The sequence below is a fragment of the Mustela lutreola genome, chromosome 2 (assembly GCF_030435805.1).
Source record: "Mustela lutreola isolate mMusLut2 chromosome 2, mMusLut2.pri, whole genome shotgun sequence".
Classification (NCBI taxonomy): Eukaryota; Metazoa; Chordata; class Mammalia; order Carnivora; family Mustelidae; genus Mustela; species Mustela lutreola.
The window spans coordinates 108,607,194-108,751,372 of NC_081291.1; the positions used below are offsets into that span (position 1 = coordinate 108,607,194).

The following is a 144,179-nucleotide window of genomic DNA, read 5'->3' on the forward strand; positions in this document are numbered from 1 at the left end:
ATACACGTTTCTATTAATACTCATTTCCATGGATCATTTGTTACTGAAGCTTACATTTTAATGGGACTTCACTGATACAATTGTTATAGTGAAAACTTTGGGTTCAGTTACAGTCTTGATATGATTTTTCTACTTGTCTTATTGGCCCAGAACACAATTTCAGAACAAGCTTGACCCTGGGGACTATAGTCTCACCCCATTCAAACAGGTAGGGTATCATAGAGCAGGGGTCAGACAACTTCAGACAACTTTTTTTGTGTGTGTGTGTGAAGGGCCAGATAATAAATATTTTGGGATTTTCAGGTCACATGGGCTTTGTGAGGACTCTCCTGTTGTATCACAAAAGTAACCACGGATAATATGTAAGTGAATGAGCATGGTTATGTTCCAATAAAACTACTTATAAAAACAGGCTGGCTTTGACATGGGGTTGTAGAAGATAAAAGCATAGACTCTGGAGCAGATTTCAATCCCACCTCTATTACTTGCTAGTTGTGTGACCTTAGAGAATTTAAATAATCTGTACTTTGGTCTTTTCAGCTCTAAATTCATCATAGTATTTACCTCACAGTATTATTATTTTTTTAAGTTTTTTTGTTTGTTTGCTTTTGACAGAGAACGCAAGTAGGCAGAGAGGCAGACAGAGAGAGAGGGGAAAGCAGGCTCCCCGCCGAGCAGAGAGACTGATGCGGGGCTCGATCCCAGGACCCTGAGATCATGACCAAAGCCTAAGGCAGAGGCTTAGGCTTTAAACCACCGAGCCACGCAGGCGCCTCACCCCACAGTATTATTATAAAGATTAAATGAGTATGTTTAAAGTACTAAACGGTGTCTCGGGGATAGTAAATTCTGTGTAAGTGTTCGTTAGATAATCAACCACCCTGTGAGGTGGGTAATATCATTCCATTAACATTGAAATTCCAAGAAATAAACACATTACTTCTAAGAAAGCTGAGACTTGAGCACAGTTTTCCCATCTCCAGTACAATTGCTCTTTTGTCATCAGAGATGAAATCTTTACATCCAAACACAGGGAAATTCCCTGTAACAGCAGATGGGGCAGGTCTTGTCCCTAAAGGGCTATTTGTATTTTTCCTCTCTCCCCATCACATGAGCAGTTCCTCTAAGCAGCAATGTGCTAGAACTGGTTTGTGTTGGCTCATTAGAGCAGGTTGCTAAATTTTCAGGAATTTTGTGAGCAGCTTAAACTGTTGGTAGCCTGAAATCGGCTATAGTGGGAGTATTTACACCAGGAAACTGGTAGGTGCTACAAATTTGGGTTTTTTCCCTCTTGGAGGATTGGTTTGCTAGCACATGACTGGTTCTATGCCCTCAGTGAGCCCTCTCCAGCAAGGGCCCTATGACTCAAACAGCAAGTTAGTAACTAATATTCAGTGTCATGTGACCACTAGATCCTAGTGCACCGGGGCCAGAGAAGAATGTGGGGCCCCTGGCTTTTGCTTTGTGGCAGAGGCAAAAAAGAATATATACTTTGATTTGCAACAGAAACAAGTCAGTAGGGGTATCTGGGTGGCTTAGTGGGTTAAGCATCTGCCTTTGGCTCAGGTCATGATCCCAGGGGCCTGGGATGGGTGGGGTCCCACCCACACTGGGCTCCCTGCTCAGTGGGGGACCTGCTTCTCTCTCTGCCTGCCACTCCCCCTGCTTGTGCCCCTCCAACTTTGACAAATAAATAAATAAAATCTTGAAAAAGAAAAACAAGTCAGTGATAGCCCCTGGACTTTGATTTCCAGACAACTGACTCACAGCTCTGTTCCCTGTTCCTGTTCCAACACACACACACACACACACACACACACACACACACAGGCCTGCATAGTTCCAGCTAAATGGGCACAGAATAGCTTAGGTAGAGCTAAAGGAAAGAAAGCTTGTTAGGCAAACATCATAATCAAATAACTTTTTTTTTCCTTTTTAAGTGGGCACCGTGCCCAGCATGGAGCCCAATCCCAAAGCCTGAACACAGGACCCTAAGATTAAGACCTGAGCTAAGATCCAGAGATAGATGCTCAATTGACTGGGCCACCCAGTGCCCACTGAAGAACTTTTAATGGCCACTTTCTCTAGGAAAAGGCAATGAGTGCTGTAGTATTTTTTTTCTTTTTCAGTCTTTCTGAAGGCAAAGTCTTCCTAAGCTAAACATGTGTCCTCTAACCTTTTAGGAAAGCATCAGAGAAGATATAAAAGAGAGCTGGAGTCAGTCAGAAAAACAATTAGAGGGCGCCTGGGTGGCTCAGTGGGTTAAAACCTCTGCCTTTGGCTCAGGTCATGGTCCCAGGGTTCTGGGATTAGGCCCTGCATCAGGGTCTCTGCTCGGCTGGGAGCCTGCTTTCCTCCTCCCCACCGCCAGCCTCTCTGCCTACCTATGATCTCTCTCAAATAAATAAAATCTTAAAAAAAAAAAAAAAAAAGAAAGACAATTAGACAAGTCACTTCCCCTTGTGAAATTGTGAAGTTGAATTTTCATCTCTATCAAATGGGAATCATAACAATTCCCCGGCTAGTCTGACAGAGCACTATGAAAGTCAAGGATTCTCTGTGGTCCATAACCTAGAATATTTGTTACTGAATGCCATCAGTTACTGGGTCCTTGGCTAAGGGCTGAGGATCTAGAGATGGGTTAGTTAGGTTCTTGCTTAGAAAGAAGTCAGAGGGGTGCCTGGGTGGCTCAGTGGGTTAAGCCTCTGCTTTCAGCTCAGGTCATGATCCCAGGGTCCTGGGATAAAGCCCCACATTGGGCTCTCAGCTCAGTGGGGAGCCTGAGTCCTCCTCTCCCTCTCTCTGCCTGCCTCTCTGCCTCCTTATTATCTCTGTCTGTCAAATACAAAAATAATATCTTAGGGACGCCTGGGTGGCTCAGTTGGTTAAGCAGCTGCCTTCGGCTCAGGTCATGATCCCAGCGTCCTGGGATCGAGTCCCACATCGGGCTCCTTGCTCCGCAGGGAGCCTGCTTCTCCGTCTGACTCTGCCTGCCACTCTGTCTGCCTGTGCTCGCTCTCACTCTCTCTCTTACAAATAAATAAATAAAAAAAAATTAAAAAAAAAATAATATCTTAAAAAAATAAAATAAAATGTTTAAAAAAGAAAGAAATCAGAGTCTGGGTTCTTAATCAGATAATCCAAAGTGTTTGGATCCTAGAGGAGGAATCCCTATGGCATCATTTGATCATATTGGTGAAGAGTTTGGCTCGTATCGAGAGCCAAGTTCTCTGGGTTGAATCCTGGCTATGCTATTGTTTCCTAGCTCTGTGAACCCGAGTGAGTTATTTCACACCTGCTATTCTGTAAAATGGGATTTTAAGCTTTCCTCAATTTCACTTGTAACCATGCAGATGATAATAGTACCTACTTTCTGGGATTGCTCTAAAGATTAAATGAGATAATCCATGTAAAATTTCCCCAGTTCCTTCACCTATAAAAAATTACAGATAATGGGGGTGCCTGGGTGGCTCAGTAGGTTAAGCCTCTGCCTTCGGCTCAGGTCAGGGTTTCAGGGTCCTGCGATCCAGCCCCGCATCAGTCTCTCTGCTCAGCAGGGAGCCTGCTTTCCCGCCCCTCCCCACCCTGCGTCTCTCTGCCTACTTGTGATTTCTGTCTGTCAAATGAATAGATAAAATCTTTAAAAAGAAAGAAAATACAGATAATGGTACCTACGACTTTCAGTATTGACAATGTTGTTATGATCATATAACAAAAGAAAATATTAAAAGTATAAAAACAAAGATATGAATATACAACATAAACATATAGAAGATAGAAACACCGAACAGATACTTATTTAAGGTTGTAAATGTGATTAAAAAAAAGAAAAAGATGCACAGAAGAGAGATTCTTAGCCTGGGATTCAGGGAAGGCATTTCAGAGAGATGATTTTTGAGATTATGAATTCATCTACTCATTCATTCACTCATTCATTCATCTGACTATAAAATTTGACGTTCTACCATATGCCAGCCTTCATCTACCTTGGAGTATATACTGATAAATGAAATCAACTCAGTCTCTGCCAGGAGAAACACCAACGGATGGCTTGGGAGGGGTATTTTATGTGTCTCTTTTCTATGATTCCCAATGTCCCCTCCCCCTTTTACAAAAATAGACAACTAACACTTTGTCACTCTTAATTAAGTGCCACTCAGTCTTGGGACAAACCCTCATTTCCTCTTCCAAAAAGACTGCCACTTTAAAGCTCCTTTTAGAAAACTTCTGGAGCTACAGCTGGTCCTCACCTTCACAGAACCTGAAGTCTGGTGAGAGAAACAGGTATTAAATACGTACATAAACTCACATGTAATTACATTGTGTAATTAACACAATTAGTTAACATTGCGATAATGGTTGTAAAGAAAATAAATGGAGGTCATCAAAAAATAAAGAATGAGTGGCTAGGGAAGGGCTCTTTCAAGAACTGATGTATACTCATCTAAGCTGAGAGCTGAATTGGTTAGAAGCTAGCCAGGTGAGGGGAAAAAGGGAGGAGACAGAAAAAATAGGTTTTGCAAAGGTCCTGAGGCAGGAGGGAGTTTGGTATGTTTGGGGAACTAAAAGAAGGTGTATTTAGATATGGATGAGATAAGGTGGGGAAACAGATGTGGGGTAAGAAGAGGGTGATGGTGGAGGAGTGCCAGCAAGGGGGGAGTAATGGGCAGGCCCAACACTGGACCTTGTAGGTCAAGGAAATTCACATTTTATTCTCTGTGAAATGGGAAGCAATTGGAAGCCTTCATCAAGACCTGTACTCTGAGTCATACACAGTAATAAACTCTGGCTGCTGTGTGAGAAAGGACTGGAAAGGGGTGAAGGTTGAAAGCAAGGAAATTCTTTGGGGGCTAAGGCGGTATCCCAGGTGAGAGAAGGAGGTGGCTTGGGTATTTCTAAGAGTAGTAGCAATGAAGAGATGTGAAAGGATTTGAAATGGGCTACATATTTGATTGGAAAGAATGACTCCTAGGTTTCTGGTTTCTGGTTTGAGCATTGGGTGGGTAACTATCTTTTCTTTTCTTTTCTTTTTTAAAGATTTTATTTATTTATTTGATATTAGCTGCAGCCATGATGGACAGGTCATGAGGGGAGGTTGCATTTGGCTCAGTGTTCTTTTCCTTTTTTTGGGAAGCCAGACACCTTGAAGAAGCTGATGAAAGCTATACTTCTTCCTTTAAAAGTTTTTGCATTGCAGCTTAAGAAATTTATAGACCCCTTGAAGCCCATCCACAACTCCTGTGAAGTTGGTAGATGTGAAATTAAACAAAGAGATGATAAAACTTGTGTAGAGAAGGACATGTACCCGGACTGAGCCCTGGGGACCAGCACCATTTAGAAGGAGGCTAGAGGAAGTACCCACCCACTAGCAGTTGAGAGAGTAATGAAAAGGGAGGAGCGATTCCAGAAAGAAGTTATAGAAACTAAGAGAAAAGTGTTTCAAGGATAGGAGGTAAATCCTGAAGACAAGGTCTGAATAACGTCAGCTAGAATTGGCAACAGTGTGATCTTGGGAAGGCCCAGGACCATACCTGTGAAGAGTGAGCTCTCTTGGGAGCAGGCACTGAACCCTCTGCTGACTAGCGTGAAGGACAGCCACTGGGTGCAGTTAATGTGTGGGTGTTTCCTCTTGGTGGGGTCTGAATGACAAGGTAATGGTGAATAGGTGAGGCAAGCACGACTGGGGTCTTGAGGGTGGAGGAGATGCCACATGGTCCTTGTGGAAGGTGAAGTCAGACCTTTGTCTGGGGAGGACTGTTGTCTATTTGGGGGAGGACTGTTGTCTATTTGGTCCTTTGATCCTGAGCTGGGTCTTAAGAGAGAGCAGGATCAGAGGAGGGAGGGGCTCGGCCCTGTGTGAGCAGCTGCAAGGCCCAGAATCATCATGGGTGTAGAGTCAGCAAGCCTCCCAGAACTTCTCAGGACTTGCTCCACTCTTTTTCTACCCTTCTTGGCCCTCTCCTCCTTTCCTGGCTCTGTCTTTTCCCTGAGCCTAGAGAAACAAGCTCAGACCTTTCCTAGTGACTCAGCATCTCCTCCTGTCAGTGTCCAAATTCTCTTCTTTTGTCCCCAGGACATCTGTAGCAGAGAATTTCTTGAAATGTTCAATTGCTTTTTTTCTTCCTACAGTTTTCCCTTGGCCCGCTGGGTGTTGCCTTGCCCTGGGGATTTTTGCTGCTTCTTGAAGCCAGGGGCTCTTCTGGGGCTTTGAAAAGCCTCAATGCATTGACAGGTTCATGCTGGATGCCTTGGAGGGCACCCAGGCAGCTGTAGAAGTCAGGGGGAACTTGTGCAGCATTTTCAATGAGAGCACATTTCAGGTAGTTCACTCTGGAGGCTGAGTGGAGGGTGAGTTTGCCTGAAGGCCACTGTCAGGCGGCTGCCACCAAGGATGGCACGAACCGCACCAGTGGGAATGAATGGAGGTAGGGATTCGAGGCTTATTAAGGAGGTGAAATAGATAGGACTGGGTTACTTGATACGGCAAAGGGCTGAATCAAGGTTTCTAGCTTTCCCGTTCTGAGGATAGCAGGTGCTTCTGGGGACCACTGAGAGAGAGCCCACATGGAGCTAGTGGATGGGTTCAGTCTCTCCAGCATGCTGAGTTTGTGTGTGTGTGTGTGTGTGTGTGTGTGTGAGACGTATCCAGATAGAGCTGCCAGGCAAGAAGGCAGGCAGGCAGTTGGAGAGTTGGGTCTAATTTTTGTGAAAGAGGTCCGGGCTGGAGAGGGCTGACCCATTAGTTGAAACCATGAGGATGGAGGCAATCCTAGGAGAGTGGAGTGAGAGGAGCTGTGGGGCTTACAGGGAATCTGGCACATAAGGGGCAGACCCACAGCTGGTATCACTTACGGATGTCACCAGAGGAGGCAGGGGCCTTATTTACTGAGACATGAGAATTGGGAGTGGGCACTCCTTTGGAATCCAAGATAGTATTGAGATTCCAGAAGGTGGGAGCCATCTGGAGGTGTCAAAAGGATCAGAGAGATCCAGAGAGATAGGTCTGAGAAGTAACTAACTACCCACTTTGGGAAAATGAAGGTCAGAGTTACTCCTGCCCTAGCAGGGTTAGGGAAGGGGGGGTGTGAGTGGGGAGAAGCCAGACTGCCGAGTGTTGAGAACTGAGGACATGGTGGGGAAAGGGACGACAGGACAGGAGGGCACACACACGCACTGTTTAAGAGGCCACCAGCCTGTGAGAGGGAGAGAAGCACTTGATATCTAACTGGAGAGGGCAGTCGGACTGGAGGACTGGCACCAGAGTTTGGTTTTTTTTTTTTTTTTTTTTTTTAAAGATTTTATTTATTTATTTGACAGAGAGAAATTACAAGTAAGCAGAGAGGCAGGCAGAGAGAGGAGGAAGCAGGCTCCCTGCTGAGCAGAGAGCCCGATGCGGGACTCGATCCCAGGACCCTGAGATCATGACCTGAGCCGAAGGCAGCGGCTTAACCCACTGAGCCACCCAGGCGCCCAGAGTTTGGTTTTTAGACGTGAGACCTGAACGTGTTAAAAGGCTGAGGGGAGGGGCGCCTGGGTGGCTCAGTGGGTTAAAGCCTCTGCCTTCTCAGCTCAGGTCATGATCCCAGGGTCCTAGGATGGAGCCCCGCCTTGGGCTCTCTGCTCACTTGTGATATCTGTCTGTCAAATAAGTAAGAATCTTAAAAAAAAAAAAAAAAAGGAAAAAGAAAAAAGAAAAAAGGCTAAGGGGAAACAGCCTGGAGCCAAAAAGCCAGGAGAGGTGGGGGAGGAGGCTTTGAGGGCTCAATCGCACCGAGTTAGCTTCTTAGAATTTGCCACGCTTCCACACCCCCTATCTTCTGTCATCATTTGAACACTGTGAGGCTTCAAACAAAGGTGAGACTGTGCCCAGGGGCTGTGAAGAGAGATGCACACCTACTAGATGCAGTGTGCTGTCTCCGCCACGTGAGGAAATGTGCATGGAAACTGTCCAGCTCCACACAGCTTACAAGGCCAGAAGCGGCATGTTCCTGGCTCCCTGCGCCGTGGACTGGGGGCAGTTGCTATCCCAGATGAGGTGTCAGCATATGTCACGGAGCCCGGGTAGTAACCCCAAAGAAGTGTCACCATGTGCTACCAACCAGAGCCCGAGTGTTTCTCCGCTTCCTGCGAGGTGCCTCTTAAGTGCGGTGAACCAGGGGTCGGGCAGGCGCGCTACCTTCTCTTACTCACGTTCAAGCAGCTAAGAGTTCTGTTAGCCGCAAGGTATAATAAATAATAATAGTAATAATAATAATAACAACAACAACAACAACAACAACAACAATACCGATGGCGGAGTTTCAAGGGAGCAGGTGCGGCAGGCTGGGGCCAGAATGCCAGAGCACGAGTCTGCAGGTGGCGGGGCGCGCCCCCTGTGCGCGTCGCCGAAGGGACGCCGCGAAAACCAAACGCGCGATTTGTATATCCGGCCGGGGCCCTGCGCGGAGATAAAGCTCCTGCGGAGGAAAGTATTTAATTTGCCTCCCGCGCCATCGGAAGAAACTCCTTTACGCCGGAGGCAGTGGGGTGGGCGCGTGGGAGCTTTCTCCTGCATAGGCTTCCCAGTCCTCCGCGGGAGGCCGGTGCGCTGAGCTCGCTGTCGAAGGCGAATTACAGTTTTTTGTTTGTTTTTGGATGGGGGGTGGTGGCGCTCTTAAGGAATGAAGGAGACCTGGAGTAGAACCAGGGTCTGGTTTTCTCTCCGTTGTAGCACAAGTTTCCACCTTGACCTTGACTCTGGGCAAGTCTATTCTAGGTCCCTCGCTGGTCCTCAGTTTCCCTGTTCATTAAATGGGGATCTGTACCATGATCTTGTTTTTGCACGGCCAGGGTGGCAATTTCCACCTCCTCCAGGCCAAAAAATCCCGTCCTCCGCTGGTAACTTCGCCTCCTCAGGACGCAGCTCTTTTGAAAGGTCCTCTTCGCCCCTTTCTTCCCTTCGCGGGTCTAGGGGGCCTAAAGGCGAGGTGGGCAGGGCCTACCCAATGACCCCGCCCATCTCCTCTGGCTCCGCCCCACTACGTCCCCTCTGCGCCCCTCCGCGCCCGGCGCTGGGATGAGGCAACCACGTGACCTCACATCCGGGCGCGGGAGTCCCGAGCTTGCCGCGCGCTCCCCCGCCCGCCGGCTCTCCCCGCAGCGTGATCTGGCCGCCACGGCGGAGGGGAGGGGGGTTCGCTTCGTCGCTGGCGGCTGGAGGCCGTTTCGGAGTGCAGACCGCCCCCCTCCCCTGCCCGCCTACCCCCGTCACCGTCCCTTGTTCTCGCTCTGTCCGGCTTCAAGCCGCCGCCGCCGCGGGCGCCGAGGAGGAGAGCGCGGACACCCCTGTGCCGGGCTCAGCCAGGGCCTGGCCGCGGCGCCTCCCTCCCCTCACCCCGAGCTGCAGCGCGCGGCTGCGGCGGCGGCGGCGGCGGCGGCGGCAGCGGCGCCTCGAATCCGAGCGACCCGCGGCCGCCGGCGCCCGCCGAGGGCGATGGGGCTGGGCTGAGGCGAGGCGACGGCGGCGATAGCTGCGGGCCCGGGCCCCGGCCCCCCGCGGTCCCTCGGCTGCTCTGGCCCAGAGGCCGCCGAGGAGACGGTGCAGCGGCGGCGGGTGAGTGGTCGGGCTTTCCCGGGACGCCGGGGGCAGGGTGAGCGGGTCGCGGAGTAGGTGGGTGGTGGTGGTGGTGGTGATGGCGGGGGGCTGAAGGAGAAGAAGGGTGTTGTCGGATACCAGGTGAGCTTCTGCTGGGCTCCTTGGCCCAGAATCCCGCATCACTTCCCGGGGGAGATGAGTGGGATGGGGAGGGGAGCGCTGAGACCGCGGAATGTCTGCCTGGGACAGGTGAGGCGAGAAAAAGGGATACACGTTGTGGGTGTGAAGGCCTGGTTCGGACACGCTGCTTGCGTTGGGACTGGGGAGTAAGGATGGTGGTCCAGCCCTTTTAGAAAGTCTGGCAGATGGGTGGTCGAAGGGCAGGACGCTTGATGTGTTCCGCGGGTGCTGCCTGAGGCATCTTGGGTTCGTCCTTAACGTCGGAGTAGTAACAGCTTCTTGCCATCACCGCATTTTATGGATGACTAAGTGAGGCCCAGAGAGGAAAAGTGACTTCTTAATTGGTTAAGGCCTCTCACTTTGACTCTGTAAGTGAAGACTAGAAAAACCCCGGGGTTCTCTCCATTACTTGCGTGGCCACCCTCTTTATGGCCTTTAATTCTCCCCATTGCCTTCACAGAGTTAGGTTTGGCAGTGTATCTTTAGCAGGGTTGTGGCTGGGGGAATGGATTGGAGATTGACAATAACTCCATTCGGGGCTTCCCAGTTTGGAAAGATTTTGTGACAGGTGTTTATCATTTCCTCTTCCCATAGATCTGACAGAATCATCCTTGGATCTTGGTGTCTGGACATAGGAGGTATGAGTCACTCACGTAATTCACTCCTTTTAATTGTCAGTGTCTTAAAGCTATATTTAGTGGTTATATTAGTCCAAAATGAATGGGTATGGAGTTGTAAACCTAGAAACAGAAACCTATGTTTCCTACTTATGATTCTGAACTGTAGGAGTAGAACATTTGTGTATGTAATAACTATTTTAGGTCTATGAGTCAAGAAGTTAGAATTTTTTTAAAATCCAAGAAATGCAGGAACGTTAAAGATTATTGCAAAGTGAATACTGTGTTCTAAAGGCTTTGTCGCTAAAGTGAAGGTGTTTTGATTTCCTTATCTTTTAAGGGGTGATTTCATAGTTGAAAGTGCTCTGCCTTTCGTTAGATCTCAGCCTCCTTACCAAGGTACATATATTTTATGGCATTCTTTTCTCCGGAGGATTGTTGCTTTGCCGAATAGGCTACAGATGCCAAAATAAATCTCTTTGGGTATTCCATTCTGGTTTAGCAACCCTTTTTAAAATGCAGATCAGTTCCTGGAAGTTCCAAATAGTAAGTCTATTATTAATTGTGACGCAACTTTACTTTTGCTACTATCCATTTGCATTATCCCGTACCAGATCAGGGGAGCCTGAGACTGTTCAGTGAGATTTTTGAACTTTGTTAGAACAACAAAGCTTGTTTTTGCTCAGGGCATTGGGTAGGAAAAGTGATGACACTGGTTGTCTCAATTTATAAGTAGTATAGCTATAAATGAAAATATGAAGTTACAATTTATTTTGAAAATACAGTTGACAGGCTTCATTTTGATGCAGTGTTCAAATTATGTAGTGAGAGGGCTGATTTCTTTGTCTAGGTCAACGAGAATACTTTACTTGGGGTATGCTTGGTTATTAAAATTTTAATTTGGTTTGATTTGAGATAAATATAATAAATTCTGGGCGCCTGGGTGGCTCAGTGGGTTAAAGCCTCTGCCTTTGGCTCAGGTCATGATCCCAGGGTCCTGGATTGAGCCCCACATCGGACTCTCTGCTCGGCAGGGAGCCTGCCACTCCTCTGGAGCCTGCCTCTCCTCTCTCTGTGCCCGCTTCTCTGCCTACTTGTGATTTCTGTCTGTCAAATAAATAAATAAAATCTCTAAAAAAAATAATAAATTCCTATATAGGTAGGGAAATAGTTTTATAGTATTTAGAGCAAAGCTTTGTTAAGCCTGAATGTCTGAACATTATCTTCTGATGAGTTCTGTGTGGTTTTGCTTATTAGTTATTAGAGCTAAAATATTTCTGTTGGTTTAGTTAGCCCTTAAAGTTGTCTCATTTAGGTACATGAGTTTTTCACATGTGCCGTATTCCAAATAAGGATTTTGGATAATAATTATATGTTGGTAGCTACAACATAATGTAATATAGAAAAAGCATGGACTTGTGAAATCAGACTGGAGTTTGATTTTTGACTTTCCATAACTAGCTCTTTGACTAAGCTTTGAATTAAACACTTAACATGGATTATCTCATTTAAACTGTATTTTACAGATGAGGAAACGAGGTTCAGAGATGTTAAGTTACCCAGAGTCATAGACAGCTAACATGGTAAACCTAGAAACAGAAACAGCTTGTCATATACAATAACAGAGCTAGATTCGTGCTGTTTTCAGAGGCCCTTTCATTGTAAGTTGCTTAACTTCCCTGATTATCATCATCTTCTAATTCTTTTTTTAAATTAAAAAAAATTTTTTATTAACATATAATGTATTATTAGCCTCAGGGGTATAGGTCTGTGAATCACCAGGTTTCTAATTTATTTTTATTGAAAACAAATATTAATACTTACCTCAGAATTTTGAGGATTAGCTGAGAACTTACGTTCTCCCTTTCCCCTTTTTATTCCCTATACTAAAGTAAGCTCTGCTTATATAACATGGTGGTCTTGTAAGCACTGTGAATATGAGGTTTTAAAAATGTGAGTACACATTATTCCTAAGATTAATAGCAGTCCTAGGAGATGGGCCATGATCAGTGATATGGGGGCATCCTGTGAAACTTTGTCTTTATTCTGTATTATTTTTTCCCCAATGGTCCAGGTAATGGTGAAAGTAAGAACTTTATACTTGAATGACAGCATAATGGTTGTAATTACTAAAAATCTGGGAAGACAGAAATAGAATTTTAAAATAATCTTGATTACTTGGTTTGTCTAATGCTGGATTCTCTCCACTGGTATATTTGGTAACCTAAATTAACTATATATGTAGTAAGTGGAAGACATTGTGAATGGAACAGAAGTTGAATAGGAGTTAGCAGCTCATCATTTATTAAAGATAACACTCTTAAACCAGTTCATAGTGGTATGGTAAAGGAAGATAGTCTAGTGCTTGACATCTAACATCAGCAGAAGGTTTGTTCCAGTGATGAAATGCATTCTGAATGTGCTGTATAGCTCATCTAGTTAAATCTGCATCCCAGAGATAGCTGATGGGATTTAATCTTTGGTTTTGGGAGATATTTTGTATGAAATGAAGCTAACTGGATTATAGAGAGAATGAATCCGTAGTCGCTAAAACCATGTTCTAATTATTAACCCATCTAACTAGTCCAGGAAACATGAGAGAGGCAAGGAAATAATTGTTAGAGAGCCTTACTTGAATTTTGTTGACTTCATTTTTTGAGATAGAGAAAGAAAAGAGCATTGGAATTAAAGCACATCTTTTAAGATTTATGTAAAAAAGTAAAAGTTCTGGGTTTATTTAATTGGGGAAAAGTAGGTGGTATCTGTAGGGTAGAATGTCCTAGACTTAATGGTAACTAGTGATTATATAAGCCATGAGTTAAAAAAATTTGTTGGTGGTGGGGTTATGGACATTGGGGAGGATATGTGATATGGTGAGTGCTGTGAAGTGTGTAAACCTGGCGACTGACAGACTTGTACCCCTGGGGCTAATAATACACTATATGTTTATTAAAAAATAAAAAAATTAAAAAAAAACATTAGTTATTAGTGGAGTGCCTGGGTGGCTCAGTTTGTTAGGTGTCCGACTCTTGATTTTGGTCAGGTTGTCATCTCAGGGTAATGAGATTGAGCCCTGTGTTGGGCCCTCTCTCTAATTAAAAAACAAAACAACCCACCAAAGATTTATATTAGTAAGATTAAAACTAGAGATGATGAAAAAAAGTAGAGATGATGTGAAATGTCATGAATGAATGGTAATAAAAAATCACTACTTTTGTAATCATTAGTTAAAAAACAGTAGTCAGGGGGCGCCTGGGTGGCTCAGTGGGTTAAGCCGCTGCCTTCGGCTCAGGTCATGATTTCAGGGTCCTGGAATCGAGCCCCACGTCGGGCTCTCTGCTCAGCAGGGAGCCTGCTTCCCTCTCTCTCTCTCTCTGCCTGCCTCTCTGCCTACTTGTGATCTCTGTCTACCACAGGGCATCTCCCCAGTGGAAGAGGCCATATAGATCTTTGGAAACAGAGCTCCATAGAGACCTGTTTCTTTGAGGGTATAGATGAAGATGCATGTTTTACTTCTTCCTGTCACCCAAGACCACTAATACTAGTATGAACTGAGAATCCAATAAGAAGTACTCCCCTGTCTATTTGTGTATGTGTATGAATTAAGTGAGTTGTAATCAATCTCTTAATTGAAATTCCTCTCTTTGCTGACCCTCATGCTTTTAAATGATCTATTGATACTCAGGTAAGAAAATGAATTTCTGAGAAAAGTGAGTTAACTATGTAGAATTTACTGATTACATGATGTGGAACTTGATGATGTATGTAGATTTTCTCAGAAGCTTTAAATAAAAATATTAGAGGATGCCTGTGTGGCTCAGTTGGTGGTGCATGCAACTTTTGATTTTGGGGTTCTAAGTTTGAGCTCCACGTTGGGTGTAGAGATTACTTAAAATCTCGAAAAAAATAAAAATATTTGTATCTGTTTTGAGGTGGGTGGTATGAAAGTTCTACCTCTGATAGCAAGCTAGATTAATTGACTCCTCTATTTTATTTGGTTTTTACCTGTTTTCTTCACAAGGAATTTGTGAGTTGGATATTGAAATAATGAAGTGTGAGATTGAAAAACAAATATGGTAAATGGTCACAGATAGGTGATAGACTAGTCTCTTCTTTTCACAGAAAAGGAAACGTGTGGAGAATAAGTGATAGCGTGCCAGTAAAGGACCTGGGGTTAGACAGTGTTTGTCGGTAGGTTATTCTTTCCACTCTTGGCTTGGTTTTGTACTCTGGTAATGGCTTATCTCACTACTCACTGTTTTGTTTTGTTTTCCCCTATTGAGAACCAGTGTTAAGGACTGCTTTTGATTACGTGGCAGCCTTTTTTTTTTTTTTTTTTTAAGATTTTATTTATTAGAGAGCACGAACAGGGGGAGGGACAGAGGGAGAGAGAGAAGCAGCAGGGATCCTGATTTGGAGCTCTGTGCCAGGACCCAAAATCATGACATGAGCCGAAGGCAGACACTTAACTGACTGAGCCACCCAGGTGTCCCACATGACAGACTTTTACTACATTTTTATTTTATTTTAAAATAAATCATGGAATAGTTCCCACATGTATCTAGTGTGCCTTCTTCTTCTTTTTAAAAAGATTTTATTTATTAATTTGAGAGAGAGAGTGATTGGGAGAGCGAGCTTGAAGGCAGGGGTGGGGAGAAGCAGACTCCTTGCCAAGCAGGGAGCCCGATGTGAGGCTCGATCCTTGGACTATGGAACCATGACTGGAGCCAAAGGCATATGTTAATCAACTGAGCCATCTCTGTGCCCCAAGCATGCCTTCTAACAGCGTCCCTGTTGCTCTGCTTTTTCCCATTTGTGAAATAGGATGAATAATGGATTAATTATTAACTTACTTTGATATACAAGACACATGTTTGGGTTCTTAATTCTTTGTAATTTAAAGAGCTGGATAAAGTGAAATCATACCTTATATGTGGGGGCTATAGGCCTAAATTCTCATTTAAAGTAGAAATCCTGTATAGGCAAAATTACTGTTGAAAAGGTCTTTTAGGAAGGTATGTTAGAAAACTGGTTCTTAACTGACATACTGTTTTTCAATTCCAACAGCCTGTTTCTCCTCCAGTTTTTAAAATAGGTTACCTTTTTGGTGAGGGGGATCATAATTAGCTATGCAAGATACCTTTTGACAAGTGAATGGGACTTAGACTGGCTGAGGAACAGCAAATTTATAGTCTTCATTGCATGTTCACTCTGGGACAAGGATGTAAATGCAGGCATCCTGCCATCTTTAAAGTATTCTCTTGCTTTTTTTTTTTTTCGTGTAGCACGGATAATTGAATGGGAGTAGTTAAATGCATATATGGTAAGAGTCCACAATATGAATAATGGAGAAAGAAATTAGGTATCTGTGAAAATCTATTATCTCCCCAGGGTTATTCTGGGTATTTTACACCATACAAAGAACCTAGCATAATTAAAAGGCTAGGTAATAATTGGGGAGTATTGGGGGACCATTTGTACTTTGTGTAATTCTGGATTGATACTCAGCTATATTCAGTGTTAATATCTTCCTTACTGCTAGTAAAATCTGCATTATTTTAAAAGAAGTATAGGAACACTTGGCTGGCTCAGTTGCTAGAGCATGAGACTTGATGTTGGGGTTGTGAGTTTGAGCCCCACCGTGGGTGCAGAGTTTACTTGAAAGTAAATGATAGATAGAACTGTATAAGTTGTTGATGTTTTTCATGAAATTTAAAGTACCTGAATCTTAACATTATTTTTGGAAAAGCATAGTAAAAAACACCAGTTAAAAAAAAATAAATGTAGGGGCACCTGGGTGGCTCAGTTGGTTAAGCCTCTGCTTTTGGCTCAGGTCCTGATCTCAGAGTCCTGGGATCGAGACCCGCATCAGGCTCTCTGCTCAGCAAGGAGCCTGCTTCCCCCTCTCTCTCTGCTTACTTGTGATCTCTCTCTGTGTGTCAATTAAATAAATAAAAATCTTTAAAAGATTAAAAATAAATGTAATAGTGGCTAAAGATGTCTGGGGAATTGGCATGGTATAGTGGTTAAAATGTGGGCTTCAGAGCCATATACAAGTGACTTGAGTTCCAGACTCATCACTAGCTCTGTAGTTGGGTTCCAGTTACTTAACCTTTTTTAGTTTCTTCATTTGACAAATGGAGGGAATGAAAGCTACCTTAGAGAATTGTGAGGATAAGAGGCTCAGTAAATGGTCATGTACTATTATTGGTTTAATAACATTTAATGTATTCAGAACAAGTATTGTGTGTGTGTGTGAGAGAGAGAGAGAGAGAGAGATATGAGAATGTGTGGGGGTGGGATTGAAAATTGCTGCCTGTTTTATTTTAACTAGAGCAGCAGGCAGTAATGACATAGTGTTGTACTCAGGCTTTTCATGTAAAGATACCATGATTTTGCATCTTTGGGAACAGCATCCTAAAAGGCTCAAGCTGTTAACCTCATATATCTCTAATGTACATTTTATGTGTGTTTTTGTCTTCCCCTTTCTGTCTCTGGGTGTATCATTTCCCCCCATCCTCTGTGTTACTGTTACTGATTCTGTCTCTTCCTGGTCACATTATAAAATGTAAAAATATGTTAAATTAGGTTTATTTAATAGACTTTCATGTGCCTTATTTAAAAATAATGGTTAATAAAAATAAATAAAAATAAAACAATAGAAAATACTTGTTAGTGAAATGTGTCTACATCTTTTCTTTAAAAGGAATATTTGAAATTTTATTTTACTTCTCTGGCCTTTGGATTGATTGCTTTAAATGTGGGTCACCGGTTCTTCAAAAAGACCAAAGATGTTTCGTCCAGCTTTAGATTATGCCTTAACTTCTTCTTCTTTTTTTTTTTTTTTTAAGATTTTATTTACTTGAGAGAGTGAGAGAGAGAGTGCGTGCATACGCATGAGTGAGTGTGCATACAAAGGGAGAGGGAGAAGCAGACTCCTTGCTGAGCAGAGAGCCTGATTGGACTAATGTGGGGCTCCATCCTGTAACTCTGGGATCATGACCTGGGCCTGAGGCAGAGTCTTAGCTTAACTGAGCCCATGTGCCCCAGCGCCTTAACTTCTTAAGCCATTGGTTTTCTAAGCTCATTTGTAATTTAGTTTTGGCTTTGATTTCCTCAAGTTTCTCTTAAATTTTTTTGCCCTACTGTTTCACCAAGCATAAGAGATGAAATCCTTATTTAATGCCAGTTGTAATAATGTGATTCAGTTTGCTAAGTTAAATGTAAGGTACTGCAGGCAAGTAGCCTAATTTTGTCTGGAGCACTTAAATATTTGGAAGAATAGGGGCACCTGGGTGGCTCATTCGGTTAAGCGTCTGCCTTCAGCTCAGGTCATGTTCCCAGGGTCCTGGGATCGAACCCTGCATCGGATTCGCTGCTCATCGAGGATTCTGCTTCTCCCTCTGCCCTACCCGCACTGTCCCCCCACCCAGCTCGTGTGCACGCAAAAATAAATAAAATCTTTTAACCCAACAAATTCTGTTAAAATGGATTTTTATTTCATGGATCTTTTTGATATGAAAATAGGTTTTTTAGAGTTACTACCACTGCCTTAGAGTTCATTGATGAGTAAGTTTTAACTAACCCACAGTTGTTTTCTGTTCAGTTTTTGGTGAGAACAACAAAGTGCTTAATTTAGTTAGGTTTAGAAGCATCTTAATGTGTTCCACCCCCACACCCCAAATCCTTTCTTACCTCCAATGCAGCCTATGGTGAAGGGCCTTTCTTCATGTTCCCTTAAAACTTGTGGCAATTATCAATTATTGTGGTACATAAGAATTGTGATTTTTATAGGCAGGCAGGAAGGAAGGAAGCAAGCCTGGTTAGGGCCTCTTGGTTATGCCTTCAGGATTGCGTTGGCAAATTTAACTATTCAGTATTTTTTTTTAGTTCCTGTATGTGCCAAGCACAGGGCTAGATGTTGGCTATATGTTGATGAATGAGTTCTGGCATCTTGAAGGTAAACAGTCTAGCAGGTGAACACAGTGCTGCTGCACTGTACAAGTCCCGAAGACACCATTCATATTGTATTTGGAATATGGCCCCATTGGTATGGACTTTGGTCTTTTTCAGTTGAAAAAAATTCAGAATCTCCATCACATGCAAGTTAATCCATATCTTTATCATATCTTTATTATATCAGGCAATCTGATCCTGTCCCATGTTTTTAGCTCCATTTCTAGCTGTTTGCTAGAGACTACCCTGTGTTCTAGCGGGTTTAACTTGTATTCATGACGTTTTCTAGGATTTCTCACCTTAGTACTTTTTTTTTTTTTTTTAAGTTTTTATTTTAATTCCAGTTAAGGAGCGCTTGGGTGGCTCAGTAGGTTCAGGCTCTGCCTTAGGCTCAGGTCATGATCTCAGGATCTTGGGATCAAGCCCTGCGTCGGGCTCCCTGCTCCCCTCTCTCTTTGTGTGCCTTTCTGCCTACTTGTGATCTCTCTCTCTGTCAAATAAATAAAAATCTTGAAAAAAAAATTTCAGCTGTATGGTACAGTGATTCAATGAATCCATATATCATTTGGTGTTCCTCATGGCAGGTATACTCCTTCATGCCCATCAGCTGTTAAACTCATCCCCCTGCCCCCACCCCTCACCTCACTGCTTCTGCCTGTGGTAATTCCTCTGCTTGGATTCCATGCCTCTGTTATTTCCCCTCTTTTTAGTGCCTCTTTGTCTGATGAATTTCCCACCTTTCAGGTCTTAGGTCAAGGGATATAGGTCAAGGGATATAATCTCCAGCATTTAGCATAGTATTTGGCACATGTAGATAGTTTTTTTTTTTTTTTTTTTTAAGGTTTTATTTATTTAAGAGAGTGTAGGCATATGTGCACAAAAACTGGGGGGAGGGGTAGAGGGAGAGGGAGAAGCAGGCTCCCCGCTGAGCAGGGAACCCAACATGGGGCTCGATCTCAGGGCCCTGAAATCATGACCTGAGCCAAAGGCAGGTGCTTAACAGAGTGAGCCACTCAGGCTCCCCAGAGAGTGACTTCGTACAACATGGCTTTCTATGAAATCAGAAACAGTGATAAGCCATAATAATTTTTGCTAAATGCTAGCTTAGTATTTATAGTTCTATTCTGAATTGTTCGGATATTTGGGCAACATTGGCTTTTTTCCTAAGTCAAGTAATGGTGTAGGTTTATTTCAAGATACTGTTTGGCTAGGATAAAGGCACTGTTTTAAGTTCATTGGAGAACATGTTAGTGAGACTTCTCTGTCCAGTAATGAGAAGTTGGTCATATATGGTCTCTCAGATGAACAAAGCTTTTCATTCCAAGAATGGGTGGCCCAGAGGATGGCAGTAGCACTCGTTCTAGCTCTGTTTTCTGCCTGTAGTGCCCATCGCTGCTGCTGTGCAGGAGTGGATGTAGTGGAGAGTGAGAACACTGAGGGAAGCCCAGTCAGGAATACTCCGAGACTTTTATATGGAAGGATGGTAGAACTATGATGCCCACTCTCCGCACCTCCTCCCTAGTTCTTTTGTTTTGTTATTTGGAGATTTATCTTCTGTTTCTCAGCTTTGAGAAGTTATAACTTATTTATGTATTAATTTCTGAGCAGAATGACTGTTGAAGAAGGAGTTGATACTGAAGAACATAGCGTTGTAGATGGAGGTTTTGTGTCCGGCTACATGAAGTCACCAAGGAACCTAGGAGAGGGTATTGGGAGAGTTGGAAAAGGGCATTGGGATGAGTGTGGAGCATGCCAAAGACAATATGTACTTGTGAAATTTAACCCAGAAAGCCAACTATTTTTTCTTCACACCCCTTGTCTTGCTCTGTTTCTTCATTCATTCTTCATTGCTTGGTACTGGTTTGGTTTTCAGCCTTTAAGGTTTTTAGTCTGTAAGTCCAGCATTGTGAGACAAATGTTCTGATTCTTACAAGAAAAGACAAAGATGGGAGCTATCCTCTGCTGGAAGGTAGAAAGGACAGTCAAAGCATGGTGGAGAACAAACTTGACCAGGGTATGGAAGGACTTATAAGAGCTTTGCAGCCACACTGTTAGGGAAGGGCATTCTTGACAGAAGGAACAATGTTTGTAAAGGAATGGAGTCAGGAAACAGTAGCCCTTAGAGGTATTACAAATGTGTTGTATATAGATGGAATGCAAGGTTTGTAAGAGGAGAATGATAAACATTGGTGAAAGGCAGGTGGTGGTGACAACAAGGCAGGGCCACATTCTGGAGAGTATTACATGTCTGTTTAGTTGTAACTTTGTCCTTGTAGCGTAGTTGGGCCTCTCTCTCTTACTCTCCTACTTTACTTCTCTGTGGTAGGGAAGCACATAGTATTGTGCATTGTCAGAATTTACAGTGGTTTTTTTTTTTTTTTAAGATTTTATTTATTTATTTGAGGGGGGGGGTGGGAGAAAGAGCATGAGCAGGGGAGAGAAGTGGAGGGAGAGGGCGAAGCAGACTCCCTACTGAGCAGAAAGCCCCAACTGGAACTCAATCCCAGGATCTGGAAATCAAGATCTGAGCTGAAGTCAGATGCTCAACTGACTGAGCCATGCAGGTGCCCTAGACTTTTAAGTGTCTTGCTAGTAAGAGGATTGTTCAGGTTTGCAAAATCCCGTATATTTCTTCAATTTATATGAGCCAGGGATGTTTTTTCAAATTTTTATTTTGGAGGGACTCTTGCCAGTTTGGGAAATGCTGCTGTAGACAATGGGAAGCTACTGAAATTTCAAGCAGAGAAATGATCATGTCTGGATTATATGTTGATATGAATGAGGGAGACTAGAGAGGGCATCAGGACCTGAGTTGGGGCAGTGCCAGTGGAGCCAGGCATGGGGAGGTGGGTGTGAGAAAGGTAGATACGATGGCAAGTACCTCCTTGTGGGGTAGGAAGGAGTCTGGGATGACTTCCAAAATCCTGGCATGGAATTTTAGCAAATCATATTATTCATTGAAGGAGTAGAGGGAATGGTTTGTGGTGGGGGGTGGGTTTGGAAGAAAGATAAAATGAATCTGTTGAATTTTAGTTGTAACCATGTAAACATGTTCGGTTGATGTTTATATCTGTGGGTCTGGACCTCGAGAGATTAGTGCTGAAAACACTGATTGTCAGCTCTGGGCAGTTTTCACTGTAGATGGGTCAATGGAGCCCCTCTTGGCCCTTTTTGTTGTTATAGAGAGAGAAGGCCAGAGAATATTAATAATTAAGTACTGGGCAGAGGATTTGGAGGCTTGGAGAATATTAATAATAAAGATGTGGGCAGAGGAAGTAGAGACTTGGTTACCTGGCTGCCTGCCTTATGATCCAGGCTATTGTAGTATGAAGTATAATTTAGCAGAATTGTGGGAGGTGAAAGGTCATTTGTGGGTCATCTTGGGAACCTAGTCAGTATTTCAACTACATTTGACTATCAAATGAATTTTTGAAAAATAGACCCTTGAAAGATGGTGCTGTCTGCATGTTAATTCCTTAATTTGTTGGTAGGGCATTTTGATATAAAGTCACCTCGTGCTTGACTTTGTGGGAAAGTCAAAAATGCTAATTTTGATTAAATGAAGATTTCTTCCCTATTTTTAAAAGAGGATATTGATTGAAAACTGGTAAGTAGGGGCGCCTGGGTGGCTCAGTGGGTTAGGCTGCTGCCTTCGGCTCGGGTCGTGATCTCAGGGTCCTGGGATCGAGTCCCGCATGGGGCTCTCTGCTCAGCGGGGAGCCTGCTTCCCTCTCTCTCTCTCTGCCTGCCTCTCCGTCTACTTGTGGTTTCTCTCTGTCAAATAAATAAATAAAATCTTTAAAAAAAAAAAAAAAAGAAAGAAAACTGGTAAGTAAAGTAGAAAAGCCCTGTAAAAGTGTTTTGTAAACTAAAAACCGCTGTATGAATGTCAGTTACTTTTGTTACGTTTGGTATAATACCCAAATGCATTGATTTTTTTTTTTTTTTTTTAAATCCTGGATAGTTGATTACAGAAGGACCATAGGAAGTGAGAGAGAAAGTTCAGATTTCTGTGATGATTGTACCATGAGTAGGGCCATTATTCTCTTCAACAGTGATTTAAAGTGTGTTTTTGAAATATTTGTTGAATGCAGAGGTTAAGGGCTTTGCACTGCCTTTATAAGCTGAGTCAGCGTGCGTAGGTTTCAACTGAGGAAAAGGAATAGAGTGGAAAAAGATAAATTCACATAATTTTAAAAAGGTGATTGAAGTGCCTGTCAATTATAATTGTAAATTAGCAGGATTTTACTTTTTGTACAGAATAACTTCCTAGTGATTTTGTGCTTCCTTTGTGGTCAGGTTCAGGCCTTCATCATGTCTGGAAAAATAAAATGTGAACCACAGTGTAGTACAGATGAGAAGTAAAACTAATTTTGCTTTCTTTCCAACACAATACAGTAATCCTGAAGTGAATCTTGCTGAGTCAATAAAGAAAAAATATTTTGGGTTTTGCTGTTAATAAGAAAAATGAAAATCTCTGGATTCTGGGTGTACCTTCTTAACATACTTCTTAGGACTTAGAATATAATTTTCTATAGGGTTTTCTTCCCGCTTTTTTGCCCCCCCCCCTTGACTCTTCCCTAACCACCCCCACCCCTTCTCCTCCAAGCCGTTCCTCTGCACTTTGCTGCTCTGATTGGGTACCTATTTGTGTACACTATTATTTTTGTTTCAGAATGCAGCTGCAGTGTAATCTTTTTCAGTACCTTTAATCAACAATTTCAGCTCAGCACTGTACTACCAACAATGTACTTTGCTCAGCTGAAATGACACAGTACTGTGAAAAGTTGAGACTAACTTGAAGCAGTGCATGCAGTGACCACTGCATAATGATGGTCATCTGCCAATAGCAACTATAAGGTTTTATATAAACTATATCCTGGCTTCTGTGCAACCATGTGGATAATATGAGTCTTAGAATTGATGAATGTTGAAATTTTATTTATTATTGTTTTTTAAAGTGAGCTCTACCACCCAGTGTGGGGCTTGAACAGAAGACTCCAAGATCAAGAGCTGCATACTCTAGGCATGCTCTGTCGACTGAGCCAGCCAGGTACCTGCCCCTAAATGTTTGAATTTTAATTTTACTACTATTATTATTTTTTAATTTAAATTCATTTTAGGCAATACATCATTAGTTTTTGGTGTAGTGTTTAGTGATTCATTAGTTGGGTATAATACCCAGTGTTATATTATATGACCTTTTGTCACATTATGTGCCCTCCTTAATGCCTATCAACCGGTTATCTCATCTCCCCCAGATTTTAATTTTAAATTGCTGATTGAAATGTCCAACAAGTTATTAGGGATTTAGATTAACAGTATTACATTTTAGGGATGCCTGGGTGGCTCAGTTGGTTGGGCTGCTGCCTTCGGCTAAGGTTGTGATCCCAGAGTCCTGGGATCGAGTCCCACATCAGGCTCCTTACCCAGCAGGGAGCCTGCTTCCCTCTCTGCTTCTGCCTGCCACTCTGCCTGCTTGTGCTCTCTCTTGCTTACTCTCTCTGACAAATAAATAAACAAATAAATAAAATCTTCAAAAAAGGTAAAAAAACAGTATTACATTTTAGAAGAAGTAATCACTAATTGGCATTACAGTGGAAGAAACATTAATTAATACATTGCTTAACAGAAATGCTTATCTTCTAAATTTAAAAGTGTAGCTTTTATTTGGGCAGTTAAGCTCACTTACCAATTTAGGTTGTTTATACAGGCTGTTATTAGAACTCTAGATTTGTCAATTCCTTACTGTATTAAGTGCCAAACACTTTCTTTAGTGCTTGCTTTAAAACTTGTTTCAGTTAGGTGTTTCTGCATGTAAGTACCCCTCTTACCCTCAAAGCACAAAACTCATGTACTCTATTTCATGAGTTTGAAGAAACAGTTAATGAATGGTAACATGTTTATATATGTACATGTGACATGGATTTTTAATTGGGATTGTTGGATCAAAGTGTTGGAGTATTAAATTCTAATATACTGTTGGTTTTCCAAAAATGTAGAACAGATTCACTTCTTCTTTTTTTTTTCCCTTTCCTTTTCTTACGGAGGGAGCAGTAGGGGAGAGGGAGAGAATCTTAATGAGCAGGCTCCACACCCATCACAGAGTTTAACATAGGGTTCAGTATCACGACTCTGAGATTATAACTTGAGCCTAACTCGAGAGTTGGACACTTAACCAACTAAACCACCCATATGCCCCCAGATTCACTTGTAACAGTGAATAAGGGTGCTCCTCTCCACCCCCAGTTTAATGAGCAAGTAGTAATTTTACCACATAATTTTATACTTCACCTCATCTTGTTCTCAGATAGGTTCATGTGCTCTTTGTTACTGTTCTCCCTCCCTTGCTTCACAACATTCTAAAATCCCTAAATTCTAGTTTTAGACAACTGTGAACTTGGGAGTAATCTTTGTAAAGGCAATAATAACATACCTGCCTTCTCTTCTCTCTACCACCGTTATCATTTGTTTTGTGTTTGTGTCTTATTTTTCCATTGGGACACATGAAACAGAGGCTGTATTATTTAGCCAACCGCTGCTTTCCCAGATTAGTATCTCCAGTCATACTAAACAACAACAAATCTTGCAACTTCTCATAATCACTTTTGATCCACAGCTTTTCTGTTAAGGTTACTGAAAACTGTCAGCCCTTTTCCATACCAATGTTGGAACATCACCTAGTGGTGAAAGAGTGTAACAACAAGATGCATACAGAACCAATACTTACTGTAGGTCAAAACTTTCATAGTTGGAATGAATCATACAGCCTATTACAACTGCCTCATTTCAGTGGAGAAGAAATTGAAACCATGACAGGTGAAGGAACTTGCAAAATAGTTCATGTTGAATTGTCTTAAAAACAAGTTAAACCTTGACTCTTGAGTTGTGTGCTCTTTCTCCCCCCTCCCCTTTTTTTTTTTGTATTTTGGGGTAAAATTGTTTATTTCCTACAGTTCCTAATATAATAACGAACATGGCATATATATACTTACTTAACGCTTGTAGGTGGATTAATTTTTTAGATGGATTAATTTGATTAAATAATTTAGGGTTTGCTGCGATTTTATGGTGTGTGAGTGGCTGCTACTTTTCCCTAGTGGAGCCAAAATTTGGAGGGGTTGTATAAAAATAAATATAATCACACTGTCACTTACTAGAAATGTACTTGTTAAGGGGGACTTCAAAATCACCACTTTATCTTGCCTGGGGTAAAGAGACCTAATTGAGAGAGATCCAAAGAATTTGGAATGGTTTGATAGAGCACTATGAAGTGTTTTGCAGGTTCCTACAAGTTTCACACCCAAGGTTGGCCAAGCACAGTAGAATTAGAAGTTATACATATGCTCAGCCTTTCTTTAACTATTTTAAAATATTAATATGTGTAGATGGTAAAAACATTAAAAAAAGCACTAAAGTCTCTCCCTTATTCTCACTCTGCAATACTGTCACCACTACTGGCCACTGTTTCCAATTTTTTTTTGTTTTTGATTATCTAGGGGGTTAGAAGCCAGTTTTCTTTCTAGGTCTTCTCCCTGTTTTGAATATTCAGTCTGTAGGACTGGTCTTATCACAGTGATGTTATCTACTATTTCCTAATGCCTGGTACAGCACTTTTCATAATAGATGGTAAGATTTTGAAATCATTTTAACAGTTATAATACTTTTGTAACTCTCAGTCCTTGAATATGAAGTTTTGAAAAGTTATATACATGAAGAGGATTTAAGAGGAAATTTAGAAGTTTTATGATCACACTAGCTTCAATAAATGAGAATCTCTCATGTAAGTAGACATTTAAAACATGCAGTTATGTTGTATATAAAAGAATTTTTACACATTTCCATTTTTACAAAGCAAAAGTTAAAACACAGATACTAGTCATTAGTCCAAAGCTACTTTTTCCCATTTTTACTAATTAAATACTTTTGCAGTTAACTAATACTCAAAGCCACTGTTTCACCTAAGATGACACTCTGACCACACATGGAGTTTTCTCTGAATAAAAGGGTTGATTTGTTAAATAGGGTATTTAATAAAAGTGATAAAGATGTATATAAGTGTGTTGTAGTGTGGGCTAAGTTGTAACTCTTAATGTTTCTAATATTGATCCTAAGGCAGATAATTACATTATTTTTCCTAGTTATAACTTATTTTGTTTTAGCTATGGCATTGTTTTGTAACATACAAAAAAGCATAATTATACAAAGACTGCACTTCACAAATGTAAATAGTCTTGGTTTGGTGTATATTTGGTACAATGGTCTTCCTTAAGCCTAAACACAGAAACAAAAGCATGCATTATAAGAGAAAGTTCAAGATGGGAAGTGATAAAATGGGTATTCACTAGAGCTTTGTTAAAATTTAGCTGGTATCCTTGTAAAATTTCCATGTATTCATTAAATTATATTATGTCATTCTTATTGTTAGGAGCTGACTTGAAGTGTTAAGTTTTGCCCTCATAAAGAGTTGTGACAATTTGATTTCTATAGTTAGGGGATTGAGTTTTTTAAAAGATTCTTCTATACAAATATTTGTATAGCTTTTTAAAATTGAGGTGGTTCAGTGAGTAGATTAAGGATATTATATGTTTTAGGGTACTTTTTATTTCAGAGGGAGAACTGGTTTTGAATTACAGAAGGTTATCTTAGTTGCTGTGGATGCTACAGATTTGACAGTGAAATAATATTCAGAGTGCTGGCTGGATTGTTTATACTTCAGGATCTTTAAAAAATCTTCTGCTGAATGGTCCTTAAAGATGGGTTTGTCAAATTTCTGTTTAACATGGCTAGGCATGTTTAAGTCTCGGAAAAAATCTAGAACTACAGAGCCAAGTAGGATGTTCATTCTGTCTTTCAACAATGCAGGGTGGCCCACAAAGTCCTTTTTTTTTTTTTTTTTTTTTTTAAGATTATTTATTTCAGAGAGAGAAGAAAGTTCACACATGTGTGAGTGAGCAGAGGAGAGGGGCTGGCGTAGAAAGTCTTAGCAGACTCTGCTGAGTGAACTGGGCATGGGGCTCAATCCCATGACCTTGAAATCAGGACCTGAGCTGAAACCAAGAGTCAGACGCTTAACCAACGGTGGCACCCGTGCACCACAAAGTGTCCCCCAAATCTTAATGTAGTTTTAATTTCTAAAACTGCAGAGTATATGTTACAAACTATAAAAAAAGATTTTTTAAGAATTTTTCAGAATAACTTAGTTTTGTGAATTTTGAGTAATACATTCTAAATTTTAGTTTTTTTTTTTTTTTTTTTTACTTATTTCTCTCTGAGCTGGGCAAATACTCAAGTAAAAAACTAATAATGTGTGTTATTCAAAATAACTACTTGAAATTTTACTTGAGTTATAGATAACACTCTAAATCACCTTGTGAAATTACCAACTTCGTAATTCTGGGTAGGTACGTGGAATATCCTTAAAGAAAACCTTCTATACGCAGACTACTATAAAACTGTTGTTCCAGCTAATAAGAAACTCTGGTCTGATGCAAAGATGGCTTAGAGGTTTGGGGATTTCTGTGCCTGTTGAGGCCAGCTCCTCTTGTTTTAGAAAATGAGATATGACTCTTATCCTAGAACACTACAGATGGTTCTTAGTAATTATATAATGTGAAAAAAATAAGTAAATGTCCAAGAATTCGCATTTGATATAGTGAGATATATTCCTGATAGCTTCACTTTGTCCTCTGCTGCTGTTTTTTACTCACACAAAAAATCATGTTCATTGTAAATGCAAGGAAGGGTTTGGTTAAGCACAATGGCCTATGAGCTCCTTGCTGTTTAGATAAGATCAAGGCTGAGGCATGCACTGTGGAATTGGGACTTCAGTGTGCTGGCTAGATGGGACTTATTCAATAGTAGCTCTACCAGTGGCACAGGGTATATCTTCTGAAAACCCATTTAAAGTCAGTGAATTTAAAAATCCTAAATTTTAATATCTTAATCATTTTGAAAGCAGTTCACAAAGAATCAAACAATATTTGGCAGAAAATTCTCATCCAAATGGATTTTTATGCTTAGTTTTATTTTTATTATTAATAGCCAGCTTTTGAAAGTGCTGCTGATACAGCAGTTGGGAAGAATGACGATATAGTGCTTTTGGTAAGAAAAATTTCTTTGTTTCCTATGATCTAGAAATTGACTTGATTAAAAAACATAGACTCCTGCAAGCTACAATAGTTTTATTCAGAAAGTTAAATGGATTTCAGAAGTTCTATATTAATACTTCAAATGTTCTAAATAGATACATGGTAGAATAGCTTAATATGTGTTTTTTTCATCTTAATAGGAAATATCATTTAAAATATATAGGTTTTTATCTTTAGCCAGAAATATCAGAGGCTTTCTGTTATGTACATGTTTTTTAGAATTTAAATATATATTTATATGTTAAACATAAGCTGTTGCAATTATTTTCTTACTGGATTTTTATTAAAAGTTTATGTGAAAGTCTAGGTGAAGTCTTGATAATTTTCTATGTGGTATAGTGTGCTCAAAGAGAATAATAACCGATAGTTTTTAGAGCAACTTTTTATTAAATTATTTTTAATGCCTCTAGTTTGGTAAAATTTGGTAAGATTTAATAGTTTTGCCTTAAAAAGTAAGTTAAATTTTAGAGCAATAACACTTATAAAAAGAGTAATGAGATAAAATGGTCAAGAATTGAATTTAGAAGAACATTACAAATAGATTGTTTAAAAAATTACTGCAGTATTTTTTTGCTGTGGTCACTTTTTAACTCTGGAGGATGGGTTGATAATACAGCTGTGTTAGACTGAGGTGAGCTCTGTCGAGATCTGTTTGGCAAAAAGGTTTAAAATAGTTGTAAGTACATGAAGTTAATGAACACATTGAATATTAATGGTAATTCTTTTTCTAAAATTATAAACACATGCTTATTCATCTAATACATTCTTCATTGGAAAATTAGGATTTACAAACGTGTAGAAGTACATCTCTATTTCTAGGCAGAGGAGAAAAGAAAAAAGTGAAGAAGAATGAGTCAAAACTCAGCAATAAGAGACTGTGCATAATACCTGGTATATGATCAGTTAGGTCAGTGGTTTTGAGATTTATAGAGTAAGAGTTCTTAAGATTAATGGCCTTTGGTGCCAGAAATGAGTATCTTCTGAAAATGTTTTTCTGTCTAAAAGTTTCAGATGGGTGACTTTTATTTATTTAAAAACACCTTCTATTACAATTTTTACATGTTAAAAAACAAGAAGATTATAGTATAATGAACTCTCATATACCGTTTACATTCAGCTTTTAACTTAGCTGTAGCAATTACTAACCTGGGGCACTCCCATGACAGATAGAGAGGTTTTAAAATTTTAAAATTTAAAATTTTAAAATTTTAAAAAATTTTTTATTTGGAAGTAGGTTCAGACCTGCAGAAAAGTTCATGTATTGGTGTAAAGTGTTCCTTACATTCCTTGATTATACTTGCGATATCTGCAGAATCTGTAGTAATGTCTTCTCTCGTCTTCCTGATATTGGTAATTTGTGCTGCCTTCCTCCCCTTTTTGAGTCTTACTAGAAAAGATCACTTTTGTCAATCTCAAAAGAAAAAGCCTTTGGTTTCATTGATTTTACTCCATTTTACTGTTTTTTATTTCATTGATTTCGACGGTGAATTTTATCAGTTTCTCTTTGGTGCTTGCTGTGGGTGTAATTTGCTGTTCTTTTTCTACTTCCTTAGGACCAATGCTGAGGTCACGATTTTAGGCATTTCTTCTTTCAGATTTTGGAATTTAGTGCTATAGATGATTTCTAAATACTGTTTTAGCTGCATCCCACAAATTTTGATATGTCCTCAGTGTTACTCAGTTCAGAATACTTTGTAATTTCCCTATTGATTTCGGACACATGGATTTTTTACGAGTGTATTTTGTTTCTAGGTATTAAGGGTTTTCTACCTATCTTTTTGTTACTGGTTTCTAAGTTAATTTCATTGTTTTTAGAACTTTGTATGACTTGAAACTGTTTTATTTCCCGAAATGTGGTCTTTCTTGGTGAATGTTCTGTGCATATGTAAAAAGAATGTATATTTTTCTGCATTGAGTAGAGTGTTCTGTAAATATCAGTTGGGACCAATTTGACTGACAATGTTGTTCAGATCTTCTGTGTCCTTTGTGTATTTCGAAGATCTGTTAAATGTATACATGTTTAGGATTATGGCTTTATGTCCCTCTATTAACCCCTTTGTCATTATGAAATGACTACGTCCCTGGTAATATATTTTTTTAAATCTCTGATAATATTCTTTGCTTTGAAGTCTCCTTTGGCTGATATTAATACAGTTATTGAAGCTTTAATTTGAATAGTACTTGCACAGTATATTTTGTTTTAACTTTTAGCCTACTGTGCCTTTATTTTAGGTTGCATTTCTTATAGGTAACATATATTTGTAGCCTTGCTCTTTTTTTTTTTTTTTAAAGATTTTATTTATTTTAGAGAGAAAGCAGAGAGAGGGGCAAAGGGAGAGTGAGAGAGAGAGAGAGAGAATGAGAATATCAAGCAGATTCCCTGCTGAGCATGGAGCCCAAAGCAGGTGGATCTCATAACCCAGAGATCATGACCTGAGTTGAAATCAAGACTCAGACACTTAACCAACTGAGCCACCGAGGTGCCTCTGCAGCCTTGCTTTTGAAAAATAAAACCACAATCCTGCCTTTTAATTACTGTTCATATTTAATGTGATTATTGATATTGTTAGGTTTAAATCAGCCATCTGGCTATTTGCTTTCTATTTGTTTCATCTCTAGTTTCCATCCCCCCCCCCTTTTTTTGCCTTTTAGATCAATTTAGTAATTTTTATGGTTCCATTTAATCACCTTTGTTGATTTTTTTAGTTGTGACTCTTTTATTTGAATGGTTACTTTAGAGTTCATAGTGTATATCTCTAACTTACTAAAATTTATCTCCAACTAATACTACATTCATTCACATATACTGTAAGAACCTTACAAGAGTATACTTCCATTTCTTTGTGCTGTTTGTTCTATTGTTATATATATTTATTTATGTATGTACCATGTCTGATGCTTTTCCTTCTTCCGTGGAGATCCATGTTTCCATTTCCATTTTTCTACCTGAGGACTTCCTCTCACACTCTTTTTTTAATGATGTAGGTTTGTTCATGATGATTTTTTTCAGGTTTTGTGTTTAAAAACATATTTCACCTTTGATTTTTGGAGGATATTTTTGCTGAATATAGAATTCTGTTTCTCGTTGCTTCAAAGATGTTGCTCAGCTGTTCTCACCTGCATTATTTTTAGCAAGAAATCTGATGTTATTCTTAACCTATCTTCCTTTGTATTTGTAACAATCTTTTTCCTCTGGCTCCTTTTAAGATATTTTTCCTCACTGCTTTTGAGCAATTTGATAATGACATGCCTTGGTGTAATTTTTCATTGTTTATTTGCTTAATAGGACTTTCTGGATCTATATAGGCTTATAGTTTTTCACCTAATTTGGAAAAGTTTTGGCCATTATATCATCACATATTTTTGGTCCCTCCTATCTTACATGTATATTAGGGTGCTTGAAGTTGTCTGATGGTTTATTGATGTTATGGGCTTTTCTCCCCCTTCTCTTTGTTTCTGCTCATTTTTCATTTTGGATATTTCTATTATTTTGTCTTCAGGTTCATTGATTTTTCATCTGCCATATTTAATATGCTGTTAATTTCATCTAGTAATTTTTTGTCTCAGATACTGTACTTTTTATCTTTTAGTCAAGTTGGTTCTTTTTTATATCTTTCATGTCTGTAGTTAATGTGTTTAGTCTTTCCTCTTGCTTTTTGAACATATGGACTACAGTTAACCACACCTACCAGTTCTATTATTTGTGTCAGTTCTTGGTCTTTTTCTACTAATTGATTTATCTCATTATGGGTTTTCTTTGCATACCTGTTAAGGTTTAATTGGACGTCAGATATTGTTACTTAATTGGGACTAGATATTTTGCATTCCTATAAATTCTTGACTCAGTGCCATCTTGGAAATGAAGTCTTAAAGATACTTGGTCCAGCATCTCCAAAATAAGCCACATTATCGTACAAAATAATTTAGTAAAAATTGCTTCTCAGTCTAGGGTGGTATTACAGCTATGAAGCATATTACTGGAGTCATTCTAACATGGTAAGCCTGATTCACCAAATCAGTCTGGCTTGAAGTGGCAGTTGCTCTCAAGGGCCATGACTTACTGCTTGTAGAGTACTGGAGAATGAGCAAGCCCAACTTCTTCCCCTGCACGAAGACCAGCTATTGTTGACTGAATGTGAAAGGCATAGCCCAATCCTACAGGGAACCCAGAGGGGGCCCAAGAGTCTCCCTGATTTGGGGAGATGAAGCTAAGAGTCTTGGGAGACATCAGAGTAGGCAGGTTTTCAGGGCAAATTATCAGTAAAGGGATCCTTACAGAGAAAAACACTGAAAATATCCAAAATAGTTCCCCTCAAGTCTTCCCCTCAAGCTGAGTACAAATCAGCGCATGTGTGAGGAAACTCCTGAAGCTCAGGAAAAGCACCAACCAAAAGGATTAAGAGAAAAACTTATCAGGGCTTACACAGAGCTGAGAAGAATGCCTGTTCCTACCAACCCACAGTGGAAAACCTCATTGGGCACAAGGATTCAGGAAGAGCATTTCAGAAGGGTGTTGCTTCAGTAGCGGGATCAAATTAGCGCTCAACTAAAAACTACTCTGGTCCTACCTAACAAAACTCTTTAAGACATGAAGTAATAGGGGTGCCTGGGTGACTCAGTTGGTTAAGCAGCTGCCTTAGGCTCAGGTCATGATCCCAGTGTCCTGGAATCCAGTCTCATGTCGGGCTCCTTGCTCCATGGAGGGGGGTGTCTGCCTCTTCCCCTTTTGCCCTTCCCCTGAATGTGTGCTCTCTCTCTCTCAAATCTTTTTATTTATTTATTTTTAACATTTTATTCTTTTGCCAGGGGTAGGGGAGAAGCACAGCCAGAGGAGTGGGAGGCAGAAGGAGAAGCAGACTCCCTGCTGAGCAGGGAGCCTGATGCCAGGCTCCGTCCCAGTACTCTGGGATCATGACTTGAGATGAAAGCAGACGCTTAGCCAACTGAGCCACTTAGGCGCCCTTCCAGTATCCTTTTTTAATACAAGAAAAAAATTTGTCAGTGAGCTCAATGAATTTTCTCCTAGGCAAGCATCCTGGGTAGTCAAACAATTGGAAGATTGCTTAGTGTACTTGGAATCAGAATGGGGGAGTGATCTCCAGTAGGGGTACACCTGCTTTAGGAATTGACTCTTGGCCAAGCATTACCATTCATGTAAAAGGTGCTCAGTAAATATTTGTTAGATGATTAATTTAATAATCATGGAGAGGTTTTGGGGTTGCTTTCATTGCTGGTGCTTTACCTTTATACTTCAAGCAACAAATTGAGTTGTGTGAAGCATTTTTAGCTCAAGATGGTTAAACTAGATTTGTTCTCTGAGTTGGGAAATGAAAAGTGAAGATTCTACATTAGTTTCTCACAGAGCTTAAATTGTTTTGTATCAAGGCTATTGTTAGTATAAGTTAATTGATGAAATATGTCAGGTTTTGTGATAGTATGTGTCAGAAGAACTAGCAAACTTATTGAAAATGTCATTAAAACCAGCCAGCACTTTAGTGAGTACTTAAATATCAGTTAAACTTCGATACATAATTACAACAAAGTCTTAACAGTATGAAGTATATAGTCTATGAAGATATAGCAGAATTCCCTAATATTTGTTGTTCTTTCCCCTCAGTAGTCTTCAACTGTTCTGAAGCACAGGACCTTTCAGACCACTGTAGATATGGACAAAGAAGAAAGGAAGACTATCAACCAGGGTCAAGAAGATGAAATGGTAACTGGATTTTATAATTTATTTGTCAAGTGTGAAGAATTATCTTTGTAATTTATTATTCTAGGAAAGTAGAAAAGTTCATAAAAACAAAAAAGCATGAAATCAATGTGCTTTTCTCATCCCCACTGCCTTTTTGAATTGGGATTATGTAACATCTCTATTTGTTGATTTTAGTAAAATTCCTGTTTGACTGTGAGCTCTAATACTTAAAGTATTTTTAAAAATTTTTATGTATTTTTTATTTTATTTTATATTTCTTTTATTTTTATATTTTTTTATTTGATAATTTAAGAAGTTACATTAGCTAATGTTTTAAGTGTAATCCCAAATGTAAGATTTCTAATTTTGATTTATAAAAAATGTTTGAAATAAAAATAGCTTTTCAGCTCTTTGTGTGTAGAAGTGAGAAGATAAGGTTGTCAGGTGTCATATAAGACACCCCATTAAATGTGAATTTCAGATAATCAAGGAATAAATTTTTTATAAGCATGTCCTAAACATAGCATAGGGCAAACAAAATTAATTTTTAATTGAAATTTATGTTTTAACTAGGCCCTCTACATTTTCATTTGCTAAATTTGGCAGCTATTGTTGGGTTATGGTGGGAGTGGTAGTAAACTGAAACAATGAAATAATTTGTGTCAGGAGGTCAAATTGATCAGTCATAGTGGTATTGTGACAATTAGCTAATCATTTGGGAGAAAAATAAAGTTAAAACTTACTTCATTTAAATGCAGTGTGATATTATGGCTTATATCCTGGAACAGAAATAAGACAGTGAAAAAACTAGTGAAATTGTAATAGAGACTAGGTTTAGTTAATAGTAATGTACTAGTGTCAGTCTCTTCAATTAGACAAATGTACCAAGTTAACAGGGTAAACCAGAGGAAGGCATACAGGACCTCTTAATGTTTTTGTAACTTTTCTGCAAATCTAAAACCATTCCAAAAATAAAAGTTTATTAAAAAAAAAGTCAGCCTTTTATATGACAAGACTTAATACTTACCAGGAAAATAAAGAACTTTGGCAGTTATCGCCTATCATTTGATATTCAGTTGTGTGATCACTGTGTCCATGCAGGAGATTTATGGCTATAATTTGTGTCGCTGGAAGCTTGCCATAGTTTCTCTAGGAGTGGTTTGCACTGGTGGCTTTCTTCTCCTCCTCCTCTACTGGATGCCTGAATGGCGGGTGAAGGCAACCTGTATTAGAGCTGCGGTTAGAGACTGTGAAGTGGTGCTGCTGAGGACTACTGTAAGTCTGTGTATTTATTGGGAGCTGATTATTCGAAGCATTATATAATGCTTTTGGGTGTACTTGGTTCAAAATAACACATCACTGCTAGGATATAATTGGGAATACTAATCCTAAAAGCATTTGTGTTCTAAGTGATAATGATTAGAATAGAAAGGAATCTTTAAATGATTGTATCAGCCCCTTCCTTTTATAATTCTTGATGCAGTGAGAAATTAGATGCTTGTCTATCAAGGTCACCAGCCAGTTTAAGGACTATATCAGATCTGTTATTCACTAGACCAGCTGCCTTTCTACTCTGTGATGCTGCTGCTTCTCTGGTTGTTGTTGTTTTTTTAAATCTTAATTGGAAGCGTTTTATCAGAGCCTTTAATTTTTTTTTCCTTTTCTTTTAATTAAAGAAATTTTTATTGAAGTATAATTGGCATAGGACATTATATTAATTTCAGGCATACAGCATAATTATTCATTATTTGTGTAGATTTTTAAATAATCACAATAACGGCAGTTAACATCTGTTACCATACAAAGTTACAGAAATTTTTTTTTCATGTGATGAGAACTTTTAAGGTCTGTTCTTCTAGCAACTTTCAAATATGCCCTACAGTACTGTTAACTGTAGTCATCATGCCGAATGTTAGATCCCTGGGAAGTTTTCACCTTTTGACAACTTTTACCCATTTCACCCCCACTCACCCCGTACCTTTGGTAACCACTTAATCTGTTGTCTGTGAGTTCGTTTTTTGTTGTTGTTGTTGTTGTTGTTACGTGTATTTTTTAATTGAAGTAGAGTTGACATACAATATTAGTTTCAAGTAGACAGTATGACTTGACGTTTATGTACATCAAGAAATACCACAGTAAGTGTACTGACCATCTGTCACCATTCGAAGTTATTATATTACTGACTATATTCCCTGTGCTGTACTTTTCATTCCCATAACCTAATTCTTTTATGCTGAAAGTTTGTACCTTTTTTTCTCTTTCATCTATTTCACCCATTCCTCCTTCCCCCTCCCTTTTGACAACATCAGTTTGTTTTCTGTATTTTTGAGTTTGTTTCTGTTTCTGTTTGTTTTGTTTTTGGTATTTGTTTTGATTTTTGTTGTAGTATCTGTTTTTTTCTGTTTGATTTATTTCATAATAAGCATAGCATAATACCATCTAGGTCCATCCAGTTTGTCCCAATGACAAGATTTTATTCTTTTTTATGAATGAGTGCTATTTCATTATAAATATATATACCACTTCTTCTTAATCCATGTATCACTGGGCACTTAGCTTGCTTCCATGTCTTGGCCCTTGTAAGTAATGTTGCAGTAAACATAAGGGTGCATATATCTTCCTGAATTTGTGTTTTTGCTTTCTTCGGGTGAATACCTGCGCATGGATTACTGGGTCTCATAGTATTTCTATTTTTAATTTTTTTTTTAAGATTTTATTTATTTTTTTGGCAGACAGAGATCACAAGTAGGCAGAGAGGCAGGCAGAGAGAGAGGAAGGGAAAAGCAGGCTCCCCGATGAGCAGAGAGCCTGACGAGAGCCTGAGCCACCCAGGTGCCCCCAATTTTTAATTTTTTGAGGAGCCTCCATATTGTTTTCCTTAGTAGTTGTACCAGTTTGCATTCCCACCAACGGTGCACCAGGTTTCTCTTTTCTACACATCTTCACCAACACTAGTTTTTCTTGTCTTTTTTGATACTAGCCATTCTGACTGATGTGATTATCTCACTATGGTTTTGATTTGCATTTCCCTGATGATTGATGGTATTGAGCATCTTTTGTCACTTGGTCATCTTTATGTCTTCTTTGGAAACAGGTTTATTCCATCCTCTGCCCATTTTTTAATTGGGTTTTTGTTTGTTGAGTTATATGAATTGTTTGTATGTTCTAGAGATTAGCCTCTTACCAGATCTATCTTTTGCTTGTATCTTCTCTCATTCAGTAGGTTGCCTTTTCATTTTGTTGATGGTTTCCTCAGAGGCCTTAATTTCTAGCCTCAGTATGTTGATAGTTAAATTAAGAATTACTCATAATTTGGGGCACCTGGGTGGCTCAGTGGGTTAAGCCGCTGCCTTCGGCTCAGGTCATGACCAGGGTCCTGGGATCGAGTCCCGCGTTGGGTTCTCTGCTCAGCAGGGAGCCTGCTTCCTCCTCTCTCTCTCTCTCTCTCTGCCTGCCTCTCTGCCTACTTGTGATCTCTGTCTGTCAAATAAATAAATAAATAATCTTAAAAAAAAAAAGAATTACTCATAATTTTGCATGAGATATTGTATTAGTGAAGTATGTCATAAAATGAACACTGGAAAGCTTTTATACATCTTCATGTATGGAATTTATACATTTTGGGTGCGCCTGGGTGGCTCAGTTAGTTAAACCTCTGCCTTAGCTCAGGTCATGATCACAGGGTCTTGGGATAGAGCCCCGCACCGGGCTCCTTGCTCAGTGGGGAGTCTGCTTCTCCCTCTCCTTTTGCCCCTCCCCCTGCTTGTTTGCGAACGTGCACGTGTTCTCTCTCTGTCAGATAAATAGATAAAATGTTTTAAAAAAGATGAAAAAAAATTTTGAGCAGCGTTTAAAAAAATTTATACATCTTGAAATGGTGTAACATTTAGTGCGGAGGAAGTGATGCTTTTTCAGGGACAAATCAATAATCTGTAAAGAATGGGAATTAAAAAATATGTAGGTAGTTCTGTAATATACCTGATTGACTTTTTATCCCTTTCTCTCTTGTAAGGATGAATTCAGAATGTGGTTTTGTGCAAAAATTCGCTTTCTTTCTCTGGAAACTCACCCATTTTTGAACCCCAAATCTATGACTAATAAAGTTGCAAATGGCCATGCTGTTCATCTAACTGAAAATTTGGCTGAAGAGAATAGGCATGAGATGAATAAATATTCACAGACTCAACCACAGCAGGTATAATGATTTAGTGTCAAAGTTTCTTTGAAAACTGGAATTGTTCAATATTTTATGCTGTCATAACCTATAATTTTGTACATGCAGTTATTTTTGTTTGGGATAAATTAATATCCATATAAAATATTTATTACTATACATGGCACAGTTTAGGTACTAGTAAAAGAAGCAGATTGCATTTGTATGTGATCATTTTAATTTTAATAGATAATAGATTTGTGTTAGTAAACTTCATCATAAACAAGTGATGGTAATGTAATGCCTTTTGATGTAACATTTATACGTGTTCTTCAGGTCCGTTATTTCACCCACCACAGTGTAAAATACTTCTGGAATGATACTCTTCACAATTTTGATTTTTTAAAGTAAGTATGCTTCCTTTGTTTGGATTATATTATGAGTATCTTGAAAATGTTCTAGATAAAAAAAGAATTCATTTTAGTGTTACATAAAATCGAAGAGGAGTTTATTGCATAACTTTTATTCACTTAATAAAAACTCCCTGGTGTTACTTGAATACTGACTAACCATTTTAGGGTAAAGCCTACTTTTAACTTTTACCTTGGCAAAATTTACATAAAAGTTTGAAACAGTATGATTCTCCAAATCTACTCTGAGTTGGAGTTCTTTTCTTTTTGTGGATTCATTTCAGAGTGAATTTTGAGTACACTCCACAGCCTGTCAGAATACCTGAATTCTCATTTCCCAACTTGCCAAATTTATCCTGAGGGATGGAGTCATAGACCAACAGAAGTTTAACTTTACTATGTGGATAAAGATTTAGACATTGTCAAATGTGTTAAGCCTCAAGTAGGAAAAATTGGAGGAATCCCTTAAACTGTATTTATTGTGAAGGCTTCGAATTATACAAGCACTAGGATATTTAGGATTCTATTTTTATTTCTGTTGTAAAAGTGATTATTGTAAACAGTCATTAAGTATCACTACTTGAGTGCTGAAGGAATTTTTAACATTAGTAATATAAAGAGAATCACCTTATGAACATTTAATATTCATGCCTGGATTTTTTTCCTCAGACACTAAAGAATTGGAATACTCTGGAATAGCCCTGGGCATTTCCACTTGCTTAGTTCTGAAGACCATTCCTAATTAAGAACTATTGCCTTATAGAATACTGCCAGTGAGCTGCCATTTTGTTTTTTAAAAAAAGACTTGGAGCTGATCTTTGCTGCTTTTGAGAAGTTACCAGCTAAAGTTGAAAAAAAATTTCAAACCTATTTGCCATGTGGTATTTGCCAACTGTAGAAACTTGCAGAATTTAAACTTTTCCCAAGGATAGCTGTTAATTATGGAGCTTAGTTTTTCTACCTGAAAAAAGTAGAAAAGGATTGGAGTTAAATGATGTACAAAACTCTCCTTAGAGTGCTGTGACCAGTATCTTAGTTAAAATAAGCATAATTAAGACATTTTTGGGGAAAAGTAGATCTGTTGGTTGAATCCAGTTAGAACTGTTAACAGATTTTAGGCAATGCCTGTGACTTATATAAATTTTGTACTTCTCTTCTAGGTTTGTATTAAAACAGGGACAGATTTGGATTGATGCTTTTATTGAAAGAAAAATCATTGAATAGGATTTTTTAGCGTGAAGCTTAAAAAATTGAAGAGAGAAAATTACATAGATAAAAAGTAAAAAAAGATTTTACTTTGGAATTCTCACGTTAGTCATACTTTACCTTTAGTTTTATTAGTTTAATTATTAGCTCCTATAGCTTTGGTACAACCTTAAAGGATAATAATAATATTACATAAACTTGAGTATTTAGAGCCATTTTATCGTGTGATAGATACATTGGATAACTTAGAATTTGGCACATTTGAGAATTAGAACTTTCATTATTGTTTATCTTAGGAATTTGAGATTTAAAAATTCTCATTATCTCAGTTTTTGTTAAGGGTTTCTATTTGTAAGGAGGTCACACTTTAAAATCAGGAATATAGAAAAATGAGGCATTAAGACATTTGGATATTTTAAACTTTGTTTAAAGTAAAAACTTTGGATTTATTTAGGGGACTGGATGAAGGTGTTTCTTGTACGTCAATTTATGAAAAGCATAGTGCAGGACTGACAAAGGGGATGCATGCCTACAGGTAATTTTTATCCAACTAAAGTTAGACCTGTTATCAAAGTTCCTAAATAAAGTAGTATATGTAGTCCATCCTTTTACCGTATAGTTGTACATATTAACAGGTATTTATAGAGATAGTAGTTGACAGCTTATATTTTATTTGGGTAAGACTGTCTGTTTAAGAATTATGAAAATGTTGAAGCTGGAATTTTGAAGTTGATATCCCTGAAAATATACCATATTTCATCAATTCTAAGCTGCACATTTTTCCACATTTTAACCTAATTTAAAGGAGGGATGTATCATGTTGGGTGGAGTGTTATCCTTGAGAGCATTTTTGTCTTGATGGTATGTAAACTAATGAGTATGTCTTATAATTGATGGCATCTTAGATTTTCTGAATTGTATTGGAAATTGTAAGCATGCTAAAAATTTACCACAATGAATATTTTAAAGTGGGATGCATAGTCTTTTTAAATCATGTTATTCTTTGCTACAGTATAAAAATATACCGGCATATTGTATATTTTGAGGATAATTATCATTTTCAAATTGAATTGGCAGGTTTTTATACTCCTGGTATTTTTCAGTGGGTTAGGATATTAAAAATTTAATTCATTCAGACTTATTCAGAATTACTCATTACTCTTTCATATGGAAAGTACTACTAGGAGTTTAAGTTGGAAGGATTTAATAAAGTTTTGAAAACTTTTTAAAGTCAAATGTATAGTTTTTGAAATAAATATTTTTAGTATAATATTCTCATTAGAAAAATAGTACAGGACCCCTCAAATATATTTTAGTCTCTTGCAAAAATTAATCGCAATTCAAAATTTTGATTCCTGCTGTGTTCAAGGATGAAAAAGAAAGCGTTTGCAGACATGGTTATTATAGACTAGTGGGAAAGATACTCGTCACACAGAGATAATGAGGCAGAATGAAACAACAGTATAGTTACCCAGTATTCACTACTTTGCTTTAAATACTGTAGGTAGAGAATTGAATTGTGGAAGACAAGTATGTAGAAACATGAATGTTTAAGTTCCATATTTAAGAGCAATCTGTGGTTTGAACCTTACCTAATGAAATGCCATCCCTAAGTTCTACTGTTATTATATAATATAATGTAACACTATTATTATCTTTTCCCATTATAGAAAATTGCTTTATGGAGTAAATGAAATTACTGTGAAAGTGCCTTCTGTTTTTAAGCTTCTAATTAAGGAGGTAAGATGACATTTGTGATCAGAGGGTTGTCAATTTGGAAAGAGCCATGATTTTTAAGTAATATAATATTCTTGGTTTTGTCTTAGTTTCCCCCTCACTCTTTTTTTTAAACTTGAAATGTAAAAGTAGTAACTGTGGTAGAGAAATAATTTGGGGGCATAAATTACCTTTTTATTAGTTACCTTATTTTTTGTTTTGCTCTGTTTGCCTGTACAATTTTGTTTTTTACTCTCAGTATGTTGTACATGTAAATCTTATCTTATATGTATGTATGCAGCTGACTTATCATGTTTATTTTTCATGTGGTGTTTTGTAGTGCATTTTTGGGAACTAGGCATTGTGCCATAGGTTTAGAATACAAAACATGACCTGATGATTGACATTGATGAACTTGAACTTTATCCTGGGAGGGAAACGGGTCAGTAGTTACTGCAGTGAGAGCTCAGTGAGGTGCCATTGAAGGGCTGCGAATAAAGTTACATGGGTAAAGGAAGGAGGTATAGGATTTTGCTTGGCAGAGTTAGGCTCTCTAGTCTTCCTTTCGATTTTTGGCTAAAGATCAAGAGTTGGGTGAATACCTTCAGTAGATGTTACAGATTGTTTTCTCTCAGTTCCTGAGAGTGGCCATATAATGTTGTTGTACAACATAGCAGATTGTAGTGATTAGGAATTAGAAAGTCTGGTTTGTAATATAATCCCATCAGTAACTAGCTTTGACCATCAGAAAACCTTTCTGCTGCTCCTTTATAAAATTGGCCGAAGTCCTTTAAACTTAACCTTGTTTAATTTTGAAGTAAAATGGGACTATGTATGTGAAAGTGCTTTGAAAAGTGTATAGGCATCAATTTTAAGACATTTGGCGGAAGTTATTAATAAAATTGATAGGATACTGTTAAATTTGGCTAAACAAAGTCCATTGCCAGGATTCCCTTATCTCTTTTTTCTCATTTAGGTTTTAATCCTTATTTCCTTAGAGAATGCAAAGCAGTGTAACTTATTATCTCATATTTGTCTTCCTGTAGACTCCAGTGAACCTTTGACTTATAGGAAAATTGGTATTTGGAGTTCATAATAAGTAAACATTTGTTCAATTTAATTAAGAATTTTATATCCTTTAGTAGCCTGGTAATTATTGGAAGCAAATGTACTTTATTGCTGAAGCAGAATGAAGAATAGCTAAATACACACATGTTAACTATTTCTAGCTTAGTCTTTATTGGGTTTGGTATGTATCTAAATGGATACAAATAATTTAAATTAAGCTTGTTTAGCCAAGTCCTAGTAGGTTAGTGGAAAAAAAGTACTTTGCTAACATCTTGCCCTACTCTTTTAGTAGTACATTTTGCCGTAGGGCACTACAGAGCTTATCCTCTAAATATCTTGTTGTTTATTTCTTAATGAAAAGGTGGAACATCTGTTTGGTTATAAGTTTGACTTAAAAATCTTGTTTTTTAGGTTCTCAACCCATTTTACATTTTCCAGCTGTTCAGTGTTATACTGTGGAGCACTGATGAATACTATTATTATGCTCTAGCCATTGTGATTATGTCTATAGTGTCAATTGTAAGCTCTCTGTATTCCATTAGAAAGGTAAGTCCAATTTATTATGGCTTTCACAACTGTGTATTTTGTTGTAATATGTAAAGTTGTAGAACAGTACTTCGTACAAAGTATTACTCAGTATAGTTATTCTTTTAATTATATGAGTATGTATTTCTTCCCTTTCTTTCTTTCTTTCTTTCTTTTTTTTTTTTTTTTAAAGGTTTTATTTATTTATTTGACAGAGATCACAAGTAGACAGAGAGAGACGGAGAAGCAGGCTCTCTGCTCAGCAGAGAACCCAATGCGGGACTTGATTCCGGGACTCCGGGATCATGACCCGAGCCGAAGGCAGAGGCTTTAACCCACTGAGCCACCCAGGCGCCCCAGCCCTCTCTTTCTGAGGTGGGGGGAGGTGGATGCTTTTTTGAGTTAAACTACCACTTGACTGCTTAGAGGCCATAGGGATCTATAGGTACTTACAACAGACTGGAATGCTGGAGGGCTTATTCTGTTGTTTGCAGGACTGTCTCATTAAAGTGCATCTTTTTTTTTGTCTTGAGCTCATCATTCAGTAATCTTTGAATCTTTTAGTCTTGACATTTTTAATGGCAGAGTAATATGTATTTGCCATATTAACTTACCTTATTTTATGGCACCCTTGCTTTTTAATATATATTGAAGAGTGGATTTATGTTAGCTAGTTTTTACATTTTTTCCCTTTTTCAGCAATATATTATGTTGCACGACATGGTGGCGGCTCACAGTACTGTGAGAGTTTCAGTTTGCAGAGTGAATGAAGGTAAGTACTTAAGGTAATTTTTGGAAAAATAAACCAAATAGGATACCCATTGAGCACTAATAACTAAAGCAAGACTAATATATTATACATATACATATACATTCTTTTTTTTTTTTTTTGTAAGATTTTATTTGAGAGAGATTGTGTGTGCGTGCGTGTGTGCCTGCATGTGTGCGTGCACGAGTGCAGGGAGGGGCTGAAGAAAAGGGAAAGAGACTTGCTGAGTGGGCAGCTCCATGCGGGGCAGGATCCCAGGATCCTGAGATAACGACTGGAGCCAAAGTCAGACAAAAATTCAAACACTTAACTCTGAGCCACCCAGCACCCCTGAGCCTCTATACGTTCATTTTTTAAGAAGTAAAAAAAGTGTTTGGATTTGTGTTGCTCTCTGAGGGTGTATCAGATTTATTCCTGTAAAATGGCATTTTTCTTTTTCTTACTGTGTGACAGGTACTGAGATGTAATCGAGATGTAATCAGTGATCACTGAGATGCAGTGATTACAAGATGGACACTGCTTGTTGTCATTGAATGCCAGTCTAGTTGAAAAGGCATAGTAACAAAGTGTGACAGACGTCATAATTAGAGGTCGGGGAATTTAGATACTAGAGCTTGCTTACTGTAGGTGTCAGAGACGGCTTCTTGGAGAAAGTATCTTTAAGTGGTTGAATTAGTCGGATAAGAGGTAGGTGAGGGGGCTGGTGAGAGAGGGAGAGAAGAGGGTTTTAAGTGCCCAGTCTTCTGGAAGTGGGAGGGAGCTTGGTCACTGTAATAACTGAAAGAAATTCAGCGTGCCAGGTGCAGCAGCTGGATGATGGACAGCCATCTAAGGCATGTTAAGGAATTTGAGCTCATTTCAAAAGGCAGTGGAAAGCCAGTGAAGGGTTTTTAAGCAGAGGAGTGATTTGATGTTTTCCTTTTTGCAAAAATCATTCTGTCTGTTGTGTTCAGATGGGTTTAGAGGAGAGTAATGTTGAAGGCATGAAATGGATCAAGGTGAAGGTTGTGGAGATGGAGAAAAATGAGGTGGGACTGAAAGACCCCTAAATGTGGGCATTGAACTGTATTTAATAATTCATTGGATGTGAGGTAATAGAGGTAATAGAGCAGTGTCAGTGTCGGATGGACATCAGTGTCATTTAACTAAAAGAGGAACACTGGAGGAGAAGCAGTATTGTAGGAAAGGATAATGTTTTGGACACATTAGTTGGTCTGGTGTGTGATATTGAAGTGTTAAAGGACATAAAGGAGAGACAACACAGCAGCATGGGCCTTGGAAGCACTGGCCATTTTGATTGATTGAGAATACCAAATCAGTCTCCATTCTCTTGGCTCAGTACACTACGTCCAAGCACAAACACAGCTTGGCCTGGTAGGTGCTTCCTTCCCTGTGCTTCCTGGTTACTTGCTGCTTTTTTAGTTGGGAGTATCTCTCTTTGTTGGTGCTTGCTCGTCCTCTTACTGTTTTGCTGCTGCTGAAGGCACTGGCGATGCCAGGACTTTGCAATCAACTCGTGTTTTCCTTACCCCTCTGTAAAGGCGAATGAGTCATTGGTATTTTGTTTCCTGATATACCTGAGAGGTGTAGACTTTCACAAGTGGCATTAAAGTTTTAAAAAAGTCATGTTTATTTAAAAATGAAAAGTATGATGCCTAGTATGTGCTTTTACTATCATTAGAATTCTTTAGACGTTGTTTCCTCATAGTTTAGTTGAAGGGAAAGAAAGGCAAAGAGTTTTTGCCCAAAGACTAACATCACAAATAATAGTTTTCTCTTTACATACAAACGAGCAGAACTCCTTCCTGAGGATGGTATTAAGCCTAAGGGAGGGAAAGAATGAGAGAAAGAGTCTAAATGTAAGACAGTCTTAAAGAAAAACCTCCTTTTACTTGGGAAGCTGTTCTTAAAAAGTGTTTGGCTAAATTGAATATAATACAGATTTCCGAGGAAATGAACTAGATAAAATAATGCAGTGTTATAAATTTATTTAAAATAGACCTAAAATATTAGGACTATTTAGGAATATTGAGAAGGTATTGAAATGTTATAAGCTATAAATAGTGGCAGTGAGAAAAAGGTGTTTAAAAAATTGCTGTTAAAAAGAAAATACACTGGGGTGCCTGGGTGGCTCATTTGGTTAAGCATCTGCCTTTGGCTCAGATCACGATCTTGGGGTCCTGAGATCGTGCCCTATGTTGGGCTCCCTACTCAATAAGGAGCCTGCTTCTCCCTTTCCCTGTCCCCCTCCCCCCATCACTCATGCTCTCTTTCTCAAATAAAATTTTTTAAAAATACACTAAAATTGTCAATGCTTTCTGTTGTTTCCAAGGAGTTTTAGAAATCTAAGCTTATTTACCTATTGGGATCTCATAGTTGGACTCTGTTTTCTAAGACGGCTGTTGTACTGAGTATTGCTGTCCAGCTGCCTGTTTGGTCAGAGGGGACTTGGCATCACCTGTGTGCAGTTGGCATCCTGTCAGGGGACAAACTGTCTGACATACTTAAATACCATGCTTTGTTACCCTAAGGCATAATAATCTTGTTTTATTTTCGTGTATTGAGATTGTCCTATTTAACTTCATTATATTTTTAACTTAGCATTGAGGTCAGTTGACCTTCAGGCAGATCTTTTATTTACTCTGTTTTTATTTCAAGTTAAAGAATATTCATATTTCTCTTTTTCTTTCTTTAAATCCAGAAATAGAAGAGATCTTCTCTACAGACCTTGTGCCAGGAGATGTTATGGTCATTCCATTGAATGGGACAGTCATGCCTTGTGATGCAGTTCTTATTAATGGTACTTGCATTGTAAATGAAAGCATGTTAACAGGTAAACTAAATGAGTAAAAATCAGATCAGTTGTTTATAATGATAAGATTTAAGTAGTTTCTGATTAAACTATTTAAAAACTATTTTGTATCTATAACTAAAACTGTATTATTTATATTTACTCATGAATGTGAAGATTTTTTTTATTTTGAAGAGAGCAAATTCTGCGTTATACTCAGTTGTGGTACTAAATCATTATGCTGGTGTTCACTACATTTTTGGGCATACTTCTTTTGACATGAGGAAATACTTTATAGTAAGGGAAGAGGAATTAGAAATATGTCCTTTGCTTGCAGAGAGTGTCAGCATATTTACTTCCCTATTTGATGTGTAGAAAGTGGGAATAAAGATTTTATGTTTTCCTTAAACTGGGAAAGTAGACTTTGAAATGACTTCTGTTTGGAAATTCATAATCTGAAGGTAGAATTTGATACCTTTTTATGTTTTCTTTATTTTTTGTCAGAGTCAATCTGGAAAGAAGTGATTGCTATGTTTTAAAATTGTTAAGAGTTTTCTCTTAAAACACAATCAACAAATATCCCCACATACTTGTCACCTTTGAAACAAGAAATGTGAATGCTACAGAGAAATAAATTTAATGTTGAAAAGAATTTGGCAATTTGTTGTTGAGAGAACTACCATACTACGTATTTTCTCTGCTCCCTTTCCTAGATGCCTTTTCTCTTCTCTCTCTCTCTCTCTGTGTGTGTGTGTGTGTGTGTGTGTGTGTGTGAGATGGGGGGTAGGAGTAGGTCTTCACATCTGGGTGTGCTTGAGGCTGTAGCATGCTTCTCAGGTCAGTTTTGGGGGATCAGTGAACAGATGCTAGGGCCGTGGCAGCTGCCTGGTCTTTTTATCTGAAACTTGACAAAATCATTTCCAGATTATTACTTTGACTCACAGCTCACTTTCAGGAATTATTGTGAGAGATAAGACTTGATATTTTTGGTTAAGGAAATTGGTAGACAGAAAGCTAATTGAGTAAGTTTTGTTATCCTCATATGAGAACTCCTAGTAACTATTGAAATAGTATAATAACATTTAGGTTATTTTACAATTGAAGATTTGTGCATTTGGTACTGATTTCTGTGCTTTATAATTTTTTTTTTTTTTAAAGGAGAGAGTGTTCCAGTGACAAAGACTAATTTGCCAAATCCTTCAGTGGACATAAAAGGAATGGGAGATGAATTCTATAGTCCAGAAATACATAAACGACACACTTTGTTTTGTGGGACTACTGTAATTCAAACTCGTTTCTACACTGGAGAACTTGTCAAAGCTGTAGTAGTTAGAACAGGTAGAAAACATGACATCTCTTCTTACATGGTTTAATGTATTTGATGCCTACTGAATGTTTAAAAAGAGCTTCTGTTTGGGGAGATAATTCTCATTTTCTTATAAAAATATACTAATTTTCTTCTTTAATTTTTTTTTTAAAGGTTTTAGTACTTCCAAAGGACAACTTGTTCGTTCTATATTATATCCCAAACCAACCGATTTTAAACTCTACAGAGATGCCTACTTGTTTCTGCTGTGTCTTGTGGCAGTGGCTGGTATTGGATTTATCTACACTATCATCAATAGCATTTTAAATGAGGTATGTAAATGGTAAACTTTAAATAGGGTTTGATTCTTAATGATTGCATGTGGCTGCTGAAGGTTTGAAATGTGGCTAATGAGAATAAAGAACTGTACTTTTGATTTAATTTAAATTAACCAAATGAAACTAGTAGCTGTTATTTTGGAATGTGCGGATATAGAACGTTTTCGTCATAGCAGGAAGTTCTTTGGGACAGTTGTGGTTTAGGTGGTCTTTTTCTTGTTCTCTTGTGACTTTTTAGAGAGGGAGGGGTGATCACATACTCACCAAAGGGTTATTTTTTTCTCTCTCTCTTTTTAACTTCTGGGATATACAGCATTAAAGTTATTTGCGATTACTTAATTGAAGGTACTTCTAAGAGACCTCGTCAAATTTCCCTTTTCCATTCCAGCATAGTACGATGCTGTTATTAAGAGTCTTTGTCTGATAGATGTGTATTGAACTTTGAAGTGTGTAGTGTGTGACGCCTGTAGAGCTCTTAAAATGAAAACTTTCCTTAAAAATAGCTTTCATTCCACAGCCCATTGACAATTCACTGAGCTTCCTATTTTACAGCCTCTAAAGGGAAGAGGAATTGTAAATGGTTGATGAATGTAACTCTATACACCTTTATATGTAAAATTGAAAATGGTTTATGGATTCTTCACATTAGATTAGTAAATATTTGATATGGGGGGAGGTCCTGACATTGATTTTTGTGTTAATTGTAGGTAGAAATTGGGGTAATAATTATCGAGTCTCTGGATATCATTACCATTACTGTGCCACCTGCGCTTCCTGCTGCAATGACAGCTGGCATTGTGTATGCCCAAAGAAGACTGAAAAAAATTGGTATTTTCTGTATCAGTCCCCAAAGGATAAATATTTGTGGACAGCTGAATCTTGTTTGCTTTGACAAGGTTGGTTCAGTTTCATAATCATTCTCAAAGGTTGCTTTCATGGCTTTAAAATACTTAGATTAAGGTTTTCTGTATGTATTCTCTATCAACCAATTTATACTGATTGTTTAATGTTCTCCTAATAGTCCTCTTTTTCAACTTTCTTAGCACATGAATGATTTTTGTATATTTCTTCTCACTGCTTTTTTTTTTTATCAATTTTAAATATTTTGAATATTGCTTATTTGCCAAAATCTACAATTATCTAATCATTCATATGCAGAATTATGCCATATAGTAGTAGTAAAAATTACATGATCTTTTGTTTTTAACAGAGTAAGCTCCACACAGATATATTTACTGGAATCTTATTGGTGTTATGTATATATGTTAAGTTAAAGTTTGCTCTGATATTTTATTGAATATGTTTCAAAATTATGAAGGTCACTGATCTTATGTGAAAGTGGCAAATTACGTACCTGTATGAAATATTCCTTGCCTCTTAATAAAGAATTTTTTTTCCTCTGCTGAAATTAGTTTTCTTAAAAGTTTTATTTTGAGAATTAAATATTAACCAAGAAACCTCCCATCAAGCTCTTCTTGGTAACTGATACGATAGGTATATGATTTTTTGCATGTTCACTGTTGAAGGGAAAAAATGTGAGACATTTGTTTTTTAAAAAAATAAAATCCTGGAGCACCTGGTTGGCTCAGTTGGCTGAGTGTGCGACTCTTTGATCTCCGGGTTTGAGTTCGAGCCCCATGTTGGGCATACAGATTATTCAAAAAAAAAAAAAAAATCATATCCTATGACTGCATTTCATATTTATCTGTTCGAAAAATTTCACTTATGCCTTTTTGGGCAACATTACTATTAAAATTTTTAAATGGTCAACAGAAGTGGAGAAGATACAAGTATAAAAAGCCTTCATTTATCCATTGCCCAGCTTTAACAGTTAATCAGCATTTTGTCAGTCTTACTTCATCTGTACTCGCATTTTGAAGGTGGTACCATCAGACATTCTTTCACCAGTATACTTCAGTTTTATCTCTAGAAGATATTGCCCCCCCAAAATTTATTGTAATACCATTATATTACTCCACTTAACAAAATTAATAATTCTTGGTTTATCTAATATTCAGTTCTCATTCAGATTTCCTTGTCTTTCACAAAAAGTGCCTCAAATTTTACAATTTGTCTTTTCTATCAGAATCCAAATAATGATTGCATTGATTATAATTAATCTGTAACAGTTGCTTTTCTTGCCCCTTGACCTAAATCATCTTATTAAAGAAACCAGGTCGTTTACATTCTGGATTTAGCCAGTTGCTTCCTCTTGGTGTCATTTAACTTGTTCTCTTCCCTTTTTGGCTCCCTCTGTCCTCCTGTCTCCTTCCTGTGTAGGCCTTTATTGAATGATAGGTTTATTGGTACATTGTTCTGTTTTTTTTTTTTTGTAATACAAGCATATGAACGTATGGTTCAACACCTGTGCTCCCCCACCTGTCCAGAGGAACAGTACTGTAAGGAATGTTCTGCACATTTCCCCTAACTTTAGTTATTTCCTGGAAGTTAATCTTTATAACATATAGAGATCTTACTAGTTTCCTTCGTTGACAACTATATTCTATTTTACTATGTATATGTAGCGTAACTTTTTGTGGTTTCTGTTCTTGGAGGAATTACTCATAATTTGTACATGTGTGCTTTTTTTCTTTTTAAAGACTGGAACTCTTACTGAAGATGGTTTAGATCTTTGGGGGATTCAACGAGTGGAAAATACACGGTAAATATTAGCTAGATTTGATCATTTATTAGTTACTTCTTAATAAGTATCTTAAATATGAAATGTTCAAACGAAGTAATATGACAGCTGTGTACCCAGTACAAAGATTAAACAGTTAAGGGCGCCTGGGTGGCTCAGTCAGTTAAGCCTCTGCCTTCGGCCAGGGCATGATATCAGGGTCCTGGGATCAAGTCCTGCATCAGGCACTCTGCTCCTACCCATGTGCTGCCTTCCCCTCCCCCCGGTCAGATAACATAGATAGATCTCTCTCTGTCAAATAAATAAATAAAATCTTAAAAAAAAAAAAAAGATTAAAAGTTAACATTTTGTCATATTGGCTTCAGATCTCTTTCAAAAAGATATAAAATATTATAGATATTGCAAAAGTTTTAATCTATTCCTGCAATCATTCTGAAGTTGTGTTCTCTTACTATCTTTGCATTTTTTATATTTTCTCTACATTCCCATCTGTCTCTAAACAAGACCTGTCTGTTAATAAACATACATGACTGATATACTGTACATCTTTTCACTTTCTTTGCCTCTTTAACACTGTTTTCAAGGTTTGTCCAGGTTGGTATGTATAGATATAATATATTAATCTTAACTATTGTTTAATATTCCATGATAGGAATGAACCATAGTATCTATTCTACGATGGGGCAGTTTCATTGTTTTCTCCCTTTCCCCTTTCACAGCTAGTGAGTGCTGCAATTGCAGTTCTTCTATACAACTCCTGGTGAGCATGTGGTTGAGTTTCAGTAAACTAGCTTCATAAAGATATGGGTGCTGGGTGATAGGGCACCTGCATGGCTTCACGTTTAGTAGAGACTGCCTAGTTACTCCCTAAGTGATGCTGCTCACACTCTCTCCCTTCATACATGTAAGATCCTATTGCTCCAGTCCTTGGCGAACTTGGTATTGTCAGACTTCTCATTATTGCCACATGGATAGATTCAAAATGGTCTTTCATTGTGGCTCCTTGCAGTTTCCTCAGTACTTAATAAGCCAATCTTATTTTCACCTTTTTGGAAGGATGGTCTTTTAGCATTTTTCCGTGTATTGTCAGTTTGTATCTTGGCACAGTTTTTCTGCTGTGTTCCTAGTCTTATATCTTATTTATTAGAAGTCCTTTGCATTTTTGGGTGGTAGTCTTTTTCAGTACTATGCATTGCAAAAATATTCCAACAGTCTTTCTGGTCTTTTTACTTCTGTTTTTGTAGTCTTTTGATGGCTTAGTGTTTTATATCACTTTTCCCCCTCAGAAGTCTGTGGGATTTAGGTTTAGGGTTGAGGAGAATATTGTTTGGTTTATGTAATTTGAGAGTTGTTATATCTTCTTGATTAGTAGTGTGTCACATTGTGACATTGTGACCTTATTTCTCCCTAATGCGTTCTGCCTTAATTCCATTTCATTTTAAATTTCTGCAGTTATACATCCCGGCCTTCTTTGGTCTAAGGTTTGCCCAGTGTGTCGTCTTTTCCATCGCTTTGCTTTTTAATCTTCCTGTGCTGTTGTGTTCCCATTTGTAATTTCAGATATATTGGGACTTATTTCTGTAATTCCTCGCCCCAGTTCAAACACACATTTTCTCAAATTTCTCTTTCATATTTGCGTACATTTTCTCAGAATTTATACATTTTAATCTTTTACTGCTTGTCCTTAAACTATTAATGGTCGTCTTTAGTATCTTAAGTTCTTGGGTGTCTTTATTGGGTTTCTCTAACCCCCAGGAAACCCACGGACTGTAGAGTACTTTTTTGATTATTCCCCTCCCTTATTTATATGTATTTGTTGCACAGTATTTTATGATTAGGACTTGGGTTTTATACTCTGCATGCTGAGATTTCCCTCAGTTCAGGACTGTCTTTGCCATCCACTGCTGCTTCAGTCCCGCTCCCCTGGACTGCATTGTCCTCTTCTGCAGCTGCATTTATTGGTGATGCTTTCGTTTTCACTTCTGAAGGATGGCGTAGCTGCGAGGCTTTCCAGGGTGTCAGCGGTTCTTCAAGCACTTTGACGGTGTGATTCCATTTTTCCCGACTCCTTTTCTTTTTTTTTTTTTTAAAGATTTTATTTATTGGGGCGCCTGGGTGGCTCAGTGGGTTAAGCCGCTGCCTTCGGCTCGGGTCATGATCTCAGGGTCCTGGGATCGAGTCCCGCATCGGGCTCTCTGCTTGGCAGGGAGCCTGCTTCCTCCTCTCTCTCTCTCTGCCTGCCTCTCCATTTACTTGTGATTTCTCTCTGTCAAATAAATAAATAAAATCTTAAAAAAAAAAAAAAAGATTTTATTTATTTATTTGACAGAACGAGATCACAAGTAGACAGAGAGGCAGGCAGAGGAAAGCAGGCTCCCTGCTGAGCAGAGAGCCCAATGCAGGACTCGATCCTAGGACCCTGAGATCATGACCCGAGCTGAAGGCAGCCGCTTAACCCACTGAGCCACCCAGGCGCCCCCGACTCCTTTTCTTACTCTTGTTTTAAGAATACTTCTTTATCCTTGATTTTTGCAGTCTCTTTTTATTTGTGTAGGACTCATTTGCTTCTTGATTCCAAAGATTCATGCTTTTCTTAAATTCTGGAAAAATTGCAGCTTTTTTCCCTATTCTCTTATGACCTTCCCCCCATTCTTTGTTTTCTCCATCTGGGAATCCTAACCATAGGTTAAATAAGAAACTGCATTTGGTTCTTTGTAAATCTGATTTTCCTCCTTTCCCCCTCACCGTGGGGTTCTTTTTCTGTCTTTAATTTAAAAGTGCCCCCCTTTTTTGCATTCTTTCAGATTGCCATTCTATTATCTCAAATTTATGGGATTCTAATTCTGTCTTTGTTGTGTCTGTTGAGCCATGGGAATGTTTCCCAGTGCGTTTTTTAATTATGGACTTGGACTTAGAAGAATTTGTCTGTGCGATTTCTTTGTGGCTGTGTTGTGGGAGCTCCTCTTTAGAGAATATTGACTGTGCTTGGCTGAGAGTGGTATCAGTGGTGCTAGATGAGCTTTAATGCTGCTTTCATAACCTGAGGATTTCTGGACCTGCAGTAGCTGTGTTCAAACCCAGATCCTCTCCTGAACGGTGTAGTGGTTCAGAGTTGAGGTCCTAAAGCCAGACCTCCTGTGTTTGAATCCTTGCTCTGCCACTTAACATACTTTGTAATCTTGGAAACTTACTTCACCTTGTTTCAATTTCTCCATCTGTAAGGTGGGGACAATAAAACCTGTTCCTCTGGTGTGAGGAGAACATGAATCAGATATGTTTAAAAAAGTTAGTAGAATGGTGTCTAGCGCATAGTAAATATTATACAGATATTAACTATTTTCTTGAACTTTGTGGGGGGGAAGAAATTAAGCTTATTCTTAGTTATGCCTTTGGTTGTGTAGTCCAAGATGCTCCATTTTTTTAAGTTAATACATCCTTTTTCCAAGGATGTTTTTCAAGAGCACTGGCTATTTTTGGTGAAAAAGATCCTCTCAGTTTGAACTCCCCACTTTGTACTTGGCCAGGACTTTGTCTTCTGTTTCTGTGTAGGTATTAAAGCCCAGGGCCTTAGGGTGCTGAGCTGGCTCCCTTCCCTTCCTCCTCCCTCGCAGAACTCAGGTTCATACTCCTCTGTTTTTCTTTCCTTTCATTTTTGGCACTTGAAAATTTCCTTTTCATGGTTACGAGCTTGGTTTCCCATTGAAAAGATCATGTTACACATTCATTTTGTATTTTTGCAGAAGAGATTTTATGTATTCTGATCTATCATATGCCATAGGCAGGAATTTTAATTATTTGGTATCTGGTATTTTCTCTCTTGGTTTGTCTGGCATTATTATTTAGAATCTTTGGTAATATGGTATTTTAGTTAAGAATAATTTACATGGAAGAAAATGTTTTTGAATGTCAGAAACTATAGTGAAAATACATGCAGAAATGCAAAATTTTAGTTTTATATGCAGAAATGCATATTTTAATTTTATAAAACAGTATGTATAGAATATTTATTGTCTTGGGACTTATGAATCTAATTCAGTACATTTTTTGTTTAGTTTCCTTTTGCCAGAAGAAAATGTTTGCAATGAGATATTGGTAAAGTCTCAGTTTGTTGCTTGTATGGCTACTTGTCATTCACTAACAAAGATTGAAGGAGTGCTTTCTGGTGATCCACTTGATTTGAAAATGTTTGAAGCCATTGGATGGGTAAGTTCAATATTTTAAAGCACAAGTAACTTTAAGAAAAATAATAGTAAAAACTACCTTGCAGAAGGAGATTGTTTCTGTTAGTTGTTTTGATGATACCATTAAAGGAACTAGATAATTTCCAAAGATACATCCTTACAAAAAGATTCATAATTCTGTAAAAAAAAAAAAAGTGTCTGTTATAGGTAAATTAACTCACTTAAACACCTTTAATAGAGGATGACCTGCTCAGGTGCCTGCTTTATGTTTATAGCAGAAGTCAGCTCTCACCAACTTGGGGTAGTAGGCTCTAGTCGGTAAGATGATCTTCAGCAGCAACAGTTGTTGACCACGGTGGAAAGTACGGCCAGCCAGGTGTCTTCAGTGTTTTTTTGTCGCTATTTTCTACGTCCAGTGTTTAGAGACACACACATACACACACATACATGTTTATTTGTTTATAGCTTTCTGTTTGTTGTTGGTGATCATTTTAATTTGAGTGCTTGCTGTGTTTTCTGGTTATCACTTCACAGCATTGAGTTCTTTTACAGATGCAATAATGAGCTTGGTTTTGAAGTTCCCTTATGACTTCTGAATTAATTATTTTCTCTGCGTCAGTTTTCTTTTCTCCCTCCCTATACTTGGTTTTTTCCTTCATGCTTTTGGTTTTCATTATACATCTAGATGGTACTTCCATGTTTAAGAATGAAGGTTTGATTTGATAATTTTGCGTAGTTAGGATTTTATTCTTGCCTGTAGTGTGTTAGCCTGTTTTCTTGAGATGTGTCTTCCCTGAGGGGGAAGACTGACCAAGGGGAGTCCTGAGGGTGAGGGCTCCAGTGGGCGTGCCTCTGTCCAGAGGTGCAGAGTTACTTTACTAGCCTTTTAGGTTGCTCTCCTCACCTGCTCTCACTATACTTGCCCTGGCAGAGCTGTGTTCTGGAGTGCCGATGCTCCCATTAGCAGCCCTTCTTCCTCCCAGGTATGTAATGTAGTTCATATCTCTAGGTGGTGACCCTGGTTTTCTTTTTTTTTTTTTTTTTTGGCTTAGCTCCACTCTGGCTGTTCACAAATGTACTTTTCCTATATGTCCACTTGTATTTACTCTGGGCTACTACTGTTTCTTTCATTGGTATATCCATTAGTATGTTTCAGTTTGCCTTTTATATTTATATTTGAAATCCTTTTCCTTTTTTTTTTTTTTAACTTTCTGTTTATTTCTGTAGGTTTATTTATTTGGTTATTTATTTATTGGTATTTTAGTTAATGTTTTGATAGGGAGGGAGATGAATGGCTGGCCATCTTCTGATAGCCCAAAAGAAATGCTTACCAAATTTAATTCCCAAAAGGCTTACAGAGAAAAATTTAAGAGTAAGGCCGAATAAGACTGATCAATTTTGATGTTCTCTAAAACTTCTCTCCAGCTGAACAGATTTTCAGTAGATTGAGTGTTCTGTTTGTAGGTCTTAAAAAACAACTGGTTTTATAGTTAAGTTTATACAATTGTATGTTTTGTTTATTCAGAGATGCTCGATGTTTGAGCTTACCACGGAGTATCAATGGAATGTTTTCACATAACCAGACACTGCTGTTATGTGATGTGATCGATGCCATATAAGATAAATTTCAATTTCAGACATGTTAAAACATGTCTTGCTATCCACTTGGTTAATTAGACACAGTTCCCTTCCCAGTCATTTTCCCATTGATTGATTCCTTCATTTTTAAGTCAAATTAGTTTATTGCTTCGTGTATATATGTATTTAATACACATTTTGTTGGAATTATTTCACCAAAAATAAGTGTTTTAAAATTAATTTTCAGGCAGTTAGGGTAGTAGTATCTTAATCAGAAATGTTCAGTCTGAAACACTAAACTCCTGTCTTTGTGCCTCAGTATGTGCTTGATCCAGTGTTTCTGCTAACCATATCTGAGTTCCATATTTTTAAATTTAAATCCAATTTAGTTAACATATAGTATATTCTTAGTTTCAGGGGTAGAATTTAGTGATTCATCAGTTGCATATAACGCTGAGTGCTGACTTATTTCCATCCATGTCATTGCAAATAGCAAGGTTTCATTCTTTTTGATGGCTGAGTAATATTCTGGTGTGTGTGTTTGTGTGTGTGTGTGTGTGTGTGTGTGTGCCACACATACCACATTTTCTTGATATATTCATCTGTCGATGGGCAGCTGGGCTCTTTCCATATTTTGGTTATTGTGGACATTGCTGCTATAAACATGGGGTGCATGTGCCCCTTGATTCACTGTTGTTTTGTCCTTTGAATAAATACCTAGTAGTGCAATTGCTAGGTTGTAGGGTAGCTGTATTTTTAATTTTTTGAGGAACCTCCATACTGTTTTCCAGAGTAGTTGCACCAGCTTGCATTCCCACCAACAGTGTAGGAGGGCTCCCCTTCCTTGGCATCCTTGCTAACATCTGTTTCCAGAGTTGTTACTTTTAGGCATTCTGACTGGTGTGAGGTGGCATCTCATTGTGGTTTTGATTTGTATTTTGCTGATGGCCAGTGATGTCAAGCATTTTTTCATGTGTCTGTTAGCTGTTTGTATGTCTTTGGAGAAATGTCTATTCATGTCTTCTGCCCATTTTCTTGATTGGATTTTTGTTTTTTTAGGTGAGTATTGTGAGTTCATTATAGATTTTAGGTACTAGCCCTTTATCTGATAAAACCTTTTTGAGTATCTTCTCATAGGCTGCCTTTTAGTTTGTTGCTTGTTTCCTTTGCTGTGCAAAAGCTTTTTATCTTGATGAAGTCCCAATAGTTCATTTTTGATTGCCTCTGGAGACATGTCTAGCAAGAAGTTGCTACAACTGAGGTCAGAGAGGTTGCTGCCTGTGTTCTCTAGGATTTTGATGGATTCCTGTCATATTTAGGTCTTTATCCATTTTGAATTTATTTTTGTGTATGGTGTAAAAAAGTGGTCCAGTTTCATTTTCCTGCACGTGGCTGTCCAATTTTCCCAATGCCATTTGTTGAAGAGACCGTCTTTTTTCCACTGGATTTTCTCTCCTGCTTTGTTGAGGATTAGTTGACCACAGAGCTGAGTTTCTCTATTCTGTTTCTCTGTTCTGTTCCATTGATTGTGTATCTGTTTTTGTGCCGGAACCATACTGGGGTTTTTCTGATTCCATACAAATTCTAGGATTGTTTGTTCCAGCTCTGTGAAAAATGCTTGTGGCATTTTGATAGAGATTGCAGTGAATGTGGGGATTGCTTTGGGTAGTATAGGCTTATACTTAAGCCTATGTTAAAATGTTAAAATATTTTAATATTAATGTTAAATATTAATGTTAAATATTTAATGTTTAATGTTAAAATGTTTTAATGTCTAATGTTAAAATACTTTAACAATATTTGTTCTTCAATCCATGAACATGGAATGTTTTTCCATTTCTTTGTGTCTCCCTCAATTTCTTTTAGAAGTGTTCTTTAGTTTTCAGAGAAAAAAATCTTTTAACTCTTTGGTTAGGTTTATTCCTAGGTATCTTAACGGTTTTTGGTGCAGTTGTTTGTTGAGTGGAATCAGTTACTTGATTTCTCTTTCTGTATAGAAATGCACCAGACTTCTGTGCATTGATTTTATATCTTGCCACTTTGCATTCTGTATACCGAATTCATGTGTCAGTTCTAGTTGTTCTTTGCTGGAGTCGTGAGTTTTCTACATATAGTATCATGTTGTCTGTGAAGAGTGGAAGTTTGACTTCTTCTTTACTGATTTTGGATGCCTTTTCTTTCTTTTTGTTGTCTGATCACTGAGGCTAGGACTGCCAGGACTCTGTTGAATAACAGTGGTGAGAGTGGACATCCCTGTCATGTTCCTGACCTTAGGGGAAATGCTCTCAGGTTTTCCCTGTTGAGGACGATATTTGAGTCTTTCATATATGGCTTTTATGAAGTTGAGGTATGTCCATTTATCCCTGCATTGTGGAGGGTTTTATCGAGAAAGGATGCTGTACTTTGTCAAATGCTTTTTCTTCAGCTATTAAGACGATCATATGGTTCTGATCTTTTCTTTGATGTGGTGTATCACGTTGATTAATATGCAGATGTTGAACCATCCCTGCCCAGGAATAAATCCCACTTGATTGTGACAAATAAACCTTTTTTTTTTTTTTTTTAAATTTTATTTATTTATTTGAGAGAGAGAGAAAGCACGAGAAGTAGAGGGTCAGAGGGAGAAGCAGACTCCCTGCTGAGCAGGGAGCCTGATGCAGGATTTGATTCCGGGACTCTAGGATCATGACCCAAGCTGAAGGCAGTTGCTTAACCAGCTGAGCCACCCAGGCACCTGTGAATAATCCTTTTAATGTATGGTTGGATCCTATTGGCTAGGATCTTGGTAAGAATTTTTGTATCCGTGTTCATTAGGGATTTTGGTCCATAATTCTCCTTTTTGATGGTTTTTTTTTCTGGTTTTGGGGTCAAGGTTATGCTGGCTTCATAGAATGAGTTTGGGTTTTCCTTCCATTTCTGTTTTTTGAAAGAGTTTCAGAAGAGTAGGTATTAATTCTTTAAATGTTTGGTAGAATTCCCCTAGGAAGCCGTCTGGCCCTGGAGTCCTTTTGGTTGGGAGATTGTTGATTAATGATCTGATTTCCTTGCTGGTTATGGTTCTGTTCAGGTTTTCTCTTTCTCCCTGTTTTAGTTTTGGTAGTTTCTATGTTTCTAGGAATTTATCCATTTCTTCCACATTGCCTAATTTGTTGGCATATAATTGCTTATAATAGTCTCTTGTAATTATATTTCTTTGATGGTGGTTGTGCTCTCCTCTTTCATTCATGATTTTTAAAAGTAATTAATTAATTTTTATTCATTTTTAAAAGGTTTTATTTATTTATTTGACAGAGATTACAAGTAGGCAGAGAGGGGGGGGAAGCAGGTTCCCCGCTGAGCAGAGAGCACGATGTGGGGCTTGATCCCAGGGCCCCGAGATCATGACCCGAGGCTAAGGCAGAGGCTAAATCATTGAGCCACCCAGGCGCCCCCATGATTTTATTTGGGTCCTTTCTCTTTTCTTTTTGACACATTTGGCCAAGGGCTTATCAATCTTGTTAATCCTTTTAAAGAACCAGCTTCTAGTTTTGTTGATCTGTTGTTTTATTGATTTCTGGTCTAATCTTTATTATTTCTCTTCTGCTACGTTTAGCTGGGTTTATTTGCTGTTCTTTTTCTAGCTCTGTTAGGTGTGAGGTTAGTTTGTGTATCTGAAACCTTTCTTATTTCTTGAGGAAGGCCTGTATTGCTGTATACTTCCCTTGTAAGCCCACCTTTGCCGCATCCCAAAGGTTTTGAACTGTGTTTTCATTTTCATTTGCTTCCATGTATTTTTTTAATTCTTTAATTTCCTGGTTGACCCATTCATTCTTTAGTAGGATATTCTTTAACCTCCATGTATTTGTGGTCCTTCCAGATATTTTCTTGTGGTTGACTTCAAGTTTCACAACATTGTGGTCTGAAAATACACATAGTATGATCTCACTCTTTTTGTACCAGTTGAATCCAGATTTGTGACCCAGTATATGATCTATTTTCGAGAACGTTCCATGTGCACTTGAAAAGAATGTGCATTCTTCTGCTTTAGAATAAGTGTTCTGTATATATCTTTCAAGTCCATCAAGTCCAGTGTATCATTCAAAGCCCTTGTTTCCTTCTTGATCTTCTGCTTAGTTGATCTGTCCATTGCTATGAGTAGGGTGTTAAAGTCCCCTACTATTATTGTATTATTATCCATTGATTTATTTAATTTTATTAATTGATTTATATATTTGGTTGCTTCCAAGTTAGAGGCTTACATGTGTGCAGTTGTTAGATCTTATTGGATAGACTCCTTTATTATGGTATAGTGTCCTTCATCTCTTACTATAGTCTTTGGTTTAAAATCTAGCTTGTCTAATATAAAGATGGCTACTCCAGCTTTATTTTTATTTTTATTTTTTTTTAAAGATTTTTATTTATTTATTTGACGTAGAGAGATCACAAGTAGGCTGAGAGGCAGGCAGAGAGAGAGGGGGAAGCAGGCTCCCCACTGAGCAGAGAGCCCGACGCGGGGCTCGATCCCAGGACCCCGAGACCATGACCCAAGCCGAAGGCAGAGGCCCAACCCACTGAGCCACCCAGGCGCCCCTCCAGCTTTCTTTTGATGTCCATTGGCAGAGAGAGAGAGTAGGCAGAGAGGCATAATAAATGCTCACTTTGAACCTGGAGATGTCTTTGGGTCTAAAATGAGTCTCTTGTAAGCAGCTTATCAACAGATCTTGTTTTTTTAATCCATTCTGATACCGTGTCTTGATTAGAGCATTTAGTCCATTTACATTCAGAATAATTATTGAAAGATACAAATTTATATGTATCAAAAATGGATCTAAAAACAGTCTACATTGGTTATCAGATATGGCTGGACCTATAGTTTTCCATGACAACATTTGACACTGAACTCCCAGACCACCATAGGGAATGACTGCCTTGGGCCAAGAACTTTTGCCATATCCATCACACTCATCTGACCTTTTTCTCAACAGATTACCACCTCTTTTATCATTTGGAACTCTAAGAAAGAGAACATTCTCTAATAGAGAAAAGTAATTGAAGGATTTGAGTAAATTTTAACATGCTGAATTTTATAAATATATGGTATTTGGAGAAATTTGTCACTGGGGGGAAAGCAGTTAATGCTGACTTTTGGTTGAATAAAACTTTTCTTTTTCTGGAAAAAAAAGATACTAATTTAGTGCTTTTGTATTATGTGTTAACTCTCTGTTCCTGTAGATTGTGTCTGTTCCTTTCTAGTCGTTATTACTTTTGGTCTCTCTGCCTGAAGCATCCCCTTTAATATTTCTTGCAGGGCTGGTTTAGTTACATGAATTCCTTTAGTTTTTGTTTGTCTTGGAAATTCTTTATCTTTCCTTCTATTCTGAATGAAGACTTCCTGGATAAAGTATTCTCGGCTGCATATTTTTCCCATTCAGCTCATTGACTGTATCATGCCAGTTCTTTCTGGTCTGACAGGTTTCTGTGGACAGGTCTGCTGCCAGCTTTATGTGTCCTCTTGTCTTGAGCTGCTTTCAGGATTTTCTCTTTATGGCTTTGTAATTTGCAAGTTTCACTGTAATAATCTGTTGTGGTGTTGACCACTTTTCGTTGATTTTGAGGGGAGTTCTCTGTGCCTCTTGGACTTGAATGCCTGTTTTCTTCCCCAGATTAGGGAAGTTCTCAGCTATAATTTGTTGAAGTAAACCTTCAACAAACCTTGCTCTTCTTCTGGGACCCCTATAATATGGATATTATTTTGCATTATGGAATTGCTGAGTTCCGTAAATCTACCTTAGTGATCTAATAGTCTTTCCCTCATCTCTGCAGCTTCATTATTTTCCATAATTTTATCCTCTGTATCACAGCATTGTTCATCCTCATTTTTATGACCTCCACTTGGGACTGCATCTTGACTATAGCATTTTTAATCTTGGCCTGACTGGATTTTAATTCTTTCATCTGTATAGTGAGGGATTCTCTCATGTCTTCATTGCTTTTTTCAAGCCCAGCTAGTATCTTTATAATTGTTGTTTTAAATTCTAGCTCAAACATCTTAGTTATATCCATATTGATTAAATCCCTGGCTATGAGTATTACCTCTTTTTCTTTATTTTGGGGGAAATTTCTCCATCCTGTCATTTGTCAAGAAAAGAAACATAGAAAAAGAGGGAAAAAAAACCAATAACAACAAGAAGGGACGGCTGGGTGACTCAGTTAGTGAAGCAGCTGCCTTCAACTCAGATCATGATCTTAGGCTCCTGGGATTTAGCCCTGCTGGTTCCCTGCTCGGCGGGGAGTCTGCTTCTCCCTTTCTCTGCCCCTACCCCTGCTCGTACTCTGTCGCTCGAATAAATAAGATCTTAAAAAAAAAAAAAGTAACAAAAACTTCAGAAGTGTTTCTGGTGTATGCTGTGGGCACTCTGCTGTTGTGTTTTGGCTTCTCCATCCAGCTGGTCTGTCCTCTCCAGAGTCCTTCTGTGCTTGTAGTGGGGAGTGTTTGGATCTTTAACTTCGTGTGCTTTGATTTGTCTGTTAATTTGGAAAGAAAAAAGCCTGATCCAAGACAGGAGAAAAGGAACAAAAATGCAGACAGACAAAAAACTGTAAACTCCTGATGCCAAAGAATGAGAAAGAATGAAGGAAAAAAGAGTGAGGAAAGAAGAAAAGAAGAAAAAATATATAAGCCTGTTATAAAAAATAAGAGTAGAAAAAAAAAAACCAACAAATGAACCAAAAATTATAAGTCTGATACCCCCCAAAAAAGATAAAGAGAAGAGAGAAAGAAAAAATATAAAGTAAAAGATAAAAAATAAGAAATGGAAAAATTAAAAAAATTTAAAAATTAAGGAAGAAAAGAAGAAGCAAGTCTGGTCCTCTTTCCATCAGAAGCTGATGTTTTGGAGCACTCTTTAATCAGTAGACTTGGTACATGTGGAAGCCTATGTTGGTCTTCTGAGGGAGAGGCGTGCTGTGCTGGTTTACAGGCTGGCTTGCCCTTGTAAAGATGCCCCTGTCAGGTCAGGGGGCAGGGTTTAGTGTAGGGGACTGCAGCCTCCGGGGAGGCATTGTGTTTCTCTCAGAAGTTGCACGGAGCTGGTGTGGGGCAGGGATGGTGGTGGAAGAGGAAGGATATGGCATCATTCTACCTTCTTGTCCCTGGGGAGGGAGCTTCTGGCTACTGTTCTGCAGGAGGCCCTCTCAAAAAAGCCCATAATCTCTTGTGTCCCAGGCCTTTGTCATTTCCCTGTTCTTTACCTGTCTGGTTCCTGGGCTGTCAGTACCCTTGGTGCCACGGATCTTCTGTATTTTTATCTCCAGCCTGTGGCTGGGATTCAAAACTCCCAAATTTCAAGGGGCCTGGCAAGGTGTGTACCCACTCCCGTCCCTATCCCAGAGGAGAACCTTGTGGTGCACCAGTACCATGTTGTCCGGGAAGAACAGTCATACAGCTCACACACACACAGGCTAGATAGAGTTCATGTAACTCACAGCGGAAAGCTGCAGCTCAGTCCCCAACTCTGTCTCAGAAAAGCAGTTGCACAGAGGCTGAATCGATTGTGGTAGACAGCGAAAAGTGGAAGCGAGGTTATCTGCACTCACTGGTTTAGGTCTGTTGTGGCTCACAGTGGAAAGCTGCTGGGAGGTTATCTGCCCTCTGTGCACACCTCTGTCCCTGCTGAGCTCAGTGGCTCACAGCTGACCTTTTGTCCTTGGAGAGGCAAAATATGCTCTTCCAAATGTATGATTGGAAAGCAGCACTGTCTCCCACATGCGACCCAAGGGGTCTCCTGGTCTTGGCTTACAGTGTGCTCCCCACCTGCTGGGGTCTCTCCTGCTCTCTCCCTCTTTCTTACTTTGCTGCTTGAAAGGGTTCCTGCTCCTTTGGGGCTCCTTGGGTTTCCTCCCCTCCCAGTTCATGGCTCCAAACCCTGCACCTGCCACATTCTTTCCAGCTGTGCAGATTGTTTTCTTATTCCTACTTGCTCAGAATGGTTGGATGTTGATCTGGCTATGTTTGAGGGACAAGGCGAGCTCAGCTTCCCACTACGATGCTATTTTAAATCCTCCCCTGTGCTCTGTATACTTTTGCATCCTTTCCTAGTAGCAGAAGATAATCCCTGGATGACAGACTGAACATTTGTGGTACTGCAGGAATCTTCTGGGTTTTTTTTGTTTGTTTGTTTGTTTTTTTGCAGAGAATCTAATTCAGCAGGTTGTAAGAGCAAAATGAGAAGTTTTTCTCTGTTCTCTGGTTCTTTATCTCACTTCTTACCTCTGCTTCTCATCTTCCATGGGTTGTCAGAACTTTAACTGATTTCGCTTATATTTTACTCTACTCACTAGTAGTGTTTGTTTATTCCTTGGGCACTGCCTTTTTTTTTTTTTTTTTTTTTTTATTACTGAAGGTAACCATAATGTATTTTAGTGTTTTGTTTTGTTTTTAAAGTAGAACCAGTGAATTGAATTTTATGAAGTAATGTGTTGGATATTTTCCTTTCAGATTCTGGAAGAAGCAACTGAAGAGGAAACAGCACTTCATAATCGAATTATGCCCACTGTGGTTCGTCCAGCGAAACAGCTGCTTCCTGAATCCACACCTGCAGGAAACCAAGAAATGGTGTGAAATCACGTTAAGTTGGATAATAAACTGTTGATGCTCATGTTTAATCCTCATTTTGAAATGTTGCTAGAAAATGAAATCACATGTCCTTTATTTAACTTATGCAGATAAGAGTATTTTAACTGCATTTATCCAAAGCTACACACCTGATGTGTTTCAAGCACTATTTTTGTAAAACATTAAGATTTAATTCTCTTTACCATTACTTTTCCTTCCTGTTTATTGAGCAACTTAATGTCTTGTGATTTAGATACATGGTGATTTATCTTTTTAAATTGCAACTATAGGGGCGCCTGGATAGCTCAGTTGTTTAAGCAACTGCCTTTGGCTCAGGTCATGGTTCTGGAGTCTTGGGATTTAATCCCGCATCGGGCTCCCAACTCCATGGGGAGTCTGCTTCTCCTTCTGACCTTCTCTGCTCTTATGCTCTCTCTCGCTCTCTTTTAAATAAAATCTTTAAAAAAAAAGAAGAAAAAAAATAAATTGCAACTGTATTCTTAGGATTCAGTAAAAGATATGTGGAAGGCTTTAATTTAGGTGAATTTTAAATTATGTTCCCCCTTAGTTTCTTTTAGTACTTAATATGTTAATATTTTAGGATAGCAAAATTATTTGAAAATACTGAAGGATGTATTTTTATTAAATGAGAGGTAGTAGAGAAGCAGTCTTGAAAACTGAGTTTGAAATAATCAAAGGTCCTTGCTATTTTTTAAGTAATGTTTTGTGGATGTATCAAGTTTTCATTTTTTTTTTAAACTTGAGTACGTTAATGAACCTAAATGGTATTTTCTTTTTTCTTTTCGGTTTATTTTTAGGAGCTGTTTGAACTTCCAGTAAGTAAAGAATGTTTACTTGTTACTTAAGTGTACTTGCTTTAATTCTGAAAAAATAGTAAATGCTTTATGCATCTTTTTGAAATTACACAGGCTATTTATGAGATAGGAATTGTTCGCCAGTTCCCATTTTCTTCTGCTTTGCAACGTATGAGTGTGGTTGCAAGGGTGCTGGGAGATAAGAAGATGGATGCCTACATGAAAGGAGCACCTGAGGTCATTGCCAGTCTTTGTAAACCTGAAACAGGTAAGGAAGCAACTAGGCTTTGAGTGAAATTCTGGTATTTGGGTGAGATTGTATTTGCAATTTTAACAATAACATTAATTTTTTCCTTTTTAAAGTTCCTGTTGATTTTGAAAAAGTTTTAGAGGATTACACTAAACAGGGCTTCCGTGTGATTGCTCTTGCGCACAGAAAATTAGAGTCAAAACTCACATGGCATAAAGTACAGAATATCAGCAGGTAAGGTTGATGAACGTTTTTTCTACAGTTTTTCCAATAATGTTCGTTTATATGAGTCATATATGGCAATTTGTATGTTGTATTTATTAAATATTTGTCGAATGTATGCAACTGCACTTAATGCAGTATTTTGTTTTAGGTGATTGAGATACAAGTACAACTCTTCAGGACTCTTACCAGTTTGTTTGTTAAATATTTATCTAGTGCCTGCTATGTGTCAGGCATGTTTTAGGAATACAGTTTTAAAATGTAAGCATAATTCTCTTGTATTTTATTCTTCCCAAAGAATCTACTTGGTTTTGCCCAGTGGTTGGAGCCAAGTATTATTTTGGTCAGAGTTTCATGAGTCACAATATCCAATTATGCCAGTATTCTTTCCCAACTCCCAAAGGTCGAGTGACATTGCCATCATCACATTTACTTTTCTCTAGTCTTCCTCTCTCCAATTTGTGTTCCACAGTGCCTCCAGAGCTTTTTAACATTCGGTTCTAATACCAGTCTCCTACCTGGAATTCTAGTAAATAGCCTCCCGTCATCTACTAGAAGAGTTCACCATCAGGAATATGCATCAGGAAAGAAACAAAACACATAATACTTAATTGGAAAAAGGGAAAGTGATAGAAGCAGATAAAAAATCAGAAAAAGGTATCATACAAGGGCACCTGGGTGGCTCAGTCAGTTAAGTGTCTGCCTTTGACTTAGGTCATGATCCCAGGACCCCTCGTAAGGCTCACTGCTCAGTAGGGAGTCTGCTTTTCCTTCTCCCTCTGGTCCTTCCCCCTGCTTGTGCTGACTTGCTTGCTCTCAAATAAATAAATAAATAAAATCTTAAAAAAAAAAAAAAAGAGGCATACAAATGGCCAATGAACAAATGGAAATTGTAGTACATTATTTAGTTCTTTGGGGAGCTACAAAATTAAACCACAGTGAGACATCACTTCTCTCCTGAGGTTCGTGAAATTAAAAAGATTGATAATATCAAGTGTTAGTGAAGACTTGAGAAAATTTTAATGAACATGTGTAGTACCTGTCAAAATTTAAATTGCTTATACAGTTTAATCCTGCAAGTGCAGTTCTAGGAATCCAGCTTAAAGAGCTATTTCTGCGTGTGTTATGCACAAGTTACGCACAGGTTCAGGTTTTTTTTTTTAATCATTTTTTAATTTTTTTATAAACATGTAATGTATTATTAGCCCCAGGGGTACAGGTCTGTGAATTACCAGGTTTACACACTTCACAGCACTCACCATAGCACATACCCTCCCCAATGTCCATAACCCCACCACCCTCTTCCAACACCCCCCCCCCCTTCAGGTTTAAATAGTGTCAGTAGCACAACAATAGGGCAGTGGTTAAATTACAGACTATTAACGCTTCTTTTAATTACACCTTTTCCTACTATGCAAAAGTAGAGTGTTCCTTTGAAGCTGTTCATAAGCCGGAATAATTAAATAATTAAATACATAAATAATTGAATATATAAATAATTAAAGCGAGGAAACCGTTACCATTATGTGGAAAAAATTCTTAAGTTTTTCCAGACCCCAAAAATAATCTCTCTTAAGCTCTCATAACTTGGGACACGTCTTGCTAATGCAGGCACAATAAATCGAGATAGAGCAAGATGCTCACAGGCACAGTTCAGACCTATGTGGCTTGATGCTGAGATGCTGACTGTAATACCCAGGGAAGGAGCTTTGGAGGGCCACTCCCAGCTGCTTGGGCATGCACTGCTTCTGAATTGGCTTGCTGCAAAATAAATACTGAATGCAGTTTTGCCTTTCCCCCTTTTTTCTTGAAAGTGAAAAGTCTTCAGATTTCTTTGGGTTTTTGAAAACAAGTACTGATGTAGGTCTTTCGTAAAAGTGTCCTAATGCAAGCTTTTGAAAAGCAGAGGATTCCTAAGCCTGAAGAGTTAGGGCAGTGTTTATAGTAGAATCCTGGTTTTCTGAATGAGAACTAAAGGAGTGGAGCAGATAGCCCAATAGCTAAAAGGAAAGCTATGTTAGGAATTCTGCCTGTTTACACAGAATGTTTGGGGGATGTGGTTTAAGCATGAACATTTAAAAAAAAAAAAAAGAAAAGCAGTAACCAGCAGATGGGACTGATCAATATGTATAGTTGGGAGGTGCAGTAAAATACTGTGTTCTAATTCCTATGAAGGACACACGAGGCTCTTCTTTTTCTACAGCTCCACCTTTTGCCTTTTTTTCCCCTTTAAGACTAACTACTGATTTGTCTGTAGTTCTTGAATCTGTCCTAATCAGACATCCTTCCATGCCCTTGAATAAGCTATTCCTTCTGCCCAGAATATCCTATCCCTGTCAACTTTTCTCTCTTTCTCTACTGCTTTCTCTTTCTCTCCTTCTTTGGCATCTGTAAACCAAGACCTTCTCTGTCTTTCCATTCTGTCTTACAGGGGCAGGTTTTGGCATTTCTCTTACTGCTTGAACTTTTACATCTTGAGTTGAATATTGTATTGTTCATTCATTAGAGGACAAATTTCCATGACCTGTGTCATTTTATTGTTAGGAAACCAGTAGTAGCCAGAAATTAGCAGGTCATGGGAAAATGGTTATAGTACTTGGACCCCAGGGTTTCACATTGGTACAGATTTGTTCCTTGAAGTGCATTTTCACCTAAAGGCTCATTTCTCCTATCACCACCAGCAGTGTCATTTTATATTGTTTCTTAACTATTCTTTAATACCTTTACTACCCATAGTTATAAATTATATTTCAAAGATTGTTTAGGGTCTAGAGCTTTGTACTTAAAGTGTCTTTATTGAATTTTGTGTCAAAAAACCACTTCTTACTGGAAGTCTGAAATTTTGGTTCCTAACCTCAAATCTTCTTTCTCCATCGCGGGGGCGGGGTGGGGGGGGTTATTTCTGGGGCACCTGGGTGGCTCAGTTGGTTGAGTTGTCCAACTTGTGATCTCAGTTGAGGTCTTGATGTCTGGGTCATGAGTTCAAGCCTTGCATTGGGCTCCTTACCGGGTGTGGAGTCTAATTTTAAAAAAAAAAAAAGAAAAAAATAATTCTGTGATAGAATTTTAGTAGCTTGAGATCCCCTCCCCCCCGAGATTTTATTTTTATTTATTTGACAGAGAGAGAGAGGTCACAAGTAGGCAGAAAGGCAGGCAGAGGAGCCGGGGAAGTAGGCTCCCCACTGAGAAGAGAGCACAATGTGGGGCTCGATCCCAGGACCCTGAGATCATGACCTCAGCCAAAGGCAGAGGCTTAATCCACTAAGCCACCCAGGCACCTCAGTAGCTTGAGATTTCTTAAGAATGTAGCCATCTCCATGATGATGCTGAAGCACATGTTATTTTTGCATGCACACTTTTTAAAAAGGTTTTACTTATTTATTTATTTGAGAGAGAGGGAGGAGGAGCAGACTGGGGAGAATCTCAAGCGGATTCTGTACCAAGTGTGGGACTTGATCTCATAGCCTCAGATATGACTTGAGCCAAAGCAGAGCTGGATGCTCAACCAACTGAGCTACTCGAGCGCCCCTGCATATATCTCTTTGCCAGCATGTCTGTTTTCCCACAAAAGCCCCTTGAGGGTAGGGATCATACCTTTTCATCTTTGACCTTCCAGGGAATAGTAGTGCTACTTGGTGCAGAGTGGGTACTTAACTTTTGAAGGATTAGCATCTTGATAGCTATTGAATATTAATATTTTTTAAAGGAAATTTTCTTTAAAGAATCTATTTATGTATTTGACAGAGAGAGCAAGTGAGCTCAAGTAGGAGGAGCAGCAGGCAGAGGGAGGGGGAGAAGCAGGCTTCTTTCTGAATGGGGACCCTGAAGCAGGGCTCGATCCTAGGACTCTGGAATCATGACCTGAGCCGAAGACCAATGTTTAATGTTTGAGCTACCCAGGTGCCCTGAATATTAATAAATAATGTAAGAGCCCCATCTCTGGGGCTCATTGTCAGACTGCTAAATAGTTTTTGTATCACACTGCCAGGATCAAGAATTTGATCAAGAGTTTAGGGGCATCTGGGTGGCTCCTTGGTTAAGTATCTGCCTTAGGCTCATTCAGGTCATGATCCTGGAGTTCCAGGATCGAGCCCCATATTGGGCTCCCCACTTAGTGAAGAGTCTGCTTCTCCTTCTGACCCTCCCCCTTCTTGTACTCTCTTACTCTCTTTCTCTCTCAAATAAATAAAATCTTAAAAAAAGAATTTGATCACTTCCAAAATCATCAAAGGCTTGATAATAATGAATGCAGTATAACAATGTTAAATGTGCTTATGGTCAAGTTTTTTCCTTTTCTCTTAACATTTATTTTAGGCTGTGTTATATTTGAGGGCCAGTAAAGTATAGATTTATTTATGCTCATTCATTTTGTGGGTAGAATACAAGATGAACATTTTTCACTACTTCAGGTGTTCAGTGTTTTAAAAGATAACATTTTCACGTTATCCTTATTTCTCATATTTCAAAGGGTAATGTTTTATTTCAGAATATGCCTCTTGGGAATTATTTTTCCAGATATGAATTTTTTGAGATACTAAGCTCGATCACACATATATAGGGCTTATTCAGCATATAAAATGTTTCAATTTGTAATTTATGGGAATTTTAATTTGCTTTATTAATAAGAAGAGAAAAGTATTTGTTCTCTGGGCTAAACCATTTTGTGTTAAAATTTCTTTTTTCTGCAGAGATGTCATTGAAAACAACATGGATTTTATGGGATTAATTGTAATGCAGAACAAATTAAAGCAAGAAACCCCTGCAGTACTTGAAGATTTGCATAAAGCCAACATTCGCACTGTCATGGTCACAGGTTAGACTTTATAAAAGGACACAGGAAAAATTGAATGTGACTCTTAAGAGTTCAGGTTATAGGATATTGTGGAATGATTAGTTACAAAAGCATATAGTGACTCCATCCTACCTTGCCCCATTTCAACTCAGAGTGTTTTTTAAAGGTATAACTTTGCAGAACTCTCCTGAGGCCTAGAAAATTCTTTTTATAGAAGTAGTAAAACAGTGAAGGGTGTATTGTAAAAATTTAGATTTTGCTCTTTTTTGTTGTTCCTCTAATCATATATTTTTTATAGCAGTTATTTTATTTTGTGTAAGCTGTTTGTTTTTAAGATTTGTTTTCTGTACTAGAGCATAAGATTCTAGAGAGTTAAGAGAATGTTTTGTTCGTTTTGGGGTCTTGTGTAATTTTTAGAACCATACCAGATGCATGGAAAATGACTAATAGATGTTTGTTAGAATTACACTTTTATGTGTAAGAGTATGTTTATTTTCATTGCCTGAATGTGTACTAGTGAAAATAGCCATTGTTTGATTGGTTTTTGATTTCTGACGACTATATCCAAATGATTCTCTGGTGTTACTATATTGTTGATATTAGATAATTCCCATTCCTTAGTTGTGTGAAATTGTGGCAACTCTTAAGTATTTTTTTCTTAGTAAATAATAAGAATTAAGATAGTCATTCTATGGCTCATTTATGTGTTCACTAAGACTTAAGGGGAAAAAGCAATTGACGTTTTTTTGTTTCAGACTCTGAGATCCATCTAATAGCAAACTTATCACTATGTAGCTCAAGTAGAAATTTATTAGCATCCCAGCAATTCCTTGGTTCTAAGGATTGATCCTTCAAAGCACTTTCCATCTCTGTCTCTTTCCTCTCTTTCCCTGCCATGACGGACTGTGACCTTTGTCCAAAGGGGGTCTGTCTGGTCACAAGAGGCCACCGTTGGAAATAGTGTGTGGGAATTGGGGGAAGAAATCCTGCTGCCCTTCAGTTTTGGCAGCAGTGGGCTTTGCAGACCTTTCACATGCCTCTCACATGTGTGGATATTTTCTTGATCCTATCCTTACAGGGCTTCTTTTCATTTCTCTCCTCCTGACTGAGAGGATATCTATCTTCTCTTCCTATCTTGTGAAGATTGTATTCTTGTTTACCTGGCTCATCGTTTTGCTTTCGGAACCTGTTCCTTTTTTCCTGTGATACTAGGTATTCTTGTACAGACCCAGTGACTCCTAAGTTATTCCAACAGATATTTTTTGAACACCTGCTCTGTGCATGTGCAGCACTGTTCCAGGTGTCGCTAGGTACTACTAGTGCCTGACCCGAAAGAGATCACAGTGTATCTGGCTTTAAAAATTGTAATTGTGAGAATGGTATGACTATTCAGCATATGTGTGCTTGAATTATTTGAGGCTTCCTTCGTAAAGTATGTTTTGATTTTTGTCGTCTTTTAAGATTCAAGAGTAATACTGTACATTATCTTCATTTTGCCAAGCACAGTCATGGGGTAGTAGGTATTCTTGATAAATATTCATTGTTGAATACATTTATGTTTCCATTTTAATTGTAATGCATTTTCAATATTTTGAAAATTAGGTGACAATATGTTGACTGCTGTTTCTGTGGCCAGAGACTGTGGAATGATACTACCTCAGGATAAAGTTATTATTGCTGAAGCATTACCTCCGAAGGATGGGAAAGTTGCCAAGATAAACTGGCATTATGCAGACACCCTAACACAGTGCAGTAATTCATCACCAATTGACTCAGAGGTATTGTCAAGAAGAATTTTCCTTTTTGAAGCTTGCTTGTTTGAATTTAGTCTGCAAAAATAAAAGGTGGTGCATTAAAAAAACACAACACAACAGAAAATAAATGAAAACAGACACCTGGGCCACATCCTCAGAGATTGATTTATCAGGGCTGGATGAGACCCAGCTACCTCAAATTGTGATTTCTGACGAACTTGAAAAGCACCATTTTAAAGAATGAAAATTCCAGATATTTATCCTATCTTAACCGTTTAAAGAAGATTTATTTGAGAGAGGAGAGAGAGTGTGTTAGAATGGGTGAGGGGGCAGAGGGAGAAAATCCCCAAACAGACTCCCTGCTGAGCTAGAAACCTGACACAGGGCTTGATCCCACCACCCATGAGATCACGACCTGAGCCGAAACCAAGAGTGGCCACTTAACAGACTGAGCTGCCTAGGCAGCTATTTTAAAAGTAATGATAAATGATGCAGGAGGTCTATAATATTTAGTCCATGTGTTATTTCATACCGAAGCTGATTTTTAGCCTTTGTTGGTTGGTTGGTTGTTTTTTAAATAACCACTATAGGTAGATTACCTTAAAACTGAATTTCCTTTTACTTTTAATAAACATTAAACTTTCATTGTTTTATGTAAATTATCAAATAAAAGAATTTCATTTTAGATCAAATATATATGTGATTTTTTTTTTAAATAAAGATTTTATTTATTTGACACAGAGAGAGTACAAGCAGGGGAAGAGCAGGTAGAGGCAGAGGGAGAAGCAGCCTCCCTTGCAGAGCAGGGACCCTCGATGCTGGGCTTGATTCCAGGACTCTTGGGATTATGAGCTGAGCCAAAGGCAGATGCTTAACCAACTAGGCCACCCAGGTACCCCTAGATCAAATGTATGTATGTATGTATTTATTTATTTTAAAAATTCTTTTAATTTTTATTTATTTATTTGACAGACAGAGAGAGATCACAAGTAGACAGAGAGGCAGGCAGAGAGAAGGGAGAAGCAGGCCCCTTGCCGAGCAGAGAGCCCAATGTGGGTCTTGATCCCAGGACCCTGAGATCATGACCTGAGCTGAAGGCAGAGGCTTAACCCATTGAGCCACCCAGGCGCCCCATAGATCAAATGTATTTAAAATAGGATTTTATTACTTGGTCTGGCTGCCTAAATATTGTTTTAAATGTCTCATACACAGGCTATTCCAATTAAACTGGTCCATGATAGCTTAGAGGATCTTCAGGTGACTCGTTACCATTTTGCAATGAATGGAAAATCATTTTCAGTGATACTAGAACATTTCCAAGACCTTGCTCCTAAGGTTAGTGACATGGGTTTATGTATGTGTGTGTTCACACGAATAAACTGTGAACAGTATTTTAAAGAAATTTATTTTTTTCCAGTTGATGTTGCATGGCACTGTGTTTGCTCGTATGGCACCTGATCAGAAGACACAATTAATAGAAGCATTGCAAAATGTAGAGTAAGTATTGTTTTTTTTTTTATTATTATTTTTATGGATTTTAATGTCATTTTCAAAACTGGAAAGGTAACTAATATTTCATGTATATAGTATTGTCATCTATCAGATAGGTGAGAGCTCTGAAGTGCCTTTTTAAAAGAGGTTCATGTGCTAATTTGTTTAGATAAAGTACAATATCTACAATTCCTTTTCCAGGTAATATCTGTAAGGTAGAGTTCATTTACTCAGCTTGTGGAAGTGACTTCATAGATTGTATAAATAATTATGTTTAAGTTTTAGTGTAAAAGTAGGTTACTAAAGACTGTACAGACCCAAGACCTTTGCTCTCAAGATAAGGAAATTGAGATGCCAGATGATAAACTGATTTGCCCAGCTTGTGACAGAAATGGGACAATAACCCAGGTCATTTGACTTGCAAGCTGATGCCATTTGCAAAAGCAACATGCCTGTAGTCCTTGCGATAAAAAGATTATTTAGTTCCAGTGGGGAGGTCTCAGTCTATTAGCTCTTCATAATAACACAGGAGGAATCTTAAGTTAAATGTTGTTTGTTTTAAAAAGGTAATCAAAATCTTAATGTAATTTTTGTTTCTAGTTACTTTGTTGGGATGTGCGGTGATGGTGCAAATGATTGTGGTGTAAGTATGGTTTTTGTGATTTATAATTCTTTAGTCTAAGTCACATTTATAAAAACTTAACCTCTTTTCTTCTTCAAACCACTAGGCTTTGAAGCGGGCACATGGAGGCATTTCGTTATCAGAGCTCGAGGCTTCAGTGGCGTCTCCCTTTACCTCCAAAACTCCTAGTATTTCCTGTGTGCCAAACCTTATCAGGTAGCACAAATTCAACATTATCTCTTTGTGATGTTCTCTGCTAACGTAGAAAAAAAATCATCATAGAAATTAATATAAATTCGTTGTGATGCTGTGTTAGTATATTCGATCTCTGACTTCATTAGCAGCGGGTCGCTACTCTTCATCTCTTTCAGGTTCTGCTTTAGTTTTGATCTTTTGGTAGAAGAGTGCTTTGTCATAGCTGTTGAATGTTGATGTTCATCAGTCAGGATATTACTGTGGTTTGGAAGAGGAGTTCAGATGCTTTTATTGATATGCCAACATTTGTTTTCCCAGGGAAGGCCGTGCTGCTTTAATGACTTCTTTCTGTGTGTTTAAATTCATGGCTTTGTACAGCATTATACAGTACTTCAGTGTTACTCTGCTATATTCCGTGAGTACTGACTTTGCTTACAGAGATGGTGCTTTTGTTAAGGCATTTAAACCAAAAAAATGGAGTATGTATGCATCCACTAATTAGGGAACTTACATAACTAACATCTATAAATTTTCCTTTAGTTTATTATATTTTGAGTAGCAGATTGAAAATCTCATTAATCTGGAATAGCATTTTCTTTAAGGCTGACAGTTTTGGCTAAAGCTCTGTGAGTAAAAGATGATTGTATTCTTATTTTTTTTGCCTTTAGCACAGATTGGGCATCTTTCTGAGAGCTCTTCAAAATGTTAAGCTGTGACATATTTCACATTTGTAGTTAATTCTGCTAAACATTTACAGAAAAAGGCCAGAATGAGAAAGATGTTTCAGTAGTAGTTTGTAGGACTTTATGCATTTGGAGAAAACTGTAAACGGTGATGTCTGTAGGTACTCCATCAGATTTTATAACTGAAGTGATCTCACTTTAGAATTTTCTCAAAACAAACAGTAGTGACATCCCCGGGAGTTTTTGTGAAGTTATCCCTTTCTACCATTTGTAGAAAGGATCAGAAGGGATGGTGTTAGATGGATATTAGGAAGCTTTGAGATACTAATTTCCAAGGGTGTTGAATATAATAAGTAAGAGCTTGTCAAAAAGCTTAAAAGATTTTACTATCAAAGGCAAATGTACTTTAATTTTTAAGCAGGTCCAAATATTACTTTAAAGTTGTTATTGATGGTGGGGGCTGGGGCGCGGTAGAGTGGGGGAACTAAAATCAGAGAAGAAAAATCTAAAGCCGGGGAAAGTGGTATAAAAATAGTTTCTGAAAACTAATTATGCTTTTAAAATTACTTTTGCAGATCTTAAGTAACCTAGGAGACTTCCAGTTTCTTTTCATTGATCTGGCAATCATTTTGGTAGTGGTATTTACAAGTGAGTAATTTGCTTTAGTATTGATTTAAAAGCATATGAAATTCTGATTAATTCCTTAAACTTTGATAAATTTATATCAATAATTATAACATAGGGCATACTTCTTTCCTGTAAATTCTTTTTTTTTTTTTTTATTTGCTCTCGTTGTTTTATTCTTCTTTCTCCATCTTTTTCTTCCACTGAGCAGAGTGCCTAGTGCAGGGCTTCATCCCAGGACCCTGGGATCATGACCTGAGCTGAAGGCAGGTGCCTAACCAACTGAGACACCCAGGCATCCCACTTAAATCTTTTTAAATCCAGAATATTACATCAGCCTTTCTTGGGGGACATCTTGGTGTTGACATTTATGAAAGAAGAGAAATCAGTTAAATGGATTTGTCTGGTCTGAAGTAGTCTCATTAGACTCAGGCTGTGAATTCTTGGAAGGAGTATGGTGGAAGTGATGCCATGTCCCTAGGTAGACCATATGAGGAAACAAAAGATAGTGGTTTATTTTGGTCTTTTGTTTATGTCAGAATAAATAATGATGTAATTGGATATGACCTGCTTAATCAAATAAAAATTCACAAGTCCATATTAGAAATAAGTAAGTAGGGAGAGAAGAGAAAGCTCTTCCTTAGATGAAAATGCAAACCGATAACTATAGAAGGAATGATGGACTTCAACCATGAAAATACACTGATCTGATTGACCTTTTAGGCCAGATGCTTCTTTTCTGTGCATTAGAGGATGCTTACGAGCATCTCTGGTCTCTACCTGCTGCTAGATGCCAGCAGCACTCCCCTGGTTTTGACAACCACGAATATCTCCAGACATTAACAGATGTTCTCTACAGGGCAAAATCATGTTGGTTGAGAACCAGTGAGTTAGACAATCTTTAGGGAATACTAAAACTGTCGAGTCAAAGTTTAATGAAGAACAGGATTTTTATATATCTTTTTACAAACTAATTACAAAAAGAAAAGCAGAAGTGTTACAGTAGAGAAACTTGGTGGACATCACCTTAATAAGTTATCAAAGCTTTTTTTGATTACTGTTCATATAGCTTTCAACCTTTGTTAATGTCTTCTTTGTGTGTGTGTGTGTTAATGTCTTAAGAGGAAGAAAATATGTCTTTTTACTATAGCTTTTTAATTAAATATTCAGAAATAAATTCTTAAACATAGTTAACATATAAACTTAACATATAAGCACGGTAATGTTATAGTTTATATGTTTATGTTTAATATTCTTTTTACTTGTACTGGTATTTCTCTGAAATTCAGTAGGCTAATGTAAAAGTACTTGGTGAGATACTTTAGAAAAAGCCTAAATTGTTTACTTTTACAGATGACTTAAATATGCATGACATTTGGCTTGGATTTTGGACATTTTTCATATTAAAGATTTGTTAGACAAAAATGAATTTAAGTTCCTAAGTGAATCTGATTATGTATTACATAACAACTATATAGATAAAAACTTCTCCCCTTTTCCTTCTCATTATAGTGAGTTTAAATCCTGCCTGGAAGGAACTCGTGGCGCAAAGACCACCCTCAGGTCTTATATCTGGGGCCCTTCTCTTCTCCGTTTTGTCTCAGATCATCATCTGCATTGGATTTCAATCTTTGGGGTTTTTTTGGGTCAAGCAGCAACCTTGGTATGAAGTATGGCAGCCACAGTCAGAGTAAGTTGGTCAATCCATTTAAAAAATCTGTGGAATGTGTGTAACATATATGCATAGTAGAAATAAGTTTTAGAATTTATATAAATTTTGCAGGCAGCTTGATTAAACAATTAAGTTATTTGGCCTATATTTGTCTTTATATCATTGTAACTCCTTTTATTTTTAGAAAGATGGTCAGGCAGTTTCTTCATAATCATTACCAAGAAGGGGATATCGAACCAGTTTCTTAATTAGCTACTGAGCTTATCTGTGAAATGAGAGCATTGAAATTAATCAGTGTTCTCTTCTCTAAACCCAGAATGTTTGTCCATCTAACTTTTCTACCCCAGACCTAGGAAGTGACATTTTAAAATCTGAAAAAACTTATAAAAAAAAAAAAGAAAAACAAAAAAACACCAAGTGCTTCTCTTATTTATGGGTAGAGTGTTCTGTCAGTCACAGATTATAACATTAGTTTAATTAATTAAATGTATAAGCTGGGGTCCCTGGGTGGCTCAGTCAGTTAAGCATCTCATTCTTGATCTTAGCTTAGGTCTTGATATCAGGGTTGCAAAAAACAAAACAACATGTAAGGTATACCCTGAGGTAATTTTGTAGAATTACATTTTTAGATACAAACATTATAGCTTGCTTGATGAAGGGACTAAAAGTTGTCTTTAAAAGTTTTGGGAAACTGAAAAATTTAACATTAATGTTTGCCTATATGTACATATGTACATATAAACACTGCAATGCAAAGGAATAGATGGAATTGTTCTGGAGAATCTTTCCAGAATTCATTTGTAGCAGATTAACATTTTGTTACTACTTGCCTGTGCTTATGTAACTAATGTTTTGGTAATAGGTGTGATACATGTTTGACAGTTGTGCCCACTGGAAGCAGAGCTGAGAGAGTACCACAGCCACAGAATACTGACAGTACTCAGTGCTTTGCTGGACATCTACACGAGTTATCTTACTCCCCACAGAAACCCTGTGATAGTGCAGGTGATACCCACCCTTACAGGCCAGGAAATGGGGGCTTAAAAATTTAATAATTCCTTGGTTAAACTAAAAAGTGGTAGGGCTAAGATCAAACTTAAGGTCTGTGAACCTTTACCATGTTAAAATGACTCCCAAAATTTAGCTGTGTCTTTTTAAAAAATTTTAATTTTAGTATAGTCAATGTACAGTGTGATATTAGTTTCATCTCCAAGTTTAAAAAGTAAGAGGGACTTGTTAAATATGATTGGAATTAACTGATTGGAATATAACTAAGGAGAAGAGACCCTTAACACTCTGTTGCCTGTTCTGTATGTTTTACCTTGATATTGTTGGATCTTTTCCTATAAAAACCTTATTTCTGTTAATGGGAGTGATTTAGGATAGTTAAGGTAAAGTTGGTTCCTTTTGGAAAATGAGTATTGTATTTAGTAATGTAAAAATGTTTTGTGTTCTAGTGCTTGTAATACAACGAGAAGTCTATATTGGAATTCTTCACATTTGTACAATGAAAGCAATGTTGATACACATAATATTCAAAATTATGAAAATACCACAGTATTTTTTATCTCCAGTTTTCAGTACCTCATAGTGGCAATTGCCTTTTCAAAAGGAAAACCCTTCAGGCAGCCTTGCTACAAGAATTGTAAGTTTGGCATTTGTGATTTTTATCCTGCTTTCTTTCTTTAAAAATAATATAAGAAGAGTAGAGTTGAAATTGTTCTTTCAAAGTGAAATGGGTCTTCACATAAAATGAACCTAGTGATTTAGATGTTTACTGTCTTGTTTTGTTCTCATGGTAGCTGCCACTCTAAAGTTGAAAATTAAAGCCACCAGTTCTAAACAATCCTGGTTTTCACATACTGTTGCTTCTGGCTCCAGCTTTTATTTTTACAGCCCATTGCAGACAGAGTTAGAATTAGGAACAGGAACAGAGGTTCTTCAGTTGGAACAGTGGGTATTATACTTTGCTTCTGGGTGGTCTGCACAGTGCCAGCTGTCTTTGTCATCATTCTTGATACTGGCACAGACATTATTCACCTGGAATTCTTCATTGGTGTCACCTTTCCATCCACTGCTGAAAGTGTCAGTAAAATGGAGTCTTGTGCCTATGTAGACTCATCTAACTATGGCAGTAGGAGATAGCTTCTCTATTGATCAAAACTAGGGTTTATGGGGAAAAAAATCAGTTACTGTGTATAAAGTGCTAATTTTTTTAAAAATTGAGAATATACTATTAATATGTGGGACAACTTAATTTTTTTCATAAAGAACTTTAGATTTTTGCAGTATTTTAGAATAAATAGTAGTCATTCTTTTGCTGTAGTTAGAAAGAAATGCCGGTGTTCTGGTTGGCAGACTGTCAGGTCACAGAAGTATAAGTAACATCTGCTAGCATCTCTATCTCATGAGGGTTTACAAAGCATTTTCCCATATGTCTTATTTATTCTTCTACACTATGTGGTTTGTAGGTTACATTTTATTAGTTTCTGTTTTGGACAGGTTAAGACTGTTCACCTATCAGTAATATTGAAATCTGTTTTTACTTTTTACTTTTTTTTTTTTTTAAAAAAACTGATACTGGGCACCTGGGTGGTGCAGTTGGTTGAGCCTCCAACTGACTCTTGACAGCTTGGGTCGTGATTTCAGGGTCATGGGATTGAGCCCCACATCAGTCTGCGCAGAGTTCGGAGTCTGCTTAGGATTCTCTCTTTTCCTCTCCCTCTGCCCCTGCCCCCTCCAAATAAATAGATCTTGAAAAAACAAAACAAAACAAAAATCCATTATCTAAAAAGCAGAATCTGTATTACTGAGAGCCATATTGGAAGCATGTTTTGGGACAAAAATCCTTCCATAGAAGGTCAGTCACTTCTTCTTCTAAGAGTACTTCATAACTGAAGTTAGCTTTGGTTAAAGTGAACTTAATTAAAATTGACATACATGTTTTGTTTTTAGTTCCATGTTTTTATATTTCAAGGAAGCATGCCCAGGTGTGGCTAAAACATCTATCAGAGAATAATGCTTTCTTTATATAAGAAAACTGGTGTTTAGACTGTTTGATAAGTAAGACGGCGATGTCAGTGAAGTTAGAGATCTAAGTAAATCCACCCTATCCATGCTTCTCCAGTTAAAAAAAAAAAAAAGATTATTAATTGCCTGTTTTTAAAATGTATTTTTTGTATCATTTGGAAAATTTTAAAAAAAATTAAAGGCTTTGTATTCTCATTTAATTTTGTATTAAGATATTTTGTATTTGCAGTTAGTTTCAAATTGACTTCAATAAGTAGTAAACTCAGTTGTTGATCACTGGACTATTTTTTTAAAACCTAGTATTAAAAATTATGTTTAGCAAAAATACAGCCACAAGGGACGCCTGGGTGGCTCAGTCGGTTAAGCTGCCGCCTTCAGCTCGGGTAGTGATTCTAGGCTCCTGGGATCAAGTCCTGCATCGAGCTCCTTGCTCAGCGGGGAGCCTGCTTCTCTCTGGGACGCCTGGGTGGCTCGGTGGGTTGGGCCGCTGCCTTCGGCTAGGGTGGTGATCTCAGGGTCCTGGGATTGAGTACCGCATCCGGCTCTCTGCTCAGCAGGGAGCCTGCTTCCCTTCTCTCTCTCTCTCTCTCTCTCTCTCTCTCTCTCTCTGCCTGCCTCTCCATCTACTTGTGATCTCTCTCTGTCAAATAAATAAGTAAAATCTTAAAAAAAAAAAAATACAGCCACAAAACCTTTGTCCTAAATACAGATAGCTTGTGTGTGTTTGTTGGTGGATAAACAGAGTGCATGCTGTCTTAAAACATGCCTCCTAAAAAATAAAATAGAAACACTAAAGACAACGTAAATGTATTTTGCTTATTTTCACATCTTGTTTCTGTCTCTTATTGGAGCCCCTTAATCTTGGAGTTATTGATGAATAAAGAAAGTGATAAAATAAAGTCTAGGGTGCCTGAGTGGCTCAGTGGGTTAAAGCCTCTGCCTTCAGCTCAGGTCATGATCCCAGGGTCCTGGGATCAAGCCCTGCATCGGGCTCTGTTCAGCAGGGAGCCTGCTTCCCTCTCTCTCTCTGCCTGCCTCTCTGCCTACTTATGATCTCTGTCTGTCAAATAAATAAATAAAATCTTAAAAAAAAAAAAAAAAGAAATAAAGTCTAACTGTATAACGTAATGTGTAAAGTATAAATAAGACTGGGAATGAATGGGGAGAGGTTAAGGCTTTGCTAGAGCTGACATTAGTTTTTCATTTTCTCCTTTAGAATTGACAGCCGTTCTTTGTTAGGACTTGCTGGTTGCTGTTCTTTATATCTAAGCAGTGAAATGTATTAAACCTATTTTGAGATTATTGTTTTTTAAAAATTAAATCTCAATCTCAGGCATTTCAGGCATTCTCATCAGAAGGTTTTTGTTCTCTCCCACTGGTTGGATTCTGAATTAAACTGAATTTCAGTCTGCGGTGACCCATTTTCAGCTTTAGCTTAGCCCAGTTCTATTTTCTCCTTTAACCATGCTGTCATTTCAAGGACCATGATGATATGGACTTAATTCTTACATTGTCATTTAACTAGATGTGATCTCTTGGGATTTAGCTTTGGTTTTTGCTACAGTTTCTTACTTGCCTCCTGTAACTTTCTGCTTGTGACACCGAAGTCCTTTCTCAGTCTGTGAAGATGTTACTGCTGAACTGCTAGTGTCTCCTCTTCAGGGTCTATGCATGTTTTTTCCTGTTCCTCTGCCATGTCTGAATTGGGTGGAGCAGATACCTAGAGGCCTTGCAGGATAAGGTGGCCTTTCAAAGACTTGAAACTTGTGGTTATAGGTTAGAATACTCCAGTTCATATTTTTGAGGAAGGAACAGCAAGAGGAGTATATATCAAAATCATGAACGAGTATTGTAGGTTTATTTATTCTGTGCAAGGTTTTATTTTTGAGTCATATACTAAGGGGAATGAGCATAAAGGAAATCCTTTATGGTGCCTGATTTTGATGCCATATTCCATCAAAACCATCTGGTATCATTAACAAGTCTGTGATGCCGTAAGTTGGGACATATTTAATAATAATAACTTGAATTTACAAATGATTTGCATTTTAAGGACCAAGTCTGTTCTTCCTTATGGTATTCTCATCATATCCCCATCTTATTAGTTCAAATACCTTGACTCCTAAGGACTTGTTCATGTTCACACGCTTTGTGGTAGAATCTGAATTTGTAATGTGCAGAACATTCTTCGCTGATCTCCAGTCACCACCAACACAGGATTTGTTTTGATTGCTGTGTTCTCGTGAAGAGTATTACTTGTACTTCAGTAGCAGTGCCAGGACTGTCTAGGAGCAGAGAGCACAGTCTACTAGAAGATGAAAGCCTGATTTTCCCATCTTGGTTTCTCTGTTGATCTTTTCATTTCAGTGTTTATATACATCTGTCAGCCATGCATTGTTGCTGTCATATTCCTTTGAACAGCACGCCTCTTTTTCTCCCCTGGCTAAACAAAGGAGAGGTTTAATTACTTATTTTCTGCTTCACATGGAAATCTTGGTGGGTTTTTGGAGGTGTGATCAGAGGGAGTGGCTCTAGGAGAAAGACAGGAAAATTTGAGAAATACTGTTGAGGTGGATGTAAGAAGTTTGTGAGCCTGAGTAAAAAAATGTTTTCTGGCAATATATCAGAAACTAGATAACAAATCTATTTTGCTTATAGCTGTAAAAATGCAGTAAGATTTGGAAAATACTCAATATGGGCTATTACTGTTTTGAAATAACTTTTTCTGTCTCTATGTCTCTCTATTTGTATTCTCTAGCATTTGTATTCTGACCATTTCTTCTTGTCCTTTTTCTGATTTTGTTTTATGTGTGTTTCTGTACTCCCAACTAGCACTTTCTAAACACTTTAACTGTCCATAATAACTATTTGAGTTAATTTACATGTTGCTTTGGTTGCTACATTTATAGAATAGAATATTATATTTCCCATTTACAGTTTAATAATACTTTTTTAAAAAATAAAAATTGAAGGAAAAAAAGTTTTTACAAATCTAACATGTGTTGTAAATTCTTTATCCTCTTGGTCAGTGACTCAAAGTAAAAGTTTCCCCCCTTTGGCATGAATGTTAATAGAACTTCCAGCCTAAGTTGTTAAAGCAATAAATATGTATATTAATGTATATATACAAAATAACTATATAATACACTGTTATTTCTGTGGGACAGTAAATATTGGCCTGTGGTTTTGAACTGACATAATAACAGTTTTTTTTTATTTATAAATGGCTCCTACATTTAAAAATAGTATGAGATCCTTTTATAGTCCATAAAATAGGATATTAACTTCTTTACCAAATCTGAAGCCTCTATGATAAAATTTTAGTTTTACATGGTTTTATTAAATTACAATAACATTTAAGTTTCAAGATGACCTGAAATAAGAACTTGTAAATAAATATCCAAGCCAAAGAAAAAAGGGGAAAATGTTGGGGAATGTTAGTATAGTGGGGAAATTTCTGATCATTAAGGCTCATTATATAAGAGTATGCTTATACAAGTTCAGATGAATGCTTGTACGTACACAGTTAACAGAATGGCCATGAGCAGGGAGTTTTATTTTTGAGTTAGGAAAGTAATGCAAAGTACTGCTTGATTGAACTTAACATTCCCAGCTACTGCAGCAAGTGGTGATCCCACATTTAAAACAGTAAATCAGTTCAGATTCTGGATTTTAGTTAACATTTTCTTTGGAAATATTTTTACAGAGGAGGTCATTGAGAAAGTAGGATTCATTTGACAGAAATATGGTCAAACTAGAATGCCTTTATTTAGGATTATAGCTTACCCAATACTAGGAATAAATGTTGTTCAGTACTTTCATAGTTAACAGTAATTAGTGCATACCTCTTTTAAATGATAATCTCATTTTGCTGTACATAGTCTAGTCTCCTGTCTTTGAATTATATATGGGCTTGATTATCTTACAGAGTAGCTATCTATGGGAAAAAGAGAAATAAATGTCCATAAAGGTCTGTCTTTTACTTTTATAAATGCTGTATCACATAAGTGAAATCTTTGAGCCTAAATAATGTACTATACTCTAGAAAATAACATAAAACAGACTTTATATACTTCACCAACCTAAATAGATATATTCAAAACCAAATTTAAGATTGCTAGTATGCCAGTTGTATTAATATGCATTTTTATTTTAAGGAACTTCTAATTTAATTGTTTTACTTTCTTTTTCAGATTTTTTTGTTGTGTCTGTGATGATTTTGTATGTTTTCATATTACTCATCATGTTGCATCCAGTTGCCTCTATTGACCAGGTTCTTCAGGTAAGGGTTCAGCACATCAGTTACTACTGGTTGTCTGAGGACGATGATAAGTAGGGTAGCAGCAGTAAGGCAGTAATAGAAAATGATGCGTTAGTATTACATGATACTTACACAGCCAAATGGGACTTTTGGAGGTTTGCTAGGACTTAGGATCTACTCTCTCCTTTGCTCTCTTATTACTGGGGACAGAGGTTGTTTTCTCCATAATCTTTTGCTTCTGAATTTTCTAAAATGCAGTTATATTAACCCATATGTAACCTGAAAAGAATAAAGAACATAATTGAAACAACAGCTTTGAGTCTAGCTGATATTTTAAGTTTCTTTCCTGTTTCTTCAGTCTTTGCTTCTGGTTCCCTTTCCTTGTCTACAAACAAATGTTCCTTGGTCTTTAAAAATAAAGAACTTGGACTCTGTTTCTTGATCTGTCCCTTCTCAACCTACTTCATGAATAGTCTGTACCTACTGCCTCTTCACTGTCCACTGAGTTCATCTTTTCATTAAAAACTTCATGATGAAATACTTGTTCTGTATATTAAATTGTTGAGCACAAGAGTAATAAAAATAACATCCACGAGTTCATTATCCAACTGAAATCATTAACATTACCAACACCAGTAAGGCACTATAGCATACCCTTCTCCAAACACCCTGAGGGAACCACCCTTCTCATTTTTTCTCTCATTATACACTTACCATACTCTATGAAGCCGGAGAGATAGTTTTGCTTGCTTTTAACTTGTATGACAGTGGTGTCTTACTGTTTGAATTTTTCTGGAATTGCTTTTTCCCATTAGCACTATTTTTAAGATGAGTCTGTGTTGGTGCGTTTCATTTTCACTACTCTGTAGTACGGCATTACAGGAGTATACTTACAGTCTTTCCCGGGCTCATAGTTGGTTTGTCTCAGGTACAAGCAGCTGTGTTACTGAACTTAGAAGAGGATGACAGTTTATCGTCTGAACCAGCAGTGTGTATATGAGTTTGTTTTCCCATGTGCTTCATTGAGGGATTTAGATAAGCACTTGAAGCAAAAGAAGAAGACAGAAGAAAATCCATTTTTGTTTCTCTTCTGCCGCATGTGTCTTCAACTTCACATTATTTCTTGAAAGAGTGCAGCATTTGACTCACCTCTCACACACTCATCAAATAGTTTGGCTTCTACCCCTACCAGTCTAATGAAATTGCCCTGGTCAAGGGCATTAACAGCTTTCTTCTTAAATCCAGTGGACTTGTCCTTTTAGTTTTTTTCCAGCCTTACTTGACCACTTTTCAGTTTTTGACAAGTTAGGCAGTCATTCTCGAGACTATAATTTTGTAATGCTGTACTCCCTTCTGATTTTTTTTTCTACCCCTAGGACTCCTTGTTCTTAGTCTTCATGGTGGTTCCAGACTCTCCTTCTATTCCTTAAATGTTAATGTTTCACACAGTCCCATTGTTCTTCATGTTACTCTGTATATTTGGATGAGCTCATCTGTAGTGCTGGCTTCCCCCTCAGTATCTTCTGTATTGGCCTAGCTCTCACAACTGAGCTTTAAAATTGAATATCCACTGACATACTGAATATTATACACATGGTTCACCTGTCAGTTCTCTCATTCAGCATCTTTATAATTAAGCTTATCCTCATGTTCTCCCTCAACCCTGCTTTTGTTTTTTTTTTGGTACCACTGTTTATCCAAGTTGGAAGTGTGTGTATATGTGTACTTATCTTCTTTGCATGGTCAGTCAGTTGCTAGATTCTCTGTTTTCTTACTCTCAGTCTATTTTAGCTTTGCTCCATCCCATTTCCTCACAATACTTTTAACACCAAATGTGTTAATTCTCCAACTCTGGACACCAACCAGGTATCTTACAATTCAGTTCTGATACAGACTACCTGGAATTAGCACAGACCCTACAAGTTAAGGGCTCTGTCTCACAAGAGTGCTCCCCAACTTCAGATACCAGTTGAAAGTCCCAAGTCATCCATCCCCTGTACTTCTGACTAATTAGCTATAAATCAGGGTTCCTAGAACTTCCTTCTCAGGTTTGATAATTTGCTGTAAAACTCAGGTTAACACTTATTATTTATTGGTTTATAATAAAGGTACAGACATACGACTAGATGAAGAGGCAGATAGGCCCAAGTCTGAAAGAGTCTGGAGCATAAGAGCTTCTGTCTTTGTGAAGTCGGAATGTACTACCCTCTCAGTACATGGATGTGTTGACCAAAGCAGAAGCTCTCTAAACCCTGACGTTTTAGGGATTTTTTTTTTAAAGGAGGCTTCATCATGTCATGGTCAATTATTAATTCAGTCTCCAGCCCCTCTCCCTTCCGAGGAGGATGGGGCCGAAAGTTCCAAGCTTCTAATCAGGGCTTAGTCTTTCTGATGACCAGGCCCCATCCTGAAGTCATCCAGGAGCCCACCAAGAGTAGCCTAATTAGAATAAAAAACATGATCCCCAGGAAATTCTGGGGCATTTAGAAGCTCAGGATAAGACATTTCTGTTGCCACAAGACCAAATATATATTTATTATTTTGTGCCCCCATCACTAGTTTTGACTTCCATCATCTTGTCTTGATCACTATAGGAGTCTCCACCCTTGAAATCTTTTCTTGCTGGAGTCATAGGTGTTTTTCTATAACATATTAGATCGTATTACTTCTCTGCACCTAGTCCAGTCTTCTGGGTACTCAGTAAATATTTGTTGACTAAAAGGTGAACACATGAATGGGATTTTTTTGTTTTATTTTTTAGATCTTAGGAATTAACCAGATTTTGAAGTGAAAACTTAGGCTGTATTTGTTAAATTGATTTTTACAGTTCTTTCTGTAACAGTATATAGAGTTTTGAGTGATACTTCATTATTCGATCAGTATCTGCTTCATTGTTTAAAGACAGGATTTTAATTTAAAAATAGGGAATTGTTAGAAATTCATAAACTAGTAGAAAGCATGGGCTTTTCAGTCTGTGTAAATAGGATTTGATTCTAAGCTCAGTTTCTGTACCCTATTCTTTTAACCCTGAGTTAACTTTCGAGTTTCATCTCTGAAAAGTGGATATACTTTGTGGCATTGTTAAGGATTGAGTAGATAATGTATATGAAGGTGCTTGGTATGTAATAGGAATTCAGTGAATTTTGAAATTATGGTATAATGCTGTAATATCAACTGCACACTACAATTTTAACTTAAAAATTTTTGTCTTATAAAAATTTTTTGTCTTACAGATAGTGTGTGTACCATATCAGTGGCGTATAACTATGCTCATGATTGTTCTTGTCAATGCCCTTGTATCTATCATGGTGGAGGTAAGCATTTCAGATAATCAGATGGCTACGTTGCTGCTTTGGGATTCTTGGTGATTTATCAGTCCTGGGGGAAGAGGACAGGTAACATTATGAAAGCCCACAAAGAGTTTCAGTCGCATTTTAGTTAAATTGATTTAGCTCTCTCTTTGTGACCTTTTCCATGGAAAAGAAACACAACTGATATTTGTTAAGTTAAGTGATACGTCACAGCTGCACTTACACAGATAAGAGAAAATAAGCAGTGAGATAGCAAAAATTCGTGATCTGTAGAAAGGGGAGAAGATTGGTGCTCAGGTGGCCCTAAACTAGTAAATCAGTGCTATGAAATCAGAGTGGGTGTGTACCACCAGAGACCTGTGATATAAAATAAAATCTCCCATTTAAGGAAGGAAAAGAGGGAGGGGGCTTTCTCTATGAAAAATAAATTTTAATAACAGTTTACTGAAAGTATAAAATAATGACCGCTGTGAACTTACTGGCACTGCTTACTGGAACTGCCTCCTTTGGTATTTACTTCTGAGTTTCTTCTGGAGGTCTTACGTCCTCTTTGATCCATCGTATATTATATAGTTACTCTCCTACTAGGATTGCCTTTAAGTTGACTTCTATAAAAGCAGCTAGTAAGTTCTTATTTGCTGCTTATTGATAAAATTCTGTCTGTTCTCAGAACTGTTATGATTCACTCCTACTATAGCAATATATGAAATGGAAGAAGGAGAGTTGTGATTTTTTAAGTGAAGGGTTTCTTTTTAGAGCAAACTTTTGAATTAAAATTAGGTAATTTGTTGGAAAATGTGTATACTTTTGTGATAATAGTTCTCGACTTGAAAATTATGCTTAATTTGTTATCTTTCTAAAAGATGACTTGGTATTTAAATTTGGGCCATAGTGGGCAGTGTGGATATTATGCTACTGATCTTTCTAAGTTGCCCAGTGGAAAGTATTTTTGCTATTTTGTGGACATTAGAAAGCACATCCAAGATAATATATTTTAAAAGCTTTCCTTTTTCTATGGTGTAAATTCCATCTATTCACACAAATGTTATTTAAAATAAAATTTAAAGAAAAACAATTTTTAGGGAATCCTCTCATAATCTCTTAATTTATTATTCTTGCTCACTATCAAAAGAATTATTTGTGTTGGACTCTGATGAAGTCATACGCATAGATACAGAATTAATATTTTGTTTATTCAATGAAAGCAGTTCATTGTTAAGAAAAAAGTCTCAAATTATAAGCATTATTTTAATATGGGAAAGACGCAAGGATTCAAATAAAAGCCATATTTTGTGGAAATTTTAGAGATCCCATTTTATCAAGAATTTTATGGTGATTTATATTTCTTACAAGAATTTTCTTGTAAAAAAAAAAAGTCCTGTTATACTTTATCCTTTTCAAATATTAACTGAAATTGTTTATATGAAAACCAAGTCATGTTTTTCACTAATGATGCAGCATTGTATGAGCCTTTTAAAATGTGCGCATTAATAAAGAATGACGTAGTCATTTTTAATTCTTAACTCACTGGAATATCTCTCAGAACTTCTTCCTTGACATGGTCCTTTGGAAAGTTGTGTTCAATCGAGACAAACAAGGAGAATATCGCTTCACCAGCACACAGCCACCACAGGTTGGAAATCAGCACTTACTCTCAATTCTTCACGTGTATTTAGGCTCTTTTAGTTGTGTGCCCTGCCTTCTGTAGGATGGGGTTCTGTTGTGTGTTGCCTCAACCTTTTCCCCTATGCCCGGCATTTCATTCCCTGTAAGGAGTCCTAGAAAATTCTTGGCAAACATTTGTTACAGGCTTTTCAGGACTTCAGATATTTCATAAGTCTCTTTTCCATTCCAATCCTTATCTTCGTTGTGTTATAAAAGTCTTGTTCTCACTGGTGGGAGTTAAGTTTTCCATTTTTCTCTGGTTTTTGTGTTTACAGTTTTCATGAGTCCCATTAGAACCTAAATGGGATTCATGTAAATGACTATAGTTATGAGATGGGACTTGTCCATGAATCAGAGTTCAGAGGCCAGAAGTTTGAGGAATTATTTCTCATCTCTTACGAGCAATTACTGTGCCTTAATTTGGGATGGATTTTTAGCTTTTCCAGACATAGGGTCTCTCTTTAGAAAAATTCTCAGAGACCATGCATATCTTCATACAAATCATGGCTTAGGACTTTTGATTGGATCCATTCAGTAGCCTGTTATATGACAGATAGTAAAAAGAGAAGAGAAACAAATGAGTAAAACCCATTTTTTGGTGTTTGGATGTTGAAGTATCATTATATGCTATAACCTACAGTCATACAGATATAACTAATATATGTTACAGGGTTTGTGTAGAAGCATTTGTATGTATGTACTTATACAACATACAAGGTAACATGTAAGGTCGGTCTTATTTTTTTTTAAACCGTTGAATCAGCTCTGATCCCCACGTTTAGGTATAGAGAACTTGACAGTACCATGTCTCCTCACCTCATTATCTGACCCATTGCTATTTGTCGGTAGGTGATGTGCTTTTACAAAAACATGTCAGTTCTAAATCTTCTGCTCATCCTGAGGCACAGGGAAAGCTTTCAGAGTTCAAGAGGATTCCCTGGCATTTCTGAGTTGGGCCATTCACTTTACTTTTAGCCTTCTTTTACCTAAGTAGCAACTTCCTGAGCTTTAATTTGCTAGTTCAGCAGGCTTGATGCCTAGAGTAATATTACAGATTGCTTTCTTTATAAGAGGTCTGTGGAATGCTATTTCCTTTTCTACTGCTTTATTATGAAGAATGAAATTTTGATAGTAATGGGATGAGTCTCGCTTCAGCTTCAGTTCCTTTTTCTCAAAGCAGGGTAGTGATACGGCCATAGCTGTTTCAGGGGCTCATGTCTTTAGCTAAAAATTCCTCTGTGTCCAAGTTTTTTCCCTGGGGTTACCTCACTACATGACCTCAAAGGGTAGACTCTGACTTATATCATCAGTCCCCATATGAAGTGTTTGTATTGGCAAAGGCTCAGGACAAGGAAAACGTTTACATTGAGTTTTCATCAACTCCAAAGAGTTCTCTAACTGTTGATCTAAACAGGAAATGCGGGCGCCTGGGTGGCTCAGTGGGTTAAAGCCTCTGCCTTCAGCTCAGGTCATGATCCCAGGGTCCTGGGATCGAGCCCCACATCGGGCTCTCTGCGCAGCAGGGAGCCTGCTTCCTCCTCTCTCTCTGCCTGCCTCTCTGTCTACTTGTGATCTCTGTCTGTCAAATAAATAAATAAAATCTTTAAAAAAAAAATTAAAAAATAAACAGGAAATGCAGATGCACCTGGCTGGCTCAATCAGTATAGCGGGTGACACTTGATCTTGGGATTGTGGGTTTGACCCCAAGGTTAGGTGTAGAGATTATTTAAAAAAAAAAAAAATCTTTAAACAGGAAACGCAGATTCTGAGGAGGCATTATACCCCTATTTAGTTAAAAGTGGGTATCATAAGCCTCCTTTAAAATATTTGAATTGGAAGTTTCTCCTCACTCTACAACCAAAATTAAGTGGGAGAAAATTCTGTCATTTGCTAAATCCCTGTTTTCTAGAAATTTGTTAGTATCTGTCCTCTTTATTTTTAAGAGTTTGTGTCTCTCACGTGAAGTCCTACCTCAAGTATTCAGAGTAGAGAGTGAAGGTGGAGAGTGTTCTAGCATAGGCAGATCCACCACCCCCTGTGTTTGCCACTTTGTCCTGAGATTCATGAAGTAGACAGGAATTTTAGTCTTCAGTTCCTGTAGTCATGATTAAGAAAGCATTTTTAAAAATTACTGGTTTTAGAAAAGACTTCCGTGGGGGCACCTGGGTGGCTTAGTTGGTTAGGCACCTGCCTTTGGCTCAGGTCATGATCCTGAGATCCTGGGATCAAGCCCCGTGTGGGGCTCCCTGCTTAGTGGGTAGCCTGTTTTTCCCTCTCCCTCTGCCATTCCTCCTGCTTGTGTGCTCTCTCTGTCAAATGAATAAATAAAATCTTAAAAAAAAAAAAGAAAGAAAGAAAAAGTTCTTCAGTGTTTTAGCACAGAATGATAGTTTCATCTTCTGACACATCTGTGTGTAATGCAGTTTCACTTCATATTTGTGACCCTTCAAGAACCAGTCAGCTAGTCCTATTACCATAAGGCTCTGATTCTCAGTCAGACAGTTCTGTTTGCCCCTCCCCATCCCGACATTTGCTTGTATCTGGAGGCATATTTGGTTGTCACAGTTGGAGGGGGAGGGCTTGCCACAGGCATGTAGTGTAGGTAGCAACCAAGGATGCTACTAAATAACTAAATAAACATCCTAGAGTAGTAAGCAGGACAAACCCCTCACCACAAAGATTTTTTTTTTTTTTTTTAAAGCAAGAGAGTGTACATGAGCAGGATGTGGGGAGGGGCAGAGGGAGAGAGAGAATCCCAAGCAGACTTAATGCTCAGTGTGGAGCCTGACATGGGACTCCATCCCATGATTCCTGAGATCATGACCTGTGCTGAAATCAAGAGCTGGATGTTTAGCCATGCTGAGCCATCTAGGAGCCTCACCACTAAGAATTTTTAGTCCCAAAATGTCCCGGTGTCAAGATTGAAGGTGAAAAAGAAAATGAGAGTAACCTGCTACATCAAGGACTTCTGTGGCTGCTGTAATAATTCTCCTTTGCCACAAACTCTCATTCCACATCTGCCTGCTCTGTGCTCTTTACTACGAAGAATCCCATGAGATCTTTTCAGGCTGCAACTCCTAACCAGCTGTATGTATTCTGGGGGAAGAAAAGCACTATTTCTTTTTTTTTTCTTTCCTTACCATATAGACTGAAGGACCACTGAGTTGGGTTGAAAGTTTGAAAGCTGGAGACCCTGGATTAGGCACCAGGTCTTAGAAAGTTGGGTTGGGAAGTCAAGAGCCCTAACTGAAAATCTCTAGTAACTTTGTTTAGAATATCGGTGAGCTACAAGACACACTGTACAACACCTCCAGCATCCTCCCAATCTTAAGGTATTTCTAACTTCAGTTTCTATAGAAAGAAGCAACATTCAGTTGACTTGTCAAGTTATTATGCATCTAATGAATGATAGAGCAGGGAGTTGAAATCCAGGGTTTCTGATTGCAAGAAGAGTTTTCTGTAAAGCTTTACCCCCGTTTAGGAAGATCTGTGCTGCATATTATCTTACTAAGAAGGATTTGTTAGTATCCCATGTCTGGTAAACTGAGGCCCCTTAGTGGTAGATGTGGACCTAGGATTATGTCATGTAGTTTGATCCTGCCTGAAGATTTGTGCCTGATTATGTTTTCCTTTTGTGGGCAAGAGCAAGTATTAACTGTAATCTTTATGCCACTTAGAATACTATTTGAGCTTATTTAGATAGAATGCTTATTCTGATTGTTTTTATTTTATATTCAGGATTGGTATGGAAGAAGACTATTATGAAAACCACAGTATCATTACAACATTTTCCCCATAAGCATGGCTTTGTATTTTACATGCTACCCATGAAAACATGTCCTTAAAGTAAACTGGCATTGGGATTCTAGAATGAACAGCTTGGAATGGTCTAAGAAGCAGGAGAATTTTAGCTGTAGATCTTTCTGAAACTTCTTTGTGGTCTCTTTGTTGGCCTGTGGTAGCTTTTTGCCGTCTTTGAGGGATACACTTGGCTGTTTAACCATCCCTTTCGGGAGCAAATGAGAAGATCCAGTTGCTGTAATTACAGTGTTCTCCTGCTTCGGGGACTTAAGCCGAGATGTTTGGGGAGACCTGAGTGCTCATTCTAGGCCCCATGATGCTCCACCTCTTAGCCTTCTTGAGGCACAAACTTGCCTTTCTCTTGCTACCATCATCTCTTCCTTGGTTCATTTCTTATTCTAGCATGCCTGTAGCACCTTTTCTTTTTCTCTGCCGGTGAATTATATTGTATTTGAGAATGTATGTGGTATGTTTGTGTTTGTAAACTAACAAACCTATGCTTGCCTGTATTTTGTGTGTATGATATTTGGGGAAAGTGTACAGAACAGAATGTTTCTAATTATAGTGGAAGGGGGATGGGGATTCCCTAGTGTTTCTTGTGACTTAATTTATTTTGTCTTAATTACTAGTGTACTTGTTTTTAATGAGGAAATGAAGTTTTTTTTTTTTTAATATGCACCTTAATTTTAAAAGATTTCTATTGTGCTTCTGTTTGCAGTGAAATTAGCTTTAATTTTATTGCTTGCCTCACTTCCTCCAGGTAGAAAACAGTAGACTTAGGCATGTCTGTTTCTTAAATTTGAAGACACCGGACTGTGACTTGACTTAATTCAGCCTGCTGTGCATTGTGGCATTGCCTTTCAATCTGGACAGAAAAGACCTATATGTTTTTTCTTATTTTTAAAGTCAGCATTCACCATTAGCCTTTTCCTGTGGTCCTTTAACACTGCTACAAGCTGTAAAAAAAAAAAAAAAAAAAAAATGACAGCTTTCAGATTGATTTAGGAACAATGATATTTTCCACAATTAACCTTGAGGAATTTAAACACTGGGGAAAAGATGGATTCAAGTAGTGAGTCCCCTGTTAGGTTAAATATTAAGGTGTACTGTGTATGTGCCTACACAACATGTGTATGTGGACAGGAATTAGGAATTACAGTTGGCCCTTGAACAACACAGGTGTTAGAGGTGCTAACTGCCCTCTCCTTCTGCAGCCCCAAATCTGTGAATAAATTGGGACTCCTCAAAAACTTATACTGCGGTGCCTGAGAGGCTCAATCAGATAAGCTGTCCAACTCTTGATTTTGGCTCAGGTCGTGATCTCAGGGTTATGAGATTGAACTGCGGATCAGGCTCCCCTCCCCTGCTTGTTCACACTGTATCCCCACCCCCCACCCCCCACTGCCCAAGTAAATAAATCTTTTAAAAAAACCAACAAACTCGTGATAGCCTGCTGTTGCCCTTACTGATAATGTAAGCACACATTTTGTGTGTTGTATGTATTATATATTCTTAAAGTAAGCTAGAGGGAAAAAAGTGTTACTAAGAAAATCATGAGGAAGGTGCCTGGGTGACTCAGTTAAGAGCCTGCCTTCAGATCCTGTGCCATTAGCAAGAACCAGTGCAATATAGCCTAAGTGACCAGGGACAGAAAGATCCCTGGATATTTGGAAAGGGAAGTGAAAACAGGCTGGTCCTCTCCAGGAAAGGAGAAACTGAGATGTGGGGATTCACAGAGGGACATGGCATCTCCATGTGAAGACAGAATAAAAGCTAAAAAGGAGGAAAAAAAAAAAAAAAAAGAGTCTGCCTTCGGCTCAGGTCATGCTCCTAGGGTCTTGGGATAGAGCCCTAAGTTGGGCTCCTTGGTCAGTGGGGAACCTGCTTCTCCCTCCCCCTCTCCCTCTGCCTGCCACTCTGCCTGCTTGTGCTCTGTCAAATAAATAAATAAAATCGTAAAGAAAAAAATCATAAGAGAAAATTTTCAGTACTATAGTGACTCTATTTATCAAAAAAAAATCTGCATTAACTGGACATGCGTAGTTCAAACCCATTATTGTTCAAGGGTCAGTTGTGTGCGTTACTTGGATCACCTAGTACCTAGTCTCTTTTGTATCCTAATGCCAGATACTTTCTTGTAGACGTCTTTTAAGGGTAGGATAACTCTGTAGCTATGACATTGAAGAGGCTGCTAGATAAATGATGCCCAGTGGCCCCCGCCCATCCTCATACAGATTATTATTATTATTGTCTGTGATCCCTGGCACCAGAGTAGCTTACTGGTGAACTAGACACAGTGAACTAGAAGACCTTTGAAAGTTCTAAAGAGTTTTAAAATTATTTTTGTTCTCTGCTGGCCAATTTAGAAACGTTTCAAAACATGTTCTGGCAAATGTGCCTTCCTTAATGATGAAACCGTTTTGGGTAATGCCATGAGAATGCCTGCCTCAGTTATTACATTTCGTTTGATGAGAGTACTTCAGTTGAGAGAAAACCTAGTTGCAGCTTGAGTTACATGTTGATGGCACAACAAAACAACCTAGGATTTAAATTCTGCTTGGAAAGAGCAACAGCCAAAATAATTAGAAATGGACTGTTCTTCAGAGGTGAATATAACTAAGGTCTTAGTATAGTCATTTTAGTTTTCTTATTTCAGTGTTTGTTTTTTTTTTAAATCTCAAATTTCAGTTAAATTCTGAGGGCCTGTTCTGAATTTACATTTTTGTACAATAACTAGGGACTGCCTTCTTCTTCTTCAAAGATTAATTTATCTAAGATCACATTCATTAAAACATCAGGACTGATCCAGAAGGATTTTAGTGCCAGCAGAGCTTTTTGTAATGAAATAATACTAAGAAATAGTACTTGATTTTATACCTTTCTGTATACTTCTTTCCAATAGTGGAACACCAGGGGAAAACACAATTATAAAATGAAAAATGTTTTATATTGATGAAAATGTGTGAAAAGAAGTGATTGACAGTAAACACGATCTGAGTTCTTTTTGGCCGAACAATATTTTCATCATGCTTTATTTTTTTGAAAGATGACATGAATAGTAATAATATTTTTACACTGCTTTCTTCCAAAAATGGTCAGCTGGCTAAATTGCTAGGAGCAATGGTATAACCTGGGATAGAATATGAGGGTTTTCATATTAAATATTAAAAATGTCTCCTTTCTGAGTAGTTTAAACTTATTTTAACACATTTGATATTTTGTGTTAAAGAATCCAGATCTGCAAGTTATTTAGAAAATGTATCTGTACACAAGAGAATAGGTACATAAAACTAAGTAAAATGAAGTTGCATTGATAATTTTTAAAGTCTAATCTTAAAAAATATGTTCCTAAATAATTAAAAGCTGACTTTTTTTTAACTTGGATTTTTTTTTCATTTATTTGTTGTACTCAGAAGTCTCTTATCTTTATGTCTTGATGTATTATGCTTTAAAAAAAAATTTTGTTAAAAACAAGCAGACCTTAATCTATTGGTATGTTCTTTTTTCCCATTATTTTCTTAGGAGTCAGTGGATCGGTGGGGGAAATGCTGCTTGTCCTGGGCCTTGCGCTGTAGAAAGAAGATACCAAAGGCAAAATACATGTATCTGGCTCAGGAGCTCTTGGTTGATCCAGAATGGCCACCAAAACCTCAAACAACAACAGAAGCTAAAGCTTTAGTTAAGGAGAATGGATCATGTCAAATCATCACCATAACATAGCAGTGCATCACTGTTGGTGGTATACTAGTAGCAGGAGAATGTAATTTTAGGACATTCTGATCCTCTGTATCAGAATGGCACCAATTCAATTTATGTCCCTTCTAATACAGTAGCTGAAAGAGAGCTTTTTTTTTTTTCTTTTTTTAATAAATGGAACAAAACAAAAAGATTGGCCCATCAGTTAAATTAATAATCAGTCTATAAAGTCCTGTATCTTCATTCAGTAACTACATATTATATATACTTCTAGAATTTTCTTGTTGCCCTCAGTGATACTCTTTATATAGGGTACAGAAGAAAGTGGTATTTGGTAGGTTTTTAAATGTTAGATTCTGAGACTTGGTTTATCCATTTAAATTTATTTTCACAACCCTGTTATTAGAAAAAGTCCTCGTTTACATACCGGCCCTAAATTTGTGATTGGTAAATAAAATGGGTGTTAATTAGCCTTCAGTGAAAATAGGTAGAAAGCCCGTTTCATTTGATTCCAAAATTTCTTCCAAAGAATTCTGTATATACATACACCAGTTCCCTTTGATAGCCTAGAAGTTTTATGGTGTTGCTTATAGAACAACTCAGGTAATTTCCATTTATGGTTTTATATTTTCTGTACAAACTGCCTGGGTTTTATTATTCTAATCAGCAAGGTGCTTCACTGCCTTCTTCAGATGTCCCTCAAAGCTATTAAATGGATCTTGTGGTATGTCTGCTGTCACTAGTATAATTTACTTCACTTAAATGTTGTAGAACCATTTTCACTAGGAAAAAAAATTTTTTTTGGCGGTAGATACAAATCTGTCTAATATCTCTTCACATCTTTCCCCCCACCCTCAGGTTTTATATCATTTTAAATATTTCTATTTTCTTTTATGTTTCTAATTAACAGCATAGGATAATAATACATTGGGTTTTGTTTTGTTTTAGTTTTTGAGTTAGACTTCAACCTCCTAAAATTTTTAAGGGTTGGTACATGTCTCTTCTATAAATAATGAGGCTTAAAAATGAGCGAGTGGTTTTGAGTGACAGCTATTTTTTCAAAGCCGTACGAACTTGGTGCGTTTGTTTTATACCATTAGGTGGCGCCAGAGGCCAGAGCTTACCTATTTAAGATTGGATGTTTACAAAGGATACTCTTTGGTTGTAAGAATTTCTGGGAGGAAGAAAAATTGAAATAAAGTTTAAGAATAGACATTCATCGAGCCAAAAGAAATGTGAAAAGTACTTTTCACCTTTCTCTTTTGTCTGGTTATGTTTAAATTTTAAACAAAATTAAAGTAACTTTAAAAATGCCTTTCTAGTTAAGATCCAGCAGTTTGGCAAAGCCCACAGTTATGATAGACAAGGAAACTGATATTGCTATAAAACGGACACTGAACTCTTAAAACTATGTGATGTTGTCCTATGTTCTTCCTTAATTGGTAGCAGGCTTGTGCTTTCCACTTCCAGCTGATCATTATTTTCCTGATAGATATTTACCAGTTTATCAAATGTTAGCCAGAACTATAGAACCACATGGTTCTCTTTTTTTATGCTGCAGAGACCTGAATGATGTTAGGTAACTATAGGAAAATGTAAGTTACACTCAGGATCACTGTTACTGCTATTGCCACTGATGATTCTTACAAAAATATAATCGAAGTTTTCCATCAAAAAGTAGAATAAGATATTAATACACATTAGATAAGAACAATTGTTCCATGAATGATTCTATGAAGCTATGCATCTTAGACCTCTTGAGCTGTGAATTAGCACTGTTTTCTATAGTTACTTATCCTCTTGATCATTTTCTAATTTCCACATTCATTTTCAGTGTGTACAAGCATTATTCTTAAGTGATTTCCCAGAATTGTAAATTTTATTCTTTGATTTAAATACTGAGTCATATAATTAAAGTAATTGCTAAGTAGCAGCTTAAAAATCCAGTTATCGGTTTGTATTTAACATCTTAAAGCGCATGATCGTAAAGAGCTGTATTTTTTACACCCTTCTTTTTTTTAACATTTCGGTTTTATAAGGGTTTTGTATCTCATTTGTCCATATTATTTTCAAAGGAATGAGGTTTTTAGGTAGGTGGAAGAGCATTTGTAGGATGTTGGATTTGAACATAGAGAAGGTGGGTTGTTCAAGTTGCAATTGATGGGTTTCCAGAATGTTACTTGAAGAATGTCTGTGAATCCAGGTGTGGGTCCTACTCAGTGCCATCGACAGACTGAGTTCTCTCTCTGTAGGTCACCGTTACATAGTAATTTTGATTCTAAACTTCACATTAAATTATTTGAGTGTATACAGACCGAAATTTAAAAATCTGTACATATCTTATTTTGATGTATTAAAGATTAATAAATATTGCCGATTTAAATTTTATTTATGCACATACTTAAGGACAGAAATGTCCGGGAAAGTAATTGTTAAATAATGATATGTAACTTTTTAACTTTTTAAATAAATAACAAGATTTTTAATGTGTGTCTCCCTCAGGGTTGTTTAAAGTTTTTTTTTTCCCTCAAATATAAATAGTGGTAACTATATGTTTTGTATCTTCTAGCACCAACTGCTGTAAAGCAATGCTGCAAATAATGCTTGAATAAAAGCGGCTAAGCCAACAACAAAAGAAATACTTTTTATATTAGTTTTATAATTCTTACATTCGAGAGCTTTCCAAATTGCACTTGGCATTTAAACAGAACTGTTGCAGTCTTAACTGTATGTATTTTGTCTCCCGTGTTTGTGAAGATACTGCACAGTGTCAGAGGCATGGCAAATAACATATCAGTGTTTATGTATTCTGTTCCCCCAAATGGCTATAGTACAATATCCAGAAAAGAGCAAAATTCAAGCTTTAGAAAACATTCTAAGATCGCACGCATGCAATTTTGACATATCTGAAAATAGGTTTTTGTATATTTATGGTGGGAGGTGGTTGGGAACTTTTGACAAAATGTGGGATGTTAATTTTTGTATAGTCTGTGGGCATTTACACATTTTTAATGTAATAAAATTTGGTAATTATGTGCACATTAAATTAATAAGATAGTTACTTCCTGTTATGATTTGTGAATTCCCTAAGACTTTGGATTTTTTTTAAGTAACTTTATATCAGAAATGATACTGCATCTTTATATTTTTTAAATTGTATTGCTGCTCAAGAATGGTACCCTGATGTCGAAAAGGCATACATTCATAAGTGTACATTCACTGTAAATAACCTTATGAAATCTTTTTTTGGATTGAAGCTATTCAAAATAAAAATTTAAATGAATGAAATAATGTTTTTTTTTTTCTGTCTCCTTATACATTTGTTCACCTTTTAGCCATACAAATACTGCCCTTTTGGATTTATTTTTCTACTTCATACTTGTGCATTTCCTTTTTTTAACTTTGTATTTTTGTGGGAATAAATACCACATCCCACATAGATACCACATCATGTGTGTGACCATCCCGTGCAAACCCATTCATTAGATATAATGTAGAACCAGATGGTAAGTATAAGGAGGTCTGAGGGAGATTGTAAAATGTTAAGACTACAGGCTTATCTGTTAACAGTTGGGAAGGTCAAATGCAGAGCTAATGTCATGTAACGCATTGTAAGTTTGAAGTGTGGCAGTCATGGGTGCAAAAGGAGCACTCCTAGGAAGGGAGAAACTGGAACTAACTGTTGGTCCTAGAAATCCCTGAGAAGGCATTGTGCCTGGCTGGGCGGTCTTTCTGGGTCTCAGGTCCTACAGGAGGCCTGCCTCCTGCTGTGGCCTATGTGGCTGGCCGTGGTGTGATTGATTGGGCGGTGTGGAAGTTTAGGGTCCCAGGTTCTTCCCATTCACTGTGTTTTGTGTAGCAGAAGTGGCAGGGCCGAGGTTCTGCATGTCTCTCTCTTCCCAGGGTGTCACTGCCAGGTGCTGTGTTTCAAGTATGTATTGCAGGGAAGGATGGAGTAGGAGGAGTTTGGATGAGACAGTTACTGTTCAGAGTTGGAGTTGTGATTGCGCTGTAAGTGCACAGAGATCCCTCCAGTGCACAGAGTCTCCCCTCACCGAGGAGAAAAGTGGGTCTCATTCAGGCAGACAGCTCTGCTTTGGACAGGCCAAACCACAGAGGCCGGGGTGACTTCTACAGAAGTTGCCTCTTAGCGTAACGGATTTTTAACCTGTTACATGGGTCCAAAATTCAAAGGACATGAAAACACAGGAACCACCGACTTCAGTGTTTGAAATACTTCTCAGTACCTCATTCAATTTTTCAGCAAATGGATTCAACAATGTTCCTCTACTGACTGCAACTTCATACCCTTCTGGGCATTCAGAATGTTCTGCTTTTTTCAAAGAATAAACGTTGGAGGTCATTCTGATCGGAGTGCTTTGGGGAAATGGGCCACAGAAGCTTACAAGAGCCTGACATGAAGTCTTACTCTGATTTAAAATCTACACAAATAGAACCATATGTGTATGCTCTGCTGCCCTTGTTTCGTCTGCATTTGCAGCTCAGATTCATTCTTTTTAAAGTCCACAAGCCATCCCAGTGCACAGATGTTTCATAACTTAGATGACTACTTCCCTGTTAGTGGCCACTTAGGATTTTTCTTTATTTTCCTACTACACACAGACCTGCAGTGTTTTTGTGCACAGTTACTTTTAAATAGGTTCCACACCTAACGGTTGAATTCCCGATCCTGAGATCAAGAGTGCTCTACTGACTGAATCCCCAGGTGCCCCATTTTGTGCGCAAATGTTAATGAGCTTAGACATAGGACGTATTTTTAGCAGTGGACCTGCTGGACAAAGGATATATGTATTTTTAATTTGGTTGATACTGCTAAATATTTTCCCCAAAGTTTTTTACAATGTATGATCCACCATTGTAGTATGAGAATGTCTGTTTCATCACACTTAAAATGCTGGATATTTTCAGGCTTTAAACAATAGAAGGTTCTATCAGTATGGTGTTGCTGCAGGGATTACCAAATAGCCCAGAAACAGACCCACACGTTCATAAGATATGGACTCATGACTGTACTGACATTGTAGCTCTGAAGGAAGGGGTTTAGTTATATATAAATGGGACTAGGACAGCTGGTTATGTTAATGGAAAAAAATAAACTTGGATTCCACTCAAACACATCATACGCAAATATCAGTTCAATATGGATTAAGGACCTAAAAAGAAAGGACAAAACTATAAAACTCTAAGGTATTATAGGAGAACTTTCTTCTTCTTACTTGGGAAGAGAGGAGGACTTACTTTGATACAATAAACATAAATCGTAATAGACTGATAACTTGGTCTATATTAAGATTTAGGTCCATCAAAAGACCTCTTGAAGTTGAAAAAGGCAAACCACAAACTAGCTGAAGATATTCGACAAAAAAATGACAAAAGGATTAGCATCCAGAATATATAGTTAAAAAAAAAAACATTTTGCATATAGGAAAATGGGCAAAAGAACCCAACATCTCTGAGAAAATGAAGCACAAGTAGGCATTAAAAATATGAAAAGATGCTCAAGCTCATGAAGTGGGGAAGAATGAAAACACCACACAGAGACAATGACTTTATATGAATGGAAAAAATTAAATTGAAAAAATCAGTTCCAAGTATGGGCAGAGCTGTGAGGCACAGGAACTGTCATACACTGTAGGGGACATTACATATGGGTACTACTGTGGAAAGCAGCTGGACATTCCTAAGTTAAATTGAATATACGAACACCCTTCAACACTGTGGTGCCATTTTCAAACACACTGGAGAATGTTTTTGGCCTTACGACTCCTCAGAGTGGGAGAAGAGAACTGGAATAGAGAACTGGGGCAATGTGGTGGGGAAAGGAAGATCGGACGGAAGTGTGGCCCATCCAGGAGTATGGTTGCCACAGTGATCCAGCCCTGCCACTAAGCTGTCCTAGCATCACTGTCATAGTGTGCCATTTTATGGAGAAACCGCTCTCTCTTCTGCTCTTCCTCAGGGTTGACAGGATTTAAATTACATATGGTTTCTTTTTCAGTTTGAAGCTTTCTGTCATTAAAACCAGAATCTTCCCTCTGAGATAGGGTCCTTCCCATGACTTTTATTCTGGTAAAGTCTTTATCCTCAGGATGCAAGGATACTTCCCTCTTCCTTTGGAAAGTGCTGCACCACAGGCAAAGCCCTGAGTCCTTCAGTTACTTTCCTGTACAGCACCATTTTAGGTAAGGCCAAGGTAACTGAGGGCTTGGATATGGGCATAAATTGTAAAATTTTGTACAAGAAATTATTTGCGTAAAATTACATTTGAGAAATGTTGTTTTGGCAGAATAGTATTATTGTATATATGTCACATGTAATTCAATGCCATGAGTTCATATTTTTTGTTAAGCATCTTAGAAATGATAGTTCCTTTTTGAGACACAGAAATACTGTTCTCAGATTCTAGCTCTGTGACTCGGATTAAGTTACTTGCCCTTTCTGTGCCTTAGTTTCATCATCCTTTAACCCGGGATAAGAATAGGGTCTAGCTCATAGGGTTATTGTAAAGATTGAACGAATTAATGTAAATAAAACTCTGAGAATAATGAATGGCATAAAGTGCTAGGTATTCCCTGCTTTTCTCGCTGTGGCTAACTGAAGGTGTTCGCTATTTGAGGGTGTTACTATTTTTGTAGAATAGGTGCTGTGCACGTAGCACAACTGTGCAAGGAATCGGGTGGTGGTTGCTGTTGTTTTCCCAGACTTTTTGCTGTTACCGTCCTGACTTGGTTATAGCCACTGCTGAGTAAAGGCAGGAAGAGCAGGGTTCTCTTCACCGTGGGGCCTGCTCAGTGATGTCTGTGAGCCTCCATGTAAGAATGATTGTTTTCATTAGTTCTGTGGAAAGATTTTAAAGCACTGGCTTTTTCACTATAGCTGGAAAACGCTTTAATCTCGGGGCTTTCAACCGGGAGTAGAAAATCGGCAGAACCGAAGAATGGGACGTCTGGGGGTGAAGCGAATGTGTTTCCACCACCCAGGAACATCTGCCCTCCTGGGAAAAGAGGGCTACTTAGTTGTGTCTGGGTCACATTCAAAGTTAGTGACAGTCCGGGCGAAAGACTCCTGCCTCTGCACGGTTCCAAGGCTCCAACCCGAGCGCCAGCCCTTGCGTGTCGCCTGCAGACGTCCCGCCGTCGCCTTTGCAGACAAGCTGAGGAGCGCCAGCTGTGCGCGGCGCTGGGGCCCCCGCGCGCCCAGCCGTTCCTCTGTCCCCACCCCGGCCTGCAAGTGCGTGTTGCGGGACACCGTGCAGTGCTCCGGGGGCCCCGTGGCCCGCCCCGCCTTGCTTGGCCTGCCCGCCAACCTCACGCATATCCTGCTCTTCCGAATGGGCCCTGGCACCTTGCGGAACGACAGCTTTGGCAGCATGACGGTCATGCAGCGCGTGATACTGACCGACAGCCCCATGGCCTCCACCGCCCCTGGCGCCTTCCACGACCTGATCAAACTTAAAACCCTGCGGCTGTCGCGCAACGGGATCACGCACCTGCCGGCCACGCTGGTGGACAAGGTAGTGCTGCTGGAGCAGCTGTTTCTGGACCGCAACGAACTGAAGGACATCGATCAGAACATGTTTGGGAAACTGGTTGACCTGCCTGAGCTCTTCCTGAACCCAAACCAGCTCGCTGTCCTTCCCGCTCGCCTCCTCAGCCGTCTGGGGAACCTGAGACTGCGGGACGTGTCGGCAAACAATCCGCCCCACCTGCCCCGGGGACTGCTCGCGGCGCAGGCCAGGCGGGAGAAGCTCGCGCTCCACTCGAACCGGCTCGAGGCTCTGGGAACCGGGCTGCTGAGCCCCCTGCGCGCCCCGAAGGAGCTGCCGCTGCACGGGAATCACCTCCGCTCCATCGCCCCCGGAGCCCTCGACACGCTCTGGAACCTTAGCTCCCTGACGCTTTCCAGAAACCGCCTGGAGTTTCTGCCCCCTACCTCCCACCTCCCGTCCACCGCGCTCTTCTTCATTCGCGTGATTTGCCCTTCCTGACCCTGTTCGAGAACCCGCTGGCAGAGCTGCCGGAGGTGCTCTTCAGGGAGCTGGCCGGCTTGCGGGAGCTGTGGCTGAACAGCACCCGGCTGCGCACCCTGCCCGCCGCGGCCCTGCGCCCTCTGAGCGGCCGGCGCGCCTTCGGGGTGATGGTGAGCCCGCGCCTCCGCGCGCTGCCCGAGGACGCCCTCCGGGAGGCTGGCGGCGCCGCGGGAGCTCGCGCTGCACCCCAACCGCCTGGCCGCGCTCCCCCGCGCCCTGCTGCGCGGCCTCGACCCGCTGCGCCGCGAGTCGCTGCGCCGCCACCGGCTGCGCGCCCGGCCACGCGCGCTCTTCGGCTCGAGCGGTTCGAGCTCGAGCACAGCCAGCTGGAGACCCTGCCCGTTGACGCGTTCACGGATCTGCCCCGGCTGGCGGAAATCTGGCTCGGCCACCATCCCTGGCGCTGCGACTGCAGCCTGCCCCCGCGATGCCGCGGCCCCGGACCTCGCGCCAGCCTGCCGCTCTGGGCGCAACGACCCGGAGTGCCCGGATCCCCGCGGCCCGCCTCCCTGCCCTGCCCCAGCCGCCACCCGGCCGGCCTTGGCGCCCGCCGGCTCGGAGCCCGGGGTCCGGGCGCAGCTGGGGGCCCGGGGTCCACGCCCAGACCACAGCCTGTTCTGGGGGCTTTATTTTCTGCTTTTAGCTACCCAGGCCGTCATAACGGGGATCATCGTGTTTGATGATCCGTTAAACTCGGCCGGCTCTTTCGAAGATTAATCAGAGAGAGAGAGAGAGAGAGTCAAAGGGGAAACCTTGCACCTAATTAAAACGGGGCCAGAGTGTTGGCAGAGGTGGCTCTGGGGGAGAATACTGCCGGGCTGCTGCTGTCTTCCTCTCTCTTCTCCCTCCCGTCTGCTTCCCTCCCTCACCCCTTCCCACCTCCTGCTGTCCCTCCTCCTCCCTCCACCCCGCAGAAGGAGTCTTTACACTTCTAAGTTGGGTGCGTTCGCTTGGCCTTTGTGTACCCTTATGCGCTGTGCCCCAGGGGCCTCGGAGAGTGTGTGTGTGTGTGTGTGTGTGTGTGTGTGTGTGTGTGTGTTCTCCTCCAGGTGGAGGAAGGGTGCAGATGAGCCAGCGGGGTGTGTGTGTGTGTGTGTGTGTGTGTGTGTTCTCCTCCAGGTGGAGGAAGGGTGCAGATGAGCCAGCCAACCTGCACGGGAGGTCTGGTAAATGTTAATGAAATGAATCAATAAAATGAACTTGTGCGATCCCAGGGACGGTGGCTTTTCCTGGGGGACAGGGTGGATCCTTCTCTTTACTCTAGAAAAGCAGAACTCTTCGGGTGCCTTCCCTTGTCTTATGTTTTTCTCGCTTTATGTATCTCTGAACTGTGGGCTACTGGGGAGAGTCCTGGCTGGCTTTCCTTCCTGTAGCGCCTGTTTTCAGAGGAGGCCTACTGAGGTGCAGAGCCCAAAGCCTCTCAGCACCCAGGGACGGAAGTGGGAGGAGGGGGAAGTCGCTGGGAGGCCTAAGCCTCGAGGGGGTTGGACCCGCAGAGTAACTGTGTGTGCCTGCCAAGGAGAGCTCTGTGGGCATGTGTGCGTGCTCTAGAAGTTTCTCGTAGCTTCCCCTGTGGGTGAAGTGTGTCATTGTGACACTGGGTTGGTTTCCATTTCCTGGAACTAAATGCCACCTCATTTCAAAGCATTTATGGAGCACCTCTCATGGGCCGGGTGTTCATGAATGTGATGATAAGCTTGGTTTCCGGTTTATTATGGTAGCATCACGTTCTCGTTTAGTCTCCCAGCTGAGAGTTATAAAGCCTTTGTTGCTTAATTGTGTGTCTGTGCTTGTGAGAAGCACTGGTTTAAACATGGGCTGGAGAGTGGGCAGCCATGGTGTCGAATCCCAGCCCCACCACTTATCAACTGCGCAGGGCTTTGGGCCAGACCCCTGAATTCTCCAAGCTTTGGTGTCCTCGTCCCTGGAGAGGGACAAAGAGGACCTGCCCTCACAGCGCTTCTGTGAGAGTTCAGGGCAATAAATCATGTGCTGACTCCACCTAGTGCCCTGCATACAGTCAATGCTCAATAAATGTTAGCTCTTATTAAAGAGCAAGCAATTATTCCTGCTGTCATGATGGCAAAAGGAGAGTTCTGAGCTGACTTTTTCTCTGTGCATGGGAAGGTGAGAGCAGACTTTCTCAAATGGGAGATCACATTAAATCAGCTTGTCTTCTCCTGTGGTTGGTCTCAGACCTTGTGTGGTTGGGGTCTGTGTGCTCATGGTCCAGAGCAAGGGGTTCTCTGAACGCCAGTCGGATACAGAGCAGGAAGAGCTGGGTTCCTGGCATTTCCACGTGGACTTCTTCCAGGCCAAGTGGGTAAAGCCTTCCCTGAGGCCCAGGCAGCCTCAAGTGTTCCCTGCTGTATACTCGCCTCTCAGGTTTCTAAGCATCTTCCTCCCTGCCAGGTGGTCCACTCACCCTTCACCCTGGAGCCTGGAGTCTGTGTTGATGTGCCCCCTGCACTGTGGGCTCCTGGGCCCTACCTTGTCCTGTTTATTTCTACCTTTCAAGACTTACCTACAGCATAAAACCCAGAATTTTCTTTTTTTATTATTATTAACATGTAGTGTATTATTAGCCCCAGGGGTACAGGTCTGTGAATCGCCAGGTTTACACTTCACAGCACTCACCATAGCACATACCCTCCCCAATGTCCATAACCCAACCCCCCTCTCCCTCGTCCTCCCCACCCCCAACCCTCAGTTTGTTTTGTGAGAAAACCCAGACTTTTTGATGAATGTGGACTCTCGTCCCAACCATTGTATTCTTGGGCAAGCTACCTAGCTCTCAAAGCCTGTTTCCTTACCAGGAGAGCGAGGAGGACGCAGGTCCATACTGTTGTCTCTAGGATGAAATGAGATAACCCAAGCCACGTGGTGAAGTCAGTGGCTGAGGGGGAGCATAGGTGGCTCAACAGACGTTGGCCGTTACGTTGATTAGCTCTCAGAACAGTGTCCTGACGTGCCTCAGTGCCTTTGCATTTGCTCATGCACTCGGTAGCTCTCTGTGGAGCACCTCCTCTGTACCAGGCCCAGTTCTAAGTGCAGGGACAGAGCAAAGCATAGAACAAGTACACCTTCAGTGGGCCTTACCTTTTGGTGCCCCTTCCAACTAACACATCTCCCAGAAACTCCTGGCCATTCTCTTCAAACACTTGGAAAATTATGGGGTAACAGCTATGGATACCTCAACCCGCTTAATAAAATGCTACATATATTTGCTTCAGTTATTTTTTTTTTTTAAAGATTTTTATTTATTTATTTGACAGAGAGAAATCACAAGTAGATGGAGAGGCAGGCAGAGAGAGAGAGAGGGAAGCAGGCTCTCCGCTGAGCAGAGAGCCCGATGCGGGACTCAATCCCAGGACTCCGAGATCATGACCTGAGCCGAAGGCAGCGGCTTAACCCACTGAGCCACCCAGGCGCCCTGCTTCAGTTATTTTTTTAACATGAAGTGTGACAAAGTTGAAAGCCCCTGCCTGTCTCTTCTCTGTGCATACTCCTCTGTAGGGAGCTACTTAATAAATGTGGCATTCCACATTCCTAGTGGTGCTTTTAGACTTCTTTTTTTTAAATTTATTTCTTTGTCAGAGAGAGACAGAGAGACAGCACAAGCAGGCAGAGGCAGAGGGAGAAGCAGGCTCCCCATTGAGCAGGGAGCCCAATGCAGGACTCAATCCCAAGACCCTGGGATCATGACCTGAGCCAAAGGCAGCTGCCTAACCAACTGGGCCACCTTGCTGTCCCTGCTTTTAGACTCTTAACTACATAGGTCTACCACCGTGAATAGGCTGAAATAATGCTTTGCCAGTTTTTAAATTTTCTATAAATGATGGGATCTTCATGTAGCATTCTTCAGACTTTTCCCTGGGGCTCACTTTTTTTTTTTCTTAAGTTTATTTATTCTCTACTTTCAAAGTGGGATTCGAACTCACGACTGTGAGATCAAGACCCATATGCTCTTCCGACAGCCAGCTGGGCACCCCCGCACATGCTTTTTGAGATCTATCCTTGTGAAGCATTTGGCTCTAGTTCATTTTATTTTATTTATTTATTTATTTTAAAGATTTTATTTATTTATTTGACAGACAGAGATCAGAAGTAGGCAGAGAGGCAGGCAGAGCGAGAGGAGGAAGCAGGCTCCCTGCTGAGCAGAGAGCCCGATGTGGGGCTCGATCCCAGGACTCTGGGATCATGACCTGTGCTGAAGGCAGAGGCTTTAACCCACTGAGCCACCCAGGTGCCCCTCTAGTTCATTTTAATAGCTGCATAATATTCTATTGGATGAATTTTCCACGGCTCATCTGTTCTCTTATTGATGGACATGGATTTCCATTTCTTTTCTTTTTATTCCCCATTATTCCACATCCTCCTCCACTCTCGATGGCATTATAATTTTGAATTTTTGTCAATCTGATAGGTATGAAATTGTATCTCATTGCTTAATCTTAACATTTCCCTGATAACTGTTGAAGTTGAATTTATTTTTAAATGTTTGCATGTTTATTACACTTATTTTTAAATGTTTAAACTTATAATTAAATGTTTAGATTCCTTCTTCTGGAAATGGTTTATTACCAGTATGTAAAAGTGGGATTTATTTTTATGTAATTATCTCCTATCCAACAATAATTCCAATAATTTGCTTCTTCCCATTAAAACCTTATACCTTTTATTAACTTAGTATTTTAAAAAATCTTACTTGCAGTGGGCAGAACCTCCAGTACAATGTTGAATAGCAATGGTCGCAGGGAACATCCTTAAAAGCATCCTGATAGCGAATGCCTTGAATGCTTCATTGATAAACTTTTTAGCTTTTTAGCTTTTTAGCTCTACTTCACTGAGTGGTTTTTTTAAATTGTGAGTAGGTGTTCAATTTTTTTTTTTTTTTTTTTTGGCTATTCAGATGCTCGTATAGTTATTTCTCCTCCAACGCATTAAAGTGGTGAATAAAATGTATAGATTTTGAAAAATAAATTCATTCTTAAAATCCTATAAAGTTAAACCCAAGCCTAATCACACATTTAAAAAACAGATGTTGGATTCAGTTTGCTAATGTTTTGTTTGGAACTTTTATTATCTGTTCATTAATGAGATTCCCTTGAAAATTTTGACTGATCCTGACAGTATAATTCAAATTATACAGACTCATGAAGTAGGGGACAATTTCTCTGGGAACAGTTTGTAAAAAATGCGATTACATTTTCCTTGAATGTATTCTAGAACTCCTTTCCAACACCAACTTGGCTTGGTTTTATCGTGTGTGTACTAGTTATCTATGGCTGCATTAAAAATAGCCCAAATTCCTTTTTTTAAAAAATTTATTTAAATATTTATTTGACAGAGAGAGAGAGAGAGAGAGATCACAAGTAGGCAGAGAGGCAGGCAGGGAAGGTTGGGGGGAGGGAAGCAGGCTCCCTGCTAAGCAGAGAGCCCCATGTCAATGATCCCAGCACCCTGAGATCATGAGTCCAAAGGCAGAGGCTTGACCCACTGAACCACCCAGGCGCCCCAATATCCCAAATTCTAGATGCTTCAATTTACTTTCTCACATTTCTGAGGGTCAGAAACCTGGGAGTGGCTTCATTGGGTGGCTGTCGCTCTGGATCTCTCATGGGTTATCTCTGAAGCTTAGCTGGAATTACAGTGGTCTTGACAGGAGCTGGAGGATCTGTTTCTCATGTGGTTGGCAGTCTTCACTGGCCGATGGCAGGATCCTTGCCACATGGCCTTCTTCATCGGGCTGCCGGCGTGTCTCGCGACCTGGCAGCTGGTATCCCCCAGGGCATCCCTCATCCCTTCAGAGAGAGCTATCAGGACAGAAGTCACAATGTCTTTCACAGTTTAGCTTGGGAAGTCACGGTTCCTCCTTTGCACAGCACCCTCCTGGTTTACGCCCTGCTTGGAACGGGAGACACCTGTCCAAGGAGCGGGAGTCCTGGGCGCAAGGAGTGCTTGGGGGTGGCCTTGGCACCCGGCTCCTACTGCATGTGTGCCTTTGTGTGGCTTATCTTTAACCACCGAGTTCGTGGCTTCCTTGGGTTAGCGATCTCATCAATCTTCTCTTTCCCACTCTTGTTCCATTATATATATTTTAGGAAATTGTTCTTGTTGTCTCTAAGTTTTCAAAATTGTTATCCCCATATTGTCCACATATTTTTATTTCTGTGTTGTTTTAAAATCTCTCTTGTATCTGTAGTTGTCCTTTTTTTCGTCCTCACTGTTGTTCAGACCCATCTTCTTCTTTCTTGATCCGTCTTGCGCTATTTTTTCTGTTTAATTAGCTTTTACTAAGAGCAAACTGGGCTTCGCGACAACCCTCTATGGTATGATTGTTTTCTGTTGCATTCGCTGGCAGCTTTCTTCTTTACTCTCTTCTGTTTTCTCCGAGTCTTTGTAGTTTTTTCTTCCCTGTGATTTCGTAGGTGGGATTCTTAGCCCAGTAGTTTTCTACCGTTCTCTTCTTCAGGATGGCCATCTGAACAAGGTACCGCTCTGCCAGCCGCTCCTGTTTTAGGCCGGGGTATTGCTATTCCTCTTTGGTCTCTGTTATCCGCCCATTCTACATTTTCTCATCCCATTACAAGCTTGCCTTTGAACTCGGTTATTTAGAAGTGTGCCTTTCATTCAGATGTTTTCATCCCGATTTTTAGGAAACGTTCCTACATTGACTTCTAACTCAGTCGTGGAATACTTTGTCTCAATTTTTTGTTTTTGTTTTTTAAAGATTTTATTTTTAAGTAATCTTTACACCCAACATGGAGCTCAAACTCACGACCTGAGATCAAGAGTCACACGGTCTACTGACTGAGCTTCCCCTGTGTGATCCCAATTCTTTTAATGTTTTTGAGACTTGTTTTATGGCCTAGTATGTAGGCAATGTTTGTAAATGGCTCTATGTGCTTGAGAAAAAAATGCTCTTTTAAATCAGGCTCACGGGTCACCCTGCTGGCAGAGTCGGGGGATCGTGCCACTCTTGATCTCAGGGTCCTGAGTTCAAGCCCCACACTGGGTATACATAGTAACGTAAAAAATAAATAAACTAGTTCAGGTTGTTATACAAACATTAAATAAAGCTTGTTGGGGCAGTGGGGTGGCTCAGTTGGTTAAGTGTCTCCCTTTACCTCAGGTCATAATCTCAGGGTCTTGAGATGGAGCCCCACATCAAGCTCCCTGCTCAGCAGGGAGTCTGCTTCTCTCTCTCCTTCTGCCCTTCCTGCTGCTCATGCTCCTTCTCTCTCAAATAAGTAAATAAATAAAATCTTTTAAAAAATAAACAAAGCTTGGTAATTGTGTTGTTCAAGACTTCTGTATCCTTACTAAGTTTTAGTTTGCTGACCTACAGAAAAAAAAGTTTGTGAATTTCTCAAGTTCCTGTTATAATTCTATCAATTGATATATAGTATATAGAAGTATATAGAAGTATTGTATGCATACTTTATATATACACATATATAATACATATATAGCCACATGCATATAATATATTATAGCCACATAGAAATTTAAAATTCCTGGTTAATTTAATATTTTGTAAGGTTATTTATGTAAGTTTTTTTTTAAGGTCCTAAAGCTTTATAGGTCTTTTTAAAAAGTTATTATTCAGTATTAATCTTTATTCCTATAGCATTTTCTTTTAAAATTCTATTTTATGTGGGATTTTTTGTTTATTTGTTTGGTTTCATTTGGTTTGGTTTTGTAGCCATACCAGTTTATTTTGCTTTGTCCCTCTATGGTGTCTATTTTTCTATGCTTGATTTTCACCTTTTCTCTTTGGCTTTACTTTAGGTGTGTATTTGTAGGCAGCATACAGGAGGATTTTTCTAAATTTTATCTAGATAACATCTTTCTGTTAATAATTGAAATTGCTCTGTTGACAATTATTTTAGCTTTTCCCTATTGTGTTGTTACTATGGAATTACTCTGTGTTTTCTATTTCTCATTTTTCTGTTTTTGCTTTATTGCCCTTCTCTTTTCACACCCGCTGGTAGATTAATAAATCTGAATTCCTCTCTCTCATATACATATATATACATATATATGTGTGTGTGTCTATAAAATATATATATATATATATATATATATATATATGGTTTTTTGTTTGTTGTCTGTTGTTCTTTTAGTGATTATTTTTTTTCCTTTTTTTTTGAGATTATTTATTTATTTATTTGACAAAGATCACAAGTAGGCAGAGAGGCAGGCAGAGAGAGAGAGGAGGAAACAGGCTCCCTGCTGAGCAGAGAGCCCGATGTGGGGCTTGATCCCAGGACCCCGGGATCATGACCTGAGCCAAAAGCAGATGCTTAATGGACTGAGCCACCCAGGTGCCCCATCTTTTCTCTTTCCAAACATGCTGTGGATTTTACTGTCTTCACTCCCCAGGGAACACACAACCATCTTCAGTATCTTGTTATTTAACTTTGGGTTTGACTGTTTCAAACTTGGTTAAGGATTTTTCTTTTTTTGTAATTGAACTTAATCTTCTGATATACTGTACATTTCTGCTCATATGGGTTAGGGTGAACCAAATGAAATTTCTGATATTCAACCATTTTTAACATAAAAAACAACAGTTTCGACTTTAAAGTCCCAGAACCACTTGCATTTTTTCTAAATGTTACGTTTGTACTTAAATTCCACTTTAGGGGCACTTCATTGTGTAACTTCTTATAAAGGGGATACAGAGAATATCCTCTTTTCTCAGTCCTTGCCTAAAAATTTCTTTATTCTTCATTGATACTTGATTGCTAGTTTAGCTAGGTATAGAATTCTGAATTCAAATTATCTTCTTGCCCAAAGGTTGTCAGTGAGAATTTGTTATTACTTAGAATTGACTCTTGTTTCTTTTAGAAGACTTATGACCTTCTCATGTCCTTTATTTTATGGTTTCAATATGTTCCACCCATGTGTTGCTCTTTATTTCAGTTTCATTCACATTGCTGAAAACATCCAGGGTTCTCAGGAGAGGGGTATCCTTAAGTTTTGTGAAGTTCTTTTCTATTGCTTTCCTAATTTTTTGTCCTCTCTTTAAATCTTCTTATCTTCTCTTTTTTCTTCTCTTTTCAATCTCTCTCTTGTACTTCCTGGAGATTTCTCAAGTCTGTCTTCTCACACTTGAATTAAAATTTTAATTCTTGCAGTTGTATTTTTTCATTTCTGTGATTCTTCTTCTCTAATTTTTCCTTTTTCTAGACTCTTATTCTTTTTTTTATGGATGTGCTCTCTTTTGGATTTTTCTTTGGACACTAGAGTTTAAATTTTGCAGCTTTTCAATTTCCCTTTTATTTTCTGAACTATCTCTTTTCTCTGGGATTTGTGGTTGTTGCTGTTGTTTGTTGCTTCCTTCCCTTAAATCCTTGTTTATCAGTTCATATTTTAAAAGTGAGGAAACAGGGTTAGCCGACTTTGAGAACTTTGTACACGTGGACAAGAGTCGTGGGCTGGCAAGCTTCATTTTAGGGCTCTGGGTAGCAAGCTGAGTATTATACTAGGAATCTCTACAAGCAAGAATGTTTGTAGAGGGTTGTTTTCTCCAGGGCCTTGTAATTTCTTTAAATAACTTTTTTGTTTGTTTTCTTAGCGATGGATATAGAGACAACTGTCCCATGTACTGGCTTTCAATTAACTCCCTGGTTTTTACTTCCATAGCTCGTCTCATCTGTCCTGCCCTGTACCTGGTGTAATCAATCTTTAGGCCTCCATATGGCTCTGTGAGAAAAAAGGGCTCTCTCTCTTCACGCTGGTAATTACTTCCTCCTTCTCCTTACCTACCTTCAACTGTTCTGCTCCATAAACTTGCTGAGGTCTCCAATCCACTAATACACCTCTCCCATTCCCTATGATGCTGTGGGTTTATACCATTTCAATACCTTTCCTACCATCTAAGTAAGATCCAAGGAGGGAGAGAAGACAACTGGGTGTGACTAATTTACCTGTTTAACTGAAAGTCCCATCTATTTCTAGTTTACAAGTTTCTAGCTCTGGAGTTTCTTTGATAGCCCCTGGGCAAAATTGAGTCTCCTTTGTTCTGGGTCCTGGGTTCCTCCTGTACTTTGGGATTTCCCCCAATTCTCCTCATCCTCCACCCCTTCCCCCACCCACTGAGAGTTGTAATTGGCTTCTCTTCCTGGAACCACTGAAGGTTGGACTCTGAATGCATACTGACACTGGGACTGAGCAAGTCTGTTTGGGGAGAAGTCACTCTGGGCTTCCCAGCTTTTAACAATCACCATTACTCCCAGGGCGTGCCGAAGGCAGGGAGATTCCAGGACTCTCTGTCCAGTAGCTGCACACACCCTCATTAGGCATTTGGAATGTTACAAGATGATTTCATCAAGATCATAAAGAGACAAGCATTAATTGCACTCAGTGTCTGGGTCCAGAGTACCGGGAACCTGAGATGCCTAGGGGAAAAAAACGATGAGCAGCCTCTGCCCCGTGACTCCCTTCCTCCATCCCTTTCGACCTCTCTCGGTGCTTCCTGGCTCTTAGTATCCCAGCACAGCTATTGATATTTCCAAGTCCAGCCCTCAGGAGGCTCTGTACTCCAGCTGCTGCCATAGTCAACCAACCTTGATTAAACATTGAATACATGCCCAGCACCATGAAATCAATTCTCCTAGCCCTTACAACTGCCTTGGGAGCTGGGTGTTATTGTCCTACTTTACTGATGAGGAAACTGAGGCCCAGGGTGGGGCAGTAACCTATCTAAGGTTATGACTGACAGGTCTGTCATGTGAGGTCCTCTCCCGGCTTCTGGCCTAGAGCTTTCCCAGATCCCACCCCCAATGCTGCTTCTGGTATGGATGGCTCAACTGCCTATGCTGGAACCTGTTGACTGGGGGACACAGGAACCAGGGGGACACTCATGTTCATGGTTGTAGGCATTCTGATTCAGGGGTTCTAGTTCCTCTAGCCTAGCAGGGGCCCCTGAGGGCTGAGCATCATTTGTGGGGCTCTTGGCTGGGAAGAAGGAGAAAGGAAGTGGGAAATAGAGAAATACAGATATAGAAGAAAAAAGAGTTGGGGGGAGAAGTGGTGGAAAGGGGAGGAAACAAGAGGAAGAAGCTGGAAATATTTTTTTCCCCAGTATTTCTATTCAATTTAGTTAACATATATATAACATATATAACATAGACTGTATCGTTAGTTTCAGGGGTAGAATTTAGTGATTCATCAGGGGCAATAACGCCCAATGCTCATTAGATCACGCCCATCCCCCAGTTGCCCCATCCCCCGACCCACCGCCCCTCCAGCCGCCCTCAGTTTGTTCCCCAGAATTAAGAGTTTCTTCTGGTGCTGGAAATCTCAAGTGCAGGCCCTCATTAGTAGCTGCTGCAGGCCCGGCCCTGACCCAGCAGGAATGATCAGAGCCCACCAGTGGTGTCTACTTGCGGTGGGAACAGTGGTGAGTTGGGCTCAGATGCAGGTCTCAGCCCTGCCACTGACTCAATTCCCCTCACCAGGGGGTTGCGAGAGTCAGAGAAGGTCATGGATATAAAAATGCGCTGTAAACTAAAGCTCTGTTCAGCACTGAGGGCAGGGTGGTGTTTGTTCCGTTGTCTCACACTCCAAAGCAGCACCCAGAATGGTGCTGCTTGGCGCAGAGGAGGCCCAGGGGCAAACGATTTCAACAGAGCATGAGCGGACATCAGGGATGCTGGAGGTGTCTTCTCAGCCAGCCTCTCTGTGGCACCATCCTCCCTCCACAGCCCCCAGCCCGGAGGTCCTGGGCCTCCGATGCCCTCCCTCCCCCATCCCGAGGGCGAGAGCAGTGACCCCTGGACTGAGGACACCAGAACCCCAGCTTGTCTCCGGCAGAGGGCAGAGAGCTGGGCCTCCTCCCTAGCTCCACATGTTAGCTCTTCTGAGTTTTCATCCCCTCAAGTTCAAGTTCAAATTCAGCCTCAGCTCAGATTCTTTTCAGTTGATTTGTAGCACAGGAGTAGAGGAGGTGGCATCAGTGAAATTCTGCAGACGATCCTGCCTTGGGAATGGTATTGTTCTAATAAGTTATTGGCCTTGGTGACCTGCTCTGAGGCATCTAGGTAGAACAGCCTGTCCAAGGATGAACCTCAGAGAAACTTCTGAATGTAGCAGATCCCTGTGTGCCGTGACCCTCCCATTGCCCAGCACCCCTTTCTGGTCCACCTCCTGGGCACCGTGAGATCTACTAACATTTCCAGTGATGACGAATTCAATTTAAGGATACAATTCCAGTGGATGTACTGGAATACAATTCCAGTGATGACGGTTCAGTTTAAGGAAGGTTCTCTGTTCAAAGTCATCCATAGAAAGAAATGAGCTGCCGTGGAGAGTAGTAAGCCTCTAAACCTTAGTGGCAACCGAGCAGAGGTTGGGTCTTTCCAAAAACAAAAATAAGCAAGCCGTGAAAAAAAGAAAAATACTAGCCATACTTTCTTTTCTCCAGGCCTTGTGCAAGCACCTTCTTCCTGTGAATCCCTTTTGCCTCCTGTGCCAGGGCTCTCCTGCATAAAACACTTGCAGAGCCTAGAAGGATCCATTCAAATGCAATGGGTCTTCCCATGGGCAGAGTTGGTTGTTTCCTGTGCCTGCCAAAGATTTGCTTTGTTCGTTTAATAAAGATTTTATTTATTTACTTTTCAGAGAGAGAGTAACAGGCAGAAGGAAAAACAGGGTCCCTGCTGAGCCAGGAGCCTGACAAGGGTCTCATCCCAGGACCCTGGGACAGTGACCCAAGCCAAAGGCAGACGCTTAACTGACTGAGCCTGCCAGGTGCCCCCTGGGAACGCAGTTTACCTGACAGGGCAAGAAAGGGACTTTGTAGAAATGATTGGGTTACAACCCTTGTGATGGGCTATCATGGGATAACCAGGGGAGCTCAGTGTAATCACACGAGTCCTCCCAAGTGAAAGGAGGAAGCAGGAGGTTAGACAGAGAGAGATTCAAAGAAGCAACAACACTGCTGGCTTTGAACATGGAGAAAGGGCCATGGGCCAAGGAAGGCAGGCAGCTGCTAGAAGCTGGGGAATAAGGCTAGTCTCCTAAAGTCCAGAAAGAATCCCGTCCTGCTGACACCTTGATGTTAGCTCAGGGAGACCCACGTGTGGTCTGTGCTCATTTGTTAACTGCAGTAATAAAAAACTAACCTTTCCCATTGTCTCGCCTCCATGATAGCATCTGAAATATTTTGCTGTAATTCCGTGTGGACTGATCTCCCGAACTGGCTCCTTGGGACCAAAGCTAACTACTGAACAGTCTTTCTATCACGGAACTACAGGGCTTGGTGCAGAGTGGGTGTTGAGAGTCAGCTGTCACCTGAATGCATGTCCCCCAGAAGCTGGCCCCTGCAATGGGACCCCACACATTTACTTCAAAGCACACTGTGCAGTTGGGGAGTTTCCCCCTTGTCCCCACTGCCTATACTGAGTTAAATCTTCTTCCTTTCTAGTGTTTGGCAAAATCGGGATTTGCCACACATGTTTAATTATGAGCCACAGGGTGCCCATAGCTCTCTTTCCCCGAGCAAGTGTGGCCTTCCCATGGCCTTCCCATAAACTTCCCAGATCAGGGAGTTTAAAGCACGGAATAACAGAAAGGAGAAGGGGCCTGTGCGTCATGATTGGAGATGCTGGCCTCCAACTTGAATGTCGTGTTCAATCCCGGGGAACCACAGCAGTTGAGCAGAGAGTGTGTAGTAGAAAATACATAGGATGGAGAAGGGTTGGGGGAGGACTGAACCCAGTCCCACGGAAAACGGTTTAGAGAGCCAGTGGTGTTCAGCCCAGAACAGGGAGGACTTGGGGGTGTTGGTCACTGTGTAGCTGCAGTTAAAGGGTTGGTATGGGGAAAAGGAAGGAATGCGTTCCCCAAGGTCTCAAGGGATAGAATGAGGACCAGCTGGTAGGAAATACAGGGTGAGCAGGGGAAGAGATTTTGGCTGAGTCCGAGGAAGAACTGGGTCAGCCCCATCCAGGGCTGGAGCGGCCCGCCACCTGGGGCTGTGAGCTGTCTGTCCTTGAGGAGTCCAGCCCATGGCCGAGCTACCCCACGATGGAAGGCATTCCGGTGTTTGATGGAGATAGGTGTGAGGCTGGTAAATGCTCATTAAGATCCCTTTTCCCTCACACGGTCTGTGATTAATCGAACCAGCCCTGGGCTGAACTGGGTGAGTATGGGTGTAACCCACTGCCGAGGCACTTGCCACTGGAGACCTTGGTCACAGCCTTGTGGAGCTGAGCGGTGCTGAGTGGAAATCAGTTTGCATGCATTGTGCCAGTGTGGGTGTGGGGTGCCCTGGGTCCATGTTCTCAAACATGCGGAAAACAGTGTTTTCCGCTGCCCAAACAGTAAGCTTTCTGCAGCTTGCTGCTGGGAGGGAGTGGGGGGCTCTCTCCCACCTGCAGAGGCCTCCATGAGTTTTAGAGTCCTAGATTGCTTCGAAAGCTCAATCCTAGGTTCCCACATGGTCCTGACAGGGCTGGCCCCAGCCAAAGCGTGTATCTGGTTTTCTCACACATGCTTTTGTCCCTCCCACTAGATACCCAGTGTTGCCCTCCCAAGGATCAAATCTTTGATCGGCTACTGACCAGCTTGTGTGACTTTGAGTCAAATCTTGCCTCTCGCTGGGCTTCAGATCCCCATATATAAAGTGGGGACTCTGGACCAGAAGGTTCTCTCTATTCTGATGTTGCTGGAACCCTGAGTGTAGGTCTTGAATCTAATCGCTTCCCCCCCATGTCCATCCATCCACCTCTGTCCTTTCAAAGACCCATCCCTGTCACCGGACCTTCCCTCCCAACCCCAGGCTTCACTGGAATGACTGACCCCACTCTGCACTTGCCTAACACTTAAGTGGGGAAGGACACGCTCTGGAAGCAGTGACACCCGTGGGCCTCTGTCCCAGAGCAGGCAGGGACTCAGGGTAAGCGCCTGTCCCTGTCCCCATGTGCATTCCCACTGCCCATACCATGCTTGGCAGAAACACGCATTGGCTAGTGGTTCTTATACTCCTGGTTGGTGGGAACCATGGTGAGCTGCCATCGGAGTCCTTCTTTCGATCTGTGCCACAGCTGGGCCCGAGGATCCTTGCTAATGGGGGTCACTGTCTGTGTGTCCCACAGTTACCTGCTGGCCAGTCGCCACTCACAAAGACAAAGCTCATCCTCTGGCATCCAGCCTGGGGTTTCACGTTTCCCAGCAGTGAGAGACATCCTGGTCATCGCAGTCCTGCTCCTGCCCCCATGGAGAGCTGGCAATGGGCGTCCTTGGAACAGTCATGGTGAGACATGGGGGAGGAAATGCTCTGTGAGCTGCCATGCTCTGTGGGAGGAATTCTCAAATCTGGAAGGTCCACTGGGCCTCCCTGGTGAGGGAGGCAGGTCCTCCCTGGAATGCGGCCTCTCTCTGGTGGCCCCTGCATGGGCCCATCTTGTCCGCAGGTGCTGCTGTACCCGGGGTCGGACATGCTGAGGTCAGGGGCTTCCTGGAGAGACAGGGAAGCAAGAGGGAGAGATTGAGAAAGAGGGAACGTGAGCATGTGGACTCCCATCCTGGCTGTTCCCTGACTGTATGACCCTGGGCCAGTTCTCCTGCCCTCTGGCCTCAGTTTCCTGTAAGTTCAGGAGGTTCCTTTGGATCTCAAAGCCATCCACACCTCCCGCAGGTGGGGGAGGCTCTGTGGACTCGAGGATCTTCTTGGCCTCCCTGGGACTCCTGGGCCACGCTCCCCCGGACATGTGGTGGAGATGAGGCCCCAGGAGCCCAGGGTGGTCTGAGGGGCTCGGCGACCTGAGGAGGGGGCCAGCAGGGCCCTGGGCAAGTGGACCTCCCGCCTCACCCTCTGCCTCCCTTCTGAGGGGGAGATGCCTGTGAGGAAAGTGCAGCTGAGTCACAGGCCCACGGGTGTCACTGCTTCCAGAGCGTGTCCTCCTCCTGACGGGCCCGCAGTACCAGACTCTGAGGCAGAGCCCACCCATTGGGACTCAGTTTATAGATGGAGGGTTAGACTGCCACTTAAATGCCCAGCTGAAAACCATGTCCTGCATCTTCCTTTCTTCTGGAGGAATGCCTGTTTCTGCTCAGATTAAGCAAGGCGGTTCGTTTGTCAGGTAACGGACAACTGACAACTGACAACTCTCTTTTCAGGCAACAGATTTCCTGAGAGGGCCGCTCCAGCGTGGGTGGGTCTGTATTTTCTGCCGAGAAGATGGCACCTTGATCCTGGGCAGAGGGGCAGGGTTGGGCCCCTGGCCACCTGATGTTGTTCAAATGTTCTGATGAGGGGAACGATCTTTAGGGGAGAGTTGGTGGAAGGAGACGTGTGATGTGGCCTGTGCACTCCTGAGAGCCGACAGTCTGTGCCTTGGACAGGCCAGAGGTGCAGAGAGCTGGGGTCCGAACCACACGTCCTGGGTCCTCTGCAGAGTTTGCTTCCTATATTATGGCAATTCCCACTAGCCCATGGAGGAGTGTGGTGAGATGCACCCCATGGGGGCGCCTGGGTGGCTCAGTAGGTTGGGTGTCTGCCTTCGGCTCAGGTCATGATCCCAGGGTCCTGGAGTCACCGGTCTGAGGACCATGACTCCATCCAAGATGTGATGAAATGCCCCCCAGGAGAGATGGGATGAGTGGATTGTCCCTTGTCATGGGACCTCCATCTGTACTGTTAACTACTTCCTCCCTCATTCTAGGTTCCCAGCTGTAATAAGCACCATCATTGGATTCCTGTCTTCAAAAGCTTCTGCTGTCAGAAAGAGAGCTCAGTCATTTCCCTTAATTTTCCAGTAGGGAAATGGCCAATGCCAGAGAAGACTGTCATTCCAAGGATCCAGGTGACCAGCTCTCCCATGGGACCTATGTGCACTCCTGTCATGCAGCCGTGCTCTGCCCTTCAGAGCAATAACAAACAGCTTCATATTAAGAACAATGGCAATCTCAACTGTCTTAGTTCTTTTGCAAAGGTTGACCAGAAGTCTTAAGAAGTAACATGTTGGTCTTCTGAAGAACATAGTCCAAAAGTGTGGGATAAGACAGAAAATACTGAATTCTAATCCCAACCACTGACTGGATTTTCTAATCCCAACCACTCACTGGATCTTCCACTTTTCTGGAATGCAGTTTCATTTCCTAGAGGAGTGCATATTTAAATTAGATGAAGTCTAGGGCCCTTTCAGTCTCTGTCCTCTTCCTCCCCTCCCCAAAAACCTATGGTTTGGGGTCCGTAGTGGTGTGAGAATCCTGACCACTCTGAGGCAGCAAAAATGTTTCTGGATCCTAACACATTTTTAAACAATTATTTAAGCAAAGGGAGAAGCTCAATTCCTTCTGACACTGATTTTATTTGGAAAACTCTAAGCAACTAACTAGTTTTCTTGACAAGTCCTTCAGAAAAAGGCGTGTGGGGTGTGGGGGCAGGGCAAAGACCTGAGTTTAACATTGGTACCAGATTATCTGACTTTCTGAACTGTAGCTACTGCGACCTTTCAGAATATGCGGTTGGATAAATGGCTTGAAAACAGAGGTTGGACTTAAGAGATTTTCAAAGGAAAAGTGGAGGCAGATTACAGAGCCCTTAGCTTGGGCACACCCTCCAAAGGGGCTCTAGTTTGAAACACTCTCTTTAGGTCTTACTCTGGAACTGAGTCCCTGAAGCCTGTGAGGCTCAGAAGGAGAGCACAGGCCAGCGACTGGGCGAGCCTGAACGGGACCCAGACAAACCACCTCCTTCCCCTCCAGAGCCGCTGGCCCCTGCCCCCTCCCCCAGCCTGAGGAGACCAGGGCCCTCCTAGGACTCCGTGCGGCCATTCCCCAGGCCCCTGGAGACTCTTTCCTTCCTCAGGACTCGGGCCTCACTCGGAATTCTTGTCCACAATCCCCCCAGCTTCCTAATGGAAGTCTCTCCTGTGCTCAAGACCCTTTCTAACCTTCTTCAACTCCAGATCCCGAGGGGCCACCATCTTGGTTCACTCTCTGTGCCTGCGCCATGGGAAAAGGATGGAAAGAGGGTCTCAGTTATCATTTACTAAACAGCTGTTTGTCCTGGGCACTGACTCTGTGGTGGGCAGTGAAGGAGTCAAGAAGGTCTGAAATTAGTCAGGATGGACGGAAATCGGAACTCTGACCAGTTCCTGCCTCCTTCCCTCTTTCTCTCCCCTCCCTTCCCTTTATCAGATGAAATGAGCTAAAAAGAGGAGCTTTTCCCCCATAGAATAATAGGCTGCCATACATGGTTACCTAGGGTAATACCTGTTCCCACTTTACAGATGGGAAAACTGACACCCAATGGGGGGAAATGACTTGCTGAGGTCCCTGTTCTGAGCTCCTAGGTTTCCATGTCTTCCTCAAACGTGTTTATCTGGCTGAGTGGCATTTCCCTGTCCCTTTTTGGATGGTATGCTGAGAGAAATTTGTAGAGAGAGGAGAAGCAAGGCAGGTTTCTTGAAGTAGGAAGGAGCAGGGGAAGGATGGGGCTCCTTAAATGTAGCCCACGTGCCCCTGTGTTTCTGTGTAAACGTCAGTCATGCAAGGCATTCAAAACAGACTTGTTCATTCATGTAATAATTAAGGAAAACACAGCAGCTCTTCCAGCACCCGTCCCTGACCTGTAATTAGGTGTGGGGACGCGCTGGAAGTTGCTGCAGCCGTGTGGACTGCGAAGTTGCTAGTTTAAACATATCAAAGGCTGCCCTGTTTTATTGTGGCATAAAATTTGGAAGTCTCAGATTAAAATGTGCAATTAAATGTAACTCGAATAAATTGCTTGAGGCCAAAGAGAACTTTTCCCTTCCTCCTACAACCAGCCCTGACTCCTCCCTCCCCTCCTCTGTTAACTGTCTCCTTTCCAACTCTCCCCGAATCCCTTTGAGGGAAAGGGATGGATGGGCTCTTGGAAAAACAGTGTTTAAGAAGGCATTTGGCAAACTTACTTGAATCAGTCTCTAGGTTCAGGGACACCTACTGGTTGGGCTTAGGCGGTCCTGGAGGCTGGTGGGACTAGAAGGCAGACCCTGAGGCTTCTTGGTCTAGGCAGGCTGGCCTCTTGATAAAATAAATGAAACAGGGGCGCCTGGGTGGCTCAGTTGGTTAAGTGGCGAACTCCTGATTTCAGCTCAGGTCATGATTTCAGGGTCGTGGGATCAAGCCCCGGTTGGGCTCTGTGCTTGGCGGGGAGTCTGCTTGAGATTATCTCTCCCTCTGTCCCTCCCCCAGCTTGCGCGCTCTCTGTAAATAAATAAATAAATAAATAAAACCTTTACCAAAAAAAGAAAAGAAAAGAAAAGAAAAAGAAACAATAATGATCACCACCCCTCCTGGGTCCCAGCCACCTATGGAAAAAAGTTTAAGTTTCTCAGCCCTATCTAAGGGCTTTGTATTCTGGTTCTCTGTAAAAGGCCACTCCCCACAAACACAGTAGGGGTTCTTCCCTTTGGGTGTTGGCTAACCATCTCCATGGTCCTTACCTACAATGCTCACCTACCCCTTCAGACCCTTTCAGAGTCCCATTCATCCCCTAAAGGCCTGTTTCCACCCACCACGCCTTTCCGGCTGTACCCTGACTGAGCAAACCTTTCCCTCTTCCATCCTTTGTGACTCACCCCGGGGGGAAGAATATCTCTCATGGAGGGGCTAATCCTGGGCGGTGGGGATGCCTCCTGAGAAACACCACGCCCTTGCTCATGGGGGCTGGCATGTAGGCTAAGGTCTTTAAAATATGGAGAATTTAAGCAATGGTTTCTTCCTTATAAAAAGTGCCAAGTCATATAGAGAAAATGTGAAGAAAATATAAAAGACAAAATTATAGGGAAGGGAATGATGGCTCATAGTCCCATCACCCAGAGACAAGTCCGCCTTCTTCCAAGGCTCAGACACATCTGCTGGCGAGAGAGCTGAGGGTAGCCCAGAGCAGGAGGGTAGGCTCTGCGACCCGGGTACGGCAGGGCAACCAGGACCCAGCTCACTTAGACTGGGTTGGTGTGTTCTTTATCTTTGTTAACATTTTTAGAAAGGCCAAGTTTTTAACTTCATAGAAAACTTTTCATGAGTTAAACAATGGTCTTCAACTCTGCCCAGCAATATGTGCTCTGAGGACTCTTGTGTGTGTGGGATGAAATATACCTAACATAAAATTTACCATTTTAATCATTTTCAGGGTCCAGTTCAGTGACATTAAGCATATTCATATTGTGTAATCATCTGCAGAACTTTCTCGTCATCCTCAACTGAAACTCTGTCCCTGTGAAGTCTCATCTCCCCACTCCTGCCAGCCCCCCGGCTCCGGGTGACCACCACTCTTCTTCCTGCCCTCTCTGAATTGGACTACAGTAGGCACTTCATAGAAACAGTATCTTACCATGTTTATCCTTTTAAACACCTGGATTACTTCCGCCTTTTGGGGTACTGTGAATAATGCTGCTATGAACACGGGGCAGGTGTACAAATATCTGCTTCATTCCTGCTTTTAATTCTTTGGGGTATACACCTCAAAATGGGATTGCCAGATCCCAGGCTAACTCTACATTTAATTTTTTGAGGAACTGCCATATTGTTTTACGTTCCCATCAGCCACACGTCAGGGTTCCATTTTCCCCACACCCTCGTCAACACTTACTATTTCCTGTTTTTTTGGATACCAGCCATCCTCATGGGTGTGAAGGGGTATCTCACTGTGGTTTGGATTTGCGTTTCTCTGATGACTAGTGGTGGTGAGCATCTCCCCATGTGCTTATTGGCCATCACTGTGTCTTTCTTGTTGAAATGTCTACTCAGGTCCTTTGCCGGTGTTTTAATTGAGTTGTTTGTTTGAAGATCGCTTTTTCACGTGTGAAATCCTCTCTCCTCCACCCACTGCTTCCAGGCCTGACAACCTCCAACCAAATAGCCTCTTTGGAACACTCATGACTCTGAACACACCGTCATCATCATCAGGAACAGAACGCTGGAAACCAAGAACCATCTCATGACACCTGTCCTTGGAGAAACACCACTAATAACTGGGTATGAATAGAGATGAGTGTGGCCGCTGTCACTGGGGATTTTAAGAAGGTGACTGTTTGTTTGTCTCATTGTTCTTATTCTATATATTGCCAGTGTTTCTGGCTTCATTCTTCCCACAAGAGAATGGTGTGTGCTGTTTCAAATGGACCAAATTCTGCCCCTTTGGAATGAGTAGGAAGATGATAATGTCCTTTCCTCAAAGACTGCCCTTTTCATGTGAGCTAAAAAGCAACAATCTTGTAAGAGAGGAAGGATGGGGAGGGGAGAAGGGCCCTCCCACTACTGAGCATCGACTGTGATCAGGACCTGAGCTGGGCATTTCACACACAATCTTTTTTCTATCCTTTTGTCATTCACATCAGGCAGGTTGTTATCTGAGTTCACGCAAGGTGACAAAGAGGCTCAGAGAAGTGGATTCACTTGCCAAGGTCCCAACCAATGACAGACTGAGGTGGAAAGCACCCTATGAGTCTGAGCCCTTTCTGTGACAGTGCGTACTTCTGCTTGTGCTGCTGGGACAACACCTGAGTGCTAACTAAGGTTGGTGTCTGGAGGCTGTTTCAAGAGGAAAATATCATTTGCTCTATTTTTGCTCTTCTCGGTCCCTCCTTCTCTGCTGGGTATTTCCATGCAATCTTTGACATATTTAATCCTCTGCCATCCTAAAAAGTCAAGACTTGCCTTGTCTCCAGTCTTTCCTCCTGGATGCCTGCCTCCTACACCTGCCCCTTCTACTCCCCTCTAAACCACTGCCTGTCCTTGTCACAGGCTTCCATAGACCCATGGATCTCACTCATGACCACTCATTCTTTTTAAGCTCTGCTCCCTGCAGCCCCTCCAGACACTCTCTTCTGCTGCTCCTAAGACCACCCTCATTGCTCTTTCTTGATCCCTGTGGTGGACTCTTCTTCTTCTGCTGGCCCCAATAATAAGGGGAGGAAATACCCAGACTGACATTCTGAACCCTCTTCTTACTTCACTCTGCACCCAGACCCCTTGAGAATCTAATGAAAGTCATAAGTTGACTCCTTGGAAAAAGTGTACAGTACATTTCCACAAACTTACATACAATTTCAGGGAATTCATAGGCAGCACCTTCAGGACTAGGTGTAGAGAGGCTGCTTTAGTGAGTGGGGCTTATGGACTCCAGATTAAGTTCCATTGCTGGACTAGCTCCCCTTTACGGTTTGTTAGACCTCTAGCCCCACCCAGACCCTTCCCCTGAGCTCAGACTCTGATTTCAGGCTCGACTGGACAGTCCACATTATGGTCCTGCAAGGCTCAAACACAGCCTGTCCAAACGAGTCTGTCTCTTTCCTTCTTACCGCCTCCATTTCCATGTTTTCTGGTTTTGGGTTTTTTTTTTTTTCCTTTTTTAAAGAGAGATTGAGAGCGAGTGCACAACCATGGGGAACAGCAGAGAGAGTCTGATGCTGGACTCGATCTTACTAGCCCAAGATCATGACCTGAGCTGAAATCAAGAGTCGGTTGCTTTTTTTTTTTTTTTAATTTTTTTTTAAACAGACTTTATTTATTTATTTGACAAAGAGATCACAAGTAGGCAGAGAGGGAGAGAGGAAGCAGGCTCCCTGCAGTGCAGGGAGCCCGATGCGGGGCTCGATCCCAGGACCCTGAGATCATGACCCGAGCCAAAAGCAGAGGCTCAACCCACTGAGCCACCCAGGCGCCCCAAGAGTTGGTTGCTTTAATCCACTGAGCCACCCAGGTGTCCCTTTGGTCCTCTTAATGGTACCACCATCCAATGCCAAAAACCAGTCTGTTCCTTTCATGGCTTTTCTCTTTTATCACCCATGGCTTGGATTGCTAATAGCCCCCAGTGGCTGATCCCCACTACTTCTACTGTTACAAAAATTTTAATTTGTATATGGTGCTCAACTCAAGACTACATTTCCCTGGCAGATGGGGGAGCCACATGTCTAAGTCCTGGCCAATGGGTTATGAGTGGAAGTGATGTGTATAGCTTTTAGGTCATGCCTTTAAATATTTTATTTATTTATTTTACAGACAGAGATCACAAGTAGGCAGAGAGGCAGGCAGAGAGAGAGGAAGGGAAGCAGGCTCCCTACTGAGCAGAGAGCCCCATGCAGGGCTCAATCCCAGGACCCTGGGATCATGACCTGAGTCGAAGACAGAGGCTTAACCCACTGAGCCACCCAGGCGCCCCTAGGTCATGCCTTTAAAGAGAAGGACTGAGCTCCTTCCTTTTTCCTGCCTTTCGTTAGGCTGGAATGTGAATGTGAAAGCAGGAGCTAGAACAACAACTTTGGACATGGATCGAGGATGGCTGAGCAATTGGACAGACGGGGTCTTGGTTCCTGGTAGAGTCAAGCCACCATTCCAGGCTTGATGGGAAATAAACATCCACCTTGTTTAAGCTCTTGCTATTTTGGACTCACTTTGTCATGGTGGCCTAATGTGTACTGTAACAGTCCCAGTCCCAGTGTATCACCCCACTTCCCACCATAACCAACCCATCACCGACTGGTACCTGTTTCACTCCACCTTATGATTCATTCCACTGCCCTGTTTTAGCTCAGGCTTTCACGGTCTCCCATATGACCTACTGCTATCATTTTTTATCAGGTCTTCCTGCCCTCTCCCACCCATACCCCCCAGTGATCCATCCTCTATGCTGCTGCTGGAACTACCCATCTTTCAAGCTTGTGTTTCTCATGCTCTGTACCATTGACATCTCAGTCCAAATAATTCTTGCTGCTCACACCCTGGAGGATGTCTAGCAGCCTCTCTTGGCTGTTCTCACTGGATGCCATTTGCATTCTCCAAGTGGTAACAACCAAAAATGTCTCCAAGCATCACCACATGTCCCCCAGGGAGGGGGCAGAATCATGCCTCGTTGCTAAACAGCAGCTCTGGGGACTGTGGGATGAGTCCTGCTGGTGAGGCCCTTCCTATGTTACACATTACCCTCTTTGTAGGATGGTGTTTCCTCTAAGCCCTCACACGAACCCTGCTCTCTGGTTATCTTGGACTTTTTGCTGCATGTTGAAGGAGCCATGGTCTTTTGTACCTTTGAACCCTTGCAAATGCTATTTTCTCTTCTCAGAGGCCAAACGCCCATTCATCCTCCCATCCCTTTGTTCAAGGGTCACCCCCTAGGGGAAGCCTTCTTCCCATGACCCAGGAAGGCTGGGAGGCTCCTTCAGGTGGCCCCATCCCACATACACCTTACAATTGAACAGGATCTGTCATGCCTTTGAGTGCCTCTTGGGACGAATTCACTACTGTTTCCCGGCATCTTGCCAGGACCTGCCCCTTACTGAATGCTCCATTTGCTGAGTGAATGCGGGGCCCCATGGGGAGCAACCAAGACAGTTGAGAGAAGGGACTGTGCCTGATATGTCTAAAGGGCAGATGGAAGGAAGTGAGCCTGTTTGTGGGTTCCTCATGTCTGATGCGATGGCCCCCAGATGAGGGGGTGGCCTACTGAGGCCTGAAGAGGGGACGAGAACCTAAGGGTGGAGGTTCTAGGGAGGCAGGTCTCAGAGTAATAAAGAGAAATATTTGTAAGAGTAGAACCTTTTTTGTGTCTTTGAAAACAGTTGTTCTAATGGTCCATGAGACACAGCTCAGAAATGCATTTTTATGGGGTACCTGGGTGGCTCAGTGGGTTAAAGCCTCTGCCTTCGGCTCAGGTCCTGATTCCAGGGTCCTGGGATTGAGCCCCGCATCAGGCTCTCTGCTCAGCGGGGAATCTGCTTCCTCCTCCCTCTCTGAGCGGGCATTGGTGGTATAGTGATGAGCATCGCTGCCTTCCTGCTGCCTCTCTGCCTGCCTCTCTGCCTACCTGTGATCTCTCTCTCTCTGTCAAATAAATAAATAAAATCTTTAAAAAAAAGACATGCATTTTTATTTAAATGGAACATAAGCCAACACGCAGTGATAAAAATTTTGTGTTTGTCACTGATCCCCTCTTCTACCTACCACAGCAGATGTGGGCGCACCCTTCCGCACCCTTCTTTAAGCATGTATACAGAGCTACAGAGATCACATGTGTATGCGTGTGTACATACACGCGTCTGAACAGAAACACACACATGCATACAGATCTATAACTGGATGAAATTCTCTCTCACCTGCACTGTTCTTTCCTGTTCCTCATCATCTGTGTGGCAGACATTTTTTAATAAAACCAAGAAAATCGACAGAGACATGGAAGGCGACCTATTTTCTCAGTCCTGTTATGAGATGCTGTCCACATGAGTGATAGGGGTGGCTGTTTGTTGGTCTTTGAGAGTCATTGCTCTCAGGAACAACCTAAAATTCCTTCTTCAGAGAGCAGCCAGGGCCTTGGGAATGAGCAAGGGACCAGGTGGGGCCTTCGTGGTTTCTCTGCCTCCAACAGAGCTGGGCCTCTGTACGGGGAGCAGCGGGTGGGAGCAGAGCAGGGTGACCTGGAGGAGGAGGAGGGAGGTGGGGGAGAAGGCTTGGACAAGAGCCTTGGGTGCTGATCTGACCCTGCGAGCCATTCGATTGGAAAATTGATGTTTTGTACCATCTTCTAGTGTTTTGTGAAGATTCTTTTCCTCACTACATTTCCCATATGTTGAAATATAACTGAGGAGGTATCTTTGTATATTTCCCCCTAAAACCAGTAAAGGCAATCATATTTTTATTTATATATTTACATATACCTATCTTTCTATATATCTGCTTAATACATCAGGTCTATTTTTCTTCTTCAGCAAATAAAGCTGTATCCCATTTTTTCCCCAAAGATTCATTTATTTATTTTAGAGGTGGGGAGGGGCAGAGGGAGAGAGATTTTTTTAAAAATATTTTATTTATTTATTTGAGAGGTAGAGAGAGACAATGAAAGAGAGAGAGCATGAGAGGAGAGAGGTCAGTGGGGTAAGCAGACTTCCTGCTGAGCAGGGAACCCGATGTGGGACTCGATCCCAGGACTCCAGGATCATGACCTGAGCCGAAGGCAGTCGCTTAACCAACTGAGCCACCCAGGCACCCTGGGAGAGAGATTTTTAAGCAGACTCGATGCTTAGCATGGAGCCCCACCCAGGGCTCAATCTCACAACCCTGAGACCATGACCTGATCCAAAACCAAGAGTCAGACACAACCAACTGCCCAATGTAACCCATCTTTTAAAATTGGTTACTTGGTATGGCTTTTTGCAATGCATGGAATTATTGTGTTATGAACAGATATTTGTATTGTTTACAATAATCTGTTTTTACAAGCAGTACTGCACTGCGCTTTCTTGGGCATGTAACTTTGTGCACACACACAGTCATGTCTATGTATTTGGCACAGACCTGGTGAATGGCTCTACACATTTTGAGGCTTGATAGCTGTTGCTCTCTCAGTTTAGGTTCCCATCGGCAGTGTGCGAGACCACCCACATCCCTAGCAGCCCTGGGTGTTCCCCATCTTTTTTATCCTGCCAGTCTACCCAGAGAATTTCACCATACGGTCCTGAATTCCCCAGCCCTGAATTGAACCAAGCAGGGCCACAAGTCCATCTCTCAGGGTGCTGGAGAAAGGATAACATCACCTCCAGTTCTCTGGACTCTGCTATTAACTAAACTCAAGAAGCATGCACGGGTGAGAAAGACTGGACTTCTCTGAAGCCCCAGGGGACAGCATGGCCCTTCTGGTTCTCCCGGGGGGCTGGAAAGTGAGTCCTGAGGTTCACAGGGCCTGTGGCTGGTGAATCAGGCTTTTACTTTCACCAACAGATCTCACTTATGGGGACCAACTGGGGCCATTTTGTTTTCTCTGTGACAGAGACTGTGCTTCCCTATGAAAGACGGGGCCTCAGGGACCTAAGCTCAGAGGTTCTGTCACTGGGGAACTGGTCTTTTCTGCATGGACTGGGTTACTGTGTTGAAAGCCATGTCCTGTCATGAAGACCAAAGAGGGTGGTAGGAGTGCTTTGAAAATTGGGTGCCTTGTGGACAGCCAAGGGTCCTCCATGAAACCTGAATTCCTGCCATGCTGTTCGTCCTGTGATGTGGCTCTGACTGTGCCTCTACTGTCCTCCAAAACCCCCAGTGTCTTCCTATTGCCTGCAAGGGACATCATGCCCCTCAGGGAGACGGCCCAGTCCTCTCCAGGGAGACCTGCCACAACCCCTGGGCTCCCACCAAACTCAGCATTGGTGGAAAGCCTTCTCTCTTTAGTCTGAGTCGATGATTTTCCTGGACTCACTGTCCCCACACTTCTGGATCCTGCTCATCATGTAAGGCCACCTTCTGCAGGAAACTCAAGCTTCATCCCTCCAAACACACCCACATTTAGCCACCGTATGCTGAAGACTTTGCCCAAATCCTTACTCTAGACCGATTTAAACACAGCCACCTCTACCTGTAGCAGTTATGTGTGTACAAGCACACAGTGCTGGGATGAGCACAAAACTCACAGTCTGGGGTTTGAATTTTTTTCTGTCACTTAGCATGTGATCTTGAGGAAATTAATTAACTGCTCTGGACCTTAGTCTTCCTATCTGTAAAATGGGGACAATTACTCCCACTCACAGAATTATTGGTAGACAAGTAGTTCTCAACCATGCATGTGTATGTGTGTGTCTGTGTTCTCAAATTGTAGAGACATTTTTGGCTGTCACAACTTGGGAGGGATGCTGCTGCTATCTAGTGGGTAGAGCCCAGGGATGATTAAGCACCCTATGATACAGGCACACCTCACTTGTTTGCAATTTGCTTTACTACACTTCACAGATACTGCCTTTTATTTATTTATTTTTTAACAAATTGAAGATTTAGAGTAACCTTCTGTTGAGCAAGTCTGTCAGCACCATTTTCCCAAAAGCATTTGTTCATTTCATGTCTCTGTGTCATGTTTGGTAATTCTCCCAATATTTCAAACTTTCTCCTTACGATTATATTTATTAAGGGGATCTGCAGTCAGTGATCTTTGTTGGTACTATGGTAATTGGTTTTGATCGCCACAAACCGCACCCATACAAGACAGTGGTCTTGACCCATAGATGTTGTGTGTGTACTAAATGCTCCACTGATCAGCTATTCCCCCACCTCTCTCCCTCTCCTGGGTCCTCTCTATTCCCTGAGACACAACAATATTGAAATTAGGCCAGTGAACGGCCCCCATAATGGCCTCTAAGTGTTCAAATGAAAGAAAGAGTCACACATCTTTTGCTCTAAATCAAAAGTTAGAGGGGCGCCTGGGTGGCTCAGTCATTAAGCGTCTGCCTTTGGCTCAGGTTATGATTCCAGGGTCCTGGGATCGAGCCCCAAATCAGGCTCCCTGCTTGGCAGAAAACCTGCTTCTCCCTCTCCCACTCTCCCTGCTTGTGTTTCCTCTCTCGCTGTGTCTTTCTCTGTCAAATAAATAAATAAAAGCCTTAAAAAAGCTAGAAATGATTAAGCTTCACGAGGAGGGCATGTTGAACGTTGAGACAGGCCAAAAGCTAGACCTCTTGCACCAAAGAGTTAGCCAAGTTGTGGATACAAAGGACGAGTTTTGGAAGGAAATTAAAAGTGCTGCTCCAGTGAACACACGAATGTTTAAAAACAAAACAAAACAAAAAAAATAGAGAAACAACCCTACTGCTGTTAATAGAGAAAGTCCAAGTGGTCTGGATAGAAGATCAAACCCTACATAACACCCCCTTAAGCCAAAGCCTAATCCAGAGCTGGGCCCTAACTCTCTTCAATTCTAGGAAGGCTGATAGAGGTGAGGAAGCTGCAGAAGAAAAGTCGGAAGCCAGCAGAGGAGGGTTCATTAGGGTTAAGGAAGGAAGCTGTCTCCGTAACATGAAAGTGCAAGGGGAAGCAACAGGTGCTGATGGAGAAGCTGCAGAGAGTTCTCCAGAAGATCTAGCTCATCATCCATGATGGTAGCCACACTAAACAACCACCTTCTTTTGTAAGAAAATGCCATCAAGGACATTCATAGCTAGAGAGGGGAAGTCAATGCCTGGCTTCAGATCTCCCAAGGACAGTCTGATTCTCTTGTTAGGGGCTAAGGCACCTGGTGACTTAAAGTTGAAGCTAGTGCTCATTGACCATTCTGAAAATCCTAGGACCTCTAAGAGTTATGCTAACTCTACTCTGCCTGTGCTCCATAAATGGAACAACAGCACCTGGATGAGAGCCCATCTGTTTCCAACAAGTTTACTGAATATTTGAAGCCCACTGTTGAGACCTACTCCTCAGCAAAAAAGATTCCTTTAAAAACATTACTGCTCTTTGACAAAGTAAGTGGTCCCTAAGAGCTCGGATGGAAATGGATAATGAGGTTTTCTTGCCTGCTAGCACAACATCCATTCCACAGCTTATGGACCTAGGAGTCATTTCTACTTTCAAGTCTTACTATGTAAGGAATATATTTCAGGGCACCTGGGTGGATCAGTCGTTAGGTGGCTGCCTTTGGCCCAGGTCATGATCTCAGGGTCCTGGGATCGAGTCTCACATCCGGTTCCCTGCTCAGTGGAGAACCTGCTTCTCTCTCTTCCTCTGCTTGCCACTCTGCCTACTTGTCCTCTCTCTCTTTGTCAAATAAATAAATAAAATGTTTTTTTAAAAAGGAATATATTTCATATCTTCTATAGATAGTAATTCCTCTGATGGGTCTGGGAAAAAAAAAAAATTAAAGTAGGCTCCATGCCCAATGTGGGGCTTGAACTCATGACCCCCAGATTCAGTCACGTGCTCTACTGACTTAGCCAGCCAGCCCCCCACCCTCCCCGGGCAAAGCAAACTGAAAACCTTCTGGAAAGGATTCACTATTCTAGTTGCTATTAATAGCATTTGTGATTCCATATTCACAGGAGTTTGGAAGAAGTTGATTCCAGCCCTCATGGATGACTTTAAGGGTCCAAAACTCCAGGGGAGGAAGTAACTGCAGGAGTGGGGGAAATAGCGAGAGAACTAGAATTAGAAGTGGAGCCTGGGGTGCCTGGGTGGCTCAGTGGGTTAAGCCTCTGCCCTTGGCTCAGGTCATGATCTCAGGGTCCTTGGATCAAGTCCCGCATCGGGCTCTCTGCTCGGCGGGGAACCTGCTTCCTCCTCTCTCTCTCTCTCTCGCTCTGCCTACTTGTGATCTCTCTCTGTCAAATAAATAAATAACATCTTAAAAAAAAAAAAGTGGATCCTGAAGATGGGAATGAAGTGCTTCCATCTCATGATCAGACTTGAACAGATGAGGAGCTATTTCTTATGGATTCCATCTTGAGATGGAAACTACTCCTGGGGAAGATGTTATGAGGACTGCTGAAATGACAAAATAGGGTTCAGGAAGAACCTAAACGTAGTTGATAAGGCAGAGGCAGGGTTTGAGAGAATTGGCTCCAATTTTGGAAGAAGTGTTGCTGTGGGTAAAATGGTATCAAATGACACTGCATGTTGCACATGAATTGTCCCTAAAAGGAAGAGTCGATCAAGGCGGCAGACTTAATTGTTACCTTATTTTAAGAAATTGCCATAGCCGCCCCCAGACTTCAACAGCCACCACCCAATCGGTCATCAGCCAACATTGAAGCCAGACCCTCCATCAGCAAAAAGATCATGACTTGTGGAAAGCTTGGATGGCAGTTAACATTTTTTAGCCATAAGGTATTTTTAACTAAAGTCTGTACACTATTTTAGGCATAATGCTATTGCACACTTAATAGACTACAGTATAGTATAAATACAACTTTTATATGCCCTGGGAAACAAAAAATCCATTTGCCTGGCTTTATTGTGATACTTGCTTTATCGTGGTCGTCTGAAACTGAACCCGCAGTATCTCCAAGGAACGTCTGTACCTAGGACAGCTCCCCGCAACCAAGAATCCTCTAGTCCCAAGTATCAGTAGCGGCGAGGTTGAGAAACTTGGTGTAGATAGGACACTGTAGAGTTGTGACAAGGAGACTGTGGGCTCTGATTCACAGCAGGTGCTTCATAAATATCCATCCTTCCTCTCTCCACCCTGCGTGTCAGTTCCTCATGGGCAAAAAAGGTATGATTCATGCCTGTTGTCCACAGCTCCCGGTGTGGAGTGGCTGAATGTTAGAATCAGGAAGGAAGGAAAGAAGGTAAGGGGAGGAGGGGGGTGCATTGTATTCTTATTCCAGCAGGTTCTGTGGAAAAGCAGTTAACAACTCCACTGTGCAGATACGGAAGTGCCAGGGTGGAAAGAGGCAGGGGGTTCTTAATCTGGCATATTATTTGGAAGGGAGGCTCGTTGGAGAGCTGGGGCTGGGCGCCATGTGAAGACCCCTCCAAGCAGTCCTTACCCCTCCTGGGCTCATGTCACTTAATGGACTGGGTGCATTCTGTTGCTGGCTCTGAATCATGGTGCCTCCAATGAAGAGGAATGTGCCGTGATTCAGGTCCTGGGCTTGACCACGGCAAGCCACCCAAGTGACTATTTCAGTAATAACACTATGCACTTTTATGTCTGCCTTTCATCGCAGATCTCAAAGCACAGTGCAAACATTAATTAAGGCTCCTGGCATTCCATGAGGCATGGTGTGTAAATATCACTCTCCCCACTTGGCTGAGAGGGTAAACTGAGCCGGGTGGCTCAGGCAGGTGGCTCAAGCCCAGTGCAGCTCTTGCTTTACTGAGGCTACAATTTGGAAGAGAAGCCCGGGTTTGGCAGCCTCCTCCCCTCACCAAGGAGGACTCTTCCTCTTCTTCCCCAGGCTCCCTTAGTGATACCAAGAACAGAACCAGTTTCCTGTCCCCCACTAGGGCAGTAAGGAGTAGCAGCGGGGTGAAAGTCTCTGGGAGCTTCTCATTCTTAAATCTGCCCCCCAACCGCACCCACCTGTGGGAGGGGGTAGTGAGGGAACAGAAGACCATGTCCGTGGGAATTGAAACATTGTTTTTAGGCGGAACTTGTTGGGGATGAGGGGAGTAACTAACTTTCTTTGGAACTTAAAATAACTGCTTTTGCCAAAATGTGAACAATATGTAAATTGGGTTAGGCAAGTAAGAGTGTTCCCTCTATCATTCGTGCCAATCTTCCGGCAATTACATCTTAATAAAAAGTTTGAAAGATAAAAGAAAGAGTTCATGTTTTTCTGGAGCCGAGATGGACAGCCCTGGAGGAAAGGGAAAAAGAGTAAAATGTGTCCCGTAAAAAAAACCGTGACGGAAGGGCAGTGGGGCACGCGAGCGGGCAGGGCAGACTGTGTCCCCCGGCCGGCCTGGCCGCCCGCCCCTCCCTCTGGCACGGCCCCCGCCGGCGCTGACTCACGCCCCGACCGGTTAAATACGGCGGGGGCTGGCCCGCCACACTCCTGCTGCAGCCGTCAGCCAGCCGCGTCTTGCTCTCGCGCTCCCTCTGGTCCACAGCGGGCGGGCGCCGCGCTGCTGGTAAGTGGGCAGGCCGGCCTTCGCCTCCTCCCTCCCTCCCACCGACCCACCAGCGCCGACTCATCCCTGCACCCCGCCGTCCACGGACCCCGCTGCCTCTGCCTCTCCCGGGGCAAGGCTGGCAGGGGCTGGGGGGTGCCTCCCCCGGGGGGCTCTCATGAAGGGGCCAAGTGGAGCCAAGCTGGAGGGGTGCTGGGCCAGGCCTCCCATGCCCAGCCAGCTTGGGGCCATCAGCCCCCCCTAAGCGGCGGCTCCCCGACCGGCCTCCTGCCCCACTGACCCTCAACCGTCCCATGAGGTCAATCTGGGCGTGCTGACCAGATGTTCTGCAGGGAGCACGATGTATTGAAAGTTGCTAATTTTAGAACACCAGTGACCCCTCCAGTTTACCTCTTTGTGGAACTAGCTCCACTGGGGGAAGAGTTTCTCTTGTTCAAAGATTTGGGTTTTTTGAACACTGCTTTTCCCCAGCACACACTGCGGTGGCCCGTGGTGGCCCGACCTGCGTGTGGGTCTGTCTGGGACCCATGGAGGGGCTCCCGGAAGACACGTCTGTCCTCTTTTTGGGGACTTAAGAGTTGCTGCAGGAGTGAGCTCAGCCGATGTGGCGTGCCTGGTTCAGATTTCTAGTCTGGATCTCAGCGGCGGACTCAGAGTTGTTTCAGGTTCTGAGCCTGTGTGTGGTTTAGGCCACTCCATTTGGGTGGCTTTGCTGTCTGGCCAGCTGGATATGTCCAGGTGTGGCCATGGCTGCCAGTCCTGAGCAGGGGGTCAGGCCCATAAAGGAATTGTGATGAGGGTGGTGTGCATTTAAAATTGTGATGCTGGTGTAGCTTTACTGGTGTCTCTGCCCAAATACTGAGGCAGAACAAGGCCAAGGAACCAGCTAAGGAAAACCGGAACTTTCCTAGAGCTTTCCCACCTGTGCCAGAGTGTGAGTGAGCCAAGGCCAAATGTGTTCCCTCAGGGCAGTCTGCAATGTTCTTGGAGAAGGTGTCCCTCAGGCTGAAGGTGCTGGATGTCTGCCCGTCAGGCTCCAGCTTCCCTGGGATTATCTGGAATCCTGTCTTCATCTCCCGCAGCTCCCATCTGTGTTGGTACCACTGCCCCCAGAATCTAGAACTTCTCTAAGTGCTGGCACGTCTCTCATTCTGTATCGATAGGACATCTGGGGTGCATTCGAGGCCAGACAGTCCCATTTGCCTGTGGTCTTGAGTCAGCAGGCGGGCTTGGCCATGAGGACACCAGTATGTGAGTGAGGTTGGGGCGGGGGAGCATTCTGAACACGCCCCGCAGAAAGTCAGGGCACCCCAGGCTCCCCCAGGGCTGGTGGGCGCTCCATGGGGGCTTGCTCAGTAACTGGAGGGGATGGGGGGCTGTGGGTGCGAGTAGATCCAGATGGGGAGAAATAAACAGAGGCAGGGGAGAAGCTCGGTCCCAGCTTGGTCCCAGCTCAGTCCCAGCTCGGTCCTGCCAGCAAGTACTCCTGAGGCTGTGATTACACATGGCAAATTGCTTCCCAGAATCCCGACCACGAAGCAACAGTTATATCTTCTGGTTTCATGGCCTCTCGGGCTTTGGGGACACAGGATTTAGAAAGCATCTCCAAGATGCCTTGTGGGGGTTCACCCACCTCTATTTGGGGTCCACAAGGTGTCAGCCTGAGGAGGGGGCTGTAGCTTCAGCCCCGAGTGGGAGATTCTCCCTGCTCTGCTGGCAAGTTTGTACCCCCTGCCGCTTTGCCAGGCTAATTACAGCCCTGCTCTGGTCTCTGCCGGAAGCCCTACCTCCCCAAACCCTGGGGCTGGAAAGGAATTACTTTTTCTTACTCATTTTCTTTTTTAAACAAACGAACAATGTTTCGGCTTTGAAGGTCCAGGAGAGATGGGGTCACAGCTGAGCCAAGTGGGGAGTGAGGGTGTGGCCGGTCTTCCCCTGGGGCTCCAGGATGCCTTGTGTTTTGGATGCAATGTTCTTAATTCGGGTAAATCCCTGAAGAGGCTGTGTGTTGAAATTATGGGATTAACCCTTCCTGGCAACCCCTCTGCTCCTTCCCTCCATCTGCTCTTCCAGGCCACTCCAGGTGAAACTGAGCTAACATGGGCATAAGAGCAACTTTAAGGAAGAACATTCCCCCAAACTGTGCAGCCTGGGAGTTGGGAGGGGCGCTTGGCCTTGGTTAATAATGCTGGGCAGCCGGAGGGTGGCTTGTATATGAGCCTGACGCTATTTTAGGACAGAGGAGTAAAGCCACCTCTTCCCCTCTTCCAGGCACCGTCACACACGTGGCTGATAAGGTCCTGAAGCCTCGTGATAAGATTCAGGGGTTCACCAAGCTCTACACTTCGGTAGAGTCTTGCTCTGGGTGTTGGAAATCTTCAACTGACTGTATGACTTTGGATTAGTCCCCTCCCCACTTTGGGCCCCTTAGTTTTCCCATCTACAAAATAACCAGTTGGTTTGACTGGATAGTCTCAAAAAGCCCTTGCGCCCTGATGCCCCGGGCTCTAAGCACTGCTTCTGGAAGTAGCCTCTATGGCTGGCTTCAGTTTAGCACCAATACCAGGTTTCTGACACAGCTGCAGAAAGGGCTGCGGAAGGAAATATGAGCAGAGGTCTCTAGGCCAGGTCGTGGCCCAACGTTCAGCCTCCCTGGTCCTGAGCTCAGTCTCTCTGTTCTTGCCAGTAAATGATGCAGGTCAGGAGCATGTCTTGAGGCTGGGCTACACCCCAAGGGGTGCTTCTGAGTGTCGAAGGTAGGCACGTACATCAGAGTCACCTGGGGAATTTGTTAAACAGTGCAGACTCCTGGGCCCAGCCAGACCTAGGAATCAGGACCCCTGTGGGTGGAGCCGTGGAGATCCTGGTTTTACTCCACAGCAGAATGAACAGGAATTGTCACTGACATTTAGTAGAGCACCAAGAGTAGCACCAAGGAGGACTCTAAGGGTGTTGTAGGGAGTACTCCTTTAATCCTCATGGCTGCAGTGCTGTGAGCTCAGGTCTATGAAGCAAGCATCCCAGGATCTTCCAGATGATTTTTATGTACTAATTTGGGGTGTAGGGTGGGTACCCCCTGTTTAACGAGATGGGAGCGTCTTTATACATTGAGCCTCTCAGTCGGTGATTTTGGACCTGCTGGATTGAGCCTGATGAGCAGCTTGATGGAAGCGGATACTGGCTGGAGGGGGCTGCGGAGGTGCGGACGTGAGGCCATGGGATGGAAGCCCTCAGCAACACAAGCCTGATGCCTCCCTTGGCTGGATGGGGCAGCCTGTCACTGCCTATGACATCAGGGTTAAGGAGACCTCTCTGGGGAGAGGGTATAGGCCAGGGAGGGAGTTCTTGTCTCTGGGCCTCAGTTTCCCCAGGTGCACTGGACAAGGCAGGACCAGACGCTCCCTAATCCCATGAAATGGCTCCTGGCTATTTGAAGATGCACTGATCACCGGGGGGTGGGGAGGGTGGGGAGTGCTTCCCTGCCAGGTAGCTGGGTGTGAGTTCTTCTGGGCTCCATGTGAAGGTGGGGCCAGGCCAGGAGGTGTTGGGCCCTTCGGGGTGACCTGTATGGGGGAGGATGAAGAGAATGGTAGGGTTTCAGTCAGTATTTCCTTTCAAGATTTCTGGTCAGAAGATATCAGTGCTATTGAGGGCCCTTGGAAGTCTTTGCAGGAGGGAAACTGAGGCCTGGAGAATTTACCCAAACCCATACTCCAATTTAGCATCAAGACCAGAGTAGCACGTTTGTCTGCCGGGCTCTTTCCAGAAGCTTTGCTCTGTGGCATTGACATAAGAAGGCATCTCCTCTCAGGGGACGTCATGTTTCGGGGATGTGAAGGATGGTAATAAAGCAAAAAGTGCCAGCCCACCAACCAACAAAGCCCAGGGCTTCCAGGCTAATTATGTGTTCAGTCATGAGTCACAGGTAGTTCTCGCTGAAGAGACTCACAGCCCAAGCCCTGGGCCAGGCGCTTCTATTCCTGAGGGAGGGACCGCGTCAGAGTGTCCAGGTGAGCTGTCTGTCTGTCCACTTGGTTCACGGAATTCCTGGGCGATCGACAGATCCCAGGCTGGCCCTCCTCCTAGGACGGGGGCTGGACTGGGTTGTTGCAGTGATGGGGAACGCGTTTGGCTGCCCAGGAGAGGAGGGTATAATTAGGGTAGCTTTGTAGGTCTTTAACTGGCATCTGTCACAGCTGCCAAGCGGCCCTGGGCAGCGTGGGCTATTAGGCTGCTGCGTGCCGGGCTGCTGAGGGCCACGGGCTGCTCAGTACGTTTGCCCCGCTTGCTCCACATCCCAGGGCCCAGCTGGCTGGCCAGCCCTGCTTCTATGGCCCCTCCTTCCTGAGAGGGCTCTGCAGTTTGAGGTGGGCTCTTCGGAGGGCCTTTGGAGTAGTCAGTGCCTTGTGGCGGTGACAAGTGCTGGAAAACAGGAAACTGCCACATGTGGGTCCAGGGTAGACTCACTGTGCAGACATGAGGGTTTATAAAAAGGAAAGTCTGCAAATTCTTGCAATATTTGTCAAGCTGAGTGTGGCTCATTTTAAACAACAGTGGCTATGTTCCCATAAGGGGATTCTCTTTTCTCTCTTCTTCCCAAGCCAGGAGGCACCCTGCCCTGGCCCTGAGCCCTTCTTGGGGCTGGCTTGATGCCCCCACCCCAGCTGGGGAATGCAGGTGCAGAGAAGATCTGGAATGGGTCCTCCAAGGGCACCTCCTCCCACACCCTCCCTGACAGATGGGGACATTGGACAAAGACTGCCTTGGGTTTGCCGCATTATGGACCCTTAGTTTAGTCTCTGACTGTTGGGCTACGACACCATTCTGAAGCATGCTGGGGATAGGAGTAAGCATTAAAGATAGCTAAGTACCAGCTAGCACATCATCAGGTGCCCCAGAGCTCCACCTTTTGGAAATCAGTCCAGAGGTAAGTCTCGCACACACATGTACCGGGGGGCGGCCAAACACCCCTACCTGCCCATCCAGGCCCCTGGGACCATAGGCACGATCCATCTTGGTAGATGGATCTCATATCCTGGCTCTGGGACTCAGCCTTAGAATCCTGAAGTCCTGGGGATAGACAGGCCATCAGCTGTCTTCCAGTTCTGTACCCAGCAGGTATAGGGATCTTCTGTCCAGCTTCCTTTCCAGACAGTTGCTTAGTCTCTGCTTGAACACTTCCAGTGATGGGGAGCTTACCACCTCCATGGGTTGTCCATTCTGATTCAGACAAGCTCTCTTTGGGGGTGAAATGAAATCGGCTGCCTCAGAGCTTCTACACACCACTTTTGACCTTGGAAGCCATAGTGAGTCCCAGGGCAGTCCTTCTTGTATCCTTGGAATGTGCCAGTAGCTTCCTTCACAGATGCTCTTCTTCTAGGTATCCATGCATAGTTCCTTCAACAGATGCTCAGATATTCTGGTTTCTGGGACTCCTGACCCTCCCCTTGCCCTTCTCTAGCAGGCCTTCAAGAG

General features: G+C 40.9%; 2 protein-coding genes across 5 annotated transcripts; both read left to right on the top strand.

The window, feature by feature from the left end:
- Positions 1–9,450: 9,450 nt before the first annotated feature.
- Positions 9,451–101,623, top strand: ATP13A3 (ATPase 13A3). Of its 4 annotated transcripts, none has more exons than XM_059163108.1 (34): positions 9,451–9,592; positions 10,349–10,392; positions 34,096–34,194; positions 35,275–35,448; positions 38,186–38,368; positions 38,663–38,733; positions 40,397–40,477; positions 41,613–41,682; positions 43,138–43,272; positions 43,951–44,023; positions 46,722–46,853; positions 47,970–48,149; positions 48,292–48,449; positions 49,163–49,351; positions 51,056–51,117; positions 55,149–55,299; positions 65,332–65,448; positions 66,267–66,284; positions 66,378–66,531; positions 66,627–66,747; positions 71,424–71,548; positions 73,130–73,305; positions 74,494–74,616; positions 74,699–74,778; positions 75,373–75,415; positions 75,501–75,610; positions 75,908–76,004; positions 76,848–76,920; positions 78,409–78,586; positions 80,026–80,213; positions 85,792–85,880; positions 89,093–89,173; positions 90,714–90,803; positions 98,159–101,623. In XM_059163108.1, exons 3-34 carry the CDS (start codon positions 34,144–34,146, stop codon positions 98,354–98,356), a joined length of 3,771 nt encoding a protein of 1,256 aa, XP_059019091.1. In that variant the 5' UTR covers positions 9,451–9,592; positions 10,349–10,392; positions 34,096–34,143; the 3' UTR covers positions 98,357–101,623. The 4 variants fall into 4 exon arrangements, with proteins under 4 accessions (XP_059019091.1, XP_059019092.1, XP_059019094.1 ...); XM_059163109.1 differs by having other exon boundaries at positions 34,099–34,194; XM_059163111.1 differs by lacking the exon at positions 90,714–90,803.
- Positions 100,446–107,363, top strand: GP5 (glycoprotein V platelet). The gene is given in 8 exon segments (XM_059165044.1): positions 100,446–100,469; positions 105,230–105,568; positions 105,570–106,311; positions 106,314–106,549; positions 106,551–106,674; positions 106,677–106,895; positions 106,897–107,063; positions 107,066–107,363. Coding segments are annotated over 8 exon segments (1,935 nt in total). The 3' UTR covers positions 107,150–107,363.
- The last annotated feature ends 36,816 nt before the right edge of the window (positions 107,364–144,179 follow it).

Bases quoted from the DNA above. Each gene is read 5' to 3' on its own strand.
- ATP13A3 (XM_059163108.1), top strand. From the start codon at position 34,144: ATGGACAAAGAAGAAAGGAAGACTATCAACCAGGGTCAAGAAGATGAA. The intron at 51,118-55,148 runs GTAAATATTAGC...TTTTTTGTTTAG, and splicing joins CAACGAGTGGAAAATACACG to TTTCCTTTTGCCAGAAGAAA. The intron at 75,416-75,500 runs GTAAGTATGGTT...TCAAACCACTAG, and splicing joins ATGGTGCAAATGATTGTGGT to GCTTTGAAGCGGGCACATGG.